Source organism: Phodopus roborovskii, unplaced genomic scaffold (assembly GCF_943737965.1).
Source record: "Phodopus roborovskii unplaced genomic scaffold, PHOROB, whole genome shotgun sequence".
In the NCBI taxonomy this organism is placed as follows: Eukaryota; Metazoa; Chordata; class Mammalia; order Rodentia; family Cricetidae; genus Phodopus; species Phodopus roborovskii.
The window spans coordinates 58,931,858-59,076,036 of NW_026126480.1; the positions used below are offsets into that span (position 1 = coordinate 58,931,858).

At 41.3% G+C, this 144,179-nt stretch overlaps 7 protein-coding genes across 14 annotated transcripts in view; 3 read left to right on the top strand and 4 right to left on the bottom strand.

Moving 5' to 3' along the window:
* LOC127227842 (oocyte-secreted protein 1) overlaps positions 1-1,319 on the bottom strand; it is a 5,891-nt gene extending 4,572 nt beyond the window's left edge. Inside the window, exon 1 of the mRNA XM_051192162.1 lies at positions 1,234-1,319. Coding sequence (XP_051048119.1) covers positions 1,234-1,309 — 76 coding nt within the window. The 5' untranslated portion in view covers positions 1,310-1,319. The remainder of the gene's footprint in view (positions 1-1,233) is intronic.
* Positions 1,320-6,684: 5,365 nt separating this feature from the next.
* LOC127227843 (oocyte-secreted protein 3) lies at positions 6,685-11,817 on the top strand. The gene is made up of 3 exons (XM_051192163.1): positions 6,685-6,760; positions 9,260-9,438; positions 11,686-11,817. Exons 1-3 carry the CDS (start codon positions 6,685-6,687, stop codon positions 11,815-11,817), a joined length of 387 nt encoding a protein of 128 aa, XP_051048120.1.
* Positions 11,818-34,041: 22,224 nt separating this feature from the next.
* Cblif (cobalamin binding intrinsic factor) lies at positions 34,042-47,675 on the top strand. Its single transcript, XM_051192101.1, has 9 exons — positions 34,042-34,212; positions 34,908-35,084; positions 36,163-36,276; positions 36,694-36,834; positions 38,566-38,747; positions 41,918-42,095; positions 43,138-43,339; positions 44,630-44,748; positions 47,394-47,675. Exons 1-9 carry the CDS (start codon positions 34,110-34,112, stop codon positions 47,453-47,455), a joined length of 1,278 nt encoding a protein of 425 aa, XP_051048058.1. The 5' UTR covers positions 34,042-34,109; the 3' UTR covers positions 47,456-47,675.
* Positions 47,676-52,476: 4,801 nt separating this feature from the next.
* Positions 52,477-56,569, top strand: Mrpl16 (mitochondrial ribosomal protein L16). The gene is made up of 4 exons (XM_051193987.1): positions 52,477-52,584; positions 52,822-52,887; positions 54,666-54,814; positions 55,915-56,569. Exons 1-4 carry the CDS (start codon positions 52,530-52,532, stop codon positions 56,398-56,400), a joined length of 756 nt encoding a protein of 251 aa, XP_051049944.1. The 5' UTR covers positions 52,477-52,529; the 3' UTR covers positions 56,401-56,569.
* A 1,877-nt stretch (positions 56,570-58,446) lies between these two features.
* Stx3 (syntaxin 3) lies at positions 58,447-100,290 on the bottom strand. Of its 8 annotated transcripts, none has more exons than XM_051193985.1 (11): positions 99,977-100,239; positions 82,588-82,671; positions 73,970-74,069; positions 71,996-72,070; positions 70,555-70,622; positions 68,379-68,487; positions 67,491-67,564; positions 67,204-67,338; positions 64,932-65,042; positions 59,104-59,186; positions 58,447-58,585 (listed from the first exon to the last, which is right to left on the bottom strand). In XM_051193985.1, the coding sequence occupies exons 1-10, from the start codon at positions 100,004-100,006 to the stop codon at positions 59,109-59,111; spliced, it is 864 nt and encodes a 287-aa protein (XP_051049942.1). In that variant the 5' UTR covers positions 100,007-100,239; the 3' UTR covers positions 58,447-58,585; positions 59,104-59,108. The 8 variants fall into 8 exon arrangements, with proteins under 8 accessions (XP_051049942.1, XP_051049941.1, XP_051049938.1 ...); XM_051193984.1 differs by lacking the exon at positions 58,447-58,585 and adding an exon at positions 72,522-72,567 and having other exon boundaries at positions 58,776-59,186; positions 99,977-100,241; XM_051193981.1 differs by lacking the exons at positions 58,447-58,585; positions 59,104-59,186; positions 64,932-65,042; positions 99,977-100,239 and adding exons at positions 59,537-61,231; positions 65,158-65,268; positions 72,522-72,567; positions 100,272-100,290.
* An 8,333-nt stretch (positions 100,291-108,623) lies between these two features.
* LOC127227759 (olfactory receptor 10V1) lies at positions 108,624-109,585 on the bottom strand. The gene has a single exon (XM_051192102.1). It carries the CDS (start codon positions 109,569-109,571, stop codon positions 108,624-108,626), a length of 948 nt encoding a protein of 315 aa, XP_051048059.1. The 5' UTR covers positions 109,572-109,585.
* A 22,408-nt stretch (positions 109,586-131,993) lies between these two features.
* On the bottom strand, positions 131,994-132,950 carry LOC127227760 (olfactory receptor 10V1). Its single transcript, XM_051192103.1, has one exon. The coding sequence runs from the start codon at positions 132,948-132,950 to the stop codon at positions 131,994-131,996; it is 957 nt and encodes a 318-aa protein (XP_051048060.1).
* Between the last annotated feature and the right edge of the window lie 11,229 nt (positions 132,951-144,179).

The window sequence follows — 144,179 nt, forward strand, 5'->3', positions numbered from 1 at the left end:
GTTTGGTGGATATTCCTGGGAGGTCAGCTCCTTATTTTCCAAAGGGAACCAGAGGAGAGAGTAAAGGTAAGAAGAGGGACTGAGCAGAGTGGAGGGAGGGGAAATATCTCTAATTAACATTGAGCAAAGTAAAGCTGTAGAATGAACTATAAATAAAACTTTAGATGCTTATAAATCATACCTCTGCTTCTGTGAAGCTAAAGTAAAATTACAAAATGTGCAGAGGAATAGATGGTTAGTAAGCTTCCATATGGATAGGCGTTGAGATCCCACAGGAATTCCCATTCTAACTGAAATTTCACTCTGATCCTAATTTAAGCAAGGGAAGGAAGTCAACGTGGATTTAATAAGTCTGCATTATGAGGTAGTGAATACTAACATGATTTCTTAGAGCTGTCTCCTTTAAATACCTCCTAATAAAAAGAAAATACATTAACCAACACACTAAGAGTCTTGCAGCTTCCCTAGCATCAACTGGGTTATCTTGTTGAAAGGAATTCGGTAAAAATACCTAACATTTTATTGCAATTCTAAACCTTCAAACTAAGAGTTTGCACTTATATTTAGGTGACCAACCATTCAAGTTTGCTTAAAGTAGGAGACTTGTTGGCACTCAAACTGAAGAAACTGGATCAGTTAGTCACATTAACACAAGGAGCTGGTCTTCCCTCTCAGATACTGTGGTTCTATAAAGGAAAAGGCTAATGAAGACTGAGCCCTTTCCTACATGCCACAGGGTATCCTGGGATCCTTTGTTTTATTTATTTATCTAACTATCTATCTATCTATCTATTTATTTATTTACTGGTTTTTGAGACAAGGTTTCTCTGTCTAGTATAGGTTTCTTTGTCTGGTCCTGGCTGTCCTGGAACTCAATTTGTATACCAAGCTGGCCTTGAACTCAGAAATAAAGGCATGCACCACCATGCCCAGAGAGTCCTAAGTTCTTAACAGTCCATGAACACTTCTGTGCTTTCCAGGCCACTCCACTTCCTTCATATCCAACTCACCTCAAGTATTGAACCCCCAAATTGATGTGATCTGGGAATGATCAAAAGAAAAGGGGAACTGCAGAAAGAACACAAGTTATGACAGTGTCTATTCTCAGTAGAATTGTGAGATTCTAAGATCATGCACCTGAAAGAGACAACTGTACGAAACCGTCTAAAGGACTCATCCCTCAGCACGTTAAGACATCCCAATTCTCCAATTCACCCAAGTCACGTGTGATACCTGACCAATCATCAGCACAAGTCCTCATAAAGAAAAGAAGCAGAAGGAGCCCCTGCAGGCCCAGGAGAGACTTCATTGCTCAGACTGGATATCAAACCCCACAAAGGAAAGGAAAAACAGGAAAAGTCAGAGGACTTCTTATATGCTGGCATAAACCCTCAGTTGGGAATAATTAACTAGCACCATTAACAGCACACATGTGACACTAATATACCATAAGTTCATTGTCTCATTGTCTCAAATGTAATGCTTTCTTTAGGTATTAGAGGACTAGAGTGAACATGATAGAAAACCTGTCACTAGAATGTTCCCATAGCACACTTGAAACTCCCACACAGTTCTCAGCCATGCCTGCTGAGACAGGAGCTCAGCAGGTGGCAGATACAGAAGGAATATAAAACTGATTCACATCACAATCTGTACCATCATGTATACAGTGACCTTATACACTAAGATATACTTTGTTAAAACTCCCTACCATCCCCAAACAGTAACTGTCTAATATACAATTGCCCTGAGTCACTCAAAATGCAGAAATCCAGCACCTTGAGACCTCACTCTGACTCGGGCAACTCTCAATCAGATTCACCTGCAGAGTATTCTTTTTAACACGTGAAGGCTGAATTACAGCCATCCTTCGTTTATGATTCAGCAAGACAAGAGTGGGACAGGGAATTCACATTTCTAAACTCCCAAGTGATCCTAATACTGATGCCCTCAGAATTGTTGGGGCACAAGGATTTGTCTTCATAGAGCATGCTGTCCTGATACTCATTGGAAAAGTTTGTTTGCAAACATGTATCACCTGAGTACCTTGTTACAAATTCTAACACAGAAGTGGGTGTCAGACACAGTGATGCTACAGCTTAATAAACTCCCAAGTGATACCAATGATTCTCTACAACTACATTTCAAGTAGCAAGGCCTGAAAGTAACGTATACCAAATTTAAATCCCTTTCTTTAAACAAAAAGTAACACTTCCTCAAAATGATAAGTTAGAAATCTCACTGTGAAAAACAGCTTACATGCATATTTGAGTGCTGGGAATGTAGCTTAATGGTGGGAAACTTACTTACCTTATGTGGGCCCAGAAGTTTCATTCCCAGCACCCCCAAAAACCCAGATTCAAGCTCACCCTACTTTTCTGTCTCTGGATCATCAATTATTTCAGTTCAGAACTATATCCCATGATGATATAGCATGAAAGACAGAGCTACTGAAAGTCGAATGCACCAGCTCATGACTGTATTACCTGAAATGTATTGTTGCACTAATAATCTGTCCTAATAGAGGACTAGGGTTGTAACTGAACTGGTAGACCAGTCGCCTAGCATACACAAATCTCTTAGTTTGAACCTCAGCAATTCATAATTTATGAGTGATTATGCAGGGGCTACATGAGATGCTGTCTCAATACAAAATATACACACCAAAATAAATAAATAACAGTTCTATAAGGTCACTCTACCATGAACTTCTTAGGCTATATAGTCCATGTGATTTTTTTTCATCTCCAGGACTTAGCAAATCTGTTGTAAAATAAGGGATAAAGAAGTAAGAGTAGAAAAAATGCAACACTTGTTTACCACATAACAATTCCCTTTTTATATAATTTAAATAATTTATATAATTTATATAATTTATTCTTTATTAATTTAGGTTTTTCCTTTATAAAAAAATGTGTCTTCAAATAGCCCTTATACTACACAAATAAGAACCTGAGGGAAAGTAATATTTTTAATTAATTAACTAATTAATTTTTCCCAGCCATTTTCTTAAGGTTGGGGTTAGCTCAGTGGTAGAATACTTGCCTAGAAATCTTAAGATCATGAGTTCAGTCCCCAGCACTGGAAAAAGAATTTCTCAACTATTTTCAACCCACCTATTTCAACTTGAAGAGCTTTTTATTATACTTATTGCCAAGTAAATAGACAAATCCTTCTCCTTCTGTAGTTACAGGGTGTGCACGCCCCCCACCCCCGTGTGTGTGTGTGTGTGTGTGTGTGTGTGTGTGTGTGTGTGTTGGCAATCATTCAGTATAGAATACAATGCTATCAACTGTAGTCTCTGTTATGTATATTACATCTCCAGATTTCATTATCTTAGAAAACTGGGGCCTTGCACCCTGGGAGCTACTTTTCTCCTTTTCTTATCATTGTTATTGTTTCTCTCTCTCTCTCTCTCTCTCTCTCTCTCTCTCTGTCTGTCTCACAAGATAGAGAGGGTTTCTAGGTGTAGCTTTGGAGGCTGTCCTGGAACTCAATCTGTAGGCAAGGCTGGCCTCACACTCACAAAGATCCACCCGCCTCTGCCTCCCAAGCGCTGGGATTAAAGGCATGCATCACCGCTGCCTGGCCATTATCATTTCTTAAAACTGTATAGATGTATTCAAGCAATCTCCAATTTTCCTTCCGCTTAAATTTGTATTACTTCTTAGTTTTTAAAAATCAGAGTATGAGGGACTAAAGAGGGGCTAGAGAGATGACTCGGTAGTTAAGAGTACTAGTTGCTCTTCCAGAGGACCTGGTTTGATTCCCAACTACATGGTGGCTCACAACCATACTCAACTCCAGGGAACCCAACACCCTCTTGTGACTTCCACAGACACCAGGCACAAACATAATACACAGACATACATGCACACACACACACACAAACACACACACACACTCACACACACCCATATAAAACATGCGTATATATGTGGATAAAATATATGTAGCTTTTGAAAAAGAGTATTTTTATTTTACTACATGAACACTGTCAAACTGCCAATAAATACTTATGTTTGTGCTCTCACATTTCATCAGAGAAGCTCTGTTTGCAGTGGGCAATGGGCAATGCAGAGACTCACAACTAGTCAACATGATGAGAACAAGTGACTATGGAGAGCTCAGACCTAAATGGGCATCTATATCACCTTCTTCAGGACTCAAGGATCTTCTCTGTAAAAATAACCCTACAAATATAGTCTTTCAGGGGTCATCACACACGAGGTCTAGAAAGAATGTAAGGGCTTGGGGGACAGAGAGGGGTGGTGTAAAATGTCCTCCAGATATGACATGGCTGTTGCACCATGAGCTCACAGTAGGAGTGCCTACCCTCAGGGGCCCTCCAACACACCATCATGGGTGAAAGAGAGGCTCATAAAGTGCCACCCCTCCCTGAGGAGCAATTAATGGTTGCTGGAGGAAGGGAAGTCATAATCTTCAGTGATGTTGCCAGTGGCACTCTACCCTCTCTCAAGTAAATAACCTGCAGGCCCATACTCTTCGGGCATCTCTAATGAAACGCAGTGGAACACACAGACATACAAATAATACAAAACTAACTAAATTAACCTGTGTCTACCATGTATTTCTGTGTGCACATGCACATATAGTACATATCCAGACAGTAAATATGTATCTATAATATACATGTACACTTCATACACACATACATACCTCCTGGAAAATTTTAGAAAGTATTACATTCCTATCACTAAGGAAGGTTTTAAATAGATCTTTAGATTTATGGTTGTTTGTTTTGTGGTTTTATGAGACAGGGTTTTTGTGTGTAACAGCCTTGGCTATCCTGGAACTGGCTTTGTACACCAAGTTGGCCTCCAACTCAGACATACCCCTACCTCTGCCTCCAGAGTGCTGGGATTAAAGGCATTCACCCACCATCACATCCAGCTTTTGTTTGTGTTTTTAACAAGTTTTGTACTTGCAATTTGTTTCATTTCATGGGTTTTGTTTTGTTTTGATTTGTTTGGGGTTGGGGGTTGAGACCCGGTCTCACTATGTAGTCCTAGCTGGGGTGGAACCTCCTTTCATAGATCAGGCTGGCCTGAAACCCAGAGTTTGATTCTGTTTCCTGAGTTCTGAGGCTCATAGGATTTCTTAAAATTACCTGGTTAACAGGACTCTGTCCCTTCTCTGTCTCAACATACTTAGCACTCAAGTGTTAGGTTTGTTATACCCAGTTTAACTTTTAAGTTATTGTGAAAACTTAATGACATTTTCAGATGTGATGCCTCTCAAACTATCTCTGAAGTAGAAAAGAACTGAATGCCATTGTTATAGGAGGTTTGAGAGGAGGAAGCTATAAGTTTGAATACAGTTTTATTCTAGGGGCATACAAAACCTCTTTTATACCACAGTATCCTTTTCATTTATATTAAATTGTTTGTCAGATAAGTCATCAAGCACTTTTCTTAATAGACTTCTCAGGATATTTTCCATGTGTGCTTTTTATTGTTGGTTATATCAAAAATATAACACTAGCATCCTGAGCTTGTACAATAAATAGTAGTGGGGTGGAGGAAGCAATGCTACTGGTGAAGTTAACAAACATCTTTATCGACACACCTGAAGAATACTTAAGTTTTTGTGATCTGGTGGTTTGAATGAGAATGGCCCCCATAGGTTCATATGTTTGAATACTTGGTCCCCAGTTGGTAGAACCGTTTGAGAAGAATTAAGAGGTTTGGCCTTGTTAGAGGAGGTGTGGTCACTAAAAGCAGGTTCTGATATTTCAAAAGACCATTCTGAGTGCTCTCTCTCTCTCTCTCTCTCTCTCTCTATCTCTCTCTCTCTCTCTTCATAGTTGGATCTCAAGACGTGAGCTCTAAGCTACTGCTCCAGCACCATATCTATCTGCCTGCTGCCAAGCTCCCTACTACCATGATGGTCATGTGCTCTTCCCCTGAAACCTTACTTGGGTAAGACCCAAATAAATGTTTTTTGTTGTTGTTTTATGAGTTTCTTTGGCCATGGTGTTTTATCACAGCAATGGGAAATTAAGACATGTGTTATTATAGGAAATTTTAAAGCCTTCATAGTAAACAGACTCTGCAGGAAGTACATACCACTCTCCCAGGATCCCATGGTGCCTGGAACATCAAAGTCTTTCGGGTCTTGAAAGGTTCAGTTACAAAAGAAGAAGAGATTAAAGGCTTAGATTTGTCACGCTAGCATGGACATTATGAAATCACTGCAGAGCACTGGGTTCTTTCAAGATTGGTTTAGGAATGGTCAAGATTGGGGTCTCTGTTGGCCTCTCCTTCCTGGTTGATAATGGTGAGTAATCTCTGCTAAGTCAGCTCCCAGTACCACCAAGGAATTAACTAATGAATTAACCAGTTAAACTAAAAGTGTATCAAAAACTTGGGGAAATGGCTTCAACCACAGATGACAATGTACATCATTGGTCAGAGTCAGTGGCATCCCTAAATCAATTCATAGAATACCAAAACCTAGCCAGCCCATATGATAAAGAAAGGCTCAGGAGTTTGAGTTGATAGCCTGTTAGAAGTTGTTTTTTTTTTTTTTTTTTTTCCTACTCTCTGAATTGGGTTCATTGAATCCATCTGAGTATGACCTCAGACATAAAAACACTTCAGGCTTCCCAGTTCCTCTCAACTACCTGTTGCCTGAGAAGGTCCCAGCTCAAGGACTGGCATAATGAAGGCTTTTGTTACATCAGGACTGCTGCTGCTGCTCATAGATGGGATGTGGAGGTGTTCTGGACAAGAGCCAGGTAACAGAGTAGACTGTTTCTGGTAATGTTTTCATGGGATAGTTCCTCAGTAACCATGAATAATGAGGCTTTTAGTTTCAGGGGCTTTATCGTCCCATCTGAAGTTAACAATTTAATAATTCCTAGCCCTATAGGTTATATCTACCTTGGTAACCAGACCATTATAGTCCGAGCTACAGGTTGTCTTCCTCATCCTCATGAGTCAAGATGTTCTGGACTCAAGTTGTTACTTTTGCTGAAGTCTCGAGGTTGTATTCCCCTCCTCTCTTCCTACTTCTTCCTACATAGGCACTCTTCAATTTCCTACCAGCTCATCCTTGAGCCATCTGTTCTGATTATTTCCCCTTCCTTTGCTCGTACCTTCTCTGTCTTTTTGTAGTTTCTTACCTGCATTATTCAACTACCCATTTTTTGTTTTGTTTTGTTTTGTTTGTTTTTGTTTTTGTTTGTTTTTCTAGACAGGGTTTCTTTGTGTACCTTTAGAGCCTGTCCTGGAACTAGCTCTTGTAAACCAGACTGCTCTCAAACTCACAGAGATCTGCCTGCCTCTGCCTTCCAAGTGCTGGGTCAACTGCCCATTCTTAACTAGATTCCCTCATGTAATCATCTCTCTTGTCCTCCCTTATTATTGTACAATTCTTTTTAATATATTTACAATACTCTGAAGAAAACTTTCTTAAACATTCCAGTGTTTCCCTACAGCTAACTCATGACACATAGACTAGCCTTCAAAGTCCCCTACAGACTGACCCCACACTGCTCTAAAACCCCAGGAGTTCTAACAGTTTCCCAAACTGAGGACCCTTGTTTCACCAGCATGATATCATGTTGCCTAAGACAAAGTGGGACAGAGCTCATTTTAAATACCCCCAAAGTCCTGCAGAACACCAGAGACTCAGCTCAAAGGAAGCAGAGGCTAACTTCAGAGTTTTTCGGATAAACTGTTCCATCTCAGAAGGAAAGTTGCTTATGAGTACAGTACTAAGCATAATGTGTGTAGTATTTGGAGGACAAAGGGTAATTCCTGGAGGCAGCATGGTTACCGGTGACTTTAGAAATAATATTGTTACTGCTTACAGGAAAGTGGGGTCTCAGAGAGCAGATAAAACAAAAGGAGAGTTGTGCAAAATACCTACTGCAAATGTGGCAATCCGAGCTGATGAACTATGACCTAGATAAATTAAAAATTTTTAATTGGAAAAAATATAACTTGAAAGTTAAAAGGTTAGACAGGAAAGTGGAGCTTTCTGAGACAGTGGGAAGGGGGTGTGTAAGCAAGAGGACCTTTCCAACAACACAGGGCAGCTGCAGCAAATGAAATAAATGAGGTTGTGGACAGTGAGCTCCTCCACAGGGCCATCGAGGTTGCCCAGGGAAGGGATAGTGATGGAACCCAGGGTACAGCCATGCAGGAGTAGATAGGAGATGAATTTTGAAAGCAAAAGTGAAAAGACTCAATGGAAGACTTTGGGGAGGAAGGGAAGTGGGACCTGGGCTTAGATCTAAGGTCTGTGGGCTTCAGTGGTGGATGAGTGAGGTGCTGATGACTGGGATGAGGAAACACAAACAGAAGTGAAGTCAATACTATGAGTTCCACACAGAACACGTGCATGCTGAGGGGGACTGCTTAAATACCCTCTGATAGCTATGGAGAGATCTGATCCTAAAACTTGGATGCAAGTCCAGCAGAGGCATGAACTGAACATTCTCATCTCCAGGGTAATGCAGTGTGTAGTGGGTCCAAAGAGCATAATGTTCAGTCCCAGCCCTTTATTAATTCTTGGACCTTAAAAGACTCACATCTTCTCTCCATAGGAACTATATGGCTGCTACTATTTGGCACGTAGCCATGGACTGAAAATGAAAACGTATGGGCCATGGAGATGGTTCAATGAGTAAAGTGTTTTCCATGGGAGTATGAAGGTCTGTGCTCAGATCTCCAGCACCCATGGAAAAAGCTGTGATCCCAGTGCTGCAGAGGAAGAGACAGACAGATCGCCAGGCTTGTTGGCTAGCTACTCTAGCAAAATTGGCAAAACTCTGGGTTGAGTGGGAAAACCTGCCTTAAAAAATAAGGTGGGAAGCAACTGAGAAAAAATACACAACATCTACCACTGGCCTCTGTGTGTGTGTGTGTGTGTGTGTGTGTGTGTGTGAGTGTACTTGCATGGACACACACACACACACACACACACACACACACAGCATAAGTTGCACAGAGACACCAAGATTTGGGAGCGTGGTACCCATTATAGCACCCTGATGTAAGTACATACCTCTTCTTCCTTTCCAAATAGCTGGCACAGTTAATTTCAGACAGAACTTCTGGGGCTTTGCAAGTTGATTCAATGGTGTCAATGGCAAGAAAGAGTAATGGAGTCACATTATGAAAGGAACCATTCTTGCTTACATCCCTAACCTCTTTTAGTTGAATCGGGTCTTCTTTCATGCCATGTACTGAGGTGGAGCAGCTGATTGACTTTTTTTCTCTTTCAACAGTATCAGTGGAATGCAGTTATCTTAATCTCCGTGTTAAAGCTAAAAGGGCACTGTTTTATCCAGATGAACGTGTAGGCCCTACTGAATTATTCCTAGGAACAGGCTGTGTGGTAACTCAGATCCGACCAGATGAACTTGAGTTTAATTATTCTGTCAGTTTGTGTGGGATTGTTACAGAGGTAAGAGAAGGAATCGTTTTACCTGGCACCACCTGTAAAGACTTTTCAAGTGTTGTTTCCTGTACTTGTTTCAATACATGTGTAACACTGGTATTGCCAACCTAGTGCCTTAGCCTAAGTCATTTCTACTCATTCACCAGACTCATTGCATATAGGATGCTTGGCATTAATAAGAAAATATAGATTTTACTTGATGGATTAATTGATTAATGTTCTATTAGCATGGCACACATATTAATTTCACATGCACATTTATACACCTAATCCTACAGGATCAATTATGCTTCTAATAAAGTGAGGAATTAAGGCATAAAAGCCAGTTATGTAATCAGACACATGAAGTTCGCATATAGCAAAGCAAGGGTCAGAGACAAGGCTTGCTGATGCCTAGTCTAAGCCTGATGCTTTAGTACTGTAATGACTCTGAAATGAACAGAATGAAATTAATAATAATGATGATAATAATAATAATAAACCCAAACAAGATATCCCTAGTGAAGTATTCTATTCTCTTTGACTTACAGATCTTTCTCCATCACTAAACTACAGTTTATTCCTGTAACCTGTGATCCTCCTCCTTAGTGTGATGCTCCGGGCTCATGCCTTAAAATAGTAGTGGCTCAGCATCCAAATGAGTAAACACAGAGGTGCAGTCTTTTGATTTAAAACTTTCCCAGGAAGTTAAGAAGCAAGAATGATCTGGAATGGTCATGAACTAGAAGTAGACTTAATTTGTTCATTTCTAATTAATATATATGTATGTGTTATGTATGTATGTAAAACTGAAAGCAATAGTACTTCAGCATCTATGAGGAAAACTGAAAGAGTTTGGTGTAGGAATTTTCAAGCACATCCAAGGTAAATACAAAACATTCCATTCATCTTGTCTTAACTTACATTGCTGTAGTCATTGAAATAAGTATGTTCTTCTAGGAACCTAAACTTCATGGCATGAACATGGAATAACTCAAACAGATTGACATGAAAATCCTTCAGTCTTCTCTGCCTCTCATAGTATCATGCAATGATACTCAAGCCTGTGCCTAACCACAGCAAAATGCCAGAAACTCAGATTTGTTCCCATGTACCCATCAAAAGAAATCCAAAGTCATTTTGAGGATTTGTTGCAGCTAGAAGCAAGTGTCAAATATAGAGCCCTTCACAGAAGTGTAAGCCCATAGTTATCAAGTGGGAATGATCCTCTCTATGGGGGGAACATTGGGCAATATGAGGAGACAATATTAATGACTCCCTCCAGAGAGAAGCGGCAACTACTAAGAGAAGGAGAGGAGCAGGTGTTAGTGACTGCAGGCACAGGCCCCTCCCCACATAACAGAGAACTACCTAATCTAAAGTCAAGTGTCATGGCTGAGAAACCCTAAATAAAATACCCACACTCATTTTCTCTCTTTCCTCCTTGCTTGTGGCAGACTTCCTCTAAAACTGATACAGCCTAAACTCTACCAATCATCATGAGGCCATTTCATAGTTTTAATAGTGTCTATGTCTGTCTGACCTCTGGATTTGAAAGATGGATAAAATAAATCTTTCAGAGCTTGGGAACCACATGGATCATCTATCCTAATATTTATTCAACAAGTTACTGACTCTGGAACCTCTCTAGTTACTGGAATATTGCATCATTTCTAATATGATCCCAAAAGCATAAATAATGGAGGATCAAATTGTTACAGAACTTGAAACCAGTTATGATAAAACTATAGAATTTGAAACTTAAGAAATGAATATGCATTTAATGTTCAGGAAATCCAATTTGTCAGTACAAATACATCATTTTTTAGCTAACACTCTTCCTTCTGATGTGCTTTCAGAAACCATAAATTCAAAGTAAAAGTCAAATACTGTGAATTTAGAAATATCAGGAAGAGTCTCTCAGACTCCTTCAAATAGTTTCTTCATCTTTTAAATCCTCATAGAGCAAGTTGCCATCTAAGTGAAAAAGAAATAGTTCCTAGAACTTTGACTTGAAAAAGCTAGTGGGAAAACTCCAGGAATAATGTACCTGCTTCTTGGCAATCTCATTCACAAATTGTATGTCAAGTATTGCTTTATTTTCTGAGCATTTGCATTGCAGACAGAACTTAAAGCACATTAACTCAGTGGCATATCTTTATTTCTTGGGGTGGTAGAGTGGCAAATTATTCATCTTTCAGTTTGTTATTTGAATATATTAAAATGTGTTGTGACAAACCGTGTGTATACTTAAAAGATCTCTTATCTCAACAGACAGCATATGATAGAACTGTCTTTTATACCTGGCTCACCTATAAACCCAGGCTTTTTCATATTTCTGCTGAACTTCCACTGCAATGTGTGGTTCCCAGGTCAGTACAAAACACACGTTCTCTCCTGGAGTAAATTCAACAGCTTTTGACTAAAATGTATCATTTCTTATCTACAAACCTTGAAATTCATGACTTCTTATTTAGCTATGTGTCTACTGCATATCAATCCATCTTAACCTCTATTGCAGGCCCTACCAGAGGCCAAAATTTAGGCCAAGAAAGTGACAAACGTTACAAAGCCATGAGTGGGTCTTGGCTGTTCATCCTTTCTACTTCCTAAGAGGAAGGACATGTTGCCAAAAAAAGCATCACACCAATACTGGCACACAATATCTATGGAAATTGCTTATGTACACAGATTGCCTTTGACCTTCTGAACAATCCTTTGACCTTCTGAACAATCCAAAAGACCCTAGCTGGGTCTTATGGTAGTCACATAAAACCAGCTACTCAGGAGAATAAGGAAGAGAAACTGTAAGTTCAAGGCTTGCCTAACACTACTCAGTGAGCTCAAGGCCAGCCATTAAAAACTAGGTGAGACCATCTCAATATAAAAGAGGGCCGCGGATAGAGCCCAGTGGTAAAGTACTTACCTAGCAATCACAAAGTCCTGAGATGAATCCCCAGTACTGCCAGACAGGGGTGGGGATGGGGATGGGGGAGGAAGAGAAAGAGAGAGAGAGGAGGCTGAAACTCTGGGTTATTAGAAGATTAGAGTTCAGAAAGTCAAATTAAAAAAAAATCTACTAAGTTTGAAAACAATTCAGTAATAAATGACATAGAAGGTAGAAGTTGAAGCTTTAAAAACAAAAACAGCCAACTGGTTTAAGCAGTAAGTTTATAACTCCAGAAGTAATTTGGAATTAAGACAAAAAGATTAGAAAATTTGCTGAACATAAATTGTGTATGGCCTCAGCATTTTGGTATGAATATGACCCCATCCTTGCTGATGACAATAACCACTGTGCCACTCACAGCATCTGAGAGCCCAGGGCACTTGAATCCTCATCATTGACTCTGTGCATGCAGCATGAACACCACATCAACTTAATAACAGAAACTTAGATACAAATATGTTAAATGATTTTCCAGATTCATATAGCCAGGAAGTTCCCAGATTAAAGTTTGACAAAATGACCTGAAAACACTGTTTTCTTAGTTATGCTTTAGTGCACTGTGCTAGTTAATGAGTTTGTGGAACTCCTGTTCCAAGGTGACTCGCTGACACTGTGAAATAATATCAGTCAGGAGAGGGAGGGATGGTTCAGTGGTTAAGGGCATTGACTGCTCTTCCAGAGGACCTGAGTTTGTTTCTTAGCTCCCACATCTATCATGTCACAAACAAACCCTTAGCACCAGCTCCAGGGTTATCTGTCACCTCTTCCAGAATCTGTGCACTGTACTTGTGTATACACACATACACACACACACACACACACACACACACACACACACACACACGCGTGTGTAATTTATAATCAAATAAAACCCTTAAATAAAAGTAATCAGATTTCATTAGCTCCTGGTAACCCGTTAATTCAATTTGGAGAGATTTTAAAAACATCTCTTCAGCAAATTACTCCAACACAATTTCTGGAAGAGATTTTTCTTAACTGAGAATAATTTTTGTATCCATGAACTTATTAACCCTCAATGGAGAATTTTGAGCAGGTCTGATGCTGTTGAACAACAATAATACAGCCATCTTAAAGCTATAAAAAGCTATAGTTTTGACGGCATATAAGTTAGTCATTATCAGGGAAGGGCATTTAAGGTAGCCTCTCCACTTTTGCTCAGATTGTTAGTTGGGTTCATCCTTGTAGATTTCTGAACATTTCTCTAGAGTGGGTTTTCTCTTCAAACCTATAATGGCTCCCTCTATTATGGTATCTCTTTTGTTGCTCTCATCTATTCATTCCCCGACTCAATCTTCCTGGTCTCACATGCTTTCCTCTCTTCCCCTTCTCTTTCTCCTAACTCCCTCCCCCCTTCTCCCACTCCCAATATGCTCAGGAGATCTTGTTCCTTTCCCCTTCTGTGACTAAAATCTATATATGAGTGAGTACATACAATGTTCCTCTTTTGTGACTGGGTTAGCTCATTCAAGATGATTTCTTCCAGTTTCATCCACTTGCCTAAGAATTTCAAGATTCCATTGTTTTATTTTTCTGCTGAGTAGTATTTCATTGTGTAAATGTGCCACATCTTCTTTGTCCATTCTTCAGTTGAGGAGCATATAGGTTACTTCCAGGTTCTTGCTATTGCAAATAATGCTGCAATGAACATAGTTGAATAGATGTCTTTATTGCATGGATGTGGATCATTTGGTATATGCCTAAGAGTGAAACTGTTGGGTCCTGTGGTAGATTAATTCCCATTTTCCTGAGGAACCACCATACTATTCTCCAAAATAGCTGTACAAGTTTGCATTCCCACCAGCAATGGAGGAGTGTTTCCCTTTCTTCACATCCTCTCCAGCATGAGTCGTCATTGATGTTTCTAATTTTTAGCTATTCTGGCAGGAGTAAGATGGTATCTCAGAGTTGTTTTGATTTGCATTTCCCTGATGGCTAAGGATGTTGAGTACTTTTTTAAGTATTCTTCAGACATTTTGGATTCCTCTATTGTGAATTCTCTATTCAGTTCTGCACCCCACTTTTTAATAGGGTTATTTGGTGTTTTGGTGACTAGCTTCTTCTGTTCTTTATATATTTTGGAGATCAGCCCTCTGTCAGATGTGGGGTTGGTGAAGATATTTTCCCAGTGTATGGGCTGCCGTTTGGTCTTCTCAACTGTGTTCTTTGCCTTACAGAAGCTTCGCAGTTTTAGGAGGTCCTATTTATTAATTGTCGATCTCAGTGTCTGTATTTCTGGTGTTAGGTTCAGGGAGCAGTCTCCTGTACCAATTCGTGCAAGGTTACCACCCACTTTCTCTTCTAAGAAGTACTGTGTGGCTGGATTTTGTTGAGATATTTGATCCATTTGGACTTAAGTTTTGTGCATGGCGATAGATATGGGTCTATCTTCAGTCTTCTACACACCATCATCAAGTTGTGCCAGCACCATTTGTTGAAGATGCTTTCCTCCTTCCATTGCATAATTTTAGCTGTTTTGTCAAAAAATCAGGTGTTTGTAGGTATGTGAGTTAATATCAGGATTTTTTTATTCAATTCCATTGGTCTACCTATTTTTGTGCCAATACCAAGCTGTTTTCAGGACTATAGCTCTATAGTAGAGTTTGAAGTCAGGGATGCCTCCAGAAGTTCCTTTATTGTGCATGGTTGTTTTGGTTATCCTGGGTCTTTTGTTTTATCAGTGAAGAACTGTGCTGGGATTTTGATGGGGATTGCATTGAATCTGTAGATTGCTTTGTAGTAACTGTTGGAAACAGAAGCCGACACTCACAGCTAAACTCTGAGCCAAACTCCTGAAATCCAATTGCAGAGAGGGAGAAGTTATAAGAAATGGGGTCAAGACCAGGCTACAGAAACCCACAAAGACAGCTGACCTGAACAAGGGGGAGCTCATGGACCCCCTGACTGATAGCTAGGAACCGACTAAGACCCTCTGAATGTAAAGTCTCAGTTAGAAAGCCTGGACAGACGAAGGACCTCTAACAGTGGAACCAGAATCTATCCCTGGTGCACGAAAGGACTTTGGGAGCACTTTCCCATGGAAGGATACTCCCTTAGCCTGGAGACAGGAGGGAAAGCCTAGACCTACTCCAAATGATAGATTTTGATGATCTCTCCTGGAAGGCCTCACCCTCCCTGTGGAGAGGGTGGGGAATGGGATGAGGGGGGATCGGAGGCATGGGAGGGAGGGAGAGGGAACTGGGATTGATGTGTAAGAATAGTAAAATATATTTAATTTTTAAAAAATGTTTAAAAACAAAGTTATAGCTTTTTAGTAGACTGTTAAATCTATTAGGTTTTTACACCAAGGCCATTAATTACTGAAATGTTGTGTTGAGGCTGGAATTAAAGCCCAGGGATAGTGACCTTTAGGCCTCTACACTGCTTTCTAACTCCTGTTTTCATTGTTTTGTTTTTCCTTTGGAAGCCCTTATGTCACGGATGACCTACAAATGCCCCTTCCTGCTCAATACTGGTTCCTGGTACAGCAGAGATTGTGCACTTTTTGTAACTATGCACACTTAAAAGATAACTGGGTAAGGACTCCTACAGTGGCCAATATTTAATATGCAAACATTCACAGTTTGTGACCAAAGCAGAAATTATCCATTACATTTTCTATTTGTTTGGGCAAGACCCTATACCTATCTCAACCATGTATTCAGTGGAAATGAGTCGTACATAGTCACTGTACAAGGCTACAATAAGGTCCCAGTCTTACCATCCTCTCTTCATTCCTGGGTGTCTTTCCTTGAGAGTAGTATCTTGCTTTACAATATTTGGAACTGAGAATTTGAATCCAAATCAAATGTCTGTAATGGGAGGAGGGATAGGAAAGTTCTGAACTTACCTATTTGGAACATTTTCTTCATGTCTTTTCCCAAAAAGACAAGATGTCTTAACCTGAAGGTGGATCTAAAAATAAATGAGCAATAAATAAATTCACCACTGGGTTGTTGTCAAATACACCCAAGACCCCTGTGAGTGCTATTTTCCTTCCTTCTTTTGTAAGTCTTTAGAAAATGATATCAGTGTGGCTCCCACTCATAACAGATGGATTTGTACCATACTGCTCCTATTTTACAGTCCTAAAGTTAGCTGGCTCCAGCTCAGAGAGTGCTCAATTTTCAGAAAATATTGAGCCACGGGGAAGGGAGAAGCTCAGGAAGGTCCACCCTTCCTAGAGGAACTACTTGAAGTTAATGGTGAATGACAGCCCTGTCATCCTCTGTGGTAAAATTAACTGGTGGGTTGCCCCATGCTTCGGTAAACATTCCTCACCTGTGTTCATACAAGCACCCTTAAGTAAGATTTCTCTCTGTGTGTCTCTCTCTTCCCTTCTCTCCCTCTCTCTCTCCCTGAAACACACAGAGAAAGAGAGAGAGAAAGAGAGAGAGAGAGAGAGAGAGAGAGAGAGAGAGAGAGACATACAACATCCAAACAAAACTTTTTAAAGACATATAAATAGCAGAAGGACTAGTAGTAAAGGGGGTGGGGGTGGTTCCATAGGACTGAAAAGGGATGAGAGAGATAAATGTGTAAAAAGAACCAAATACATTATGTAAATGTATGAACTTCTCAAGGAATAATATTTTTTCTTACATTGAAAGTAGACTTTTCATATAGTATATAATGATACGGTCTCTCTACGCTCTACTCCTTCAGCTCCTCCCCATCACTGTTTCTGTCTCCCATTAGAAACCAAAAAGGCTGATAAAGAACAATAAAAAGTAAAATAAAATAAAAACATCAGACTAGAACAAAATAAACAAAATGAAAAGCCCAATAAAAGGCACAAGAAAGATATAGAGGCTGACTAATTGGCATACTCAGGAATCCCATAAAGACATAAAACTGAAAGCCATAATATATATTCAAAAAACCTGTAGGCAAAGAGAGATGGGATAAAAATTTTAAAAAATGATAAAAATTTTTAAAAAAAGAGAGAGAGAAAACCCTGATACAACATTATATGTCAGGAACCTCCAAGGATGCAGTTGAATTCATTTTCTGTTCCCTATCTATTTCTGGGCATGCAGCCTACCCTTAAGAGTAATTTGTTTTCCCAGCGGGACTCCCTTGGAGAAAACTAAATTTCCATTTTCAAGAGGTTATTGGTTGGAGTTAGCTTCTGTGTTAAGGATAGGGGCATATGTCCACTTGTCTTTTCATATCTAGGACCTATCAAGTGCAGACTATGAGGACTCTGTGAATGCTGCTTCAGTCTCTATGATTCATATGTGCATCAATCTTGTTGTGTTTAGAGAGCTTTATTTCCTTGGTGTCCTTCATCCCCTCTTGTTCTTACACTCTGAGCCCTGAAGGAAAGGATTAACTGGAGACATTTCATTTAGTGTGGAGTTTCCCCTCTGCACACTGTCTGTGGGTCTCTGAATTTGTTCCCATCTGATGCAGGAGGAAGCATCTCTGATGATGGCAGAGCCAGGCACTGATCTATAGGTGTAACAGAATGTCACTAGGGGCCATTTTATTACTAGGTTCCTTTAGAACAGTAGTATTTGGCCTAACCCTAGGTCCCTTGGCTACCTAGTTTTTTGGTCACCAAAGCAGCAATGGGCAGGGGTTCCATCTCAAAAAGAGGGCTTTCGGTAAAATCAAATATTGATGGGTTACTCCCACAAGCTTTGTGCCAACATTACACTAGCATATCTTGCAAACAGGGTACATTAGCAGATGGGTTGATAGTTACATTTCTTCTTTGGTTGTGTGCAGAGTACCTTCCAGTACCAAGAACACTATCCCATAAGAGTGAAGGCTCTAGGTATGTGCCAGCTTCACTTCTCCGTGTTCACTGAGTTGTACAAGTATTTTCTTCAGCAATAGGATAGTGATATCAATGTGTGGAGAACAACCAAAAGCCTTGGCAACAACCTGGATTGTTGGGATTTTTTGTCCAACAACTCAATTAGATGTAACCCATTTCCAGTACTGGAAGCTTCATTTGGTGTAAGAGATACCCATTTAGGGCTCTGTTATTTGGTTTCATTTTGATCACCTTCATAGATGTACATATTTTAGGAAGCTTCTACTGTATTGAGTTTCCATATTACCCCTTAAATGGCCCTGTCTTAGGTGTCTCTTCCTGTATTCCTCCCTCATTCTGTTCCTCACTTGATCCTCCCATTCCAATTGCTCACCCTTGTCCATCCATATCTATTCTATTTGTCTTTCTTAAGAGATCTATTTTTTCCTCTAGACCCTTTCTCTATGCCTAAGCACTGTGAGTCTACAGATTGTAGTTTACCATTGAATTAACAGCTAGTATCCACATATAAGCAAATACATAATATTTGTTCTTCTGGACCTAGATTACCTCACTCAGGATGATAAGATATTTTCTTGTTCCATTTACCTGTGAATCTCATGATTTCATTTCTCAATAGCTGAGTAACATTCTATATTCATTCTTCTATTGAGGGACATCTAGGCTGTTTCCAATTCCTGGCTATTATAAATAGAGCAGCAATGAACATGGATGAACAAGTGTCTCTGTGGTAGGATGACACATCCTTTGATATAGCTGGATCCTGAGGAAGCACTACACTGATTTCCATAGTGGCCATATAAGTTTATACTCCCACCAGTAATAGATGAGTGCTACCCTTACTCCACATTCTCACTAGCATGAGCTGTCACTAGCATGAGCTGTCACTTGTTTTATTGATCTTAGCCATTATAACAAGTGTAAGATGGAATGTCAAAGTAGTTTATGCATTTCCCTGATGGTTAAGGATGTTGAACATTTCTTTTAAGAGTTTCTAAGCCATTTGAGTTTCCTCTATTGAGAATTCTCCGTTTAATCAGTACCCTATTTTTAATTGGATTTATTTGTTTTCTTGATATCTACTTTCTTGAGTTCTTTATATATTTTGGATATTAGTCCTTTTTCAGATGTGTAGTTTATATAAAGCTTTTTTTCCATTCTGTAGGCTGCCATTTTGCCAGAATGATGAGGTGTTTTGCCATGCATAAGTGTCTGTTTCATGAGGTCCCATTAATGAATTGTTGATATTAGTGCCTATGCTAATGGTGTCCTGTTCAGAAAGTCTTTTCCTGTGCCAATGAGTTCAAGGCTCTTGCCCACTTTCTCTTCTATCAGATTCCGTGTTTCTGGTTTTATGTTGAGGTCTTTGATAAATTTGGAGTTGAATTTTGTTCAGGGTGATAAGCATGAGTCTATTTGCATTCTTCTACATGAAGACATCCAGTTTGAATAGCACTATTTGTTTAACATGTATTTTTTTCCAGTGTGTATTCCTGGCTTCTTTACCAAAAATCAGGTGTCCATTTTATGACTTTGTGGACCCCATTCTCTATAGAGAGAGATCTTTCTCAGCCTAGCCATGGGGAGGGGGAGGGGAAGCTTGGTCCTGCCTCAACAAGATAATGAGACAGACTTTGTTGACATCTTAGGGGAGGCCTTGCCCTGCCTAAGGAGCAGATAGAAGATGGGATAGGGGTGGGGGAAGGAGGGAAGAGTGGGAGAAGAGGAGAGAGGGGGAACTGGGATTAGAACATAAAAGATAAATAAAAAAATCATATGTCCATAAATGTATGGACTTAGATCTGGGTCATCAATTTGATTCCATTGATTAACATGACTGTTTTTATGCCAATAGCACACTATTTTTATTACTATAGTACAACCTGAAGTAGGTTGTATTTTATTATCTTGTAGTTATCCTGAGTCTTTCTGTGTTTCCATAAGAAGTTGAAATTTTTCCTTTCAAGGTCTGGGAAGAATTGTGTTGGAATTTTGATTGGGATTGCATATTGCATTAGATCTATAGATTGCTTATGGTATGATGGCCATTTTTACCATTGAAAACTTCAACTCAAAGAGGTTAGACACACCTAAGAAACCACAAGGAATAAATAATCCCAAAGCAGAACAAAAAAAAAGCACAACAACAAAATAATAGGAATGAACAACAAACACTATTCATTGTTAACTCTGAACATCAATGGTCTCAATTCCCCATCTATGGTGGCTGTGTTTTGCTTGGTAGGGAGTTCTGGATCCTGCCGGGTATGGCCAATTGGTGTTCCAAGAAGAATGCATTTCTAGGTTGGGAGCTGACACTTAGAAGGGGAATGGGAAGAGGCACAGGGCTAAGGGTGTCCATAGGAGGAGTGAAAGTAAAATGTTCCCCTAGTATCTGCTTTAGTCACCCTTGAGATGGTGGTAGAGTGAGGAGAGGCCACAGCAGGGAGTCTGCTACCAAACTGAGGATGAGACTGGGGATTGGACTTGGAGGAAAGGAAAGTGAAGATCTGTTGTAGCCTACCTCCATTTTTTTTTTATTTTTATACATTTTGTTTTTTATTATTTTAAATGTAAATATATTTTGTTCTTTCCCTCCCTTGATCACAATCACCAGTATGTAAGTTTGTTGTGTAAAGAATCTTTAGAAAAGTCTTAAGATATATTGAGGAATCAATATTGCTATTATTGATACTCTACTAAAAAAATAAGGTAAAAATGACCCAATAATGAAAGAAAAGTATTCTTGAGCCTTGGTATCTCAAAATAATCAGTTGTTGAACTTCTTTTTCCCCACAGTCCACGCCTTTTTATGGGATAAGGAATAATTCAAGACATTTTCATAGAACAAGGAATCATCCCCTTCAAAGGCCTTTTCATCCATCCTTTCAACCTTGACTCACCATAGCAACATGAAGTTTAAGAATATGACATGACCTGCCTTTGATATTTATATACTTACATGTTTTAATTTTATTTTAATATGCTATAACCTTTTAGTGATACCTTTAAAAATCTATCAGTGTTTTTAAGCTTTACTGTAACCACAATCTATAAATAAAATTTTATTTTATTTATATTGTGCCTCTAAATCAAGCTGATTGAGTTTTTACATTTTCAGGAAAATGAGAGCTACCAGCCTTGTTTTTAATACTTGCCTATTGAAAACCAGTCCTTGTTGTATGCACTAATATGACCCATGAGCTTGCTTGGAAGAGAGTTGATGGAGACTGAAACCCACTAGAAGCAGAGGGAGCTCAGATGTGTGAACAGATGTGGTGAACAGACCACCAATTAAGATCCTCCCCCACAGCTACCCATTGGTGGTGCATACCTTTAAACCCAGCATTCAGGAAATAGAGGTAGGCAGATCTCTGAATTCAAGGCCAGTCTGGTAGTCTAAAGAGCAAATTCCAGAACAGCCAGAGCTACATAGAGAAACCTTATCTCAAAACAAAACAACAAAAATCCTCTCCTAGGGGCTGGGCAAAAGGATCAGTAGATAAGGAACTTGCAGAGGCAAACTGGAATTTGTCCCAAACATATTTCAATTAAGGGGGAGGAGGAATGATGGCCCTAATACAATCCCAGTGTTTGGAAGCACTGGGACAAATGATTCTCTGGACAAGGTAGCTAACTAGACTAGCCTGCATCCATAAATAATGTGGTAAACAATAAAGGAAGACACCTGACATCAATCTCTGGAGTCCAAAGCATGTGTACACAGAGGTGCATGAAAAAAAAAGTAGAAGAGGGGAGGGAGGGAGGGAGGAAGGGAGGGAGAGAGGGGGGGAGGACTACTTCCAGTATCTTCCAAGTACCTTTTATAGCATCACACAACTGGTTTACTAAGAAACTATATGGACACCTAGGATTCTAGTTCAGGGAAGGCTTGTCAATGCATTCTTTATATATTAGTCCCTATGAAAATCTTTGACATTACCTAGAAAAGAACCATAAGACTCATTTGTCCTTTTGAGAACTCTGAGAAGAGGCACTGAGCAAAATATTTTTCCAAAACTAATACCAGTGGAGTATCCAATAGGAATGTTTTTACTTTTTTGTTTTTGTTTTGTTGTTGCTTTTGAGACAGGGCCTCGGGTAGCCCAAGCTAAGCTTAAAACCACCATGGAACCAAAAATGGCCTTGAACTCTTAGTCCTCTTGCTACTACCTCTTGAGTGTTGGAATCAAACAAAAATAGATCCAGTAATGATTAACACCAAAAACACAATTTGCAGACTTTCATACAAGAATAGCCATTGAAAATGTGTGATCTGTTTTCTTAAACCTAGACCCTATCCCCAAAGGAATAGTGCCTTCCTGCCAGAGAACAACTTTGCTAAAGTGTATTGGAAACTACTACTTATACAGCTGTGAAGGAAAATTCAGAAATTTACAAAAACTGACATGTATTTCAAACTTTAAGTATGGCTGTTCCTAATAAGATGGCTCTATGTTGGGCTGTTCTACAATGTGTGAATATTTCAAAAGAACACATGGTACATGGTAGACAGGTAAAAACAATTGTCAATCAGAGTTAGTTTTAAAGTACAAAAAGGATGTTCCTTGAGGGGTTGCAATGTATATACACACATACATTGTATATCCCAGTTGAACACACACACACTCATGCACACACACTCATGCACACACACACACACACACACACACACACACACATATATATATATATATATACACGTAGACACGTACATACATACATATATAGATATCAACTGAACCTAGGCTCCCCACTGTCATTTATTCCCTGTATTTTCACTAGAAAAGTTTTTTTTATAGCCTACAGCTGCTGTAAAAAAGAGAAACTTTTTTAGTGACTGGTGGGAGTCACAGTTTCCTGTGGATATAAAGGTAAATATCTCACTGTATTATATACAGTGAGAAATTAGATTCTAGAAACTAGAAATAGAAGGTTCTGCTCTGGGTTCTCCAACCTCTCCAACCACATGAACTTGACTAGTTTTATAACATTAGGCACAAATCCCCACCTATTAAGGCGGAAGCTCACAGAATTGACCTCATTCCATTTTAACTTAGGGTCAGAGAGTTATTACCTGCCCTTGTCTTGCAAAGTGAAACGACAAGAGTGTCTGACCAAAGATATAAATGCAACAGGATACCTGGCCTAAGGTGTGGTCGCTGCAGCATGTCCTGCCTAAACAACAGATTACTTAACTCACTTTGTTCCCTGTATCATTGGAACATTGCCTTCTCCCCCTCTTTTAATGGAGGGTATTTTAAAAATAAAAAAAAATAAAAAAAAAAAACCTTTGAACATTAAAGTTGGGACGATTCAGTATTCACTGAATGCCCTCCCGACTCTAGACTCTATCTCCTTGTTTCTTGTCTGTTTCAGTTCACAGTCCCCTTCTCAGATATGAACTTGGATTAGCTGGTGGGCCCAGACAATTAATTGGGTCTTAAATTCAATTAGACAGCTGTTGGTTATCTTCATTGTCACTGTTGTGGTTCACAGGCCAAGACTAGATGGAAAAATTGTTAAGATCCAGAGGACGAGGATTCCAGCTCCAAGATGGTGTCTTTCTAAATATAAGAACGATGCTACACCCATGCCTACAATCTACACCTCCAGAGAAGCTATGAAACCAGGAGGACACAAAGAGACACATACATGGGCACCCAGAGAAGGAGAAAGGGACAAGACCTCCTGAGCAAATTGGGAACACGGGGCGAGGGGGAGGAGAAAAAGAAGGGGAGAAGGGGGGTTTTACTCAGAGGAAGAATAGAGGAGAGCAAGAAAAGAGATACCTGAATAGAGGGAGCGCCATTATAGGTTTAAAGAGAAATCTGGCACTAGGGAAATGCCCAGGGATCCACAAGAATGACCCCAACTAAGAATCTAAGCAATAGAGAGTAGTAGTACCTTAAGTGTCCTTCCTCTATAATGAGATTGATGACTATCTTAAGTGTCATCCTAGAGCCTTCATCCAGTACCTGATGGAAGCAAAGACAGACACCCACAGCTAAGCACTGAGCTGAACTCCTGGAATCCAGTTATACAGAGAGAAGAGTGATGAGCAAAGAGGTCAAGACCATGCTGGGGAGACCCACAGAAACAGCTGACATGAGCAAATGGGAGCTCATGGACCCCAGTCTGATGGCTAGGGAACCAGCACAGGACCAAACCAGGCCCCCTGAATGTGGGTATCAGTTAGGAGGACTGGACAGTCTATGGGGCCTCTGGCAGTGGAACCAGTATTAATCCCTAGTGTATGAATGGACTTAAGTCCATTTAGCCCATTTCCCATAGAGGGATACTCTCACAGGCCTAGACCCTGCCCCAAATGATGTGACAGACTTTGATGATTCCTCCATGGAAAGCCTCACCCTCCCTGGGAAGTGGATGGGGGTGGGATGGGGAAATCAGTGGGAGACATGGGAGGGAGGGGGGAGGGAACTGAGATTGATTATGTAAAATAAGATTGTTTATAATTTAAATAAAAATTTATATATAAAAAGCCAAATAACAAAAACTGTAGTGGTGTGAATAAAATCTGCATAATGATAACACCACATGCCAACATAGGTGGGCTAAATCTCACAAGGCTCCACCCCCAGATTAAGGGCTACAAATAATCAGTTTACTACAAGGACAAGACCCTGATTGGTTGTCCAACCCCAAGTGGTCATCCCTAAACACACACACACACACATACACACACACACATACATTATATGTGCAGCACTAAATGGAACCAGTAGTGCATGTGTATTGAATATACACATGTATAAAATATAAAGAAGAGATCATGAATTTGAGAGGAAGTGGAGAGAGATGGGCAGAGTCTTTCCACTTGGAAGGGAAAAGGGGATTTAGAAATGATACAGTACTCATCTATGAAATTCTCAAAATATAAAACGTTTTAATTAAAAGTTTTTCAAAATAAAGCCAGGCAATGGTGGTGCATTCCTTTAATCCCAGCACTCGGGAGGCAGAGAGAGGCAGGGGGATCTCTGTTAATTCTAGGCTAGCCTGGTCTCCAGAGCAAGTTCCAGGACAACCAAGGCTACACTAAGAAACCCTGTCTTGAAAACCCAAAAAAAATTCCAAATGAGCTATGCAGATGTTGTCCATGGCAATGGGAACCCCACTGTCAATGTGCGGAGAACAACCCTCTATCAGCCCAAGTTGTTTGGGGAATCTCATGGGACCACCTCAGCCAAAACCTCAGCTGAATTCAACATATCCCACCATTGGAAGCCTTGTACAACTACAAGAGGTGGCCAGTTGAGACTCTGTTCCCCATTACTAGGGTCCTCACTAGGATCACCCTCATAGATTACAAGTAGTTTCCAGTGTACTACGTTTCCATACCCCCACAGATGGCCCCCAATTCCAGCCCATCTCCCCCCTACACCTGCTCTCATCTCCACCCTCTTCCAGTGTACCCACAAGATCCAGTCTATTTCTGTTTCCCAGGGAGGTCCATGAGTCTCCCTAGAAGCCTCCTCTAGAAACTTACCAAACTAACCTTTCTGAATCTGCAGGTTGTACCTTGGTTATCGGTTACTTAATATAAGGATTTAGCCATTATGCTGGCCTTCCCCTGTCACCTGGCAGCATGCACTCGGGCAGTACCTTTGCTAGCCTAGGGTTCTATGGTTGCTATGTCACTAAGTAGTCTGCACACAGGTGCAAAGGGCCCTTCAAGAGAAAACTCCACCCATTTCCACTCTCTTTCCCTCTGCTCCTCTGAAGGGACAGACAGGACATTTCCTGTCTCTCTTCTTTCTTTCTTTCCCTCTCTTCCCCCTCTTTCTCTTCTCCCCAACTTCCCTTTCTAATAAAACTTCTCAATTAAGTTCTGTTTGCCTGACGTGTTTGCCCCCCGCCACCACTACATTCACCCTTGAGAAATAATATAATACTTAATAGCTAATATCCACTTATAAGTGAATACATACCATGTTCCTTTCTGGGTCTGAGTTACCTCACTCAGGATGGTTTTTCTAGTTCCATCCATTTGCCTTCAAATTTCAAAATGTCATTTTTTTTTAAAGAGCTGATTAATACTCCGCTGTATAGACCTAATCACATTTTCTTTATACACTTTTCAGTTGAGGGACATCTAGTTTGTTTCTAGGTTCTGGCTATTATGAATAAGACCAGAATGAACATAGTTGACCAAGATTCCTTTGGTAGGAAGAGAGTATTTTGGGTATATGCCCAAGAGTGGTATTGCTGGATCTTGAGATAAACTGAGTTCAAATTTCCGGAGGAACCTCCATATTGATTTCCATAGTGGCTGTTTGCACTCCCACTGGCCGTGGAGGAGTGTTCCCCTTGCTGCACATCATCATCAGAATGACCTCTCACTTGTGTTTTTGATCTCAGCCAATCCAACAGGTATTAGATAAAAATCTCAAAGTAGTTTTTATTTGTATTTCCCTTGTAACCACAAGGATGTTGAACACTTCTTTAAGTGTTTCTCTGCCATTTGAGTTTCCTCTATTGAGAATTCTTTTTAAATATGTACATTTTAATTGTATTATTTGGATTTTTGTTATCTAGTTTCTTAAATTCTTTATAGATTTTTGGATATTAGTCCTCTATCAGATGTGGAGTTGGTAAAAAAATCTTTTTGCAGCTGGTTGGTGGTGGTATATGCCTTTAATTCCAGCACTCAGGAAGCAGAGGCAGGCAGATCTCTGTGAGTTCGAGGCCAGCCTGGTCTACAGAGCTAGTTCAAGGACAACCAGAGTTGTTACACAGAGAAATCCTGTATCAAAAAACAAAATAAAAAAAAACTTTTCCCATTCTGTAGGCTGCCTGTTTGTCTAACTGACAATGTCATTTGCATTACAGTAGTTTTTCAGTTTTATTATGTCCTGCTTATTAATTGCTGATCTTACTGCCTGCTCTATGAGTGTTCTGTTCAGAAAGTGGTCTCCTGTGCAAGTGTGTTCAAGGCTATTCCCCACTTTCCCTCCTATCAGGTTCAGTGTGGATCTGGTTTTATGTTGAACTCTTTAATCCATCTGGATTTGAGTTTTGTGAAAGGGGCTAAATATAGATAATTTTCTCTTCTTTGAAAGTCTGGTAGAATTCTTTGATAGAATCATCTGGCCCTGGGCTTTTTGTTGTTGTTGTTGTTAAGGAAACTTTTAGTTTCTGCTTGTATTTTACTAGAGATTATAGATTTATTTAAATTTTTTATCTTTATCTTAACTTTGCTAACTGGTATCTATCAAGAAAATTATCCATTTCTTTTAGATTTTCCAATTAACCCAGCAAGATGACTCCTCTTCTCCTCTTTGTGAGGTCTTCACTTTTTTTTTTTTTTTTTTTTTTGTCTACATGTTGAATCTCCTCCTACCTCTTTTGGAATTTTCCTTGTCTCCTAGTCCCACCTATCTAGCTTTTCTATTGGTCAACATGGCTTTACTCGTTAACCAATATAAGAATCATAATTCTAGAATGACATCTCCCATTATTTCCTCTTTTTGTCTAAAATAAAAAGAAGGTTTTAACCTTAACATAGCAAAATATATAACAAAACAGTTATCACATAAGAACCATAGTTAACAATGTTTAGTCTATTAACATTTAGCAAGATTTAAAGAAAATATTTTATCATCTATCTTTGTGAGTCTAAAGTCCTATATGTAACTTATCTTTAATCCTAATTAAGGAAAACTAGAACCATAACTGTCTTTAACTCTATCAAAGATCATAGAATGATAATATATAAACTTTAGAAATGACAGAGACACCTTGCTACTTGATTAGTCATCTGAAGTTCTTTTGTAATGTTTTATCTTTAACCTATAGGACATAGTGTTTCTGACAGATTCCTCAGTAAAGCAAGAAACTTTAAACTGTCTACCTGTATTGGTAGTTTGTTAGTCATTTGTGTGTGTGTGTGTGTGTGTGTGTGTGTGTGTGTTTGTGTGTGTGTGTGTGTTCCATAGACTGTCTGGCAAACACTTTCATGAAGCAGGAACCTTGTAGCAATGTCTGTCTTGTATTAGCAGTTATTTTCTTGTGGGTCCTGTATGTCTAGTTTATACAGCATAAAGTCAAACAGTCCAGTCAAGAGCAGTATTTTGTTCAAATGGCTAGTTTTGTCATACTAGAAGTAAACTCCATAATGAGTTTCTTTGATGCAGGTGGTGTAATCAGGAGCAGTTATGTCTCATTGTCAAGAAAAACCCTAAACCATTTTAAATGTCATATTCTGTAGGTCTTCGAAAGGTTTGAAGAATGTCTATCCATCTCAAATACATCTTGAAAACCTAACTAAAGTTTTGATTATTATAGGTAACTATCTATAATCTTTATTAAATTATATATTATATTTTAAATGAGTTTTATAAACATATTACCTAAACAAGAGGAGAAATACATATGTTATAAAATGACTTTAAATTTGTATCAATAAATGAAAATCTATTTTAAAACAAAGTATTATTTTTATACCATAATCCCCTTTTTACCTTTAAAGAGATTGGTTATGGTTATTAACCATTTATAACCAACCCCATTTAAATGAAAATAAACATTTATAAACAATATTTGGGAATTTGGGCGTCATTCTTTTTAAACTGATTCCTGCTGATAGGGGGTGCTGTCATGGCGATCCTAAGGCACACAGAAATCTTGGCTATAGTCTGCAAGGCTGCCTTGTCCCAACTGTTTTGAATGTTGGATCACCTGGGATGCTGTTTTAGGGGGTCTTGTTTGATCAAACCATTTTAGTCTGGAAGAAATCCATAGCTTTTTATTTCCTATGGAAACAAAACTAGAAATTCTTTTCCCCAGTAACCTGTCCTTGGATTTAAATTTTGAAGATAAATCATTTTTAAAATATATAAATTAATTTAGCAGCATTTATTTTTAACAGTTGTTATTTTCTTAGCACTTAAACAATATAAAGACAACACAACACCATATAGTATCTAGAATCTTCTTGTGTCTTTTTTATTTTTATGTGGCTTTTTTATTATTTTATTTATTTTATTTTTTTATTTTTTGAGACAGGGTTTCTCTTTGTAATTTTGGCTGTCCTGCAATTCACTCTGTATACCAGATTTATTTTGAAATCACAGAGATCCGCTTGTCTCTGCCTCCCAAGTGTTGGAATTAAAGACATGTGTCACCAATGACCCAGCTACTGTCTTTTTATTCATTTTTTTAAACCAGCTGCTCATACACACCATTGAATTGTTAGCAGTGTTTCTTAAAAGCTGTGCGGTTTTTGCGGCTACGTTGAGTCAGGAAACTCCCTTAAAGGAGCTGCGCAACTCTTTGCTTAGTCTGGATTCCTTCCAGACTAATGTGGTTTGATCACGCTAGACCGCCTGAAACAGAGTACAAGCTGATCCTACATTCAAAACAGCTGGACAAAGCAGCCTTACAGACTACAGCTAGGATATCTGAATCTTCTTCGAATCCCCCAAGACAGCGCCCCTTACCAGCAGGAAGTAGTTTGGAAAGAACGACGCCCAAATTCCCAAATATTGTGAATAAATGTTTGTTTTCATTTAATTGGACTGTTATATAAAATAAATAAAATTTAAAAAAAAGAAATAGCACATCAAAAAAAAAAAAAAGCTGTGTGGTTTTTGCAGCTATGTTGAGTCAGGAAACTCCCTTAAAGGAGCTGCACAACTCTCTGCTTGTCTCTAGCAAACCAGAGTCTAACCAAGAAAAAAATGTTGTTACTAAGGAGCCTTGCTTGTCTGTGTGTGTGGTTTTTTGTTGTTGTTGTTGTGTTGTTTTGTTTTTTGTCTGTAAAACCCTTTTTTAAGCTTTTGTTAAGTTTTAAGTGGAAGGTCTCAGCCCCACGTTGGGCACCATTTTGCTATGAGTAGTTTTACCGCCAGCCTGGTGCCACACCCTGCCAGCCCCAAATAACATACAGAGACACTGTTTAGATATAATGTTGTTGGCCTTTTACTAGTGTTTCTTATTGGCTAGCTGTGTCTTAAATATTGACCCATTTTTATTAATCTAAGTATTTTTATGTGGTCTTATCTTACTGGAGAGAGGATCCAGGCCTCTATTTTCTTGGTCCTACATTTGAATCTCCTCCTACCTCCTCCAGAATTCTCCTTGTCTCCTAGTCCCACCTATCTTGCTTTCCTATTGGCCATCATGTCTTTATTCATTACCCAATACAAGAAACATATTTACAGAATGACATCTTCCATCAGCAGTGTCTTCATTTGGGTTTTAGAATTCTCTATTCAAATGGCACTGGACCCAAATCCAAGACTTATATGACCATACCCACTGGCAGTTACTATGTGTGTGGGGCCCTAGTCTGTCTCAGTGACATCCAATGCTGCTTGGATGTGTCACCTCAAGTGTCCAATATTTGCACAGGAAGCCCCTTGAAATGCAACTCAAAAATGGGGGGAGGCCAGAGAGGCACAATGTGTCTATTGAACATGAGCAGGAAAGGGAAGGGATGAGCTCTCACCATTACTGCCCTGCACTGTCCTGGTATGGAGCTCAAATTCTAAGCTAAAGTCTACCTTTCAACTCATCACCAAAGCTATTTTGTCAAAATAGGAGAGTGGAATATGCCTTGTTCAACACCTTCTCCGGTTACTTTATAACTTCTATGTAGAGAAGTCCTATAAATGCCTCCGCTGTACCTTTGCTCCAGGGTCCAAGCCTTTAGGGAAATGGGTGTTACCGGATATCTTCATGCTTATACTCACCTTCAGCTAGTCAAGAAAATAACCAGAAGTCCATGCACTTACTTAGAAGCATGAAGAGAGATGAGATAAAAGAGTGTGGATTGTCTTGATTGAAGGAAATTCTGGGTGGATGACTACACTATACTTAATGCTTGGGCCACTTGAACTAAGCTCTATGCTTAAGTCAACTTTCCCCTAGGCCAAATCACTTCAACTATTTATTTTTCCCATCTTATTATTGTAAAACTTTTAACATTTCTCCAATGAGATTATCTATCAGTTTTTCTTACTTATTGTCAATTAGCTTAATGGTCTGGGATTTCTTTCATCAAATATTTGGCAAACTTTTAGATCACAGACTTTTTGCATTGTGTGATAGGAATACAATAGTGAATATGAAAGACATAGCTGCCTTGAGTCTGGCAGGGAGACAAATGTTAAACACGGTTAAGAAACAATTCTGAAATATTTCACTGCAGTTCCTGCAAGTGCTGTGAGAGAAAGAACTGAGTGTCAACAGAGTGGTCAAAAACCAGGTGTTAGACTTCAGAGAGGGTGGCCCTGAAGAAGCCATGTTTGCACAGCTGGCCATTGACAAAGCAGAAAGCAATACCAGCTAAGAGAAAGAGCTCAAGAGCAGAAAACACATGTGCAAAAGCCCTATGGGAAGGCACTTGGAACCAGGGAGGGCTCAGAAAACTATGGTTTTAACACAATGTACAAGCCAGTGAAATAACAGTTGAGAGTATGGATGGTAAATACATTTAGACTAGAGATCATATTTAAAGTCTTGACCCTAATCCAAAGTGAATTGAGCAGGAATGGGAATAGTGAAATTTTCTTAAGCAGTGCAGTTGAACAAAAAATTCAAAATTTATGTTTTCATAGATTACAAGTTAAAAGATGGAGTTGCAAATTGAATTCCTTGGAAATGTATTTTCTTTCACTATGGTCCTGTGTTTCTGTAGAGCCAGGGTAAAGAATGACTCAGGGAGGGACAAAGGTAAGTGCTCAGAAACAGATTTCAAAGTAGTCAGTATTGAAGGACATTGCAGTGACGCAAACTTGAGAAGGACTAGTAAGGGCAGAAAGCAAGAGACTGTTGCAGAGGAATACCCTGGTGACTATTAGCTTTCTAAGGGAGGAAAACACAGTGTTCAACAACATAATCACTGGACTCCAGGCAGCCCTCAGTATGATAAAAAATGGCTGTTAATTTCTTACTATATACCAGGTACTGCTCTGAGAATCCTCTGCATAGGAACACATTCAATCTTCATAAAACCCCAAGAGTTAAGGACTGTTAACTTTTACATTTTACTGATAAGATGACTAAGACTCAAAGAAGTTAAAGGACTTATCTATGGACACATAAATATTAAATTGGCAAAGATGGAAGCATGGATTTAGAAGTCTAGTTTTCAATAAAGTCAATGAATTTAATATGGAAGCTAAGAAATACCAAGATAAGATAAATACAGACTCTACGCTTCTTAAAAATGACACTTTCTCAATAAGTCCTCAGTTAGGTTTGAGGCTTTATGAGCTTGTCTCTTATCCATGCTGGAATTTGCAATGGCTTGGTCTTGTGCATGCAGTCATGACTGCTATGAGTTCATTCAGGCAATGGCCTCATCATTTAAACCAACACTGTTCGATGCTAGATATCCACTACCTCTAGTTCTTATCTATCCACCCATTTTCCATATTTATCCCTGATTTTGGGGAATGGAGTGGGATATAGATGTCCCATTCAGAACTGATGTGTTCTTGGATTCAAATTTGCCAGTATTTTATTGAGTATTTTTGCATCAATGTTCATCAGGGATATTGGTCTGTAGTTCTTTTTCTTAGTTTGTCTTTGTGTGGCTTGGGTACCAAGGTAATTGTAGCCTCATAAAAAGAGTTTGGTAATGAACCTTCTGCTTCTATTGTATGGCACAATTAGAGGAGTGTTGGTATTAGCTCTTCTTTGAATTTTTGGTAGAATTCTGCACTGAAGTCATCTGGCCCTGGGCTTTTTTGGTTGGGAGGCTTTTGATGACTGCTTCTATTTCATTAGGTCTATTTAAATTGCCTATCTGTTCTCGATTTAATTTTGGTAAGTGACAGCTATCCAGAAATGTGTTCATTTCCTTAACTGAACACGCCATAGTCTCTTCTCTGCACATTGTCATTTCCCAGCCCACCTGCTTACTTCTGGGCTGGCGTGGCAGTGGGTCCAGGCTGGCAGGGAAAACCTACTCCTTACAGTGCTGGATTTGCAGAGATGGCATGGAACTCAGTACCAGAAATCAGATCTTAGCATGCACATAACCTCACAAATGCCCAAAGGGAAGAGAGAAGGAAGAATCACTGGGATTGGCTGGCTTCCAGCCTAGCAGAGAAAACTCAAACCCAAAGTTCAGGAAAACACACCTGTCACAAAGAACAAAAAAAGGAAAGTAATGGAGAATGACACATGATACCCTCCCCTGTCCTCTGTACACACACACACACACACACACACACACACACACACACACACACACACATAAAACATATGCATGTATATGCATGCATATATACATACCGACACATGCATAATAGTCACACATATATACATAAGTTAATTAAATATTTTAAAAATAAAAGGTGTTCTATGTGAAAGCTACAGCTAGCAGAGCCTGCTTTTATCCCTGGGTGGAGAAACAAAATTAATCAAAACAATTTCCATGAAATTGAAGTCCACTCCTTATCTAAAAATCAAACATTATCAAGGAATCTTAACTGAAACTCAGGTCCAGATTGACTCAATTATGTGTAGTCAGCATATCTACCTGAAGGTAGATCTCCACTAAACAGCCTAAAAAGGGTGCCCTACATAATGAAATGAGCTAGTGCCTACCAAACACCTAAATCTTAATAAAATCATTGCAGATAAGCATCAGGAGGCTACTGGCCTAAGAGAAATATTGTCTATATTCACATATTAGTCAAATTTCCTACTTGTAATTACTCTGGAATTTGTTAAGTGATACTCCTTGTCTCTTGGGTTCTAATATCATTCTGCTGCTTAGAAGTCACCTTTACACACCATGAAGGGCCTATAAGTAAATTCAGATAGGCAAATGGGAATGAGTTATATCAAGGTAGGAGGGGTCAGCATAGGTATTTAAGAGTGGCTAGGTCTGGAGCGACTGTTTTACAAAAATAAGAGAAGGCAGAAGGCACGCCTCATTAGCAAACACTAGGTGTTAGTGTAAAGAGAGACATGGACACCACAAGAAAGCGTGGCATGGCTTGGCTTACCCTCTACCTTCTATATGTTTTCTGGGCTGTGGCAGGAACCAGCGCCCGAGCAGAAAGCTCTTGCTGTGAGTATGGTTGTGGTGGCAAAGAAGCAGTCTCCCTCCAGAGAGGCAAAAATCTCAGGCACAGTTCTACTGATGAGGAAGAGGTAGAACAACAATCACTTATAGGAGCTCTGAAGAGGTGGGCATACGTCGGGGATGGAGACATACTCATCTCTCATGACTTCATAGAATAATCCTTTGAGAGTCAAATCAATGCCCCTTTTATGGAGACAGAGTGAGTTATGATTGCAGGAATGTTGGTTGCTGTAACAAGATAGATACTTAGTGGTAACTGAGACTGCATGGGGGGTTAAAATATTTGCTGAGCAGATTATGCCTCAAATCATCAATATTCTTCATGGAAGAGTAGAAGGAAATGGATGCACAAAAAAAAAATCAGTGACTTCTAGAAAATGATTAGAAATCATGTTAAATACTTCTGAGCTGTGCTGCGTAAAGTTCGCACATTAAAAAAAAAAATCACTTTAAAGACAGAGATTGTTGGGGAAGATGGAAGGACTGATGACCTTTGAAGAAACAGGCTGGTATTTTCTGTATTTCTCTTCCATCCCTTGATCCTCAAACCTCCCAAGGCTTCTGCTAAAAGGCCTAAAAGACACCGGAACTGTACTTCTGGGGAAGAGAATGAGGGCTGAGGGTGGGGAGGAATGAGGGATGGGTGGTGGGGTTATGGTGAGTGGCTTTCCTTTTCTCAGCTGTACCCCCAGAACAGCAGCCCTGGATCAATCGTCTACAAGTGCTCATGGAGACCTCAGTGACCGACTCAGACTTCGTAAACCCCAGCATCCTGATTGCCATGAACCTGGCTGGCACCTACAATCTGGAGGTTCAGAAGCTGCTGACTAACAGGCTCATGGCCAGTGACAGTGCAGGTTAGGCACTGGCACCCTCCCCAAGCCTGGATCTTCCACATTCAGGCTACCCTGGACCCCAGGTCCATGTCATCACCCACCCCAATTCATTCATCTTCCCCTACACAGCAGCAAAACAGTTGTAACTAAACATATGTGGCATCAAAATAGTTAGGGAAGAGGACAGGGAGGCACAGGAAGCTCCAGACTCAGTGCAGAAAGCAAGGGCTTATGGTTCCGGATCTGCTGCTTTTTAACAAATCACTAGATGCCACTTACTCACCTTGCCTCTAAGGACAAAAACAGTGACAATAGTGACAGTTACAACAAAGCCTATGATCTATTTACTTCACTTGAATTGCCTTGAGGCTCTAGATGTATAACCAAGTTTACTTTCTGCCAGTAAGTTTTCATAGATGTTCATGGGTTTTCTTGTTTCTTTTTTACACAGACAGCAGGGATTCCTTTCTAAGCCCATATTAATTATATGAAATAATTAATTTCATTATACAGTCATTGAGTCATATAGACCACACTAAATTTAATGTTTCCTCAGATTTATTTCCATATTTCTTTCTTTGGGAAAAACAAAAGGAGACTTTTAATGATGTGAGTACACTACTGAGAAATCTAAATCCTGGATTTGGGGCTCTAGACATGAGGCTTGGAGATGCTGTGTGTGTGTTGACATACACCTGGAAGCCCAGCACTCAGCAAGAGCATCTCTGTGATTTCGAGCCAGCCAGAGAGACAGCACATCACAAAAACTGAAAGGGGAAGGTGATGAGCAGCAGCTGAGAGATGGGCTCATCGGGTGGCTTTTTGGGTAAAGGTGCTTGTTACAAAGGCTTCACGATCTGAGCTTGAGCCCCAGAATCCACATAACATTAGGAGAAATAACTGACTCCACAGAGATGCCTTCTGACCTCCACATGTGTGTTGTGGCTTAGAGGGGGGGAACACAGTAATAATAACAACAACAATAATAAATACATAGCTTAAGTTTAAGTTTAAAAATCCAGTCCAACCCTGAGTCTAGCCCTTCGTGGCACTGTGCTTGCGAATGCCTGCCCTCATTGTTCTGTGCTCTTCCCCATAGACCTGACAACTGGGCAGCTCGCCCTCACCATTATGGCTCTCACCTCCTCCTGCCGAGACCCTGGAAGGAAAGTATCCATTCTGCAAAAGGAAATGGAGAACTGGGCGCCTTCAAGTAAGACTTCATGGGGATGGAGGAAAGAGTGGGATGCAGGATTCTTCCTGAGAATTTTTAGCCCAGAAGGGAAAATTATGGAAATTTGAAGAGCGGAAAGTCAGGGAAGAGACATAAGGCTGCCTCAGCTCTGCCAGTCCCACCAGTGAGACACTCACTTCTGAGCCAAAATGAACTAGAGAAGCCAACTCCCCAGGCATGGACAGGGCAGCCACCACCCTCCCAGAGTCATCTCTGTCCCTCTTCTCTTCAGATGCCACATGACAGTCTTACTCTGGGAAACACTGGTGTTATCCTTTGCCAATAGTGTGTCTTTTATGGTGATGGGTTTTCTAGTGGTTTCTACTCAAAAGCTACTCAAAACATCTCCAATATGGTAAGTGTTAATCTAATAATGGTTCTTCATTGTCTTCTGAGGCACAGATACTGATGCCTCGGCCTTTTATGGGCCCAGTGTGGCCATCCTTGCACTGTGCCAGAAGAACTCAGAGGCAACATTGCCCATCGCAGTGCGCTTTGCTAAGACCCTGATGAGGGATTCTTCTCCCTTCAATGTGGGTAAGTTGATTCCATCAGACACTGACCAAGGTGAGAGTATCAGAGTCACAGTAGATAAGAGATAGTGATGGAAGAAATTTAAGGGAGAGGAACCTTCCATGGAGATGGAGCTGAGAGCCATGGAGTAGGTGGATGAAAAACATTGAACAAATCTTTGTTAGACATATGAGTTAAGGGCAGACCTCCACTGGGACAATAAACATGTCATGAGTCACATGTTATTTTTAAATAAAATGGAGATATGTCTTGCCTCATCCCTACTCTGCACTCCTTAATTTGTACTAATTCCCCCATACTCTGTATTTCAAGATGTTTCTCCTTTTTCCATCCAAATGCTCCAAACAGCTATTTTCTGAAACCAGCACTGGCACCTTCTTATTCCTTTGTTTTACCCATATTGAGCTGCTTATGAATGGATACTTTTCCTCTGTGGTTCTGTTTCCTTCCTTCAACCTTTCTGTGTGTAATGATCTTTCCTCTGCTGGGGCTCCTGGCATGGACTCACTGTCATGGCCCTCTGCCACTCTCTAAGCAATATCATCTCAGAGTTTCACTCACTTCCATGAACCTCAACTGCAAGCTTTTTCTTTTTACTATCAGACAAGCAGGTGGATACAGATCTTCCTGGGGATCAAGAACAGGTTGGTATCCCTCTCTATCTGGAACATCACACATAGCTGGGGCATCACTGTCAGTTCAGTAAATGAGGTAGACTTCTTTATCTTTAGGTGTCAATAATACTGTCACTCTTAATGGGGCTATGAGATTTTCAAATGTGGTGGGAAGGATAGTGAGATAAAAGTTGCCATCTTGATAGCATTTTACTTATTCTAATCTTGTCAGAACTTGCTCTTTTGGCCCACACATGTTTATCACATGCAAATAATGAAAAGTCTCTGTGCTGGGTGCTATGGTGGATGTAAAGCTCCCACTGCCCAAACATGCATAGAGCCCAGGGACCACATGACACAGAATGCTGACAGAGTAAAACAGGCAAAAACCCCAAATGCTAAAGAGATTCAGGCTTCTATGCTGGGAAGACCAAGATGCCTTCACTGGGGTGTAATGGCTAGGCCTTCCAGAACTGATGACATCTCAAAAATGAATATTGAGATAAGGGAGGTGGAATTGAACACTGTCATTTACACAATTTAAAGTTTTAAAGTCTGGAGCTGATCAGTTGTATACATTTATTTTAAAATTTGGCCCTGCTGCTTGCTGGCTGTCTGGCCTTAGGCAGGTACTTTACTGCTCTGAGCTCCCATTTCCTCATCTCTTAAATGAAAATACTTACAAGTCCTGTTCCACAGGTGATCCCTGTTAGGAGTAAGTTTTCCGCCAGCCTGGTCACACTGCCATGCCAGCCCCAAATAACACACAGTGACATTGTATTAGATATAATTCTGTTGGCCTGTTACTAGTTTCTTATCAGCTAGCTGTCTTAATTATTAACCCATTTCTATTAATCTAAGTATTTCCACGTGGTCTCATCTTACCATCTCCATGCTGACTCCTCCCTACTCCTCCTCGAATCCTCCTTGTCTCCTAGTCCCGCCTATCTTGCTTTCCTACTGGCCAACAGTGTTTTATGAGAAACATATTTACAGAATGACATCTCCCATCAGATCCCAAGAACTAGAGGAGGTCCTATAACCAGATCACAATAAGCAGCTGATGAACATTGGCTGTGGTGGTGATTGTGGTGGGGTCTGTCTATCCTCTGCCTTCCAGATACAGGAGCAGTAGCAACCTTGGCCCTGACCTGCATGTACAACAGGATTCCTGTAGGTTCTGATGAAAATTATAGGAACCTGTTTGGTGAAGCACTGAAGGTTCTAGTGGATAATATCAGCTCAAGGATCAAACCTGATGGCATCATCGGAGACATCTACAGCACTGGCCTTGCCATGCAGGTAAATGCATAGTATATGCTCCTAAGTTAGGCCAAAATAATACCCCTGAACTATGGGACCAAGGGACTTTGTGTCTACTAACATGCCTGGGAAAGTTCAACTAATGTGATTTGGGGTCTCCACTAGCAAAATACAGTTATATGCTACCTCATAGATAAATTGTGAATACAAACATAAAAGAATTCATTCTCCTGAAAAATTCATTCTCTTGGAAAAATGAAACAAATAAATCAAGAATTTTGAGGGTTTATTGCCAGTAATAGTAACAGTCAAACACTATTGAAAGTTTGGTACATACATAGTGATGTCTTCCAAAAATATTGATGGAATTTTCTGCTTCAAACTTACCAGGAAAGTGTTCTTTTTTTCACAGTTATCTTTACTCACACACACACACACACACATACATACACACACACACACACACACACACACACACACACAAATGGTTTGTATCTAAAATGATTAATGTAAGTAATCTAAAGATTACTTAAACACACACACACACACAAATAAATAATAAAAAATAACCCAGTAGGGAACTAATGGACCCCCAAACTGATAGCTGGGAAACCAGCATTGGACTGACTCAGACTCAGTTAGAAGGCCTGGGCAGTCTAAGGGACCTCTGACAGTGGAACCAGGATGTATCCCTGGTGCACAAAAGGACTTTGGGAGCACATTCCCCATGAAGGGATACTCCCTTAACCTAGAGGCAGAAGGGAGGGCCTAGTCCCTACTCCAAATGACTTGACAGATTTTGATGATCCCTCCTGGAAGGCATCACCCTCCCTGTTGAGTGGAGGGGGAATGAGAGAGGAGGGGGGTCAGGGGACATGAGAGGGAGGGAGAGGAAACTGGGATCAATATGTAAAATAAGAAAAATTTTATATATATATAATTTGCTATTTACTGAGAAGCTGGACAGTCCATTCTATGCCTTCCTTACATATCTCTCACATAACAACTAGAATCAGAAATTATAGAGTCACAAGTGTTCAAATCCTCTAGCCCATACTGAGATATTAATGGTCTAAATATCTTAGGAAATGAAGAGAAAAACTGCACCATGAACTACTAACCTCAGAAACCCCAGGAAAGGCAGAGAGCTGGAGTTACAATGTCAGCCTTAAGCTTTGTGTAGCTCTTGGTTACTAATAGAAGGAAATCATTTCCAGGGGTGGGGAGAAAGACTGGTGGTGGTTCCCTCTACATACTAAAAATTTAGGTAAGAGTCCAAACAGCATATGTAATAGTCAATGTCAAGTGTAAGAGTGAAGACAAATCACCAATCCAAAATACCATACATGGAAGTGACTTAGAGCAAAGCCAGCTTCTTTGTCATGGTCACTGGAATTTTGTTATGAAATTAAACCATTTTCCATGACTGAACCATACAAAATCATTCCCAGAACTCATGTCTAGAAATTCCTGGGGAAAGTAGGCAGCCTGAAGGAATGAGTTTAAGACTGGGTTTGGCAGTGTGGGGTCATGTGCTTAACCTTGTCTAAGGAGTTTGATTGCATTAGTAACAGATGCAGAACTGTTTACTTTGGTTTTGCATTACTTGGTGTTGCATTACTTTCTAGGTACACTCAGAGTAAAAGCTTTTCCTATCAAGGTCAAGACCTCACCCATATCCAGCTGACAGTCACCATGTAGATTTATTGTCACTTAAGACACATGACTTCTCCCTACCTGCCTGCTGAGGAGTATCTACTTGGTGCCTTAGTTAAACTGCATTGCAAAGTCGCCTTGATGGAGAGTTATGGTCACATTTGCTAAAGTTATCAGGTTGACCATCCCTGTCACAAATGTCCAAGGACCCACATTGCTTTTCCTCGCTGGAACAACCATCTCTGACTCACCTCTACCTTCTCCCATTTTCTCTTTTCAGCTTCATGCAAATTTGTCATAGCCAACTCAGCTCACTACTGTACTTGGTGCCATAACTTTAAGGGAAGGGAGGATGCAATGGTAGTTTCAACATCATGCCTTGCAAAATGCTTTTCCACACTTGCTCACTGAACCCTCAAATGATACCCTCTCCAAAGACAAGCAGGATTTACTCTTTCTAATTTACCCCAAAGATAGAAATCTAGGCAAGAATAAGTAAATTGCTTGGTATAGTAATCCAGACTCATTTTACAAGTACCAGAAGCCCAATTTTAAGATGGCAATTTAATATTTCACATACCTGAGTGTTTCCAAGGCTAGATGAAGTAGTTTCAAAAATAACTGGAATGAAAGGACCAAATGATGACATCAGGGACCATTATTAGTTGTCTCTCATTCCTGGTCTCAGTCATTCTATCCTGCTGTGCGGAACTTAAGATGGTCAGTGACAGCTTGGTGTTTACTCATATAGTCCACCCGAAATACACAAGCAAGAGAAATGTTTTTCCCCTTCAGTATTGGTGTATCAGGGAAGGACTGACTGGTGTGTGCATCCACCAGTCACTATTCCCAAAAAGTCCAGTGAAACCCAGATCATGGGTCTATCCCAAGGCCAGGGCTGTAGAGACTATGACAGACAGTCCTGACATAGACAGAGGCTTTGGGAAAAGTCCATGAAAAGGTGTGCACGAAAATACAAATCAAAAACAGTCTAGTGCATGTGCCAGTCCAAATACAGCAGTCTTAACAGTATTTCCTGATTCTAGTCATTGACCATATTTTTTAAAAGAATTTTTCAGTGTTTACTTCTTTACTTGTTTTATTTTATATTATGTGTATAGGATTTCTGCCTACCTGTATGTCAGTACCCCTGGAACTGGAGTTACAGATGGTTGTGAGCTGCTGTGTGGGTTCTGGGAGTCAATTTTAGGCCCTCTTGGAGAACTCTTCACCAGAGTCATCTCTCCGGCCCCTATATTATTTATTTCTTTAAATAACATTTTGTTTGTTATTGATAGAAGATTGTACCCATACCTCAGGCATGCTAGGCAAATGCCTTGCCACCATGCTACACCTTTAGTCCTTTGATGACTATCGTGGGACAGACACTGAAAGACAAACACAATTCCAAATCTTGTGCTACTTCAGATTGGACTCTAGAAGATCACAATGATTAGCAATAAAGTTCATCCCTCATAAGTGTCAACTCCCTGCCATACCTAATCTTTCCTCTCTTTCTTTCTCCTTGCCCATGCCTGACCCCTCTGTCCTAGGCTCTCTCTGTGACACCTAAGCAACCTATCAAGAAATGGGACTGTGAGAAGACTATGGATACAATACTCAATGAGATTAAGCAGGGGAAATTCCAAAACCCCATGTCCATTGCTCAAATTCTCCCCACTTTGAAAGGCAAGACTTATCTAGATGTGCCCCAAATAACGTGTGGTCCTGGTAAGAACTTTTCAATGAACTCCCCTTCTTGTGTCTTAAAGTTGCTACTTACAGTATAATAGCATATAGCTTGATATTGAATGGCATGTAAAATTGATTTGTCAATTCATCCCAGATAGGAAGAGCTACAACTGATCTCCAATCTCCAAGCATGTGTACTAGCACACACACACACAGCCAAAGTTCCTAGCCTTCAGAATTCAGCTCCTTATATTTAGCACCTCTTTTAAGGAGGTAGATGGCCCATGGTCACTACAGGAAGTTTCATTCATTTGACAAATGTCACACATGTCTTATCTGCTCTTTACAAAGACAGAAGACAGACATATAGACAAAACTACAATCTTTACACTAATAAAATAAGTATTAAATAAAAACTCAGCACCATTTACAAGGCAAAAGTAAAAGGAGGAGGATAAAGAAGGAGAGGAGGAGACTAATAATCAATTGTTGATTCTATCTGGAAGGCTTAAAAGACAGAGATGAAATTCTCCCAAGCCTTAAGGGTCTAATACTGACCACCTGAAACTCACAGAACACCAACAGGATCAGGCAGAAACCTTACATGTTACTTTATAGCGGTTTTGTACTCAATCAAATGCAATTCTGAAGTATTTAAAATTCAGATTGCCTAGACAGAGCCTTCCTAAAACTTTTGTCACTCCAGAAAAAGTCTCTGAAGTCAACTCCTTCGATTCTTTTTTTCTTATCAAATACTTTCTCTTGCATTCACTAGTTTCACATGGCAGGAATTATAAGCCCCTCACAGACTTCAGTGCCAAATCTACAGGAGCCGAACTCAAGCAAACCCACTGCCTTCATATGAAACCTGGCCACCTTAGCCTCACTTCTGTGCTGCTTCCCAGTGACATCACAAGTTTAACATGGGGTCCTTGCCAAGATTCTATTTTGTTAAATAAACTAAAGGTTACTATTTTCTTGAAATCTTTTCTGGGATAAATTCACAATAACAATGACTTTTGCATTGTTTGGTGAAAACATCAAAAATCTTTAATAAACTTTGCCGTTTTGCTTCTCACAGACCATGAAGGGCCACCAACTGTAACTGACTATCCTACCCCCGTCCCCACCTCAGTATCTAATATTACTGTTATATACACCATAAACAACCAGCTGAAGGGGGTTGATCTGCTCTTCAATTGGACCATCGAGGTTAGTGTGAAAAGTGGATCTGTGCTACTTGTTGTCCTAGAAGAAGCGCAGCGCAAAAACTCCAAGTTCAAGTGAGTGGTGCAGATGATGTTGCCACCCTGCAAGCCTGACTCAAATTCCCATATGTTCTCTCTTTCTCTCTCTCTCTCTCTCTCTCTCTCTCTCTCTCTCTCTCTCTCTCTCTCTCTCTTCTCTCTCCTTCCTCACTCCATCTCTCCCTCCTTAAGACCACATAACATGTAACTAACAGGGTTAAGAGCTAAACATGGATTTGACTGTCTTTGAAATTCATGTTCTACCCACTATCCTATTAGGAAAGAGTAGAATATGGAAATGGATCAGAGGGGAGAATTAAATGTTAGGAAATGTCAACTGCTTGCAAAAAGAGGAAGCAACAGAAGAAGATAGAGAGATCACAGTTTAGGAGTCAAGGGACCATGCCAATGCATAGGAAAGAGGACACTTGACACCCAAACCCTCTAGATATACTTTACAAGTTTAGCATTTAATATTGCCTTGTTTTTCTTCTGTCTATAAATATAAAAATGACACACGATACATAATAGAAACTTGCAGAAAAAAAAAACACAAAAAACAAACTGCCTCCATAACCACAATATAATCAGGCATTTAATAATCTGGTGGATTTTTTTCTATGCACCGTTCAAACAGTTATGATTCCGCATTTTCATGAACTGGCATAGGTTTCTCTAAAATTTGAGTCCTTTATTTTTTTTAATTTATTTTATTTTTAATTATCTGAGGAACATGTATGTGCATGTGAGTACAGGTACTAATGGAGGCCAAGACACCAGATCCCATGGTTCTTTGTATACGGCCCTCTGAGAATTTGGACATCACTAAAGTTGATCAATGATAGAATACATCCCCAAACAATCCTCATGCACACTGACCTTTGTGATGGCTATGCCTTTTATTGCCATGCAATATTCTGTAAGGTAAAACCTTGGGCTCTAACTGAGTCATGGAGATGTATGTGATATAAACAATACAAATGTTTTATTGTACATACATGAAGGTACTCATTAGTCTAGAGTTATCACTATACCAAACAGAAATAAAACTATGGAATCTGGCAAACACGTACTGTGCAAACTAAATTGTTTGTTGTTCTAAACAACATCCATAAAATATAAGTATCTAAATATGGAAGTACCTATCAACCTACTCAAGAAAAAATATAAGGGAAATCCCTTTTATCTATTAATTGAAATTCCATTTTAAGTGGCATGATTCTATCCTCAGTCGTTTCCATTTTCTCTTATGAACATCTGTCCCTCCATCTTGCTCCTGTTGCCTGACTTCAACTGAGGTGCTAGCTATTTACATTTTATTCTTAGATTTGAAACCAAAATGACATCTTGGGGCCTTATGGTTTCTTCTATCAACAATATTGCTGAAAATGCTAACCAAAAGACATACTGGATGTTCCTTCGTGGCAAAACACCTTTGGATGAAGGTAAGGAAAGCAAAGGAATGTGTTTTTCTTCCAGTTTGTAGACCATATGTTATTAATTTTTTAATTAATGTACTTGTTGAATGTGATATCAAGCATGCTTATAAGCATCATGTATAGTCATTTACTTAAATACTCTGCAATTATTAGTGACTCTTTACAGGAATATAGCTAAATCCAAGAGATATGATGTAAATTATGTATATTGATGAGTAACTCCAAGTAACCAATAAAATGCACCAGTATAGCATTAAGGAAAGATATAAAAGCCATTTCACCAAGAGTAAGCCTGGATTTGAATTCTCTACTTCATCAAACCTGTGTCTTCCACCCTTTGTCTTTCTATTGCATGAATCTGAATTTGTGCCTGACTGAAGAAAGCTATCAATCTGTCCATCTGTCTGGCCTGGGTGTGCTGTGTGTTTCTGTCATGTGTCTGTGTGTGTGTGTTATATGACTGTGTGTTTTTCCTTCACAAAGGGCTTCACTGTCTTTATTGAACAGCACAGAGAGCATCACATGGGGAAGGAATGGGATACTTTACTGAAAGTTTTAACAATACTACAAACATCAGTGTTTATAAAGCAATTTCCATACATCGATGCTTTCAAACTTAATGGTAGTCACTTTCAACTTCTGTATTTGCTGCTTTCAGCAAATGATATGCTTGCATTGTTCTGGATTGGGGACATGGAAGAGTACATAACCTAAAAACTTAATATCACAGCTATGCATTATCTTAGGTGGTAAAAATTACATGGGAAATTCAAGGCAAGTATGTTGATTGTTACACTGTTCTCAGAAAGGGACGTAAAGCAAACAGGCTGAGTACTCAGTAAGATAAGGTCTGAAGTGACCTCAAGTTGTATTATTAACCCTAGCAGTGAGGTCCGGCGAAAATTCCAATCTCTTAGAATGCAAAAGATATTTCAGAATATTGCATCGCCATGAGATGCAATGAAACATAAGCCTAAAATTCAACAGAAAAGGCAACCATGTCCAGGTTTCCAAACTCTAGGACAAGTGAGCTTTCTAACATAGCTTTGTCAAAACTGCAGCCCTCACCATGTTTAGTCTCTCACAAAAAGGAATGTTTGTAACTGCATTCATGTGGTAAACATGGCAAGAATGAAACTCAGACTCCAGCAAAACCTTAATATTTGCATAAATGCTGAAACATCTTCCCACCTAAGGACCACTGACGTATGGTTTTGTCTAAGGATCACATTGACCTGACACTGATTGTTACCGTGAAGAGGACTGTAAATCCAAACAGAGTCACAAAAGGCTAGTGTTGTACCTTGAAGGCTCCATTCTCCAGTTTTATCATGGGAGAGATGTTTTGCTTGCATCTACCATATAGTTAGGAAAAAAATGGCCAGTCATAATTCATGAGCTGCAGCAACAGGCTTTATAGAAAGCTCCTTTTGTAGTCACAATCTACATTACACAAATAAGGAGTCCGTCTCTACAGCTATAAAATGGAAATACCATTCCATGGGTTGTTACAAGAATTGGAAAAAATGCTTTAAATTATTAACTACAATATCTTTTGCAGATTATGTGTTCAAATGCTGTTGTTATTGTCATTTCTCCCACCACCTTGATCTCAAGAAATCATTCTGAAATTTTAAAAGGTCTTATTCCTCTGCCAATTACTTCCCTTCTTTGGGAGCAAGGACAGTAAAAGTAAAGATATCAAATTCAAAAACGTTTGGACATGAAATTGTCATACTTCCCTTGCCTGAATACTTAAGAGATTTAAAAAAAAAAAATCAACATCATCCATCCTTCTCATTCTGAAAGATACTCAGCTCTCAGCCTACCACCCTTCCTATTTCTTACAAAATCTTCCAAAAATAAGTGAGATTCTCCCTTAAATACTTTAATTTGAGCCATTTTATTACATGGTTCCTATGTGCCAGATAAGGCTTCTAATACAAAAGATACCATTTCAAAGAAAGTTTGACTCAGTGTTTAGGTATGGGTGTTTGCTTCTGTTTCCAACAGGCATTAGTTGAGGGCTCCATGGATAAGTTAGTTTTTGATCTCACTATCCAGGAAGGGCATTTATGGTAGCCTTTCCATGGTATTTAACAAAATTCTCTACATGAGAGAAAAGAGAATGGCACATCTTGAGGGGTTACCCCAAAAGACATGCTCCATGAAATTGTAACCTAAAGGCCAAAAAAGAAAAATCCATAGATATTTGTAAAGTACAATTAAAAGCAAATAAAAAAGAACACTAAAGTATCTACCAAAAAGAAGAAGAGAAGGAAGAGGGAGGGAGGGAAAGAGGGAGGAAAGGAGAGAGGAAAACTTAAACGGGGCTAGCAAGAGCTGGTAAAGACATCTGGAACCGGGCTTGGTGACCTGAGTTTGATTCCTAGGACCCACATGACAGAAAGAGAGAATCAACTCTCACAGGTTGCCCTCTGCCCTTCACATGCATGCACCTACACACATGCACATGAATAAGAAGAATAATAAAAGTATTTGAAAAGAAATCCTTAAACATCCCAAACTCATATTTCTGCCCACTTATCCCCATGGTGATCTTACCCCTCTATCAAGTTTAATGTGCTGATGTCTTGGCATGGGAAGTTTGCATACACCATGGACATTTGTTATCCTCTGCCTCTTTCCAGGGGTTGCTTACTATATTCCCTCCAACTATGACCACATCACGGCCAACTTCACCCAGTACTGAGAAGGAGTATACTCTGCTGAATGTGACCAAAGGATGAGGTGTTTTGTTTTGTTTTGTTTTGTTTTGTTTCAAATCCATTCCAAGAAAAGTGGATGTTAACAATGCTACTATATCCCTGATTTAAAAGACAAACAAACAAACTCACAGAGCCACTGTGAGGAATAAACTGTGCGCAATGCAAAGTCCCCAGGGTACTCACCACTGTGACTTATGAAATAAAATTTCTGGTTTCTCAAGACTGTCAGTCATCATTTATGCCTCTGGCAAGAGAGAAGGAAAGCCCTGGTGATTTAGGGAAATCAGTGCAATCTTCTGGGCTAAACAACACACTCACTACTTCTATAGATGAGCTATTGAAACTCCTACTTGTGTTTCTTATACTGAGTGCACTTTTACAATTTATCTATTACAAACATACATACAAACACATTTGTATGAAATGAACAAAATTATGCCATATGTAATTCCAGAATGGACTGTACCTCAGTAAATGATGTCATAACTTCTATTTCTAATTTTTTAGGTAAATTCATGTTTTAAACTGTTCATGGTTTGGGGAGGGGGCTGGAGAAGTGGCTTGGTGGTTAACTTTTGGCTGCTCTTCAATTCGCAGCACCCACATGACTGCTCACAACTCTCTGTAACTCTAGTTCCAAGAAATCCAACACCCTCTTCTGGCCTCCATCAACACTGCATGCACACGGTGCACAGATATACATGCGCATACAGACAGACACACAAAACACATATAAGATTTTAAAACTAACAATGTTCCTGGGGATTGAGAGGTGAATTAGTGAGTAAAGTGTGTGCTGTATAACCATGAAGAATTGAGTCTGGATCCCCAACACCCACCTAAAACAGTCAGGCATGGAATCACGTGAACATCCATAACCCCAGCAATTGGGAGGCAGACATACGCAAGTGCCCAGAGCATGCCTACCAGTCAGTCTAACCAAAACAACAGGATCCAATTTCAGTTAGAGACCCTGTCTCAAAGATTAAAATGGACCAGGGTACTCTCTAGGAAACACCTGATGTTGGTCTCTGGCCTCTATGTGTGCACACATGAACAGGCACATCCACACGTGTGCACACCCACACATGCATACTCACACATGTGTGCACACCAACATATACCATACATACACAAAAATAAAATAATAGTCTAAAAGTACTGTGTGAAAAGAAATCTGGATAGAGAAGCAAAAGGCTCTGAGCTACCGTTCTGTGCATGCCTGTAATAAGAACACTGACCACCCTGGGCAAGCATCCAACCAACTAAAAACACCAGTTTCCTCACTGGTGAAATGAGGAACCTGGCCTATCCTTAGTTTAGAAAAATGTTAAAGAACTATCATTCTAGAAGTCATGGTGGTACTGGCATGCAATCCCAGAACATAGGAGGGTTCACAGAATCTAGAGTTTGAGCCAGACTGGGATCTATACAGAGAAAGAAAAGGAAGGGAAAGACAGAGAACCCTTTAAGATATGTACATTATTTATAATAAGATACCTACACAACCTAGAATAAAACACAGAGAGGAGGGGGGATGACATCAAATATAACTGTCACAGCAGATCACAAACTCTTGCACATGCTCAGGGTTATGTAACTCAGAGCTCAAGAATGCACTTGGCTTGGGTGTGTGACTACAAAAAGCCTATTGGTGCCTTCTAATGGCCACAAATGGTAAAGCCTAAACTTTGGAGGAACAGTCAGTTAACATATATTTTTGTAATGCTGCCAAGAAGACAGAAAGATGTTTTCCCCAAGTAAGAAGCGTACTCAGTTGTAGTTGTATGTGCCTTTGATTATATGTGTAAGTAACCTATGTAAAGTACAAGCACATGGCCAAGTACACCACCCTCTTAAGAATGATGACTAGATAGGTAGATCCGAAAGTCTGAAGAATGAAAAACACAACTGCAATCTATACAAGCACACAGTAGTTAGGAAACCCAATACATAACGAAAAGTTTTAAAGTAACCATATTCTTTTAAAATTGGTATACATAAAAATGGGTTTCATTATAGGGTTTCATACTTCACTTTTGTTGATCCTCTCCTCTGCCTCATGCCTAGCCCCCTACCCCATCACCTGCTGGTAAACATCCTTGTCCCTCTTGTCCTCCTTCTGTTTTCATGCCATGTGTATCTGTCACCTCTTTTCCCCCCTTCTCTTTTCCCCTCCCCAATACTTAAGACTTGCCCCCCATTGATTCCCTTTTAGTTTAAACACACATGCACGCTCTTGTGCTCGCTCACAAACACACATATTAAAATCAAGGATCTGCCTATGAGACTGAACAAGCAGTTTTGAATTGATAAAGATAAAGTGAAAACATCCGTATAAAAAACAAACTAGTACACATCCAAGCAAATTAAAAAATTTGAAATCAAAAGCGAGGAAAAGCTTGATATCACTCGTCGGTGAAAAAAAATGAGAACTAGCCTATCACTACTATGTACTTGTAATTCATTTAACTGGGGGTTGCAATCAGAATCAACTTTAGTCTACTACTTTGCCCAGCTTTTGTTCACTGCTTTTATCCATACAGTGTGGGGCTGATATTTCGTTGTTTGTTGCTGCTGTTGCATTTCCTCATTACTCTCACACTTTAAAATGGCAACTGCTAGTGGCTAAAGAGATGGCTCAACACTTAAAAGCAATGCTGCTCTTTAGGCAGACCTTAGTTATGTTGCCACACCTATGGCAGTTTACAAGCCCCTGGAACTACGGCTCCCTCTTCTGGCCTATGTGGGCACCTGCACATGTATGCAAAAATCCTGGTAAAATTGTCCCTCCTAGTTACTGGAGAACATAATTTCAAAACCTAAATGCTCAATACTACATAATACACCACTGGATTAAATTGGGGGGGGGGCTGCCCCTGAGCTCAGTACTGTTTTAAGTAGAGAGATTGCAGAGGAAATCGACAGGAAGAAGGGAGTCTCTATTTCCTTGTTTTAGATTCTTCCCAATCAAGTAAGATTTTGGTTTCCTTCACATAAGGCACCTTACTTACCCTCCTGGGATAGGTGGCACCTGTTGTGGGATGAATTACATCTCTCTCTCTCTCTTTTTTTTTTAATGTTGGAATCCTGGCTCCTCCCTGATCCTTCAAAATGTGGTCTTTTGCAGAGCAGTAGGGGAGATATGGTCTTTGAAAAGTGAACAAGTTAAAATTATGTCCTTAGGGTTGCTTTGTAAAGTCCATTAACACTTTGGAAACAGATGCATTTTATGGGTGTGTAAATTTGTAAGCAATTTCCCCAGCATATCTAAAAAGCATTATAAACTGTAATTACTGTTTGTGAAATTAATTCTTAAGGCACAAAGATTTAACATGACTTAAGCATAACAGACATGTCTCATATGCTAATATCATTTGTCTCCTAAAAGCTTGGATACAAAGCCTCTTGTTCTGATGATTACAAAGTTCCAGCCTCAAAATAAAATAAAATAAAATAAAAAATAATGTGCCCAACATTTCCAAAAATGATAATTATGTATTATTTCTTTTACCTTTGTTAATAATTTATGGTATGGTCCATTCACTGAGTTCTCTGAAGTCACAGAGACCGTGCTCAAAATTTCCCTTGTAATGCTTAGAAAAATCCTTTGCAAAATAATTACAATGACTTTGAAACAAACATTAGTAAAAGACATCAGCTCATCACTAGGGCTCACAAGTCAATAAAAGCAGGAAGAAATACTGAAATCTCTACCTTCACTTTGTGTCTTTATTCTGGCTGAAGACCCAAAGATAAGTCACTATCTTTAACTTTCCCTCTTGGGTTCCCTTCTTTTTATTATTTGAATTGCAGTGTGTGTGTGTGTGTGTGTGTGTGTGTGTGTGTGTGTGTGTGTGTGTGTGTGCGCGCACCACATGCATGCCTGATTCATCCAAGGAGGGCAGAAGAAGAGCCCTTGGAAATAGTGTTATAGACTATTATGAGTCACAGTGTGGCTGCTGGGAATTGAACCCAGGTCCTACAGAACAGCAGCCAGTGCTCTTATCTACCCAGCCACCCCTCCAACTTCTTCTCTTGAACTTCTTGAAGGGAAAAACTTGAAGACAAACTGCTGCCCCTCTTCTGAGAAGACAAAGGCTGCATCTTGAAACAGAATTGATCTCTTATAGAAACAAGTTGATTCTGTTAAAACTACACCACCTTGAGATGATTACCATGCCAAACCAGAACTGAGGCAATGATCAACCAGACACCTTGACCAAGACTGCTTAATTATGTATACTCTTTAGCCTAATCCCTACCCTGAGCCTCAGTCCGTCCTCTATTTAAATTTAAAACTGAAGGCACAGTAGAGCATGTCTTTAATCCCATCACTGGGAAGGCTGAATCAGGTGGATCTCTATGAGTCTGAGGTCAGTGTAGTCTATATAGTGTGAGATCTAGGACACCCAGGACTACATGGACAGATTGTCTCAAAAAATGAAAGAAAACAATAAATAAAGCTCATGTCATGGCCATGAAGACGGTCTTGGATGGTCACTGGACCCCTTCATCTGTTGTTTCAAATGAAGCCACTTTAAACGAATAGTAGGTTCTCACCATTACTTTCTCTGTCCAAGCCTGGGCTTTTACCTTGAAAACTCCCGTTACAGCTCTTCTCATGGACTTATCAGGACAAAACTCCGAAAGTGCCCAGTAAATAAGCCAATGACAAATAATGGCATCTTTCTAGCGTCCTCTAGAGAAGGGACATAATGCAGTGGAAGTAAAGGAACAACTTTCCTATCAAATCTCAGGCTTTCACCGCTTTCTACACCAAGGAGAAAATCCTGGGCGGTCACCATGCTGAAAAAACTGGAGACCCTCACAGAAACGCGGGACGCCGGGCGTGGCTTGGCGCGCCACCTTTAACCCGCAGACACCTGCTCCAGAACCAAGAGTTGAGCTCAAGTTTCCTCCGGGACTCTAAAGAATGGAGCTGAGCAACGTCACTTCCTGTCCCGGGTGGCTTCCGGCTGACTGAATTCGGGACTTCACAGAAGGAAGCTTCTGTTGTCACTGAGAGAATCCTGACCCGGCCGCTCGCGCGTGGCCATGTGGAAGCTGCTGGCGCGCACCCCCGCGCAGCTCCTGCGGGTGCACTTTTCAGGTCAGAAGACCTGTTTGGTCTTTTAAAAAGACATTCCGCTGTTCGTCCTCTCCACACTCCCAAGTATACGCTTTCCTGCAGCGGATCCCTAGGTCCCAATCACGCGCGCGAGTCGGTGCTTCGAGAGCCTGCTATCTCCCTTTGGGCCCATTTAGTGGAACCTGCGCCCCACACCTTCAGGCACCTCTGTCAGGAATGATCCAGAGTGTAACAATAGTGATTGGTTTGTCTTTTTAGATTCTTGGGCAGCCCTTCCCACCAGTGCTGGTCTGAAGACACTCCTCCCTGTGCCAAATTTTGAAGGTGAGCCTCTGTCATTTCCTACTTTTTTATCTGATGAACCCCAGCGGATGGTAAAAAATAACATCATAGGTGCCCTTGGTGCTTCTTCATTGAGTGATTCAACGAATACAGGTAATGAGGGCATGCTGAGCTGACAAGCTGTGTTCTAAGAACTAGAGGCCAAGAACGTTAAATTTCCTCACCTATGTGGAACAAGTACCTATTGGGTTAGTTCCCTGGCATCCCACACTGTTTTGTGGCCCCCGTGATCTACTAAGTCAGAGCGAACAAGTCATTAATTAGACTTGATCTTCTCTCTAAAGAGAAGACACATACATGCAGACACTTAGCAATAGTAACCAAGTCAGCTGCAACCCTGTAAATCTAACTTTAATATACTGAGATCTCCAAAACTGCAAACAGCCCGGACATCTGGGGGTCTTCTCCACATAACTGTTAAAGTACTGTGAGGACTGGAACAGTGGTGCAGCAGTTAGTACCACTTGTTGCTCTTGCGGAGGATCTGGGTTCAATTCTCAGAACCCACATGATGGTTCACAGCTATTTATAATTCCAGCTCCAGGGGATCCAACACCCTCTGCTGCACATCAGTACATGCAGGCAAAACACTCCTAAACATTTTCAGAAACAAAGGATTGTGTGCTCTTGGAAGTGCATACCAACTTAGGTGAAAGAAAGCAATACCATGTTTCTCAGTCATTGCCCATAGAAGGTAATGGGGCAAGGGTGTTTTTTATAACTTGGGCTATCAGTTTTATAATTCCACTGACAGTGTGATGAATCTTTGAGGTTTCTTGGTTTATTTCTATCATGGAGCCATACTTTTTTCATATTTAATTTTTTTATTAATCACAATTGTTTTTCTGAAGTTGCCAAATAAAGGGGTTTAAGGTGTTAAAATACTTAAGAGTTCTTAGGTTGTTTCTCAAGAAAAATACAGCACAGTTGAGGAGCTTAATATTCTTTATACAGTACAGTATTTTGTACCTGTTAACATTCCAAGGGGCAGTGACTTTTTTTTTTAATGAACATGCTTCTGCTTCGATGTTTTAACTGAATTAATTGTAAAATGTCTTTATGCCCTAAGTTCCTCCTTAAAATGAAGGTTAGAATACCACCTGCCCAATCATCTGTTTCTTGATGTAAGTGAAAATTATGTAGGGGTCAATATCTAAGAGTCAGTTCTCTCCTTCCATGTGGGCCGTAAAGATGCAAAACTCAGGTGGGCAGGCTTGCGAGCAAGTGCTTTCTACCAGTTGAAACGTCATAGGCCCCTTGTTTTCATCTAATTCTCCACTTTGTAATATCCCTCTCCCTTGTCTGTTTAGTGTATGTAGTTTTCAAAAATCCACATTTAAAAATAAAGAAGCCCTAAATAGTGTACAGGTAGCGAGATGTGGTGATGCACACACTCAATCCAGCACTTTTTACAGGATTGAGGTTACACAGTGATCACCACGTGATAGCCATGAAGACAGACAAAGCAGCTTTAAAGGTGGTATGAAACAGTAATTTAGAACAGTCCCCATTACAGGTGCTGAACATAGAGCAAAGGGGTTAGCAAGTGAATTTGGTTTAGAAACATCTGAAGAAAGCACTGTTACAGCTGAAAGACTCCAGTGTCACTGGAAACATCCACAGGAAAATAATAACCTTTGGAATTAATATTATTCAATGACCTAAGACTTTCACTTGATTGGTGTGTATCTTCATAGGGAGAATGTAGATCCTCTGAGAAGCATAGCTTTGCTTATTCCTGGTTGTTTTTGTCCTGCTAGATGTCTCCATCCCTGAAAGGTCCAAGCTGAAATTTGTTGAAAGGGTCCCACTTGTGCCAAAAGTAAGAAGAGAACCTAAAAATTTGAAGGACATACGAGGACCTTCAGCTGAAGCCACTGAATTCACAGAAGGCAATTTTGCAATTTTGGTGAGTAGTAAATGAAATCAACAAAGTTTTCTGCTCATTGAGTTGTAGTCTCTTCCTCCACATTAGAACTGCCACACCTAGATGCTACTACAGTCCAGTTACTCTTAAATAGATGTAGGTTGAGGCTCCTAGGTACCCAAGTAAACATGAGTAATGTGTCTTTCTTCAGTGTAGGATTGAAAACAGTAGTTCAGTACTGGATGCTTAAGAGTGTGGGTAGCACAGAATTCTGTATAGAAGTCCTGTGATACTGTCACAGTGGATCTGATAACCTAGTGGCTACTAAGAACCCCACAGACAGGTAACCTATACAACAAGTATACACTGAACAGATAGGGGATTCATATCTGGGTGAAACTGTATAGAACAAGATATTAGTTTTTATTTTGCTATTCCAAAAGTGTTTAGTTTAAGATTATAAACGTTTATGCCAAGATCTCCACTTATTATTCCAGATGGTTTGAAACTGTTGAGGAGTGAGGAAGGCTACTGCGAAAGCAGGGAATAAAAGTGCTGCCTCATTTGCCCAGTTAAAACGCAATCTTTAAGCTTTTAGTAAAAGTGAAATATTCCTGGTTGAGGGTTAGAACGGCTGCTTCACTACTTGTTGAGTGGTTTCCGTAAAAAGTAATGCCAGTAGCCACACAAGTGGATATGAGGCAGCCATAGTGGTAGCTGTAAAGTCCTCTGGCCTGCATGAGCGTTGCTGCTGACCTCTCGGAACCTGTGTCCACTCTGCATTCCTCCTGCACCCCTCAAACACTGGCTTCTGCTCAACCTCACCAAGCCCTTTGTCAGGGCACTAACATCAGTGTTTCTCTGTCTGGGACTCTCTTCTCTTGACTAGTTCATAGAATTCTATCCTCAGCTTTAAGTGTCATATCTGCAAAAGGGCTTCCCTGAACTCTCCCTGGGAGTGACTCTGCCCTTGCTGTCCTTTATTACTGTACCCAAGGTGTTTCCTCCATATTACTAGTTAGAACTTAACGTTTATTTTCATGTGTAACATTAAAGCCAGTTACTGTAAAAGAGCAGGCATAATAGACTCCATAAAAGATTTCTAAATCCCCTTGTATTCTAATTTTCCTATTTATTTTTAGGCACTAGGAGGTGGTTACCTCCACTGGGGCCATTTTGAAATGATGCGCCTGACAATCAACCGCTCTATGGATCCAAAGAACATGTTTGCCAAATGGCGAGTACCAGCTCCTTTCAAACCCATCACTCGAAAAGGTGTCGGGCAACGTATGGGGGGTGGTAAAGGTGCCATTGATCACTACGTGACACCTGTGAAGACTGGCACTCTCATAGTGGAGTTAGGTGGACGCTGTGAATTTAAAGAGGTACAGGGTTTCCTGAACATAGCTGCCCACAAGCTGCCGTTTCCAGCAAAGGCTGTGAGCCGTGAGACTCTAGAAAAGATGCGCCAAAATCAAAAAGAAAGAGAAAATAACAACCAAAACCCCTGGACCTTTGAGCGCATAGCCACTGCCAACATGCTTGGCATACGGAAATTCCTGAGCCCGTATGACTTGACGCAGAAAGGGCGGTATTGGGGAAAATTCTACCTGCCTAAGCGTGTATAGCGAAAGCACAGGAACCCATATGCACATAGACTCTTGAGACTGAATCTGCATCTTCATTGTCTTTAGCATCTTTGGTAGTTCCTCAACCATGGCTAAGCACATGAGTAAATGACTTCTGAAAAGTTGTGTCATCTGATTGTTCCTAATTAAAGTCTGAGTGTAGCCTCAAGGTACAACTTCTCATTGGTCAGTTTCAGTTGCTTAAAAGATTTAAGAATAATTTGGCACAGCCAGCTGTGGTGGAGGAATGTCATTAATCCCAGCACTCAGGAAGCGAAGGCAGGCAGATCTTGATTGAGTTCAAGGCCAGCCATGGCTACCTATAAGCAAGATTGTATCTCAAAAAAAAAAAAAAAAAAAAAAAAAAAAAAAAAAAAAACAGGCTGGTCTTAGCTCCTGCCTTGTACCACACATATCTCCAGGACTGAAACTTGCTTTTGCATTTCACAGCTGAAAACGTAAATGTGCATACTGCCTAGTTTATAACATTTTGCTCAATACAAATGTATTTTTTTTTTTGAATAATAGGGATAAAAAAATGACAGTACCTAGATCAGTAGGTTCAACAGATATTTATTAATGCCCAGCCACCCATCTTCTGTCAGCTCAGAAGGGGAAACATTAGAAGTGACAAGGAATGTACCATTTAGCAAAAGAAAAGTTGAACCCTTTGGTGCTTCTTAGGTCTGACACTATGGAAGGAAGGGCATTTTGGCATCTAAGGTATGTGGAGCACACAAGTTACTGCTGGATAAATGAGGGTCCCGTGTGATCCAAACCTCATGCTTCCAGCTCCATTAGTCCGTAACATGGTTAATCTGTTTTTCTGAACTAGCCAGTATCCCCTATTCAAACTAAAGGAAACACAAGCTGATAGAAGTACTAAACTGCTTCTTTTGAAGGTGGATAGAAAAGATCACACTGATAAAACATTGGTTTTTTTTTCATCCAGTTTCTTAAAAAGTAAGAACTCCAACAAAGAACAGAACTATTTCACTTAACTTTCAAAAGGATATTTTTAGTTCCAGATTTTTAATTTATCTTAGTGAGTGTCTTCAATGTAATAATCTCTAAATAAATTATTTTGTTTTGTTTTTCCTGGATTGGGGATGTGACTGAACCAGTTTTTTGTACCTGTCACTGACCAGCAGTTTCTGCTAACACAGATTTGGTGTAATCTAAAGTAATAGCCTGGTCACTTTTTCCCCTTACTCCTCCCCTTGTTCCAGATCACAAACTGTGCTGTTTTGGTTGATTACTGGGAGCTGAACCATAGTATAAATTTCTTCATTTTGTTGGAGGAATGAGTTTAGTTAATAGTTAATGAGCCTTCACCCTAAAACCAACCACTGTCTCTGCCTCACAAATTAGAGTCTATGGATAGAAATCTATACCACCAACAGAAACCCAACTTCTACTCACCAACCCCCTACCAAAAAAAAAAAAAATCACTTTAAAGTGTATAATATAGTAATGGGGGTTGTGGTATTTTTGCATAAGCCTCTGAGAGTAATAAACCATGTTCTCAATGATATCTTAAAGAGTTTAAAAACCCAGCCTAAGGACTCATCCGTGAATGAAATCAAAGCTTGACTACAAGTAAGCAAATATGGAAGGTGGCAAGCACTATGCTAAGCAGTAGGGACATGGAAGTGTTTTAAGATAGGCATAGTGCCGATCCTTAAACAATCTATACTTTGAAATATTCTTGGACCCTCAAGAAGGAAGCAGACATCTGGTTGGTTAAGATTGAGGCCTAGAAGAGCGTTAAGAGTAGAAGTTGAGTACCATGACCTAAGAGACAGACTCACAGAGTTCAATTAAGACCCCGTGAGTTGGGCACTGTATACTACCCGCCTCTTCACCACTGTCCGGCATTCGGGCTCCCTGTGTTGTACCCTAACAGGAACCCATTATGCTTGTCTACCATGCAGGCCTGCCCTGTAAGAACCATCTAAACCAGCTACATTGCTGTGCTTCCTGTTCCCTCATCCGTGCCCCCTGCACTTGTGCATTTTCATTTGTTTGTTCCCTCTTTGTGTAACATTTAATAAGCAGTTGAGTTGATTGGTACTCTGTGTTGTAAGTTTCCTAATGAAAAGAGGCATAGCTGTTGAGGACTCTGAAGGGGAGAAGTGATGGCACCAGAGAGGTGGAAGACTGGAGATGCCTGTTGAGACTCCATCTGTGAGGGCAGAAGGAAGTAACAGAAAACGGAAAGAAAAACCATATATTACACAACTTGGTATTCATGGCCAGGATACCACCTCTCCTTTGCAAGGATGAGAAGCTATTCTCAAAACTGTACTGGCTTGTCCTAACCCTGGAAGTGGGGGATTTTAAAGTAAGTCAATGAAAAACTTAATTCTTACTCCTTTTGCCATTTCCAGATTATCAGGGCTCAGGTTTTACAAGAGGAATGAATATCCCTTGCTGTTCAGAAGCACTATATGACCAGACTCAATCATGGGACAGACTTCTACCTTGTCTCCCCATCTCCCTCACTGACTACATACTCCCAATTTTTCTTCACCTACTTCTCTCCAAAACATCCCTTTCCTTTGTTTTCTCTAACATTCACCTATTCCTGTTTCTAACTTCCACCCCTTATTAAGCAGTCTGGTGACATACAATGAAAGCAAGCAGAATACAAGTAGTCAAGTAAGTGACAGCAGGTCTGACCCTCCTCCCCAGACAGCTCACCTTTTTCAGGCAAATATGCCCCCAATGGTAGAGGCCAAGATGATAGCAAGGATAACACAGCAGATCATGATCATGATCTTCTTCTGCTCATTGTAAGGAGAGAGAGTTACATGAGAAATGGCATCATCGTGCAAATACACATTCTGACAAAAAGGAGGCAGCTACAGCTACACATGGAAGAGGGAAGGAAGGGACAGGAAATGCCAGAAGGAAAATGAATGGATCTGGCTTGTTCACAGAAATGAGTCCAGGTTAGACTTAAAATCATATCCATGGGGATCTGTATTGCCCTGTGTTCTGGATATATTCCCAACAGATCACCTACTGCCTACTAAAGCCAAGTTGAGTGACAGTTTCTTCTGGGGCACCAAAAGTCACCACATGGTGGCACCATATCATCAAAGTGTTCTGCAAGGAGATGAACCCAGACCCATTTTGCAATCAATATAAACTCATTTATTTTTAAATTAGCAATAAAATAATCAAGTTTACATTAAAAAAATATGAACAACAATGGCCCTTCACATGTGGCATTCATTTCAAACTTTCATCCCCTGGACTCACTGTCAGAGGAAAAAGAAGGCCTGCGCTGAGGGTTGTGTCCCCTCCTAACTGGAGCTATGTCTTGTCAGACATCACAGCCATAGGGAGGAGGGCATCCCTGCGGCTCTGTCTTGAGTGCTAGGTGACTGAAGAAAGAGCCTTTACAATGGAAACTCTTGGGCAGTCCCTAGATTGGAGTGTTCACCCTACCCCACAAAAACATTAAAGTTAGGGCTTAAGTACCCAAAATCAGGGGTACTGGCAGGGACCACCAAAGGTCTAAGGCTTACTACTAGGTAGCAGTCACTAAAGATTTCCAGGCTGTTGCCTCCATGGTAAGAATTATGGAAGATGAGCACAGGAAGAGCTGCTCTATAGCTTCTCAAGTCTCCCACCAGCGCAGGTAACATCAGATAGCTGTGGGATGTTCTCTGGACCACCCTCTTGTAGACAGCAGATGGGGATCAATAAATATTACACTACCTGCTATGCAGAAAAATTCAATGGAAATCAACTTAGTCCTTACTCCAAAGGTCTCATCTGATTCTGATTCCCATCTCAACAGCCATCCATTAAACAAGCTTCGTGATGGCAAGAGGAAAATCACATTTCTATGATTCACTTGAGGTAAACATATCCCTTACCTGATTTTAGCCAAGCTCTGTTGTTTACCTTGTCACTTTTTTTTTCTTTTGAGTTGGAGTATCTTCTAGTTTTCCTACTTCTTGAGAGGCAGACAATTATGTACATATCTCTCACATATAGTTATAAAAGTACACCTGGAACACACAAATGACTGACACTTCCAGAGTCTGAGACTGTAGCACCTTGTCCCTAGCCCTGTTATAAATCCCTGGTTCTGCTTGGCCTCAAGAGTAATAGCTTCACAAAGCAGTTCTCTAAAAGTGACTACCCAGTTTCCAAGACTCAGACATGGAAGCATATTCCATACCCTCAGTCTTTATCACCCTGATCCCTCTGAGTAAACAAGAGTGAATACAGAGTAAAATCTGAGTGTCCCACAAGCTGAACTTAGAGCCTAATTAAAGATGTATTTCAAATAAATCAACTTATAAGGCCAAAATGGTATCTGTTAATCTCTTGTGTTTTCAGGACATAGGACAACAAACTAAGGACTGGCATCCTGCCAGCAAGGGGGCTCTGATCCAAGCCAAACTACTGACAAACTTAAAAGAACCCCTCTATTTTGTGAGTTACTTCCCTACAAAGCATATTCCAGGAGGATATTCCATGAGGTAGAAATACAGTGCCTCAGGCTGTTCTCACAGGGACTTTCCAAGGCACAAGTCATAATTGACACACTAGAAGGAAGGAAAAGCTGGGTTGCTTCACACAGTCCAGGAGGGAAGGTACTTCAGCTGCTAGGATGGGAGGTGATTTTGAAGAGAACTCAGGGCTGCATCAGGTAGGTTACATTCCTCCAGGGGTAGATTGCTGAGCCAGGTCCAAGGATGGTTACAAGGAAATAAAGGAACAGGTGCCCCTTGTTCTCAGGAAGGCCATTAGAACTCCATTCCCATCTGGAGACAAGAGTGGTCAGGCCAAGCTGGAGTGAAATCAGGTTCTAAGAGAGGCAGGGAGAGGGGCTGATCAGTATACAGGACAATGCTAAGGAACGAGGAATTAGCCACAAACCCCCATGTGGAGATCAAAGATCAGAAATGCCTACAAAAAAGAGGATGCAGAAGTCAGCACTGAAGTGAAATCGCCCAGAAACAAACCCAAGGCTGGACATGTGAAATAAAAGATCTGCATTGTGAAAGAATAAAACCTCTACATCAGTGTTTCTCAACCTTCCTGGTACTGCAACCCTTTAAAATACAGTTCCTCATGTTGTGCTGACCCCAAACCACAAAATTATTTTCATTGCTACTTCATAACTAATTTTGCTACTGTAATGAATGATAATGTAAATATCTGTGTTTTCTGATGGTCTTTTGGGGGTCACAACCTATGGGTTGAGAACAGCTGCTCTCAGTAAAGGGGTCTATGGTGGTGGTAGTGGAAAAGGGAGAATGATGATAAAAATACGTGTGACATGAAAGGTGAACAGAGAGCTTCTGGGGTTTGGGGATCCAGCAGGAGGCAGGTAGGATCAACAAAAAATACAGACATAACGTAATGAACCCCATTACTGTGTCTATTAACAGTAGGACCAAAAAACACCTAGGCCACTTAATAAGCCTTTATACCACAATCACCTGTGGAAAGACATAAAGATGCACAATCACTAGTTGAAAACACCTGTTCCCTGCCTGGCACATGGCTGCTCTCCTCTTGAATTCAAGCTTCAGAAGCATCCATCATACATCCAAATCCTCTCTAGGAGCCCTCCCTTCACAGGAAGCAGACAGGCACAATCAAAACACTACAGAAAATCTCAGATGTTATACTATGGCTGCTTCATCTTAGAAGTGATGTAAGAGTTTTTCCAGTGGCTTTCTGTAAGTTAGGGGCACTGATGGCATCTCAGCACTGTAGCTGCAACTGCAAAATGTAAACACAGATTGCCCTTGGTCATGGGTTGGCATGGAAGACTGTTAAGCCTCCACCTAGGTGCCAATAAACCTTGCCTTTAATAGAGAATACTGACAACATGCAGTAAAGCATGTAACTTCAGAGCAACTCAATGCTGTGCAGTCTGGTTAGTCAACTAAAAGTGATGGTGTAAACCTCAAAAATGAGTCTTCTACATTCTGAATTCTTGGGATTAGGAATAAGGGTTAAAAGGCATCATGAATTTGTAAGGCATCTTTCATCTGAGGATATGGAAAGATAACAATTATTACATCTTTTTGTTTTACCATATTCTGTATTGAGATAGTCAAGCCTGAGAACAACACTAAACTTTATAAACAGAAGTCATCAGGGACTAGAATGATGCCAGGAAAAAGAGATGGGATCAAAAGAACCTATGAGGCCTGATTGCCTCATCACTGTTAACTCTCAATGTAAAGTTGAGTACTTAAGATTTAATAATATGACCTTCAGACCCCCCCAGTCACATGGAAAGGGGAGAAATGCAGTGATACACTGGAGTGAGACACAAGTAAAATGAAGGATCAGCCTGGTGTCAACATCTAAGTCTATAACAGCTCTCAAGGAGGTTCATGCCTATTACCTCAGTAATCTAATTTCTGAATTTGTAGTAAAAAGAAAAGAAAAATACAAAGTTCATCACATTTAATGATAGCAAAATAATATAAACTCCAGCACTGAAGAAATACTAAAGTTCTTAAGTCCCAAGAACTAATAGGTCATCTATCATGTTCATCGATGTCAAGCCTAATTTACTAACTAGCTATATCTTATAAATTTCAGTTGCTAGCCTAGAGTTCTCTGGCCTTTATAGACAATGACAAACACTACCTTATTTTATACAGGAAAACTACGATGTAGAAAAGCACTCTTCTAGGCAGACTGTTAGTTGTGTGAGTTTGACCCTTCTCTAATACTTGAGTGTTTCTACTTCTAAAATATTAGCTGCCTCATAAGAATGTTGTGAAGATTCAGTTACATGCACAAGGTGTTCAGCAGATTCTGCCATGAGTCAACACTTTAAAATTAGTATAAGTACCTCATTCAAGAGCTAACTATTCAGCCACAGCATAAAGCCTTAGTTATGTTGTTAATGGACAAGGAAGGCTAAGCCCAATGTCCATGAAAGTGACTAAGAATTTAGATGACAACTCCCAAATTATACCCAACATCCACCCATGCTTCCTGGGCACAGTCAAAATGAGGTGTCAAGTGTGTTAAGCAACAAGACAAAGTAGGATCAGAATCTTCAGGCCACAAACAAAGACATGACTGATATTCTACAGCCAGAACCCAAGAATGGAATTTTAAGGAAATGAAAAAAAATCAAGGCTACCAAGAGTTTTAAAGCTCATTGTGACAGTCATTGGAAAAGAGTAGAATTCTGAAGTCCCAGACTCATTCCTTGGGAAGAATCAATCCAGAGTCCCCCAAAACCATTTATCTACTTACATTTCAGTGCAGCAGCCCCTTAGGCCACTCTTACTTCAGCCCAACGGACAGTCCAATAATCAACGCTAAAATGCCCAGCAACACAACTACTACCACAATGATAATTATCAATTTCTGGAGAAAGGAATAGGAAAAAAAGTAAAATCATTATTAAAAAGTTAATAAAATATCAACTCATTCGAAATTCAGCCCTTCTCATCTCTTTTACCAAGAAAAAAAAATCTTTTCAATCCCAATTAAAACTACATACCTATCTATAAAAATGTTCTCATGTATAGTTTACATTTCTTGCATTCCTTTTTGCCTAGCCAGCAAAAATGTGGAGTGCCTACAGCTCTCATTTCATAGGCTTGTATATGTGCACTCATAGCAGTCAGTATCATGAGGTCTCCAAGCAGCACTTGACAAATCCATAAAACATATAAGTTGGCCTTTTCAACAGGAAGCATAAAGTTATCTGACATAATCCTAATTACCAACTTGTATGCATCTGTCCTCTTAAAGGCCTGTATATACCTCAGACCACATATACTAAATAAATTCAAATGAAAAATAACTTGCTGGCTCCCTCAATAGTTGCACAAGCAGTAAGAGCAGTTGGAAAAGAAAGAACTAAAGAATAAAAATATCAATGCCCAAGAGAAACAAAGAAGAGTATAGGGCAGAAGTTGCCATAGTTAGATGTCCATAGTCAATGAGGACAGAAGCCTCAATATTCTTGAGCATAGCACCAGGAGAGCAGGTAGATAGATAAGGTGGAAACAGATGACTAGGCTGTGAATGCCAGATCCCGCTCTTATGCTGCTGAGTGGCCCAAAGCCAGCTACATATCCTCTGACCCTCAATTGCTTCATCTAGTAGTAGAGAAAGGAGGCACTTCATGAATGAGTGGTAACCTTCACATAACAATTAGCATCTGTGCTAGGCTCAAGTTATAGAAAAAGAATGGAGGACCGGATGGAAGACATTACCAAAGATCCAAGGAGCTGAGTAATGTGTTAAAGGGTCATAGGCTACATTCAGATTAATGACAAGATTTCAGCCATGCCTCCAGCCTACAGGGGTGCTCAAGTGTTGGTTCATGGGCCAAAAGCATGTGAGAGCCAGATCCATGCAAGGTAACCTGGGAAGGAAGAATGTCTATAGGAAAGACTAAGGTAAGGGGTTTGGAAGAAGCTAGGACAGAGAGGAAGGACATGGGCTCAAGGACAGAGGCATAAAGATGACAAAAGACATTAAGAGAAGGTGCAACAAGCAGAGACTGAGGTGCTCACCCTCCGGGCTTCACTCTGATACTTGACAGCCTTTTTGGTATCTGCCACAGCCCGTTCCACAAAGCCCACCGACTGGTCCATGTTGTTCTCAATACGGTCAATCATGGCTCCCTTTCCCCAGATGCAAGACGTGGTGGCAACAGAAACAGACAGAAGGAGGGGAGAGAGAAAGCGCAGTAGCAAACAAAATGGACTCTCTCATCCCAAGACAAAATGAAAACCTCACCTTCCGAGCCTGACCCTGATACTTCATGGCTTTTTTAGTTTCATCCCGTGCCTTCTCCACATGGTCCACCGTGTGCATGACATTCAACTCTATGTTATCTAACATCTCACCCTGGAAAGGAAACACAAGTCACATCTGTTAACCCATGCACAACAGCCCCAGCTAATGTGGTGAAGGAACTCATTCCAAGACACACGGAAACCTTAAGCACAGCCTTCGATTGAGCAAATGTTCCCATTTTCCAAGTGATGAGCTATAACTGCCCAACTTTAACAGTGGTTACCCATTCTATAAATCCTGCATTATTTCCTTGAGATCAGTACTATGCTGAAGATCTGAAGTAGTTTTTCTAGATGCATAGTAACTGTAAATACAGACAGAGAGAGAATCCCTCTCTCACATTTTTCTTTAAGTTTCTTATCATTTAAGCATATAGGGATGGACTAAAATAAGAAAAGCTCCTATTTTTATAATAATAAAATAAGAGGAGGCTGCTGCCCCCCTCTTGGCCATTCAGATCCAAACCAGGTTCATTCAGCCTAAAATGAGTTCACCCACTACTGTAAGATAGCACCTGGCACATAAAAGGTATTCAGTAAGTATCGGGTTAGCATAAGTAGAAAATACTTATGTTCTTCAAGGGAAATCCCTACGCTCCTTAAGTAGTAGGTGTTGGGTTTACCCATGCTCCTCTTCCCCTCCAGATACTAGTCTTTCAATGAGATTCCCAATTACTTCCCAGCTTTTACTTCCCATCAAGAAGTTTGAAGTTTGGTCACTCCATTTTCGTCCTGAGACTCTGAAGTAGAACACTCTCCTCACCCATCCAGACCTTTTTTCAACCCCATCCTATCATCATAGAGTTCTCAATATAGCAAGGCACTTACCATCACTTGAAACTCAAACCAGATCCTCAGCAAGGCAATATGGTGGGGGAAAAAGAAAAGTGGAAATGGAGGGATTGAGAAAAGGTCTCCAAGGCCAGAAAAAGGAATGAGAGAAAAGCACCAAACCAAGGGTCAGAAAACTAATGTTTAAAAACAAAACAAAAAACTAGTCAATCAGTGCTTAGGCTTCAACTAGGTTCAGTTGTCTACCTAGTAAGCAAGAGTTTACATTTCTGTCCAGATGGCTGAACAGCTGGAAGTTCTGGTAAAAGCTGCACAGCACTGTGACCCTGCATGATATCTAACTCTATCCCAAGAACCAGGGACAAACCACCTATCAGAAATGCAAGCGCTATTGAATTCCACCCCTGAGCAGGCATGCCTTGGGATGAACTGTCAAGTACCATAAGTTTTTCTATAAATATTCTCTTACTGATTCTTCATTCATGCCTACTGTGGATTCTTAGCAAAAAAAAATGCCAAAATGCTCAGAAAAAGAAACAGAAATATAAAAACAAAACTGGAAAACTTAACTTGCTTTGGAGTTCTATGTTAAAATGGAGGGAAATTTTTTTCAATAAAATAATTCACATCAGTTAGGCTAATTGTCAAGGCTTTGTCAGCAACACTTACAGACACCCCCCTTTTTTTCAGGAAGGGTGAGTCTCATGTAGCCCAGGCTGCCCCTCAGACTTGCTCTGTATTAGAAGATAACCTTAACTCCTGATCCTCCTGCTTACATCTCCCAAGTGATGAGATTATAGGTATATGCCTGGTTTATGCAGATCTGGAGCAGAAGACAGTTTGGACCTAAGACCTCATGAATTCTAGGCAGGCAGGCTACACATTCCCCAGCCGAAGAACCCAAGTCTTTACCTTTTTTTTGGGGGGGGGGGGGTATACAAAACTGGTGAGTGAACTAGGCTCTTGTCATAACACAGTAAACTTCATTACTAACTAGAATTACTGTGAAACCAAAGTAACAGGTAGAAATAACAAGACTGAACTGGCTCAAATGCCAACACTTGGTAAGAATGCACACCTCTGCTTCAGATACTAGAATTTTGTTGTTCCATGGTGAAAATTCCCTATTCCCTGCCCCACCAGACCTCCATTTATGGTTTTCAAGGACATGTGTGCTTTTCCCCCAGCCAGCTACCTGATTCTCCACCAGCATGGCAATGTCCATAAACATGTCATGGAGCTCCTTGATGCTGCTCTCCAGCCTCACGATATCCTTGTGCCGACCCTCAATCTCACTGAGGGCTTGCTTGGAGATCTGTGAGTCGATGATCTACAATAGGCCCCATACAGACAAGCTATCAGCCATCTTGTAACAGACTCTCCCTGCAGAGCCCTCACACGTGAGCTCCCTCCACTACACAGATGCAACTGCAATGAAGCTCCCCCATGATCCTCCCTGTCCATGGTGCCTCAGTCACTCACTCCAGAAGTGAAGATGGTAGGGTTACCACTCTCCAACATCTCTTCCAGCTCCTCATCCGTTGTCTTCTTGCCAGCTTTGTAACAAAAGAAATACAACATAAAATATAAGATCAAAACACAACTCCATTTAAAATTTCCTCCCAAACAAACTGACTCCAACAACCCTCTGACTCATCTCTCTCCCAATTCAATCCATCTTTAACATTATCAGCAGTCAATCCCCACCCTAAGCACAGACTCTATTACTTCTCAGCTGAAACTGCTTATTAGCCCCAACCACCATACCACAGACCCCAAGACCCTTATGACAGTGCACAATTTGTGGGCTGCCTCACTCAACTTTACAGTGCATCTTCAAACACACCCTCCTTCCAACCTTGAGCAACTTGCTACTCCTAACCAAACACATCTGCCTTTTCTTGATAACATCTTTGTTCACACACCTTCTACTTGAATCCATTTTCCTTTGTAAAGCCTACCCTTCCATATCACTAAATTCCTAAACAATGTAATTTTGTTAATTTTTTTTTTAATTCTTCACAGCAACTAGCACTACACTTTGTTTCATAAAGGTACTTTTCCATTTAACAGCAAAACAATGCAAAGTGTTCTAAGGAGAGCGACTATTTAGTCAGTGACCCCTGCAGGTATGATGTGTTGGATCCCATAAGAATAATTTCCTTGGCTCAACAAATATAACACTTTCCAACCTAGAATATCATATTACAGATATATCAATCCCATAGCATCTGTCCTATGTTTGAGAACCAAACAGAATGCAGAAGACGCAAGCAGCAGGGTCACTGTTGCTTCTCCCAGGACTTGGGATGGACAACCACAAAGCAGGAAAAGGTAGAGAATGAAATTGGCCCAACTTCAAACACATACTAATTTCCAGCTGCCGTTGGATACGCCCTTTGCTGCGCTCACGGAAGTCCACCTGAGCCTCGTTGTACCTTGTCATCACTTCCACAAACTTCCGGGAGAGGACTGAATGCTACAGAAACAATGTTAAATGAGCAGACCCAGGAGACGGCGTACGACTCTATCCCTCCCCAACACAGTACAGCAGCCTGGGCTTGAAACCAAAACACAAAATACAAACCCCACATTTGCTTTCCTTGTTTGGTGCTATGGGAAGAGTCCACTGCCACTTTCAGTGTGCAATCTCCACTACCCATTTCCTCCTTTACTGAACTTACAACATGGTTTTTAGTCAAAGGGAGAAAATCACTGAGAAGTTAGGAGCCCAGTAGCAATTTCCCACCATAGCCTTGGCTAAAGTCGTCAGGCACCCTTCCCACAAGCAATTCTTAGCCCAACTGACGACCTCAACTTTCCTTGCTTACAAATAGACATTTGCTCTCAACAGAGCTTCATAATAATTTCAATCCCTTGCCCACCTCACAGCATCAAACCCTACTGATATCTTTTCTTTTTAACAAATGCACTGCTTCCATGTAAATTCAGACTAAATCACCGCAAAAGCCTCTTGTCTCTTCCCCACTCACACCCAAAAGACTATCATATCCCCCTAGCACGCTGTGTAACCTGAAGAAAAAAAAAAAAAAAAAAAAAGACTCTCAACTACTGAATCTGATCCAAATTCCCTCAACTAATACTTAAAGACCTTTGGGCTGGGAGTCAGTGGCACTTGCCTTTAAATCCCATCACTCGAGAGGCAGAGGCAGGAGGATCTCTGTGAGTCTGAAGCCAGCCTGGTCTACAGAACAAGTGCCAGGACAGGCTCCAAAGCAATACAGAGAAACCCAGTCCTGAAAAACCAGAGAGAGAGAGAGAGAGAGAGAGAGAGAGAGGGAGGGAGGGAGGGAGGGAGGGAGGGAGGGAGGGAGGGAGGGAGTGTAACACTATATTATCTGCTGGAAAGTCACATCTGCTAACCAGCAACAAACTCTCTTGTCAAGATAAGCTACCCCATTATATCTGTCCTACACTCATACCCTGCCACTGCCACCAACAGGCACATACATAGCCATACTCATCCCTGACCCTACTTCTTATTTCCTCTCGAAAAAGGGAAGCTCTGCCTCCTGAGCCACTGGCATTGCTGCTTACCCAAGGCCCAGCTTCTCTAGTACCCCCAGTTCTCCATGAAATCGTTCAGTGATGAGATCACTATATAGTCAATTGTCTTCTTACACTGTTCTCCTGCTATTTAGTGTTTATTTTCTATACCACTTAAACATTGCATCAGGTTCCTCCTTCCTTTTTCTCCTGTGTGTGTGTGTGTGTGTGTGTGTGTGTGTGTGTGTGTGTGTGTGTGTTTAATGTTCTCATGCTATAGCTCAGGCATGATAGCCTTGAAGTCTTGGCAGTCCTCTTGCCTCTACTGTGGGAAACCAGCAGTCTGTTGACCCTGACCCCTGACGATGGGCAGGACATGCATGGCCATGTCATCGCTATATCACTCATTACGGGGCTGCGTAGGGGACTCAGTTTCCCTTTTAAAGCAAGCACACCCCCCTCTTTCTCTTCCTCTATTTTGCTTGCTTTCTTCCTCTCTCTTTCTCCCTCTCTCTCTTTTGCTTTCTCTTCCCCTCTCTCTCCTGCTTTCAGTTGGCCACCAGCTACCCTTCCCCCTTTCTCTCCACCAATAAACTCCACATGGACGCTGAGTCTTGTTTTTGTGTTTCATAGGCGGTAGCTGCAGCAAAAGAACAACATCTACCTCCCAAATGTTGGGGTTACGCTTTGTGTTGGTTCCCATTGAACACAGGTCATGTTTTTGATGACTCCAAAATGTTTGACTCCAAACTGGAAAACTGCTAACTAACAATCTTTTGAAGAAAGACATCAGTTACTTTGCCTATAAAACAAGGGGTGCTGAAGCTGAGTTCTGAAGAATCTAGGGAAGTATTATAGGTGCCTCCGTTTGCATGTGAGAGAAACCCAAAAGGGAACAATGGGCCCTGACCACTGCTTCAACTGAGAGGGCTCCCTTTTCCCAGTTCCTCAAACTGAGTTCCATATTCTTTTAATGCACAACAGTGAAAAAATAATTTAAAAATGGTAAAAATGATTACTAAACCAGAAACAAAGTTACCTGGGACTTTCGGATCCGAAGGTCTGCTGATGACCGGACCTCATCTTCTTCAATATGTTTCTCCATGCCTGGAGTGAGAGGGTTATTCTAGCAACACATCTTCCTTCCTTCCTTCCTTCCTTCCTTCCTTCCTTCCTTCCTTCCACAAAATGTCCTATCCACACAGATTCCTTACCCATCCTCACACACAGAGGTGTGAACAACCAGAAGGTATAATTGCAAAAAGTTAATGTCCACTCTCATGAGCTGCACACTTGCTCTCAGCAACACAACAATTCAGTTCAGGTCATCAAGGGACTGAGACTCAAATCCTTACCCTGCCATGGACTAGCAATATAACATGGAGAAAATCATGTAACCTCTTTCAACCATCTGCCTTCTTCTTTACAAGATGGGAAAGATGGCAATACAAGCTGAGCACCCTTTATGTGAAATGCTTAAGTCTTTCATATACCTTAGAGTTTGAAGATAATTTATTTATACTATATTATTTCTAGTACACTTGTGAGGTTAGGTGTGAAATTTTTTACTTACAGTGTCATGAATACTCAAAAATTTCAGGTTTTGGAGTACTCTGAATTTGGAAAGTTTGGATTAAGGATGCTCAACCTGAACCTCCTTAAAATACCATGTAAAAATCAAATAAACTGCTAGTCACAGGGCAATCACGTTATCATTATCTTTAGATGCTGTCTTTATCTCCACACTGATTAAAATAACTGTTGTAATTTATTGGAGAGGGAAGAAGTAATACTGATTTCTTCGCTTACCAATAACACATACTCTACAAGCACTTTAAATGGAAACTGTGTCTGTGATAGTGGCTTTACTGAGCTGTGCTCCAAAACCGGGGAAGAAGGGAGGAATGAGAAGACACACACAGTAAGGGATGTCTGCTGGCTAAATGACAAACCCTGTACTTATGCCTCTGCAGGTACCACTCAAATGTACACAGGTGCTGGGGAATCAGTGATCGGAAGGACTAAGCTAAAATAATCACAACAGAAGTAGAAAGCAGTTTTCTGGGTTTGTTTTGGCTGGGTTGGTTTGTTTGCTTTTCAAGACAGGGTTTCTGTGTGTGGCCCTGGCTGTCCTGGAACTAGCTCTATAGACCAGGCTGACCTCAAACTCACAGAGATCTGTGTGCCTCTGCCTCCCGAGTACTGGGGAAAAGGGCACAGGCACCCTGCACCTTGGAAAGCACATTTTAACTCCCACTTCCTAACTTCAGTTCTGGCTGTTTTCAATTGCAGTGAGAATTCAAGTGCCAATGAATGTCTAAGGATACAATAAGTCATTCCAGGGACAGTGCCCCAGCCTCCAGTAAAAATGGGACATGTGATATCACCCCCATTGAGGTGACTGGCAGTTGATGAGTGAGCCCTGAGAAGCTGCATCTGGTTGTGGTAGAAACTGGCTTATTCCTGTGTTCCCTTCTTACTCTTCAGCTTGTTCCGGACATTGTTGGCCCTTTTCTTGATCTCAGTTGTGAGCTGTTCAAGGTCGTCTTTGGTTTCTGGGTAAACATAAGAGGTAGGTTCAGTTAGAAAAGAGAATACTCTGCTCTGTGAGTTACAACAGATGAGGCAGAAGCTGTCTCAGACCCCCACTGCCACCACAGTGCTCATCCCAGTCGCTATCCAGAATCTACCACTGTGGATGTGACTGTCACAGAGAAATGATGTTTTTTGTTTGTTTGTTTGTTTGTTTGTTTGTTTGTTTGTTTTAAAGCATGTCAGGCTGAGGGAATGGCACAGTGGTAAATCACATGCTTAGCATGCACCAAGCCCTGGGCTCAATCCCTCACATCCAAAATAAATTATTACTTAACTAAATAAAAGGCATTTTCCAGACACCCCACCCCAGACCTAAAGAACCAAATACCCCAGGATCACAGCCTAGGATGTGCTTTATTTAACAAGCCTCCCCAATCCCAGTCATGCTTTTAGAGGAATTAACTTGTTTACCATGTGCGCTCAATCTCGGGGCATAGGAGAGGAGTCTATGGACGCTCTGGGGAAAAGAAATTTCAACCAAAGCCCATTAACTTAAATGAGGCAAGTATTTGTGATGTACTTACTACATGCCTAGAACTGTCCCAGCTGATGCATGGAGCACCGTACTCATGGTGGGTTTATGAAACAAAATTAACAGGAGCTAGGACCTTTCATTCCAGACCCATCACTCAGTTCCACTCACACTTGTAACTGAGTGAGAAACTAAGGGATCAGATATAGATTCAGTCTTCAAGGGGCTGAGCCTGGCAGGAGATGAATAGGGAGTACATATGAAGCACAAGGTATGGTTTAAGTTCTGAGCAAGGTATGCATGGGATGGTTAAGGAGAACCCCGAGCACAGCTTCAAGGGATCTGGAAGAGCACATAAAGGCAGAGGTAATAGACCTGAGGGTCATAAAAAAAACTACAGGGTAGCAAAAAGTAAAAGAATTGGTTGGTTGGTTGGTTAGTTAGTTAGTCAGTAGGCTGGTTAGTTTAACAGAAAGACTATAGGTTAGCTAGGTAGCCAAGGGGTGGGTGGGTTGGTTGGTTGGTTGGTTGGTTAGTTAGTTAATTAGTCAGTCAGTGAGTCAGTAGATGGGCTAGTTAGTTTAAAAGAAAGACTACTATAGGTTAGCTAGGTAGCCAAGGAGATTAAGAGCAGGAATCCCAAGGAGAAAGAATGATTTATAAAGAACATGAGGGGACAAGGAATGTGCAACACCCAGAGGTTAGCATAAGGCAAGAATCAGCAGGATGGGGCAGGAGTGGCAAGAGAAAGGGTGGAGAGGGAATGGGAACATGAGAAGACAATGCCCATATGCTCAAGAACTGGAGAGTCACTGAGCAAGGTAAAAGAGGAACAGGAGCAGACTGTTCACTTTTCTTAGGAACATAAAATACAGTGCTGAACTGTATTCTCCTAATAGAAAACACTTAGCAGAACAAAAGTTTGTCTTGGCAGCAGTAACAAATGCAAGTAAGAGATGGAAGGGACTTCACAGGCTTGAACCATTCCAGAACACCTCATAAGGAAAAGAACAAATAAAAATGAACGTGATCAGTAGAGTTCTGAAAGGAAGCTAGAAAACCCAGTCAGAGAAAGACTGCAAACCAAGGCACAAAGCTGGATGGAGCTTAGATTATGTGAGGAGCAGTAAAAGGCATTGCTAGTCATGAGAATTATGAGCTAGAATGTAGAGGAGTTTGAATGGTTCTAGTGGAACTATGAAGAGAAGAGCTGGTGGAGGCTGGGAGTGAGAGCTCAGAGAGAAGAGAGGTGATATGTGATATGGTATGTTCATTAGCACAAGGGAATGTATATGCTACCCTATGTTCCCAGAATGGAGGAAAACAAGCCTGTCTCCACCCAATCTGAAGGGACAGTACAGAGTGACTCAACTCAGTCAACACTCACTTGGCTCTGGAATCGGTGCAGAGAGAATGATACTGTAGAGTTTCTTAGCTTCCTCCACACTCTCTGAGATCTTGTCAATGTTGAGCCGAGTTTCCTCAATCTATAGTCAGAGAAAAAAAGGGGGGGGGAACAGTCCACACCTGGAAGGAATGCTTAGCAGAGCTTCCTGCTGCAAGCTGTCCACCTTGTTTGTAGAAGAGCATGAAAAAATCTTCAGGGGCCCAGGGAGTGCCATCTCCACTGTCAAGGAAATTAGTCTATAAAGAACTGTCATTACAACCCACACTTCTCCTCCCTGAGAGGGAAGTAATCACTCACCTTGAATAGTACGGTTCAGATCTAAGTCAAGAAGATCAGGGAACCAGTGGAAAACAGCCCTCTAGCTCCCAAAGTGAGAATAGAAGAGAATAAGCATGGGGTGGGGAGAAAGGAATATAGTCAAAGAAAACAAGCAAATGTAAAAGATAAAGGACAGGGGTTAAAAGAGAGAAACTCAGCAAGGCCATCTCAGAAGACAGCATATTCTGGGCATATTCTGGTGAACTGGCTATTGCAGGCTAACCCCGGCAGCTGCTCAGGACCCAGAAGTTAGAGCCTTGGACCATTTCTGCACATTTTAAGGTTCCTGACTGCATGAGTGGGCAGTCCAATAGCATTTTGTTTTGTGATTGAACACCATCAACAACAGTTCACCTCAGCTTCATCCACAGGCACCAGCTGTCTGGGCACCATGGCCCCTGAAGCAGATGTACAGTGGGAGTAGCAGATACAGAAGAAACCTCAGCATCCACTGTGCCTATCTACCTCATCCCACTGGCACAATTAACCAACAGGAACCTTGTCATTGACATTAATTCATCTTACCCATCATACAGAATCTTAACATCTGGAATGCAGATTCAATGCATAGATTGCTTCAAATCCAGTGCTCCCTTTCTCCAATGGACTTTTAAAAAACCTAATTATAGTGCTCCAGAAAATAGCAAAGATCAAGCTTGAGTTTTCTATCCCTCACATCAGCACTTTTGTCACCCAAGGGATTTTTTTCCTCTATAAATATGTTGGCTTATATGTACCATGGTTTGACAGAATCACTGCTTAAAAATATAACATAAAATATTAATGTAATCAGATCATATTATAAATTAACATATGCATAACTACTCAAATATTTACTTAGCATTTTAATAGTTGGCAAAATAACATTTAAGAGTAGATTAGTATTATTCAGATTAGAAAACTAAAATTTAATAAGTCATATTCTACCAGGTGTGGTCACACATTATTGCCTGTGAACACTAGTAGTGTCTAGACCACCCATTTCTGCCCTTCCCTTTTCTCTCTACCCTATACTGGCTCCTGTGGCTAGTCTGAAGAATGAGGAGAATCCTGGTCCAAACTTTGGTCAATGGTAGACAATAGGAGTATGGGAAGTTCCTAAGTCTACAGTTCCCCAAGTTCAGAGTCACTACAGGCATATGGAGACTGAGAGTTAGGACCAGGTCATCCCACCTTCTGCTTGTGTTCTAAATGTTCAAGTTCTGGAGCAAACACCACCCCTACTCTACAACTACAACTGCTTTCTTCCCTCTGTCCTATCAACCTCACCATCTGGGGGTATTTCAGGGATCTAGTTAAACAGCACTTTAATCAGTTCACCAAACAATCAAAACCCCTTTAGGTACTTCAGGGTGAGCAACTTGTCAACCACAAGAGCTTTCTCCTTGAGTTTGTGTGAGTTTTTTCTTGGAAGTGTTATCTTCCTGAGCGATGAATTTCTGAGTATTTCTTGGTGACAGACAGCTACATGTGATTTCTTTTTGCGAATTCACAGCTCATCAGACAAATCACTTGGTAGGAAGAAGCCATGTAGGAACCGACAAGTACTTAATCTTAAAAGCTTAAGGAACTCTCTGTCCTGTGCTTGACATTACCTCACATCATCACATATTTAGACAATGCTGGGTCCTCTGCAGTACTCTTGTGAGATCACCATCACTATCTCCTTGCATACAAAAGTACTGTGGTTCAGAGTCAGAGGCTCCAAACCAACTTTCAAACAGGAAGAAACTAAAGTTGAACACAGGCATCTTTTAGGCACCAGACTATTGCCTAAACCAGGTAAAGACCATAGTGGAAGGCTCCTTCTCTGTTAAGCATTCACCCTACATCAGGTTAATGGACATCCAACTCATATTCTGCAAGGCTGGCTCTGCAAAGTTGCCCATGCCTGTAGACCCAGTATCGACAGTCAAAGATAGATGGCTCCTCTAAGCACTGGCCAGCCAGGCAAGGCAAAATAGTAAGCCTCTAGTTCTGTGAGAGACCCTGTCTCTAGACAGCAAGCAGAGAGGGACAGAGGATGACACTCACATCATGCTCTGAATTATACATACATGCTCATGGGTACATGTATCTGTACACTCATGCATATACACCACACACACAAGAGAGAGGGAGGGAGGGAGGAAGAAAAGGGAAAAGGAGAGGAGAGGAGAGGGGAGGGGAGGAGATGAGAGCAGAGCAGAGGAGAGGAGAGGAGAGGAGAGGAGAGGAGAGGAGAGGGAGAGGAGAGGAGAGAGGGCAGAGGAGAGGAGAGGAGAGGAGAGGAGAGGAGAGGAGAGGAGAGACAGAAGAGAAATACAGATTGGTTTCAGATGCATTTCGCAGAGATCATGTTGTGCCTTACTTCTCTGTCTGACCACAATGCCCTATAGGGAACTTTTTATAAAGTAAATAGAAGCACTGCTGATGGATTAAGCCAACCCAAAAAGAGGTTTTTCAAATCACCACTAAATTTAAGGCTAATGCATCCCCAGTATCTTTTATTATCTATTGATTTTCAGACTATTTACAAACAATCTGTAATCAATATGAGACTCTAGATAATACAATTTTCAAAAAAATAGTATCAAACAGAACAAGTTCAGGGTTCAGCTCCACCTCTTAGCACCTTTATGACCTTGAACAAGCTTACACCACATTAAGTACAAAATGAATGTTAGATGATAACAATGACTACAAACAGTAAAAACAATGGCTTGTTTATTATATGCCAGGCACTATGCTGCCCCTTTAAAAGTATGTCTTATTTAATCCTACAGCAATCCTAATGTCCTCAGTAATCACTCACAAAAATCTAAGTACTTGATGGTAAGTACTGCCAATTAGAATGACCACATAATGTTAACCATGATCACTTCACTGAAAGGATGAAGTAAGTTATTTTTGTCTTTTTCCATTTCCATGCACATATGTGTGTATTATGAGTGCATGTGTTTGCAAGTGTATTAACACATATGGATACAAATGCACACATGTGAACATGTGTTGAGGCCTGAGGTCTCTGTTGGGAACCCTCTTCAATCCCTATTCCACCTTACTCATCAAGGCAGGTCACTCAATCAAACCCAGAATTCCTGGACATAGCTGCTAACTCCAGGGATCCCCTATCTCTGCCTTCTGAGGCTGGAATTACAGGTGGGTATCATGCCAACGTGGCATTTACATGGGTCCTGGAGATCTGAGCTGTGGTCCCCACATTGCATGGCAAGCACTTTAACCACCGAGCCAGGTGGTAGTTCTTTTGAAGACATCAATGGCCTCTTTCTCCAGTGGATTCTAATGAGACAACAGAAAAACAGAGTTCTGGCAGACTGTGGCTGGGTGAGTTGAAGGTTTTACCATGACTTGGTTTTTCAGCTTCTCTTTATGAATGAAAAGTATGACCTCAGAGTTGGACTGACCAATAAAAACAAGTTTTCTAAGACAATATTCTCAAATCAACTAAGTTGAAACACTAACTTTCCCTAATCAGAATGTCAATCATAAAAATAACGAACATGGTGGATAAAGGAAACAGACAATGGGTGGAGTGTAAATTAGTACAGCCACTATGGAAATCAGTATGGCGGCCTCTCAAAAAGCAAAAAAGGACTTGTATATGATCCTGCTGCAACCCTCCTACAAATACACTTGAAGGACATGATGTCAGCATGCAGTAGAAATACCTCACACCCATGTTTACTGTGGCAATACTCACAGTTACCAAGGCAGAGAATCAGCCTAAACTGCCAACTGATGAATGAAGTTTTTAAATGTGTGCACCTCAGAATATTACTGAGCTATAAAGAACTGCTATTTTTAGGAAAATTGACTGAATTAGAGGTTATCATATTAAGTAAAAAAAAAATCAAGTTAAAGTAGTCTCAGAGAGTCAACTAGGTATGTTTTCACTCAGAAAGAATTTATATATACACTACACACACACAGAGACAGACATGAAAGTAGGTGAGCCATTACTAGGAACTAGTAGGGACCAAGATAGAAAGTAAGGACATAGTAGGACAGGTGGCTTTGAACAGAGCACAGTGTATACATATATGTCACACCAATCTACTACTCTGTATAATATAGTTTAATGTATTTCCCAACAAAATGCAGGAAAGGAAATGGGAGAAAGGTTAAAAGCAAATTACCAAATGACCAGCCAAGGCTTCTTGCCTCACTTTTGGAAGAGCCTAGAAATCAGAATCTACCAGCTTGCCTACTTCCCTCTCATACAAATACCCTACCGAAAGAGTTAACAAGTTCCTAATGCTTAGATTTCCAAATTATAATCACTTTGAAAGGTCCTAAGTTCTAACAAAACTCAAGCCCAAACACAAACCCCTGTGCTTCAAGATTAGTCCCTCTGTATCTCTTACTGCTCCATCCCAACCCATCCTTCCCTAACCACACACCCCCCCCCCCCAGACAGGCTCTGAAGAACTTGGCCTATTTTATAAGTATGATCTGGATGCTTCAAATACCAGGGCTGTGTTTCTCATCTCAGACTACTTGAAAGACCCCATGATGCCAAACGCACAGTCACTCTGTAAATAGCTGTTTAATGAATGTAACTTAAATAAATAAGCAGGCTTGAGGCTGTGGGGAATGGTTCAGTTGGTAAAATGTTTTGAGGTGATATATTATTTATGATTTGTTAAAACTTGCCTGAGGATTTAGAAAACAAAGTCAGTCACAAGCCATAGAAGCCAGGCCCCTTTAATCCCAGCAGCCAGAAGCTAGGAAGTAGTGGTGCCCACCTTTAATCCTAGGATTCCGGATTAAGAGGTAGACAGGTCTCTGTGTGTCCAAGGCCACCCAGATCAATACAAGATTGATCCAGTCCTAAAGAGAAACAGCTCACACGAAGATGATCTCAGCACCTGGGATCACATACCTTAATCCAAGCATTAGGGAGGTATATAAGACAGGAGCAAGGTCTCAGTACCAGGCATTCATTTTCCAGCCATGAGGCAAGGTTATAGTCTCAGACTTGGTGAGAGCTCATGGAGACAGGATCAGCCCATTCAGCCTGAGGCAGAGTAAGAGCTAGTGGACAGCTGCTTTGCTTTTCTGATCTTCATCTTGAAGTTTGAACCACAATATCAGTCTCTGGGTCATTTATTTATTGTGTTACTATGTTTGTCTTGTAAACTAAGGAAGCTGAGTTCAATTCCCCACAACTCAGATAAAAAGCCTAGGTATATAGGCATGTCTGTGATCCTAGCACTGGCAAGGCAGAGACGGGCAGATATCTGGCCAGCCCAGCTGGTGAGTCTGTGCCAATGAAAGACAATTTCTAAAAAGAGGTTGATATGCTGAGGTAGACCCCTGAGGTTTCTCTCCAGTTTTCCACACACACATATTCATAAATGTGCATATAAACATACCTGAGAGAGAAAGAAATATGCTTCATACCCCCCAGCAAAATAGTCTCATTTTTTTAAGTACACTGAATGTTGAGCCTCCACAAATTCACACTGTGCCCCCCCCCATTGATTCTTAATGTAAAGGTATTTAAATGCAGAGCTTTTGTGGGTTACTAGGTCGTGAAGTGGATCCCTCGCGAACAGGATTAGCTGCCTTTGCTCTCTTTCCACTTTGTGAGGCCACAGCAAGCTGAAGTACTCTGAAGTCTAGGAGGGCCCCAACACAATCCAATAATGCTGGTACCCTGAAAGCAAACTTTTAGGCTCAAGAACCACAGCAAGTAAGTCTCTATTACCTACAGGCTATCCAAACTATGTACAGTATGACAGCAGCCCAAACTAAGGTAGACTCCCCCAAAAGAAGTGGTACAGTTTCCAAAGAATAGTCACTCAACCTTGTTAATAAAAGTTCCATGTCAGATCTGTGATGTGCTAAACACTGAAGAGCCTAGCAAAGCAAGTGCCTTCACTACGGAATTTCTTGGAGCCCTTGGGAAGACCATGTACATTCTCAATGTCTGAGAGAGAGCCAGCATGAATGCTCAGAGAGTAAGGACACTTTCCATCACCCAAGTTAGACCCCTCAGACACACATGGCCAGAGAGCCAACTTTCTCAAGTTAAGTCATCCTCTGACCTACACAAGTGCCAAGGCGCACATACACTAAATAAATGTGATTAAATAAATAAATAAAGACAGTAATATCTTTAAACAAATACATTTCTAACAGGAAAAAAATGGAAATTTCTCAAACACTTGATCATAGAGGATTATGGCATCTCACACTGCCATTCAGAATGAACATTCTTATTGCCCAAACAGCCATGCCCAACCCCTGCCCTGTTGTTTAGTAACAGTCCCTGGCCATGTTTAGGCAGCATGTGGTCATCTCTAGAGGATGTATCATGCTAGGCTCTGTGGCAATCCTGGTGATCTTAATCTCTCTGCAAAGTATTCACTCTCTTTGTGTCCCTTCCAACAAAAGTTGATCATGACTATGTACCAGTACTAACTAGGAAAGCAGACTCTAGTCTTTACTCACAGACTAAATCCCACCATCCTCCTACCTTGCAAGGAATACTGCCTCCAGGGACTCTCCCGTGGTTCAGAAGAGGGAAAACACAGCTACTAGAAAAGATTCCTCATCATAGAGAAGATATTCTTTAACACGTGAGGCTCCAGGACAAGCTGGCATGACAAGAGACCATGTCTTCTGACATCAACTCAAGTCCACCTCCACCACTGAACAAGAGCATTGTCTTCTACTGTCCACAAGCAGAACAACACAAGTGTTGTTAGACCTCAACCACCCACAAGCAGGGTGTGGAGGCTTATAGCTGACTTTCCAGTCAGGTCAACACACACTCAAGTCAGCTCTTCAGCCTAGTTCTAAATCTAGCAGGTGAGCAGGCATGAATGGTCAAGCTCCACTCCACTCCGTCCAGGGGAACTCTGGAACACCGCTTCTCCACACACAATCCAGATAGTGGGATGCCCCTGAATTGCTACTCAGAAAGAAAATGAAGCCTCTTATTTCTTTCCAGGAGAATGAAAAGATAAATACAGAAAATGGTAGACATGGACACACAGGGACAGTAAGACTGGGAAGGAGAGGGTGTTAAGTACTAGTCACTGTGTGCATATGTGCCTGGAAATACCCTGGACAGTTTATGAACATAATTGGACCCAATCAATATAGCCCTATGGGAAATCATTATATAACTGATTCCAATTTCACATAGGGAAAACAAGGCTCAGCGGAGTTTAGGAACAGTCGCAGAATCAATCTGGTCAGAAGCAGGCTGAGAGCTGAACTTGAGTATACTCAGCTCCAAAGCCAGAGTCTGTGTCCCTGACATGGTCCTTTCCCCATTCCCCATGCCTCTTCCACTCCATATTACTGCCCAAAGTACACATGAATCTGTAGGTGCATGTGACTTTACAAACACATGTCAATAGCATCTCATTCTCTCTGCCACCACTGGAATTAAGACAATTAGGAAAATTATAAGAAACAACAAATTTGGTCAATATGAACCAAAGGCTAAAGAAGCAAAAATTTTGTTTTTATTCCTAGCTGTGACCCCAAGGTTGACAATATATTTAAATTATATAATTTTAATTAAGAAAAGACATCATTAAAATGTTACCATGTACTTACAAGTCTATCTTCAATTACATATAACTTACCCTCTGCTGACCTTTTAAAAATCTTTATTTATTTATTTATTATTATTTTATGTGTATGGGCATTTTGTCTGCATGTATATATGTACAATATACCCACAGGGTTAAAAGAGAGGAATCAGATCCCTGGCACTGGAATTACAGATAGTGTGAGTCACCGTGTGGGTGCTGGGAATCAACCTGGTTCCTCTAGAACAGTGGTTCTCAATCTTCCCAATACTGTGACATTTTTTAATACAGTTCCTCATATATTCGGAAGATTGAGAACCACAAAATTATTTTCCTTGCTACTTTATAACTGTAATCTTGCTATTGTTATAAATCATAATGTAAATACCTGTGTTTTCCACTGGCCTTAGGTGACCCCTGTGAAAAGGTCATTCAGCCTGGGGTCATGACCCACACATTGAGAACCACTGCCCTAGAAGCACAGCAAGTGCTCTTAACCACTGAGCCATCTCTCCAGTCTCTTTCTGCTGACTTCCTTAATAAGATGGAAAGTCTAGATACTCCCAAGAACTCAAAACAGAATCTCTCTGGAACAATGATGCCTGACCATCTGTTCCTTTGCCAGCATTGAAAGATCAGAGGTTTCTTTATTCTTACTGAGGAAACTGTGTTTCCTCAAGTACATTCAGGAAAAAAAAAAAAAAAAACCACAGGAAGGCTGCCCACCTCAGAGAAGAACTCATCCATGAAGGCTGTATTGTCGATGGCAATCTCAACCTCGTCAGTGTCATCATCCTGTGTCAGCTGCTTCTGCAAGAGACCAGAACAGGCCAGAGTGAGAGTGACAATACAATGAACAGCCACTGTTATGACTGTATTTAAGAATGCATAGATAGATAGGTGCCTATATGTCTATATTTATATAATTACATATAATTTTATTTAAAATGAACAAAATGTTATAATACTCTGGAGTTGTCTATGATTAAATACAAGCTCTACCATCCCCTGACTTTGTGCAAGGGAGAAGAAGGGACAAGCAAGTTACTACTCAGCTTGTGTGGCCTGGGGTTCCTTAATTGTCCAAAGCTAATAGCACTATTTTATAGAGTTAGTTAAGAAATAAATGGTATTATTTGGGGAGTAGTGCCTTTAAATCCAGTCCTTGGGAGACAGAGGCAAATGGATCTCTGAGTTTGAGGCTAGCCTGGTCTACAGAGTGAGTTCCAAGACAGTCAGGGATACAAAAAGAAACCTGCCTCAAAAAACTAAAAAGAAAGAAAGATAAGTAAATGAGATAATAATGTGTACTATGGGCGGAAAAAAACATACTCCTTACAGTGTTCAGGATCTAGTATACTGTATACTCAAGATTAGGGTCTTGGTTGTTGCTCATCTGTCTTGTTTTGCTTTGTTTTATACTGGTGGTCAAAACCTAGGCCTCACAAGCATTAGGAAAGTGCTCTGTCACTGGATTCCACACCCAGTCCAATCTGGTTGCTACTGGTGGTGGCATTTCTGTAACTCACTCCAGCTGAAGAACCTAAAACTAAGAAAGGTTTAGTAACTGGCAGACTGTAACCTACCCATGTGGGTTAAACAAGTTATAAGCATTCAGCAAAGCATGATAGCTGAAGTAAAAACTTTACTGTATTTAGAAACTACTATTGCAAAGAAAATCGTGTTGTTCCCTATCCAAGAGTGCATGTTTACAAGAAAAAGGAAGTTCTCCCCCTGACCCCTCCCCACCAGGACCTCAGATAATGCAAACCTTCTCAACGTCATGTACCTTCCTCCACAGAATTACAAAATGGCTATCCAGAGGAAGTGACTCCATTCCCAACCAGCAACAAAAGCCTGAACTGTTTCCACATTCTTCCTGATTGTTCTCTCCCAGACAAGTGCTACACAGGGGACACTGCTGATTGGTGAACACACAGAACCCTGGCTGTTGAGAGTGGAGGTGAGGCAGAGGAACCCTACCCTTGCTTCATCACACCTTTCAATGGCCTATAGCCTTCTATATCCAGCTACATCACCCTCAACGGCTCAAAAGTCCACAAGCAATGAAAATGGCCAGGCCCCACATCATCCATTACCACGTGTACAAATCCAAAAAACTAATAGAAGACAGGAAAGAGAGAGAGAGAGAGAGAGAGAGAGAGAGAGAGAGAGAGAGAGAGAGAGAGAACATAAAAGAGGGAGCCAATATTGGTTTGAAGATAAAATTGAACACAAAGAAAGGTCTAGAGAACTACAAGACTGCTGCCAACTAATAATTTGAGCTTCCGTGGAAAGGCTACAATAAATGCCCTTCCCGGAGAGTGAGATCAACAACTAACTTATCCATGGAGCCCTCAACTAATGCCTGTTGGAAACAGGAGCAAACACCCATACCTAAACACTGAGTCAAACTAGAACCCAGATGAAGACAGAGAGGACAAGACCAGATTACAGAAACACATAGAGACAGCTGACCTGAACAAGGAGGCGCTAATGGGCCCCCAGACTGATAGCTGGGAAGCCAGCATGGGATTGACTCAGGACCCCCTGAATATGGGTCTCAGCCAGAAGGACTGAGCAGTCTAAGGGACCTCAGACAGTGGAGCCAGGATGTATCCCTGGTGCACAAAAGGACTTTGCGAACACATCCCCTATGGAGGGTTAACTGCCTTAATCTAGAGACAGGAGAGAAGCCCTAGTCCCAACTTCACATGACCTGTCAGATCTACATGACCCCAACTGGATGGCATTCCCCTACATGTGGAATTGGGGTGGGGGGATGGGAGGGGAGGGTGTTTAGAGTGCATGTGAGAGGGCAGAGAGGGTAAAAGGGAGAGAAGGAGGGAGGGAGAGAGGGAGGGAGGGGGAACTGGGATCGACATGTAAAATAATAAATTAAATTTAAAAAAAAAAAATGCTTTGACTCCAAAATTTAAGTTGAAGGACAAGTTACTGGGGAAAAGTATTTCTATTTTTGTTTCCACAGAAAATGAAAAGATGTGGATTCCTCCCAGATTAATGTGGTTTGATCAAGCCAGACCACCTGAAACAGAGTACCAGGGGATCCTACATTCAGAACAGCTGGACCAAGCAGCCTTACAGACTACAGCCAGGATTTCTGAATCTTCTTCGAATCCCCCATGACAGTGCCCCTTACCAGCAGGAAGTAGTTTGGAAAGAACAACGCCCAAATTCCCAAATATTGTCTATAAATGTTTGTTTTCATTTAAATGGACTTGGTTATATAAAATAAATAAAAAAAGAAAACAGAAAAGAAAAGAAAAAAAGCAAATCCAAAAAACTTCCCATAGAAAATTTTGACTACCTGGAAAATCTCTTTAAGGGTTCTCCCAGCATCTCATCTTTTGTCTGGTCTGGGAGAGTCAGCATCCCACACTTAATGGTTACATTCACATGGGGAGCTGAATCCGAGGGTACTCTTACTCATTCCACACTATCTCCAAAAAACTCAAACTTCCTGACCCAAGGTCATATAATGACAGCTCATCTCCTTGGACTAAAATCCCTCTGCCCAGTAGAACATACAGGGCCTTTAAAATCCAGCCACACCTACACTTCTCCCTCAATGCATTCTTGCATTGCACCTGAGATTCCTTTCATTTCCTAGACACATCATTCCTTTATATGCAATGTTTTCCTTTCCATGCTGCCACACAAGGATTCTAATCAAAAACACCATCTATCCAACTACCAAAATCATATTCATCTTTAGAATTCACTTACAGACAGCCTGAATCCTGTGTTTCCCATGCAAAATTCAAAACCTCTCTTAAGCTCCCGCTGCTTGGTAAAGACCTTCTATAGCAACCACCATGGCCTACTGTCATCAGTCTGTACTCTGTAATTATAAAATACCAGAGATCAGGGTTACCATGTGTTCTCTGGTGACTCTGCCTGCCAGCCCAGGGTACCTTCCATGGAATGCTCTTTCACCCTTCTTATGTGATTTTGGGAAGGCCATGGGATCACTGAAGATCCCTAAGGAATCTGATCTGTAAGAAGAGCCTGAAGGGAATGGAGCCTAGCGAAACAATGGCAGCACCCTCCTCTCCTGAGCTTACTTCCCTTGGCTGCAGGCAGATTCTGCAGATCTCCCCTTGTATTCTTTCAGTTAGCTCAACAGTTCTTTTGCTCATTTAGCCAAAGTCAGTCTTCTCACCTGCAATTAAATTGCAATACTATAATTATTGTAGTTAGTTCAATAAGACTGGCCCCCACAGGCTCATATATTTGAATGCTTAGACACTAGGGCTATTTGAAAGGATTAGAAGGATTGGGTGTGACTGTTAGAAGCAGTGTGTCACTGGAAGTAGGTTTTGAGATTTCAAAAGCCTGTGCCAGGCCCAGTCACTCTTTCTGTCTCGCCTCTCTGTCTGTCTATCTTAGTGTCTGCCTGTCTCTCTACATCTGTCTGTTATCCCCCCCCCACACCTACTAATCAGCATGTAGAACTCTCAGTTACTTCTCCAGCACCATGTCTGCGTGAGTGCTGCCACACTACCTGCCATGATGATGATGGACTAAATCTCTGAAACTGTAAGCAAGGCCACAATTAAATTCTTTCTTTTGTAAGAGGTGCCTTGGTCATGATGTCTCTTCACAGTAATGGAATAGTTACTAAGACACTTGTCAATTATTTATTTCATGCTTCCTAAGTATTTAACAGAAATTGAATCACTTCTAGCTGAATACATTACATTAGCCTGAAGCCTCAACTCACACATCAGTATTCAAAGTTGGAGACAAAATGTTCCACTACTCAAGCACCCTCAAGAGCCAAGTCTCTCAGAGGCCTCCACAGGATCTTCTCTACAGGGAAGACACCTGCACTATTTCCTAGAAAACAAAGCCACTCTTTCTCTAGGAAGTTGGTTAGTAAGCTTTGTCAAGAACATCTTTTTCTAAGGGTTTATTTATTTATTTATCTATAACACTTACATATAGTGACCATGAACAACAGTAAAGGGTGTTGTAGCTACTGGTATTGGAGTCAGAGACAGTTGTGAGCCACCATGAGGGTGTTTAGAATGGATCCTGTAAGAACAGTACATGATCATAACTACTGAGCCATCTCTCAGCCTCAAGAATGTTCTTTCCCAAGGCATGGCCTAGCAGCTCCACTGAGGGAAGAGACCTCAAGTATGTATCTTAATACACACACAGACACAGAAACAGACATGGACACATGAAGCCCATTCAGTGTCCAAACTAGCACATATGTTAAGGCCATAAAAGAAGCTACTTCATAAATGGATCAAGGGAAGTTTCCAGAAGCTGGGAACAACTGTGGACTAGAATATGAGAAGTGGACAATCAGTGGTTATCACAACACAAGCTTCTAAGATTAGACAGTGTACAAGGGCTACCCACGCATGAATGGCTCTTGGCTTTGAGCAGGCTTGAGACAAGTGGCCTGATCCACCTTTAGTGAGAGAATGAACCAGGAAGAGAAAAGAATAGTCCTTGGTAACCTACCAACTGAGTCTAACACCTGTTGCCATTCTAGCTGTGAGACCTCCCTCAAGCACCACACCTGTCTAATTTTTTTAAACCATTATTGGCACTGACACCACACACTTTCTTATTTGTATGAGCACTGAAGAAGTCATATGTAGAAATCTTTTAGCACAATACTGAGCTCCCCATCACAGTCAATGCCAGGTGTCAATTTCCCTATCATCTGGCATTAGAGATGTAGGCATAGAAAAACAATCCCTGTGAGCAGGAGTCCATCCCCTTCCTCTTTCTAAAGGCTGCATCTGTATGAAAGATCTGCTGGGGCAACACATACCAGGGTTATACTGTGGCCCTATCAAGGATAGTCACTGAACCCCAAATACATGGTTTAACATCTCCGAGCCTCCATTTCTTCATCTATAAAGGAGAAAAGATATTATGTCATAGGACTTTGTTTGAGTATCAGGCTCTGTACCATTGCAACAGCATCCCCAACCACTTGGTCTCTTTTGCAATCCAATTACCTCCCCAACTCCCAATATATGATGTATCAACTACTGACAAAGTCAAAGGTCTGCTCTTTAAAACACTTTAGAAGATGACTATGTCTTTCTTAGAGTCACAGTCTCCAATAAATATGGGCCCCATAGACTAGTGTTTGAATGCTTGGCTTATAGGGAGTGGCACTGTAAAGAGGTGTGGCCTTGTTGGAGTAGGTGTGTCTTGTTGGAGGAAGTATGTCACTGTGGAGGCACACTTTGAGATATGCTGAATCCATGCCCAGTGTGGCAGGTTTTCCTTCTGCTGCCTGCAGATCAAGATGTAGGACTCTCAGTACCATGTCTGCCTGCATGCTGCCACATCCTGCCATGATGAAAATAGACTAAATCTCTGAAACTGTAAGCCAGTCCCAATTAAACATTTTCCTTTATAAGAGTTGCTGTGATCTTGGTGTCTCTTCATAGCAACAGGAACCCTAACTAAGAGTGTGTGTGTGTACATGTATGTTCTGTGCATGTGTGTATTTGTGTGTGTATACATATATACATATGTGTGTATATATATGTATATATGTATACATATATGTGAGCTCATATATATACATATACATATATGCTCAATAAAGCATATATATGAGCACTACTTATTGTGAGTCTAAGGGTCTTTGAAGTAAAACAGGACTTTAGAGCTAAATGAAACCTTAAGGCTGCCTGACACTAATGGGATCGCTCTGGATTCTGGATGCCCACCTTCTCGAGCAGAGTTCTTCCCATGTATAGCCTCTAACTACATAAAGTAACAACAACATTTAACCCATATCAGAAAATGCAAGGAAGAGGCCATGGTCACATGTTACCTGACATCACTGGACCCAGAACCATCCTCTGACTTCTCTACAAAGTATCCCAGGAAGAGGATTGGGCTCCTTTACTTCTGATACAGGTGGCTGTGGTAAATACAGGTTTCTCAGAGTCCCCCTCCCCAGAGTGGGGGGAGCAAGAAAAGCACACACTGCCCTTTATCCTCAGCTCACATGACTGAGCTTAACCAAGAGAACATCAACATCAGTATCAAAGAATCAAGGCATGTGGTAATGAGGACGTTACAATAGCTGAAAGTTCAGCCACAGGGGGAAAAATGTGCTGGAGAACCACAAGGCCAGCCACCCACTTCCTCCTGGTGCAGATAAACGATACCACCAACGACTCAAGCAACAGCAAGCTACACAAGGACTTGTACCCCCTTCTCAAGCCTTAAATGTACTCCAAAAATGTCAAAGACAACAGCAAAGGCTGACTTCTTCTGCACACAGTAGCAAGTGTTGAGGAGCCCAGAATGCAACCTCTAATAACTTAACCTAAATTTCTGTGGACTGCCTTTTTCTCAGAGGCTTTCTCTAGCATCTTCTGTCTGACCACAGGTGGCTCTTCAAAGGCTCATATAATAAAATGAATTTCATCCTATAGCCACTACTAGGTTCTTGGTGGCCATAACACCCTACTAACTTTTGCACACCATGTCAACAAATTCCATCTACATGTTGCAGCTAAGAAACTGGAGGTCTGGAGTCAAGTTAGGCACGGTCTTACACCTGATGGTTACAGAACCCACAGCTTAGGCATCGGGTCTCTGTCCTAAGCCCTTTTACTGCAGGGTTCCCTGCTCAAAGTCTACCAGCAGCAGCAGCAGCAGCAGCAGCAGCAGGGAACACAAAATTGGCAGCCCAGGCATCAGAAAGCACCCTGTGCTGGGAGACTGGAGCTACAGGCCTTGGCCATAATACCTACCTTGTTAAACATTGGTTTTTCTCACCAAGTAAGGAGCTGGTCTCCTCACTTCAGTCTGGAGAAAACCTCAGTATACCTGTGCCCCAGAAACCAGCCAGCACAGTCAAGGAAGGGGAACCCAGCAGGTGGGCTCCGGGGCCCACCTCCCTCTTCTGTGTGCAGGAGCTTCTCCTTCACTGGGACTTTAGGAGAGAGGAAGACAGGGAAGGAGGTAGAAAAGCACTAAAGTAAATGCAGCTAAGATGGGAGGAAGAGAGATGAAGTCAGTAGAGGAGAGGAGACATCTGGTCACCATACCCCCTTAGAGGGCTAGTAAAGGGCTGCAGCTTGTGAGAAAGAGCCTCCTGGCAAGCACAGAAGAACATAGATTGTTCTATCTTCACCCCTGGTTGAAACTCCTTCACTCCAGACACAGACTCTTCTGTATAAACAGGGTTTTCTTCTGACCCATGTGATTCAGAGAGACAATTGCATCCCCTTTTTCTTATCCCTTCTGCCCACTCCTCTAAGACTGCCTCCTTTAGGACCAGGGTCTTTGGACTCCCAAAGACAGACACCACTCATACAAAGACACACACATGCATACAGTGGCCCAATCCTGGTACCCTGCCCTTCTTCTTTGATTTAAATATTGAGCCAGAAATTCTAAGTGAGTATGTGGGCTCTCAATGGGTACCCAGTGCTCTCTGTTCCCTCACTGAAGAGTCAGATGACACTTTCCCAATGCCCAGTTTTCACAAGGACAATTTTCTTCACTAGCAAAACCGTCCTTGAGAGAACACTTCCTCTTTTCACTGAATTTCATCTTCTGCAATACTGGTGTCATATGAATAAAGAGGAAATTGGAAGATAATGATACCCTCATGCTTTTCCTTTCAACATCTTGTTCTAGCTAAGCAAGTATAGGAAAAATATTGGCCCTACCTGAAAGGAGGAGATATTGAGGAATAAAGTCATTATCAGATTAGTTCTAGACCAGCAAACCAGATGTCAAGAGCCAAAGTCCCTGACGACTCACTCCATGTACTTTGTCACAACAATGACAGTAGATAATATGTATGTATATTTGTCACAGGCACTTCTATGTGTTATTTAAGTCACATATCAGCCCTCCAAGGGATTAATGTTACTTTCCTCACTTACAGATAGGGTAACTGCTTATTATGTTAATTAATTCATCCAAAGCAATTTAGCCATTAAATGGTTTCATTAGGACTCTAGCAGAGCCATGAAGCCTCTGCCTGTAACTACTGTAGTGCCTGTAAGTGCCTCTCCACAGTCTCAATGACAAATCTTCACCTATTTTAGAGGATGCTACAACATTCACAAATCCAAGCAAGATGAGCCATATGCTCAATGAAAGAGATACTATGTGTCTATTGCTACCTCTGTTTATGAGTATGTTGACACTGGAGTACATCTGACTTCTGTGGTGAAAGACACAGCATGGCACTTCACAGCTATGAGTTACCAACTTTTTGTTTGTTTGGTTTTTGGGGGTTGTTTGTTTGTTTGTTTGTTTGAGACAAGGTTTCTCTGTAGCTTTGGAGGCTGTCCTGTAGACCAGGCTGTGAGCTACCATCTTGAACAGGTTGCTTCTCTCTGCCTCAATTTCCTTAGTTGTAACATGACCAGAATACTCTGCTCACAAAATTCTTGTGATGATCAAATCAGCTACTACATACAAAACATTTAGAGCAACATGGGGCACACATTATATGAGACTCTAATGCTAGAAGGGGAGGGAAATTTATACAATCAGAATTTATTTCACTATTTTAAGCCTTTCATTTTTCTGCTATATGATTTTAAAAACAACAACTCTAATTGGTGCTCCAGCTACAGTCTCACAAATTTACTACTCATTTCCTACTACTGGGAGACTACTACTGTATTGTTGTTTTAAGACTGTCACAGACTCATATATTGTGGAATTAAATGTTTTCTTGTATCTTAGTATAGGGTCAATATTTCTTAATCTATGTTTCAAACTAGCTTCCATGCTGCTTGTTAAGACAAATCCTGAAATCTCATCCCCACATGCAGTTACTGCCTACCTGGTTTTGATTTTCAAGACCTAAGCTAGATCCAGAATCCTAACAGCAAACATTCTTATGAGAGTAAAGGGGTGAAGTGAAGCCTTGTAGGTAGATGCTATAGCTATAAATAGTTAGGAAGGTTAATGCCTTCAGTCACCCAGGAACAAAGGTCATTCTGGACTTCTCTTTTATATGATCTATGCTTCATCATTACATTAACTTGGAGAAGGGTCTCAAGGTTTCATAACCAACCACCACACCCAAAATACTTTCCTTCTCCCCTATAAGCTTCAGTCATCCCAGTGGAACCAGGATATATCCCTGCTGCATGAAAGGACTTTGGGAGCACATTCCCCATGGCGGGGGGGGGGGGAGGAGATACTCCCTTAGCCTAAAGGCAGGAGGGAGGGCCTAGCCCCTACTCCAAATGACTTAACAGATTTTGTTGACACCTCCTGGAAGGTATCACCCTCCCTGTGGAGTGGGGATGATGGGATGGGAGGGGGATGGGGGCAATGGGAGGGAGGGAGAGAGAACTGGGATCAATATGTAAAGTAAAAAAATATAATAATAATTTTTAAAAAAAGCCTCAGTCATCCAACAGGGAGAACATCTAGCATTTGCCAAGTAATGGACTTGGCAAACACCACATGAGGAGGGGAATAGCAATTAATTATAATGAGAAATTATACACAGAAGACAGGGTGCCCAATCTTGCCCGAATATAGAAGGCCTTTCAGAGGCAGAGTGTGTTCAGGGCAACATTTGAGAAAACTGAGTGGATTTACCCAGAGGAAATTTCCAGCAAGACCAGTCTGAGTGAGAACACCACACCCTGCATCTGCTCTCATCCTTGAAGCCAGGAGAGAAAACCCACAAAGCATCTTCTTCTTCCTCCTTCTGAGCTCAGCTTCCTGACTCAGCCTCCTATCCCTGACTGTCTCTTCTTCCTCTCCCTCCAGTCCTGGCCCCTGAATATCTCTCAAGGATACAGGAGGAACTGACAATGTCTTGTCCCCTCTCTGATAAATCCTTCCTTTCAGCCTGTCCCCTAACCTCTTTCCCAGGTTCTTCTATAATCCTTCTACAATACTCAAATCACAGCTGCAGCAGGTAGCATTGACTGAACACTCACACTCAAGAGGAAGGCTCTTCTAAGGCATGCACTTTATATTCACCACGGCATTTAATCCCTGCACTGATATTCCAGGAACCAGTGCTGAAAGATGTCAGCTACCTACTCTGCCAATAGTGTGTGCCCCAGCCAGAGGAGCCTATTCTCAACCAACGTGAAGAGATTTCCTACCCTCACCACCACTCCAACTGTAGCATGTAGCCCTGGCCCAGGGACATGCACTTCCAAAGCACTATAAGGGGGTTGCCATGCCAACAAAGTCATGAAAAACCAGGAAGGACCAAGAAACTATGTCAGGACAGAGGAAGCTACGGAAACATGAGAAGTGGATGCAATGCAGTCTCCTGGCTTAAGTCCCAGAACAGAAAAAGGGATTTTAGTGAAATGACAAAAACATCCAGATAAAGCCTGGTTTTTAGTGAGGAATCTTGTGCCAGCATCACTTTCTTTGTTTGATGAATGTACACTGAAAAGTGAGACGTTAACAGGGGTGAAACTGGATGAATAGAAAAGATCTCTCTGTGGTATCATTGATAAAGCTGAAAGTATTTTTAAAAAAAAAAAAAGAAAAAAATTTTTAGAGAACTAAACAAACCTCATGACATACCAAGCTGCCCTAACCCAGACAGATGGCATACCAAGACAGTACACGCTCTACTAATCTCTTCAGGTGGGAGCTGTACTTCACTCTGTCTCCACACACACTGGGAAATGTTGCCATAAAAATAGCCAAAGGCCACAAAGCAGGGTAACCTAACAGGAAAGGCAGTGGTGGGAGAAAGCTGGAGTGAGGCCATACATAAAGGAAGCTAAAGACAAGGTTCATCTAGGACTACAAAATCTATGTGTAGCAAATCCATCAACAGCGTAATTCTGTTCACTTACCGAATGGCTTAATAGTCAGCTTTTTACGCTTCAACTGGGAAAGAAATAAATGATGAATGTGTGGTCTGCTTTCTTGCAAACCTAACAGAACTGGATGCGTCTGAAACTGCAATACTAACACCATATGGCTATGTTTGTATCAACAAAATAAAGAACCTGTGAGTGCCAGGAAATGCGTGGTTATATACTTTAACCTGGGAAGCTTTCCAACGGTGAGGACACAGGAGCCTAGCCTCAGAGGAAGAGGAGGATTTTACCAAGGGAAAAATTAGGTAGCTAGGTTTTCACTTAGGTATCCACATGTCCATCATTGTCTTTCTAATCAGAGACAGCCTCCACAACATCCTGAACTGGAGTTTTGACAAATGGAAGAGCCTTGGAATTCATCTACCTTGGGGATGAAACAGTGACTTTTGGCTTCATTAGCAAAGTTACAGATTCCTTGAGTAAATGTTCTACTCCAATCAGGTAATGTTTCACCCACCACAGGAAGTAAAGCAAGAAATGCCAATCATAATAATGAATGATGCAGGCCAATAGGCAGAAGAGGTATAACATGCGACTACCGTGCAGAATGCTGGGTACTGGGGCCCCAGAGGCCTTTCACTCTCTCTGATTGCTTTTCGGGAGAGGGGGAACACAGCACAGTGGGAGGTGGTATGACAGTGTAGGAAGATAATTTCAAGAGGCAAAGCATTCTTGATCCTACCATTTCCCAGCTGAGGATGGATCTCAATCAAATCCAAGCCTCACTTCCCTCACCTGTAAAGGTGAGATGACATACATCACTGCCTCCACTTGTAGAAGTGAGAGGACTGGAGAGAAGGTGTGTCTTGCATCAAACCAAAATCCTGCCCAATAATAATCTGCTCAATAATAAGTGATACTTGCTGTAGTTCACATGACAAGTCGAGTCACCAGTCTTAAACAGAAGATATACAATACAAAGGTAATTCATTAAGGAGCTAGTGAAGCTGGTGCATCGACTCACAACTTTAATCCTAGCAGTTAGAAGGCAAAGGCAAGCAGATCTGAGTTCGAGGCCAGCCTGATCTACACAGTGAGTTCCAGGACTAAAAAAAGGTAATGAAGTTAGTGGACAGTGGTTTCAAACCTACTCGATGGTAATAAATTTTTTTAAAAGCACTAACTTACTTAGTTGCAAAACAACACAGAGCTAATGCAAGTGGCTGGACTGGACAGAGAGTATTCTAGGCTACAGTTAGGGAATAATTCACTGCCTGTAAATAATGAATCTGGGGAGGAGGACGAGAATAACAGTGGTAGGAAGCAAGAACTGGGAGGGAGAGAGGACAGTATGGACAAGCCTGCCAGTCCCCTAACCTCCCCCAAGCTCACAGGAATAAAAATAAAATTAATCCCCTTCTCTCATCCAAGCATTTTCTCTCTGGCCTCCAGCTGATGGGTCTCTAATCCCTACACAATCCCTATCACTCTCATGTCTGCTCCTGTCCACTGGCAGCAAAACAGCTCTCCCTGGAAATGAATCCTCACTTGTACAGGGAGGAGATGAGGGAATTTAGACTGGTGAGGAATCCCATTACTAAAGAAAGACAGGATCTCAACGAAGGACAAGTTGGTCCGGTAAGATTTATTATGATCCAAGGCACATGGACAGCCCCTTACTTCTGACAGGATTACAGCACATTACCCTAAGGACCTCTGCTCACACAGAGAGCTGGAACTTCTGGTGGAGACAGACATGGCAGGCCTCTAGATAGCAGCCAGACCAGGACAGGCAGATGAAAGGTTAAGTCTAGGCTGCAGAGCGGCTGATTCATTACTGTTCCCTAATGGTCCTGGTCTTAGAAGGTTCAATACATCCAAATCATCTTAGTTTTGTTTGTAGGTGTCTAGGAGGGGCCCAAATCTTGAGCTTGATTGTATATATCATTGGCTACTCAGTTTTCTTTATGAGGTTTTACTTTGTTTCTCTCTCCATGAAATACATTTGTTTTCCCTACTTGATCAATTACCCTTTAAGGTAAAGACTTTGTACAATAATTCTGCCAAACCTCTTATGCAGCAGGATACAAGCTAAATACAGTGCTAAAAGTTCTGCTTATGCTGGACAGGATGAACTGTAAAAACACACACAAACCATACACACCACACCCCTCTTTTGATGTAAGCATGCATGTTTTTATTCTTGGTGTGTTATATATGAAGCACTCACCAAAGGGAGAGAAAATCTAGGACCCACATTTTCTTCCAAATAAATTCTATTTGCATCTGAAGAGACTATATTAGATTTGAAGAGGGACCTCCATTGAAAAACTACTGCTGGCAATAGGAGACTCACCTATCTCCCAGAGGCCAGCCAACAGGGTCTTCCTGTAGCTAGCCCTCTGTCCTTTCTACCCAACTGTGAACTTCCTAAGTGCCTGAAACAAACATTGCTGGATACTACACCCCAGCATCTACTGTGGGGCCTGGCACACAATAGGCACTTAGTAAATGTTTACTGAATATAAACAGGAGCACACAAAAGGTTTCTGGGCCAGGAATTGTCCAGCAGATTCAAAGTTCAGCCAGTAGAAAATGGGTGAGAAAAAGCAGAAGGGATGGGTGTAGTCACTGCACATTCTCAGCAAACTTCTAGATCAACATGAAAACGCTGATGGGAGCCCCTGAGGATCAGCAGCTAGGCGATAAGGTAAGCCTGGTCCTGTGACTACAGCCTTAGACCCTGTGGTTTAGGGAGGACATTGCTCCCAGGGAGCTAAGAATGGACAGCTCACATGTACTGTAGTAGATAACCATCACAGATTGTCACAGATTATCTCTTTTTACCTGCACAGTGACCCTGGGGGAAAGACTGAGATCACCTCGGCAGGTGTGACTCTAGTACCTTGTGGACTCCAGAGCAGTTAAGACAATAAAAAGCATCTCACAGAACCATACACTCCCAAGGTTCATGGAAATCTTCAATCTCACCCTTCTTCCCTCCTTCAAGAAATGTTCAAATTCCTATAGCACTCAACACCTCAACCATCTTCCTTCTTGCCTCTCACACTGGAGGATTCCATACCTGTTCAATTGCCCTGCCCAATCCTTGAACTAATTACATTTTTTTCACCTGAGTCACGACTTCTCTGTGTAACAGGCCTGGCTGTCCTGGCACAGGATTTGTAGATCAGGCTGGCATTGAACTCACAGAGGTCCTCCTGCCTCTGCCTCCCTAATGTTGGAATTAAAAAACGTGCACCACACCTGGATGCTAACTGCTTTCTTAAAGCTTTCTGATTTCTAACCATCAACCCCACATCTTCCCCTCCTATTTACTCAGAGCTAAACGAGTCTCAAGCACATGGGGCAGGCCCAGCTATCTGAAGCAGCCATCACCCTCTCCCCCTGGGGTTTAGAAAGACATTGCACAGGCTGCTCAATGGGAAATGTTTTGCATGCAGGTTATCAAATGGTTTTTTGTTGTTGTTGGTTTGTTTGTTTTTTGTAGGTAATAGGAATCAGAGAGAGACCATGCCCTATCATGTTGCAAAAAAAAAAAAAAAAAAAGTTGGTTCCTGGGATAAGGGACAGGGGTAGAAGAACCACAAAATAGTTGATAATGCATAGAAACCTTAACATCCTTCACAGAAACCATTAATAAGGGCAGAAGCATCTTCTGAGACCAACTGATTTTTGCTCCACAAGGGAAGCATCAAGAAGCTTGGAGGTGAGGGTAGGTTTCCTAAATTGTCATGCTATCAAAGTACCTTCTACATGTTTGTGTTGATACTCACAGATCAGTGCTGATCTCAACCTTCATCAGGGAAGCTTCTTGGAGCAACCGGCAGCAGTCAATGCAGAGACTCCTAACTGGTCAGTGCTGGAAGTGAGGGGCACCTGGTGCTCAGCCCTAGCAGGGACAGTCGTGCCACCAGCATCCAGACTCAGGGGATGCAGTGGAAGAGGAGGCAGAGAGTTTCAGAGCCAGGATGGGGAGAAGTGCTATGAAATGCTATCTTCTGGACATGACATAACTGTAGCAACTCATGAACCCACAGACATAAAATCTAGTCAGTCAGCATTCCATCACAGATGGGGGAGGGTTCATGAGGCCCCAGCCCTGAGCTATTGGCAGCTGATGGCTTCTAGGAAAGGGTAACCTTTCTTTTCTTCCTTCTGGACCTGGTCCATGCTGTAGTAGATGGCCCATACTCATTTGCATGCAGGCAGCCCTTACTAGACTCAATGGTTATATAAAATTTATAAAAGAGGAAAATAAAAGAAAAAAAGAAGGCATGAAGTTGCAAAGGGGGTTGTGTGAGGTTATCTGAGGATAGTGGAGGGAGGATTTGGGTCAAATAGGATCAAGATATGTTGCATACATGTATGAAACTGTCAATGAATAAACAGAAATAAACAAGAAGCAGAATCAGTGGCAGCAACACACAGGTGAAGTTGCAAAAGGATCCCAGCTGTTAAGCGTCAAGGCCTCAATTAGAGAAGTCTTTGAACCTCAACCCAGTCTTCTTTGCATTGCAGGGCTCCAAACAGAAGAGCAGCCTCCCTATGGTTTGAGAACACTGCCATAATAACAGCACCATCCAGCAGCTCACTTCCACTACATGTCAGGTTAGCCCTGTTTTACAGAGGTTAACCTCCAAAAGGACTGAGAGGCACAGGAATTTGCTCCAGTTCCCTGGAAAATGCCTTCTTCTTGGAACTCAATGCTCACTTAAGTTGACAACCAGCTACTGAAAAGAGCCAGGGAGTACCTCAGTCCAGAAATAGATTTCCTAACTAAAGGAAGGGAGCTGCCTCTGACTGCTAGTCAGCTTTGAACTCTTGGACAGGGGGCATCACCCCACATGCCCCATTCTGCAACCCCAACCATCACCAGAGTGAACTCCAGTTTCCCACCTATAAAACAGAGACAAGTAAATTTTGCACTTTAGTTAACCAGGATGCCCTGAGGCTCAAGCGTCAAAGAGCAAATTGGGGCAGAGACTCACTCCCACTAAATAAGCAATTGCCCATTCCTTCCTTCTCTCACTTCTAAGACTACACTGCAGTCCAATATAGCAACAGAAAGACCTCACTGTAGCAAGGGAGGAGAAAGCAACCCATTGGTCACCAACATTTCTATTTAAAAAAAATAAGTTACTAGCATAACACTTACTATTTATTAAGTTCTGTGTCATACAAAGGACTCCCCTGCAGGCTTGCTTGCATTTAGCTTACACAATTACTCATTTTACTTAAGCTTGGAGTTTAAAAGGTAACCAGTAAGCAGCAGGGCCAGGCAGGACAAAGCCCCAGTGCTAATGCAGACTAATACTTCCCAACTCTAAGGAGCTCGTTAATCACCTGCTTAGATTCAGTGAGACCTTCACCAGGTCCTGACAGGAGCCTAAATTGATGCACTTTTAGGCCAGCATGTAGACAGGACTCGGCTGCGAGTATCCAGGGCTGGGCTTTCTATTCCATTAAGGGACATCCTGTATCACTGGATGGGTCCCGAAAGTTTCACACTAGCCCTGTCCCGTAGAATGTACTCGGTGACTTATAATTGAATCTATATCTCAAAAATTCATACTTCAGCACTTCCCTATATCAAGTCCCATTGTGTCATTCAGTCTTCCTAACAGACCTGTAAGAGGGTGATTCTCACTTGACAGACAAGGAAACAGGCTGAAAAGATTAAGTGACCTAAGCTTTTCAGCTTTTGTGCACCAGTGAGGCATCTCAGGGGATGCAAGGAAAAATAATTAAAGACCACCTAATAGCAGGAGAGGAATCCACCCCAGCACCTGACAAGCTCATAGCTCCAGAGGTCACCCGGAACTCTCAGCTACTCAGGGGATGAGGTAGCCCTGCCCGGTGCTCCAGGAGGAAAATAAGGAAGAGGAGAGGAGGCCGATTTGGGGCACAGTGCCAGGAGGCAGAAGGCAGCTGGTGAGGTTGAGTCCCCAGACTTCACCACAACATAAGCCCCACTGATTTCAATTACCGGGGTGGGCCCAGCTCTGGAGGAACCCTGTCCAGCTTGGGGGAGAGGGGAGCAGGGATGAGAGGGTTACCAGCGTACAGGGAAATCGCTGCTAGGTGATGAATCACCGAGCACATGACCCTGCAGGGGAGGGGAGGGTACCGAGCTCCGCGGGATGAGGCGGGGGCTTAAGGAACGAGGCCTAGCTCGCAGAGCACCCCTGCGGCCTGATGAGGGGGAGCAAAAGGAAGCCCCTCTCCCACGCCAGTCCTCGTGGCGGCGGATCCCCACAGCCCCCGGCCCTCCAGATCCCCAGGCGCCGCAAACTCACGGCCTTCAGCTGCTCCAGCCGGTCCTTCATCCTGGCCCAAGTGCGAGCGGCGGGCACCGCGTCCCAGGTGAGCGCGTTCCAGGTGAGTGACCTGGAGCGGCCACGGGTGCCGGCCGGGGCGAGGGAGCAGCTAGCGCAGGCGGAGGCGGGCGGCGGCCGCTCACGAGGAGGAGCGTCCGAGGCCACCGAGGTCCGCCGCGCCGCCCCCTCCGGCCCCCGCCGGCGCCGCGCTCCAAATCCGGCTCCCAGACCGGCGGCGGCTCAGCGCCCGCCCGCCCCTAGACCCGCCCCGTACCTGGGCCGCGCCCCGAGCTCCTGCTTAAAGGGCCCGCGCGCGCTCCAACATCACCCAGTATGTCATAGCATCCCAAGACGCAGAAGCATTAAGGGTTCCCAGCTCCGCCGGGCAGAGAAAAGAAGAAGAAAACTGTCCGGCTTCGATCCCATATTTTCCGTACTGTCCATATTGTCCAACCCTCCGCGGACTCGTCCGGTTAAAGACAAGCTGGTTCCTGCTCCCTTTGATGGGGGAAAATGTTCCGATGATGCGCAAGAGATACTCAGCCTCAAAGAAGGGAGCTGCGAGGTACAGAACTGCAAAGTCCGGGCTCAGAGACCTGGAGATGAGAGGCAGTGGGTTGGGCTGCGGCGAGGAATTTGGGGGTTATGTTGCTGGTGGCCATAGGGCCTCTTGGAGACGTGTGGGCGGTTCGGTCACCTTTTACTAACAATTTGAATAACTGTTAGGGAAATCCTGTTCCTCTAGAGGATTCCGTTCCCATAGCCATAAATAGGAAACCTCTTAGCAACTGACTACGAAGCCTGTGAGAGAAAGAAGCTACTGACTGTTGTCAGGGTTGTAGGATAAAGACGTTTGATTTGGAAGACTTGAACCCCACCCATCCCCTTGCTGTAAAGAGCCTCGGGATTTGAAGAATTTTTGGAGAAGTGTGGTTCCTCTCACTGTCCTTCCCTCTTTAACCGTGCCTCTACCCCCATCTCCTCCCTGCCTGATTTTGGGTAACAAACGGTACATCAAGCGGTGTGGTGGTCAACAGCGAAGACATAGGTCTCAAGTTCCGGAAGGATCTTGCGCTTTGCATTCGGTTTTAAAGGTCATAGATACTTTAATTCTAACTGGACTTTGCCCTCTGCGATGTGCACTCTCCTACTGACTTCCTCCACTGCCATAAAGACAGTAAAGTAAGGCAGGGCTTGGGCTGTACCAGGCCTGCGGGTCTCAATTCTAATCCCTTTTCTCGCGTCCACCGGCCGCTGTGCCCCTTGCGGACTGCGAAGGCTTCCACGCCCTCTAGTGGTCATAAACCCTAAGGCTGGAGTTGGAAAACATTCTACCACTGGGCTCGCTCTGTAGCACCAGTTCTTTTATTTTCTTCTTACTTTCAGACAAGGTCTCCCTAAATTTCCCAGGCAAACTTTGAATTTGCCATTCTCCTGTTTTAACCTCTCCAGTAAGAGGGGTTACACTCTTAAAGTGTAGACATCTGAAGTCTGACAGAAGTGTAGCAGTGAGGAAGGAGGAAGGATTCATTTTGAAGCAAGAACCAAGGAGTCCTATAAAGATATAATTGCTTTTGGGCAGAGAAGGCTCAGCGGTTAAGATAACTGACTGAAGGACCTACATTCAGTTCCCAGCATCCACATGACCCTCAACCTTCTGTAACTCCAGTAACAGGGGATCCATCCACATCTTCTGGCCTCTACAGGCACTGCACATATGTGGTAGTACAGATATAGGCAGGCAAAAACACTCATACAAATAATATTTTTAAGGTCTCAAAAACTTATTTTTAAAGACCTAGTTGATTTTTAACAGGGTAAAATTGTGGCTCTTATGCAAATATGAAATGAATATATTTTAAGTTTTTAGCTTATTAATGAAGCAATCAATATGGAGTTAAACTCATTCAGATCCACTGACAAACAGCAGGAATGCTGATGTGAATAGGTTATTCAGTGCGAAACTGGATTGGCATGAGGATAGGAGGGCCTTGCAAAACTGACATTGGGGAGGTGGGAGAGCCTGTGCTTCTCCTGCACACAAAGACCTTCATCTCCATGGATAGAGGCACTTTTATTGCTACCAATTGTCTCTAAGTTACACAGTTGGTCAATAACTGTAAGACAATGAAAGCCACGGACCATTATATAATCAGAAAATGCATTAGATGAGGCCACCATAGGATACACAGCATGGAACAGCTTTTTGTTGGTGGTGATGGTCATTGGTCATTTTAATTTGTTCAGTTTTTCTGTATACTACTGAGGTAGCATCTTCAATGACTGAATGGTACCAACTCTGTTAAAAAGTTATTATTCAGAACAAAAGCTTTCTTCCCTATATTGTCCACCATTACTCTCGCCTTTAACCAGACACTTAAAAAAAAATAAATCTTAGCTTTTGAGATATCTCAGTCAGTTAAAAAGAAAAAAGAAAGAAAAAGAAAAGTGCTTGCTACACAAATATGAGGACATGAGTTCAATCCCTTGAACCACTTTTTAAAAAAAAAAAAAAAAAAGTCAAGTGCAATGACAAATACCTGTTACTGCATAGTAGAGACAGGCAGACCCTGAGGTCCACTGGTCAGCCAGACTTACCTACTGGGTGAGCTCCAGGTCAGCGAAAGAGCCCATCTCAAAAAACAACATGGACAGCTCCTGCGGAATGACAATCAAGCTGGTCTTCTGACCTACATACACTTTTACACTCACACACAAATTTATCACTGCTGCCTTTATTTATTGAGCACAATTTCCAGTGCCAATGTGTTCCTTTATACATTAGTCTTTCTCTCCCCCACCCCTTTATTTAATAGCTTCTGGTGTACCTCAAAATGATCTCAAACATTCTGTGTGATCAAACATGACCTTGACTTCCTGATCCTTCTGCACCCAACTCCCCAGTGCTAAGTTTACAGACACATCCTACCAATCCATGTTTATCCCAAGTTGGGAATCAAACCCAGGACCTTCTGCATACTAGGCAAGCATTCTATCAATTGAGCTACATCCCCAGAACAAGAAAGTCAATCTTTCCTTCACATAATAGTTTTCATTGGTGAGGCCATTCCTATAAGCTAACAGAATAATTGTTGGACATACAGCTAAGAAACATGAATGAAAAATGTGATTCTATTCACTGCATGTAATAACTACACTTAAGATAGACACCTAGTAGTAGACAGCGAACACAAAACACACTCAGTGGTATTTTTGTGAACTTTGTGTCTCATATTGCTTTTGTATTTTTGGACATTTTGGTCTTATTGGTCTTTTGCTTGTATATTATATTACAGTTTCTGATTTTTGTGTTTTTATGGTGTGTGTGTGTGTGTGTGTGTGTGTGTTTCATGTTTTTTTTTTCTTTTTTCCTTTTTTTAAAATTTTGGTTGTTACTATCATAGAGCCTTCATCTAGTAATTGATGGAAACAGAAGCAGACACCCACAACTAAATGCTGAGCTGAACTGGAATCCAGATGCAGAGAGGGAGAACAAGACCAGGCTACAGAAACACACAGAGACAGCTGACCTGAATAAGGAGGAGATAATGGGTCCCCAGACTGATAGCTAAGAATCCAGCATTGTACCAACTCAGACCCCCTGAACATGGGTCTCAGAAGACCTAGGCAGTCTAAGGAACCTCTGATGGAACCAGGATGTATCCCTGGTGCACAAAATTACTTTGGGGACATATTCCCCATGGAGGGATAATCCCTTAACCTAGAGGCAGGAGGGAGGGCCTAGACCCTACCCCAAATGACTTGACAGATTTAGATGACCAGGAAGGCATCACCCTACATATGGAGTGGGGGAGAGGAATGGGATGAGAGGGTGGTCAGGGGGGCATGGGAGGGTGGGAGAAAGGGAGGGAGAGGGAACTAGGATCGATATGTAAAATAAGAAAAATAAATATTCTGGTTGTTTTCTAAAAAGAGAAAGAAAGATATAGCATGGAGTAGGATAGGTGGGGAGGCAGGAAGGATGGGGAGGAGTTTGGGGATGGAAAATCGTGATCAAAATATGTTGTATGAAAAACATTTTCAATTTAAAAAATGTGACTCTGTCTCACCACCTAGCAGGCAGGAAAGCTGGCCCTGGGGTCAGGAGAGTGGGGAGAGCTGAGCCTGCCCCTCAGTGGCTGCAGCACTCAGGACAGTGCTTGCACCTCACCTGGCTAGCATGATAGAGCTGACCCTTCAGGGTTTGGGGGACACAGGTGATCTGGCCCCATGAACATGTGTGAGAGATTGGGTCCCACCCCTCATCTGGGTGGGCAAGGGAGAGATGCACTCCAGCATCCCCAGCCCCTCATTGCCTGTGCAGGTGGAGAGAGCTGGCCCTGAGGTCATGAGAGTGGGAGAACTGGTCCTGCCCCTCACCAGCTTCAGCACTTGGGAGAGCAGGCCCTGCACCTTGCCTGGGCAGCACAGTAGAGCTGACCCTGTCGGCAGGGGCACAGGTGAGCCTGCCCTGAGGGTGTGAGGGCAGGAGAGCTGACTCAACACACCACCACTGCCATGTGGTGGCATAAGTGAGAGAAAGATGCTCTCCCACCCACCCACTCCAACCCACTCAATTTGCGCCTTGCCTTCTGCAGTAGGCAGGAGAGCTGGCCTCAGGAATACAAGAGTGACTCTGCACCTCACCAACTGCAGCACTCAGAAAAACAGGTCCTGTACCTCACCTGGGAAAAACAAAATAGAGCTGAGCCTGGTGATATAGGTGCAGGTGAGCTGGCCTGAGGGCATGACGGCAGAATTGGCCACACTCCTTGCTGCTTGCTGAAGTGGGTGAGCTAACCAGAGCAGTGTTGCAGAGCTCACCCTGGTGGTGACTATGAGGAAAAGCTGGCCGCTGACCAGCCCATCTAATACCCAGGCCCAAAATCAGGGCTATGTGTTGGCCCACCCCAATATTTGCCTCATGTTTGAACTACTGGGACATGTGAAGGGGCCAGACCTGCACACCCAAAGCTGCAAGATCTCCAAAACACAACGCAACAACAGGATATCCAAGAGGAGTCCCAATGATGGCCCAGTATCAAGGGTAGTTGAAGCCATGTAGCATGAATTATTTTTGGTGTTAATAAAAACTTGGAGTCAGATATTGGTGGGGGGAGGAGGGAATCTGAAAGATAAAAGAAGCAAAACAGCCAGCCACTAGCTCTTACCTCTACCTCAGTCTGAAAGGGCAATGCTGTCTCCACTAATGCCTAGACTGCCTGCCTCAGACTGACTACCTAGATGGCCTACAGCTCCTCTGGCCTTATATTTCTCTCTCTGCTCAGCCATATGCTTTCCTGTCTCCACCTCCTTAGTGCTGGGATCAAAGGCATGTCACACCAAGTGCTGGGATCTTTGTGTGAGCTCTGTTTCTCTTTTAGACTAGATCAATCTCATGTAGCCCTGGGTGGCCTTGAACTAACAGAGATCTGTCTGCCTCCGTCTCCTGCATGCTGGGATTAAAGATGTGTGTCACCATAGACTGGCCTCTATGGCTAATTAATGTGGCTAGCTTTGCACTCTGATCTTCAGGCAAGCTTTATTTTTTTTTAGATCATAAACAAAATATCACCACAGATGGCCACAGAAAATAAACTCAATAGCATCTTTGGAAGTTCCTTGTCTTACAATACCATGTCAAGGTATTTTTATTTTATTTTATATATATATATATATATATATATATATATATATATATATATATATTTTACCCTACAGGCCCTTTGAATATATATATTATAGCTTCCAGTTTAGTGTATTTGTGGGATTCCTAAATGGGCAAATAAGGTTTTGAGGTTTCAAAAGCCCAGAGCTAGGTCCAGTGTCTGTCTCTCTGCCTGTGACCTACAGATCAAAATGTAAAGCTCTCAGCTACTGCACTAGTGCCATGCCCATCTGCTTCCTACCATGATGATGGACTAGCCCACTGGAACTGTAAGAAAGTCCTCAATTAAATGCTTTCTTTTATAGGAGTTACCTTGGCCATTGTGTCTCTTCACAGTAATAGAATCATAAATAAAGCACCTACCCATAGCTGGGTGGTGGTGGCAGCACACACCTTTAATCCCAGCACTTGGGAGGCAGAGGCAGGCGTATCTCTGTGAGTTCGAGACCAGCCTGGTCTACAAGAGCTAGTTCCAGGACAGCCTGCAAAACCACAGAGAAACCCTATCTTGAAAAAACAAACAAACAAAACAAAAAAAAAGCACCTATCCGTGTGCTCCTGTACATGAAAATACCCATTTATACACACACATGCACATGTGTGTGATGGTGAGAGATGTCATTCTGTAAATATGTTTCTCGTATTGGTTAATGAATAAAGCACTGTTGGCCAATAGGAAAGCAAGATAGGTGGGACTAGGAGACAAGGAGGAGAGAGGAAGTAGTAGGGAAGAGTCAACATGTAGAGACTTGAGAGAACAGAGGTCCAGGGCCTCTCTCCACTAAGATAAGACCACGTGGAAAAACTTAGATTAATAGAAATGGGTTAATATTTAAGACAGAGCTAGCCAATAAGAAACATTAGAAACAGGCCAACAGCATTATATCTAATACAGCATCTCTGTGTGTTATTCGGGTGCAGCATAGCTGTGGGACCAGACTGGCAGGGAAAACCCGCTCATAACAGTGTACACGCTGATATACACACATGCATCTATGCAAAAAAAGGATATTGCATCCTTCTTCTGTATTGTAACTACACATTGGAATTTGCAGGCTATGAGCAACCCTGTGGTAAGCATGTTTGACTTTAATCAATATGGTACTATTTGCAACTGCCGGATCATACAATATTTATTCCACCTAAAGAACCTGATGTCTGGAAGCCTAATGTCCTACAGACAACATGTACCTAGTAGCATATTGCAGTAGGATACGGAGCCAAAAGTGGCAGTGACTGTACCAAGGATGCTTTTTTTTTTTCTCCTTTTTTCTTGAAATAGGGTCTCATGTAGTCCAGACCAAACTTGAGCCTGCTTGTGTGGTTAAGGATGACTCTTGTTTCTGTTGCCTCTACCTCCCTAATGCTGGAATTAAAGGTATATACCACCATGAACTGATGGGAGATGTCATTCTGTAAATGTTTCTCATGCTGGTTAATGAATAAAGCACTGTTGGCCAATAGGAAAGGAAGATAGGAGGGACTAGGAGACAAGGAGGAATAGGAAGGAGGAAGGAGGAGTCAAGATGGAGAGACTGGGGAGACAAGACGCTGGCCCCTTTCCCCGGTAAGAAGACCACGTGGAAATATTAGATTAACAGAAATTGGTTAATACTTAAGACAGAGCTAGTGGATAAGAAACAAGTAACCGGGCCAACAGCATTGTATCAAATACAGAGTTTCTGTGTGTTATTTGGGGCTGGCACAGCGGCAGGACAAGACCGACAGTGGGAGGAAAAACCAAACTCCTTACAATGAACAGCTTCTTTTTTTTCTCTAATCTTTCAAATAAAAAATACAAATTTTCAGCTCTATAAGATGTTCTATAAGATCTTAGTCATTATTTACTTTTCTGCTCTTTGGAACTCTTTAAAAGAACTTGAGTTTTGCACCACATGTGTGTTGTACTTTTCTAGATCAGAAAGCAAATGTCTGAGAAGATTTCCAACTCTTGTCTCATTCCAGTTCTCCACTGAAGAAATGTGCTGCCTACTCAAACACCAACTCCACACCAAACCCATCATTACACACCCTCATTTACTCTAGGGCTGAATAATAAAGCATATGAACAACATTAAGTGAACTCATTGGGCATTATTTGTATATATCTATGTCAGTGGTTCTCAACTTACCTAATTCTGTGACCCTTTAATACAGTTCCTCATGTTGTGCTGACCCCCAACCATAAAATCATTTTTGTTGCTACTTCACAACTACTTTTGCTACTATTATGAACCATAATATAAATCTGTGTTTTCCAATGGTCTTAGACAAGCACTGTGAAAGGGTTGTTCAACTCCCAAAGGGTCACAACCCACAGGTTGATAACTACTTACCTATGTGTATATATGTAACAGTATTTAAAGAATAGTTCATTAATTTGAGAGGGCAAGATAGGGGAGGAGTTGGAATGGACAGAGGGCCATATAGAAATGATACACAGTACTCATGTATGAAACACTCAAAAAAAAAACAAACAAACAAAGGAACTCAGTATTTATGCAATGGTAATGAGATAGGTCAGAGCAGAATGTTCCAGGCCTGATGCTTGACTTGCTGCTAGTTTTCACCTTTCCCATGTTCAGTGTTCAAGATTGCCATCAACCTAAGACCTGTATCTGGAGAAAAGTCCAAGGCGAGACAGATGTTACATATGATGACTAAGAAAAGACAACTATAGTCACTGCTAGGTTTTCATTTTGAAAGTGACATGATCTTTTCACTCATATCTGCTGATGTTCATAGCCATCAACATTTAGATTTTACCAGTATTCTTCATTCCTGTGTTTGAGAATGACTAACCTGAAGCTGAGAAAAGAAACATGACTGTCAACTAGTAATGTGACTGGGAAAAGCTAACCATCAACCCTATACCCTACAAACCCCACCTCCCCATCTCATCAACAGTCAACTCAGCAACTCTACTCCCCAGGGTCAGAAAGGATCAGGGTCAGATGCTCATTGTTTTTCAAGCAGGAGGAACCTCATGACTGCCTTCCTCAAAGCATCCTTGAGTTCTTTGTTCCTCATGCTATAGATCAAGGGGTTCAACATAGGAGTGATGAATGTGTAAACCACAGAAAATACCTGGCCCCGCTCAGGAGAGTAACTGGAGCTGGGACACAAGTAGATGAGACTTGTGCATCCATACTGCAGGAGAACCACAGTCAGGTGGGAGGAACAGGTAGAGAAGGCTTTGTGCCTCCCCTCAGCTGAACGGATCTTCAGGATAGCATCCACAATGAAGACATAGGACAGAGTGATGAGGAGGAAAGGGATGGTGAGGACGATGACACTGACCACAAACAGAGTGGCCTCGTGGACACGGGTGTCTGCACAGGCCAGCCTCATGACAGGGAGGACATCACAGTAGAACAGGCTGATTTCCTTACTGCTACAGAAAGGCAGACGGAAGATGAGCACAGTCAACTGCAGGGCCAAGATGAAACCCAGCAACAGTGACCCTAGGGCCAGCTGGACACACAAATGCCAGCTCATGATGAGGCTGTAGCGCAGAGGGTGACAGATGGCCACAAACCGGTCATAGGCCATGACCGCCAGCAGAATACAGTCAGCACTGCCCAGGAAGATGAAGAAGAACATCTGGGCACCACAGCCTGCCAGAGAGACCACAGTTCTCTCTGTGGACAGGACGCTGGCCAGAGTCAGGGGAGCTATGGTAGAGGAATAGAAAATCTCCAGGCTAGCCAGATTCGCCAGGAAGAAGTACATAGGGGTGTGGAGACACCGATTGATCCAGATGGTGAGGACGATGGACATGTTTCCTCCGATGCTGACCAGGTACATCATGAGAAAGACCACAAAGATCAGCGTCTGCACCTCGGGTAGTTTGGAGAAGGGACGGAAGTGGAAGAGGACCATCCCAGTCTGATTTCCTTCTTCCATGTACTTAGTGCATTGGGTCTGCTACTGGCACAGATGATGCACCTGAGGATAGACAGATGCTAGGACCTGATGTTCCTGCTGGGTGATATGTTATACTCCCACCCTCACCCACCCTTGTCACTTCAAATACAACTGGTTTTGTTGTTATTTGTTTGTTTGTTTTTGTTTTTACACTGAGCCTACAATTCAGCAGCTCACTTCCATGACTGTTCTAAACAAAGAGTAACAGTTGACCACTGAAAGCTTTTGTTGGAATAGAGCATTAACTATGTTCTCACTTTATAACTGTACCTCTATCTACCCTGTCCTTCTCCCAAAAATCTAAGCTGACTATACAGTAACCCTCCACTGTCCTCTACAGTCCTAGTGACCTCTGCTTTTCATTCTGTTTCTGTGAATTTGCCTATTCTAGGTACCTCAATACACATGAAATTATTCAATTTATTAAATATAATCTTTCAAGGGCTATCAAAATTCATTTTTTAAAATTTTAACTGAAGTGTCTTTTATGGCCAATTAACACTGCTTGCAGAAGCTGTAGACATTGAAATGACAATCACAGCACCAGAAGAAGGATCCCTCCCTATGAAGTGTTGGTTAGAAAGACTTCAGAGGCTCTCAAAACAATACAGGTCTTGGCTGCCTACCAGAAAGAGATAGAGGTAAGACCCTATGACTGAAGATACAGCACATACTTTGGTTGTAAGAAACAGACAAATCAAGCGTGAACTTCACAGGAATCTTCATCACTACTAACTAGAGTTTATAGTTCAGAAAGTCAAAAACGTGTAGTTGGGACTCTTTAGGTGTGTGTGGTGGGGGTATAATTTACTACTGATGTTTCTCTAAATGGGAATATAGAAAGTTATATTGTTAAAAAATGTATACTTCTATTTATAGAAATTGTCAGCCTTGCTCAAAAAAAATTTCCTTTGCAGAGGGCAACAGCTAATACAGAGACTCATAACTAGTCTCAGTGCTGATAACAGATGACTGTGGAGTGCTTATGCCTAAATAAAACATCTCTGTGACTTTAAAGATCCAAGGAACACTGAAGAAAAGATTTTAAGAGCCAAGAGATAGGGAGGTGAGCTATGAAATGATGTCTTCTGAATGTAACATATCTGTTGCACCACAAACTTACAGCAGCTATGGCTACCTACACAAGATAAAGCCATTTAACATCCCATCAGAAATGGGAAGGAGATTGTGGGGTGCTTTCCTCCAGTAAGAGCTATAGGCAGGTTGCCAGAGGAGCTGGAGTCATTTTTATCCAGTGGTATAGCCACCAGAAATTTGCCTACACTCCAGTAAATAGTCACTACCCATATTCATAAAAGAAACTCTAATTAAACTCATTGCACACAGGGAGAGACAGAGAGAAGTTAGAAAGGAGACCACCATAAGTGAAAGAGACATAAGAGATATAATAGGAATGAATGTGATCATAACACATTGTATATGCATGAACTTGTCCCACATTTTTAAATACATTACTTTCATAACATTCTATTGTATGTACATATTACATGATTATTTTTATCCTCATCAATTCATCAACAATGCACAATTTCTCCCGTTTTTGGAAATTGAGAATAGTGTTGGAATATTCAGCATACCAAGAACTTTTCAAGTCAAGTCAGCACAGTAATCTTAAACGCGAGCATACCAAATCACAAACCCTTCCACTTTTGTGATCCTTTTCATAGTAGCCAAGAGTGTCTCCAGAGTTAAATTGCATAGGTGATAGTGTTAGAATGCACTAACCAACAATGGGACCTTAAGCAATCTATGGAAGCTTTCTGCTTTAATTTCTTCATCTATGAAAAGAACAGTGAGACTCTATACTTAGAAACATTAGGAGGATTAATCTGCCCAGGCCCTAGGAAGCTATCTATGAACATTAGCAATAATCATTGAAACTGTTGTTCTTCTGGAGGCTGGAGAAATGGTTAAGTTGTCAAGAGCACTGACTGTTCTTCCAGAAAACCTGGATTCAAAACCACATTTGGTGGGCAGTAACATGGTAGCTAATAACTGTTTGTCCCAGGGGCTCCAACACCCACTTCTGGCTCTGTGGGCACTGTACAAATGTGGTACACAGACATACATTCATAGGAAACATATACATAAAAACAAAAATAAATAAAACCTAAAAACAAAATGTTTTCTTCTGTCTCTGGTTTTCTTGTCTCTTCAAGACCTCCTTGATGCCTCCAGCTTCCCACAAAAGTCTCCTTTGAGTTCCTCCTGGTCCCATCCAATCAAGATGTCAAGCATAGCTCTTCTTTGTCTTCTGCCAATACACAAGCTAATACAATACCTAAGTTCCTTGACTTTCTCTAATCTTGTTACCTTCTGTGACATCCAACAACATCCCCAATACAGATTAGACATGACAAGATCACAGCATCCTATGGCTGGGGACACCAGAGACTGAGTGGTATTATCAACTCCAACAATACCATCTTCTGGGTCAACTCCTGTTTTGTTCCTCTCCAAGACTAATTCAGAATTCCATGGTGTCTTTAAATGTTCCATTCCACTTCCTTCACTAATATCTTGGTTTCTTTTTTATTGCTGTGATAACACACCATGACCAAGGAAATGTATAGAAAAAAATTTTTATTGGGGACTAGCTTACACTTTCAAAGTGTGAATCCACAATCATCATAAAAGGGAGCATGGCAGCAGCCAGGCAGGCATGGTGCTGGAACAGTAGGTGAGAGCTTCCATGAAACAGAGAGAGTGGAGAGGAGAGAGGGAGAGGTGGAGGAGTGGGGAGAGAGAGTTAATTGGAAATGGTATGGGTTTTTGAAACCTCAAGCACACCCCCCAGTGATACACCTCCTTCAACAAAGCCACACCTCCTAATTCTTCCCAAACAGATCAACCAACTGAAGTATTCGAACATATGAGCCTATGGGGGCTATTCTCATTCAAGCCACCGTAACTGATGATCCAGTCTCCAATGTCCTAAAAAGCTACCAGCAGGACACTTAATATCATTCTCCACAGATTTAGACATAGCATTCTCTGCTGACCTTGAGGACATCACACATTATCATATTACTTGGTACATGGACTCTTTATCTACTGACAGACTAATTTTTCAGACCTTCCTGTTTCCTCTGGAAATTTCCTATCCCAAAGTTTTTATCAATCTAATATCTACACCACTGTTTCCCATTATACAGCAAGTTTATCTCCCATGGAATAAAGCAGTCACAGCAGTGTTACCCTTCAAGATGTCATGCTGGGTTTGCAATCCCACTGCTTAGGAGGTGAAGGTGAGAGAAAGAGGAGTTAAAGGTCATTCTTAGCCACATAGTATGGTCTGAGGACAGCCTGGGATATATCAAATTATGAAAGAAAAAGAAGGGAAGAAGGAGGAGAAAAGGAGGTGTAGTGAACAAAACTCTCTGTCTCTTTCCCACAATAGCCATTATCTGTTCTTTATTACAAGCAGGCAAGCAACCTGGTTATATTTAATCCTTCTACTGCTTGAGACCATCTTAATGAAGGTTGTCAAGGACCTTCCAATTCCTAAATCGAACAGATAGCTTTGTGTCTGTCTATGTTGCAATCAAACCCATCCCTTTCCTAGAAATTCCTGGCCTCTGGTCTCAGTGGTACCATTGTATCCTCCCATGTCTCCAGACACTCCATTTTCAATACTTGGAAAGCCTATTCAGAATCCTGCTCAAGACTCACTCAGGCAAAGTTTTACTGACTTTTCAACTAATTACTCCCTGATGGGAGATGTCATTGTGTATATGTTTATCATACTGGTTAATGAATAAAGCACTGTTGGCCAATAGGAAAGGAAGATAGGAGGGACTAGGAGACAAGGCGGAAAGAGGAAGGAGTAAGGAGGAGTCAAGATGGAGAGTCTGGAGAGAAGTGAACCGCCATTCCTCCGCTCTCGGTAAGACCACGTGGAAATACATAGAAATGAGTTAATAATTAAGACAGAGCTAGCCGATAAGAAACAAGTAACTGGCCAACAGCATAATATCAAATACAGAGTCTCTGTGCGTTATTTGGAACAAGACCGACGGCTGGAGGAAAAACCTTACTCCTTACAGCTCCCCAGATCTACCTTCCATCCTCCCATGTCCTGTGGAAGGCTAGTCTCTAATGACTACATCAGATGGATCCATCACCCTCTGGCTTCTAGTTGGGTTTGACCAAAGATAGGTGCTAACTGGAGAATAAAGAACTATGTAATAAAAGGCAGAGTGTTAATCTCCCACAGACTATCATCTCTCCCTAATCCTGTGGTTCAGTGGCCACAACTCTGAGTGAGTGTCATATCCTCCATAGTACATGGTGTGGCTGAGCTCCAATGGTTCTGTTCCCTTACCTTATTACTTCTTCCCCAAGGATAGAGACAGCTTCCCATAATGTTGGCCCTCAGTGTTCCACCATCCCTTATGGGTTCCTTGAATTCTGTTCTTGCATTTGTAAATAATCCCAATACTAGACACTTGTCCATAGTATACTATATAAGGCAGGTCATAATAAATAATAAATTGATGCTTAAAAAGACATCTATTGTTTTAATTTATCTTAAAGTTTCAATATTGAATATGCATTCCTTGTTCAGCTTACGATTAATAGAAACAAACTTCACTGAAAATTTCCATGGTGTCTACAATAACAAATTAGACCAATACAAATACACACAAATATAAACACATGCAAGCAAGAGATGGAAGAGAGAATCTCAGGCATTGAAGATACCATAGAGGAAATAGATTCCTTGACCAAAGAAAATGTTAAATCCAAAAAATATCTAACACAAAATATCCATAAAATCTGGGAGACCATGGAAAGACCAAACCTAAGAAGAATAGGGATAAGAGGAGAATAATCCCAGCCCAAAGGCACAGAGAATGTATTCAACAAAATCGTAAAAGAAAACTTTCCCAACCTATAGGAAGACATCCTTATAAAGGCACATGAAACTTACAGAACACCAAATAGGCTGGACCAAAAAAAAAAAAGAAAAAAGTCCCCTTACCACATAATAATCCAAATGTTAACTTACAAATAAAGAATTTTAAGAGCTGCAAAGGAAAAAAGTCAAGTAACATATAAAGGCAGACCTATTAAAATTATACCCAACTTCTCCATGGAAACTCTTAAAGCCAGAAGATCATAGACAGATGTTTTATAGACACTAAGGGACAATGAATGCCAGCCTTCTACTATAGCCAGAAAAAAAAAATTCAATCAAAATCAACTGAGAAAGCAAGATATTTCTTGACAAAACCAGATTTAAACATAAATCTATCCATAAATACAGCATTACAGAAAGTACTAGAAGGAAAACTGAAACCCAAGAAATTCAGTTACATACATGAAAGCACAAGCAAAAGATAATCTCATACCAGAAAAACTCAAAGAAGAAAAACACACACACTATCATCATCACCACCAAAACCAAAAAATAAAAGGAATTAACAATCACGAGTCAATAACATCTCTTAATATCAATAGACTCGATTCATCAATAAAAAGAGACTGGCTAACAATAGATACAAAAACAGGATTCATCCTTCTGCTGCATACAAAAAACACACCTCAACCTCAAAAACAGACATTTCCCTGGAGTAAAGGGTTGGGAACAGATTTTTCCAATCAAATGGTCCTTAGAAGCAAGGTGGTGTAGCATAACAATCCTAATATCTAACAAAATAGACTTCAAACTAAAATTAATCAAAAGAGATGGAGAAGGAAATTTCATATTCACCACAGCGACGATCCATTAAGATGAAATATCAATTCTGAACATCTATACCCCAAATACAAGGGCACCAAATTTGTAAAAGAAACATTACTAAAGCTTAAATCACACATTAATAGTGGGAGACTTCAACACCCCACACTCACCAATGGACAGGTCTACCCCAGCAGAAACTTGACCGAGAAACAAGGGAACTAACAGATGTTATGGCTCAAATGGACTTCACACAAACACAAAGGAATATATCTTCTCCTCAGCACCTCATGGAACCTTCTCTTAAACTGACCACATATTCAGTCATTATGCAAATCTCAACAGATAAAAAAATAATTGGAATAACTCCGTGTATCTTATCAGACCACCATGGGCAAAAGTAAAAGTTCAACAACTACATAAACTACGGAAATCCTACAAACTCATGCAAACTGAACAACTCGCAAATGAACCACCTCTGGGTCAAGGAAAATAAAGAAATTAAGGACTTCTTAGAATTTAATGAAAATTAATCCACAACATACCCAAAAATATAGGACACAATGAAAACAATGCTAAGAAGAAAGTTCATAGCACTAAGCATTGATGACTTTGCTTGACACTCAGTGATTCTTAGAGCATAAACCAGTGCCTGGCACTCTAAAGTCATGGGATGACCATTACATAAAAGATTTACTAAGAGAGATTTGTAGGGTGGGTCTGGGAAGATGGCTCAATGCATAAAGGGGCTTGCTTTGCAAGCTTGAGAGCTTGTTGGCAAGACAGTCTACCCAAAACAGCAAGCTTTCAGTTAGGTGAGAGATCCTATCTAGAGGCAATAAACCAGGCAGTAATTGAGGAAAATTCACAATGTGCTGCTCTGGCCTCAGGACTCCCTTTCTGCCTCAGAAAGTCAGCAGTTCCACAGTACAGTTTTACAGTTCTATGTGCACTGAATCAACACTCCACACTAAAGAAGGCAGGACTGGTGAGGTGACTATGTAGCCACCAGGAATGGAACCTAGATTTGGTAGGAGACAACTGGAACCCCCAAGTTATCCTCTTTCTCCACATCTCCATACTCATGACACAGCACACACACGTGCGCACGCACACACACACACACACACACACACACACACACACACACACACACACACCAGTGTAATAAAAACAACTAACCCAGAACTTACCAGGAGTGCTGAGAAATGTGAACTTCAGGACATTGATGGCTTCTGAACTCACCGCCGCTGTGTGTGTGGCTACACAGAGCAGCTATGGCTACCTACACAAGATCAGTCCAACCAAGATTCTAGCACATATCTGGAAGGTCAACCTCTCTCTCTCTCTCTCTCTCTCTCTCTCTCTCTCTCTCTCTCTCTCTCTGTGTGTGTGTGTGTGTGTGTGTGTGTGTGTGTGTGTGTGTGTGTGTGTGTGTTTCAAGACAGGGTTTCTCTATGTGGCCCTGCCTGTCCTGGAATTAACTGTAGGCCAGGCTGGCCTCGAACTCACAGAGGTCCTCCTGCCTCTGCCTCCTGAGTACTGGAATTAAAGGTGTGCACCCCCGTCACCACCCAGCCACAACCTATCTCTTACTGAAAAAGTACTGACAATTGATAGCTTTCTGGATGAGTTCTGTGTTTTTATTTGTTTTTGTATTATTTCTCATGCTATGGTGGATATCCCAACACCCATGCATGTATGAGCTGCACTAAATGGATTCACTGGATTACATTTTAAAAGAAAACATGAAGTTTAGGGGGTCCACGTCAAACACAACTTGGTGGGTAGCCATGGCCATATTATATTGTGTTCATGTCTGAAATTCTCAAAAATAAAGAAAAACTAATATTTAAAAGGACCCCATGAAGTTTAACTCACCATTCCAGACTTTTGAAATCCTGGGAAAACTTCCAATTTCTGACTCAATATACAGCCAAGTTCTCCCCACTGGCATCTGCAACTGCAAGGAACTTGTGGCCCCAAAGCTAAGTCTGTTCACTGAATCGCAGCTCCAGGAAGCTGCATCCCTCACTCAGGCTCCTCTGTTCAACATGTCTCAAGTAATTTCGAAAATCAGAAGAGCAAAGAAGAAAAGGATCAAGTGCAGACTAAGACCAGGATTCAAACCCTCGGTGAGTTTCTTGTCTGTAAATAAACACCATTTACTAAGAGCATGAGTACCAGGGTTCCCATTAACACACCACACACCCTTTTGTTCCTTTTCCTTTCTCATATTTTTTGTTCTTAGCTATTTTTTGCTTTGTATTGTGTTTAAATTTTTTGTTTGTTTGCTTGGGGGGTATTTTGTTTTAGCTTTTGGTTTTTTTGAGTCAGGGTCTTATTGGGTAATAAGCCCTGGCTGGCTGAAATTGCATATGTAGGCCATGCTGGCCTCAACCTCATGGAGGACTTATTTGCCTTAGGCCCCAAGTGGTGGTATTACAAACATGAGCCATCACATACTGGTTTGTTTTGAGACATGTATTGACTACATAGCCAATGGTGGTCTTGAACCCATAATTCTCACACCTTGCCTCTCAAGTGCTGGTATTTCAGGTATGCACCACACTCCTGGAGTTGCACACACATTTCTTTGAGTGGATGCATATGTCATCTAACTTGACCATGAATGCCATGTTTTCCTTTTTTGTGGTAGCTACTAGGAAACCCAAACTAAGCTTGATACTCAATTATTGAACAGTCTTGGCTCCAAATTAAAATTAAATTGATATTTCTATTTCCATTTTTACTTTTATCCTATGCATTTTATTTTGAGTTTGAGGTCTGATTGTGAGTTATTTTATTTTTAAGAGCATCCAAAATATAATAAACATAGAAACAGAAACTTACTCTTGCCTGTTGTGGCTTTATCCAAGGTATTGATGAATAACTGAGGAAGCTCTCCACTCTCCACTCTTTCTTTCATTCCTCTTCTGATAACTTTGCCAAACAATGAAAGTGAAATACTGTGAGCTTCTGCTATAGGTAATGGCACTCTCCATCTGAGTTCCCAGCTACCTTTGTGACTGCAAAATTCTCTACCACATGAAGGCCGGGTTGATAGGGTCTGGGTGTCTTCTCACATCACTTTAGAGATGTATCAGCCTCTAATGTGTCACTTTACAGTACCAGTGCAGCCTCCAAAAGCCACCACCCAAAAGTCTCTCCTTTCCCAGAAATTCAACTTTGACTACATAATGTAGACGCTGTGTGGATTGCAGTATACTTTCTGGTTGTGCAACAAAGCATTCATTACTTAAGGGAGGGTATATTTCTGACTACCACCAGGCATCCTTCAGAACTGATCACATTTCTAGGGAAATGGATCTCTCCTCTGGTCCTGTGCAGGGGGATGTTTGCTGTAAAGACTGGCTTGTGGTGGCCATTATTTATACCAAAAAAAGAAAAAAAAAAAAGGTGACTCCTCATTAGCTATAAGAGGTTAAACTACACTTCAACTTATCTGTGATTTAACACTAGAAAACCCCTCTCAGGAGATTCCAAGGTCAGGAACATTCATTGGCCCAGCCTCAGAGTCTAGAATACACAGCATCTTACACTGGTATCCTCTGCCTCCTTCCTTTCTTCTTCCTGGAGGACCTGGTACCACATCCTCAACCCAAGGCTGACTGAAAACCAAGCTGTGGTCTTCCTAATGGCTTGGCAACCACAGAGCTGAACCTCTGAGACTTCCCCCTTCCTCTGAGGACATCACACATTTCCATATGCCAGCTCTTCCCCGATGTCCCTTCACCAGGGAAGGACACAGGACTTGGGGATTTGTGGAGTTGGAACTCTGGGTTGTTTCTCTGTTCTCACTCTTCATCTCATGTCTGGAGAATTCCCTGCCCACTTTGACTCTACCAAGCCCCAGGAGGCTGACTTGGCTTTCCACTGGACCAGCCCCAGTAGGTCTTTGAGCACAAATAGGAATTGTTTGGGGATATGATCTTGTAAACTGGTTTAATTGCTACTAGATTTTGGCTATGTTTTAATCATTAGCTCAATAACAGAAACAGAAGGCATAATTTAGTGGTACCTCACCAATTGCAGCCATACAATATACAGATATATTTCAACCCTTCTCTTCTATTTTTAGGTTTCCCCATTTTTCTTCTCTTAATGTTTCTCTGTGTGTGTGTTGTGTGTGTGTGTGTTGTTGTTCTATATGTGTGTCCTAATCCATTTTTTCCTATTCCATTATCATTTTACAAATTCTCTATTTAATATGCCTTTGATCATATAGACGCCAAGAATAGAGCCATCTTTTTTATAGTCTCAGAATGAAAGAGCTAATCAATCCTTGGAGTGAGCACTATCTTATAGGGAAATACTTTTTATTACAGGACTTTTTAGAGAGGGAGCTTGGTCTCAGGCAATATCTACAAGCCAAGATCAATACACCAATGGAAGGGGTAAACAATAGTGAAAAGCATAGAAGAAATTCATCTTGTGTGGCCCCACTGAGGAGTACTTGCTGATATTAAGTTTACATTTGGATTGGGCAAAAGCTGGGACAGGAAAACTGTGTTCAGAAGCAGTCTTTTCAAGGTATGGTCTAGTTGATCATTGTCTCTTTCTGGGTCTACAAGATATTTGGCTCTAAAAATTCCTTGTCACTTTTAAGCTTGAGACCAATTTAGTTTTTAACTATGTAAAGGTGTGTTACATTTGTTTATGCCACAGAATATTACTTTAAGTGTGTAAAGGAGTGTTACTTTTATTTATGCTGCATTTAATTATGTAAAGGTGTTGCATCTGTTTCACCTTGCCTGCCTAAGGTACCTGATTAGTCTAATAAAGAGCTGAATGACCAATAGCTAAGCAGAGAAAGGGTAGGTAGGGATGGAGGGCAGAAAGAACAAGTGGGAGGAGAAATCGAGTCTCAATGAGAAAGGAGAAGAGAGCAAGGAGAAAAAGAGGGACACACCCAGGGCCAGAAACCAGACAGCCACCAGACAGACAGATATAGAGATGGCAGAAAAGTAAGACATACAAAAAGAAAGTAAAAAAAGGTAAAAAGCACTGAGGCAAAAGGTAAAGAGAAACAGGTTAGTTTAAAGGGGCTATCCAGAAACCAGCCCAAGCTAGGCCAAGCATTCATAACTAAAAGTAAGTGTCATGTCATGATTTGGGAGCTGAATGGTGGCCCAAAAGAAAGCCTGCCACACACACACACACACACACACACACACACACACACACACACACACATACACACACCACACTTGGAGACCTTGATCAAAGCACATATTTCATCTAAGCTTTGATGTTCCAGTCACTACTCTGTGTTCTACTCCAAAGATCAGTTTCCTTTTTAAGAGCAAAGACCAAGACCAAAAGCACTGGGTTTCATTGGTTTCAAAGGATAAAACTGGTCTCAGTGGTAGAACAATTAAGTAGCATTCCCTTACCATAAAAGATAGGAGATGCCAGTTGTGATGATGCATGCCTTTCATCCCAGACTAGGAGGCAGAGGCCAGCCTGGTCTACAAAGTGAGTTCCAAGCATAGAGGAGTACACATTGAAACCCTGTCTCAAAAAACCCAAAAAAGAAAAAGAAAGGAGAAACCATAGCTCTCATACAATGAACACCAGTCACAAGTTGTATTTAACTCTTTAACTAACGAAGAAATAAATAAAAAATTAAATTTGTCCAGAAGGTATTCCAAGTGGCCAGTACATACATGAGCACCATGCTGGCATGAATAGGTTACCTAGTACAAAACTAGGGAGATGGCAAGTGAGATGTATTTCCTGCAGGCAGGGTGGGATAACCAGAAAGGTGCATTCAATAAGACTACATGATATGTGCCACAGAATACTCAATAATCTTGCTTTGTGGAGCAGTTTGTCGTTATTCCTGGTTTGTGGTTTTGGCCATTTTCTTAGCTTTTCATTTTTCCAGACACTTCTAACCACCTTTCATATTTAAACACTAACAACCGTATTAAAATTTTCCTTAATATAAGGGGGTGGCCCCAGTGGCCTGGACTGAACAGCTCAACCACCACCCAGGTCCACAGCCAAGCCTGGGGTTGGACCACCCCAGGATTCCCTCCCCGGGACCTGACAATAACATGGAGGAGCTCCATGACTCAGAGCTGCTACAGGATATAAGAGAGGAGTTTCAGTACAGACCCAGTGATGATGGAGTGCCAGAAACCAGAGGCCTCAAACCAGCCCAGTGAGCGACTCATTGCAGTGAAATCTGCAAGTAAAGGTGACAGACAACAGGGTATACTTACTGTATGACACACCGCGGTGCCCAGTGCCACCAGGGTGAATGAAGAGCAAGGCGGGGGGGGTTGTTGTTGTTTTGTTTTTGTTTTTGTTTGCTTGCTTGCTTGTTTCGATTTTTAAATTTTTGTTTGGGGAGGCTCTTAGGAGAAGGAGAAGGGAAAGACTGGTAGGTGAGCTGAATTGGAGTGCATGATATGAAATCCCCAAAGATTCAATAAAGAAATAATGTTAAATATAACAAAAGTCCTAGAGAAAGTAGGACTAGATGGAACATGCCTCAACATAATAAAAACTATACATGAGGGGGAAGAAAGTTTCTTAATATAGAACAAAAATTATCCTGCTTCTCACGTCCATCATTATTTCTTGTTCTTTGCCATAATCTAAAATGTTAATAGACTTGATATTTCCCTCACAGGATTTTTTTTCCATGGAGGACATGTTACTACTATCAGGCAATAGGACAGTGGTTGGACATGTAACTAGAAGTCCTGAATACAGACTTTATCACCAAGTCTTGTCATCTAATGTGGTGATTTCTTTTTCTGAAAATATCTTTTGTCTTCAAAGAGACTGAACTTTTGCCAGACCTTGCAACCAAGTTAATAACATGCCCTGGGGCCATTTAAAAACTATGTACTTAAATTGTTATCCTACTGTGTATTCAGTCTATTTATGTTTTAAAACCTGTCTTTAAAAAAAAATTCACCATGCTGGGCGATGGTGACACATGCCTTTAATCCAAGCACTTGGGAGGCAGAGGCAGGAGCATCTCTGTGAATTCGAAGCCAACCTAGTCTACAAAGTGACAGGAAAGCCAGAATTGTTACACAGAGAAACTCTGTCTCTACCTGAACTGGCCTTCCCCTGTAATCAGATTGATGAATACTATAATTGTTAACATAGAATCTTCATCCAGTAACTGATGGAAGCAGATGCAGAGATCCACAGCTAAGCACTGGGCTGAGCTCCCAGAATCCAGATGATGAGAGGAAGGAGCAATAATATGAGTAAAGGGGTCAAGACTATGAGGGGAAACCCAGGCTTGGGAAGTTTGTGGGGCCACTGGCAGTGGGACCAGGATCTGTCCCTAGTGTATGAACTGGCTTTATAGAGCCTATTCCCTATGGAGGGAGAGATACCTTGCTCAGAGATACCTAGACACAGGGGAGGGCTTTTGTCATGCTCAATGTGGTGAGGGGACAGACTTCATTGACTCCCCATGGGAGGCCTTACCCTCTCTGATAAGCAGATGGGGTGAGGGGAAGAAGGGGGAACTGGGATTAGTATATACAAAATAGATAATGAAAAAAGGAAAGTAAAAGAGAAACCTGGTCACTCAGGGCAAAGAAACCTTTCTTCTTCTTTTCTTCTTTTCCTCCCTTCTCCACCTCCTTCTCCTCTTCATCTCTTTCCCATACCATGCTTTTGATGCTGCTCAATAAACACAGAACAAAGCCCTTTGTCACAGACAGGCATCTAGTACAGACACACAACAGAGAGGCCACAAAGCGCAAACCACAGAAAGAGACATGGAGAACTCTAATTTGGGTTGTTCTTGATCTAAACTACTCCAACAGGAAGTCTCTTTCTTCATTCTTCGATGTAACACGGGACACAATCTGACATCACATACTTTTCTTTTTCTCCTATCAGATAAGAAGACTGATAACAACTAATAATTCTCAAACTTACCAAAGTCAAGGATATCACATATGGGGCCTGGGAAATGGCTCAGTAGTTAAGAACAGCCCTGCTTTGCAGAGGACCCCAGTCTGGTTCCTGGAGGCCACAGATGATATATGATAAAGACATGACTTTAATCCCAGCACTTGGGAGGCAGAGGCAGGTAGATCTCTGTGAGTTCAAGACCAGCCTGCTCTACAAAGCAAATCCCAGGACAGCCAGAGCTGTTACACAGAGAAACCCAACCTCAGGAGAAAAATAAGTCAAAGGCAATTAAGGAATGCCTGGAACCCCATTAAGTTTCTTTAGCCATCACAGGTGAATTATGTGTGAATTATTACACAGGTCTGAGACTGGGGGACGTCTCTAATGACTGGGATAGAGCAGTTTATTTCTGGCCTCAAGTTAGGGCTTGCTATCACATATCCCACATTTTTCATTGTTTTTTATCATGTGTCTCTTATAGCAAATCCTATAAAATATTTCCTAGATAGTAAATTTGATTGCCTACAACAAGATGCTTTCTTTTTTCTTTTGAGTAACAATCTGCCTCCACCTCCTGAGTGCTGGAATTAAAGGTGTGTACCACCAACCTGGTTTAACAAGATGTTTTAATATAGAAAACAAAATTATCTTTGGATAATATGTGGATATAATAGTAATAACAGTATGATCTGCCTTAACAGTTTTTCCTCTTGTTTTCTTTTTGTATAATATATCATTTTCCCCTTACCTTTAATCTCTCCAAAGTCTTTCGTTCCTCCAAGTCCTGCCATATTCTCTTCCTTGTTATTTCAAATTCATGGTATTTGTTCTTCCAGGACAGGCAGAAATTATAATTTTATCTGCTAGTCATGTACACAAAGCTGAAAAAATACAAATGACTACAGGGCAAAGGATCTGGGATGGAGCATCCTTGGCACAAGAGGAGGACTGACCAGAGACCAGTGGATCTTCTTGGCTTTTGATGTGTTGCTACTTTTATGCCCCCTCAAAGGTACTTCCCTCTCCCCATACTAAGTCTATATGCAACTGGTTCCCCAGGGAGCAAGGGCAGGATTAACTCAAGTGTTTGTGTCTCAGTTATTTATAAACTTGCAATTTTCATTTCACCTTTACAAGCAAACCAAGACAGAGTCCTGTGATGTGAGGGGTCTCCTCTCTCCTCCCTCTGTGCCTGCTTATGTCCTACTAGAAAGAAGGGCAGACTCTAACCTCATATTGATGGCCAGGACCTGGACTGGGACAGCTTGAGTCAGTGTCTAAAGGGTGTGGTGTGGAGTAGAAACAAATAAAGCAAGCCACACACTTGAAGAGGAAGAGCTTTTACATTCTCACCCCAGCCCAGGCCTACACACCTCAGGTAAACAGAGAGAGAGAGAGAGAGAGAGAGAGAGAGAGAGAGAGAGAGAGAGAGAGAGAGAGATTGAAGCACAAGCATGTATTATGTGGTGGGAGGTGTATGTAGCTTAATTGCTTGCCCCAACCTCAAGGTATGCTATAAGATTACAATCATGGTACCGGCAGAGGCCTGAGACTGGGATCCCACCTCAAACCTCAGTGAGGAAGGATCTGCTTCCAAGGTCACACATGGCTGTTGTCAAGTTTAGTTTCTCTGGTACTATTGAGGTAAAGATGAAGGTTTCTTACTGATCACAGCTGGAGATATCCCTGTTAGGATTCGTCATTATGCTGGCCTGCTCCCTGTCACCTGACAGAATGCACTCAGGCCAGCCCAGAGTCCTATGGCTGCTATGTTACTATCTGCACACAGGTGCAAAGGTCACTTTAAGAGAAAGACTCCCACAAAAAAAGAGGAACATGGTATATACTCACGCATATATAGATTTTATATAGAGAGCAAAGGATCACCAGCTATAATTCACACTGCCAGAAAAACTAGGATACAAGGAACCTAAGAGATTCATACACGGTCCCTCCCAGAAGGGGAAAGGAACAAGATCTCCTGAGCATACTTGTTGGGGTGGGGGGAAGCAGTGAGTGGAGAGGAAGTTAGGAGAAAAAGAAGGGGAGGAAAGGAGAACATGTGGGACCAGGAAGATTGAGTCGGGGGAAGAATAGACAAGAGCACGAGGAAAAAAAGATACCATAATAGAGGAAGCCATTATAGGTTTGAAGAGAAAAACTGACTCTAGAGAAATGTTCAGAGACCTACAAGGATGACCCCAACTAACAATCTGAGTAACAGTGGAAAAGCTACCTAATATGACCTTCTGTGATAATGAGATTGATAACTAACTTATATGCCATCATAGAGCCCTCATCTAGTAGCTGATAGAAACAGAAGCAGACACCAACAGCTAAACACTGAGCTGAACTGGAAACCAATTGCAGAGAGGGAGGGGTGATAAGAAAAGGGATCAAGACCAGGCTACAGGGACAGCTGACCTGAGCAGGGGGGAGCTTGTGGACCCCCAGACTGATAGCTGGGAAACCAGCATTATATGGACTCAGACCCCCTTAATGTGGGTCTCAGTTAGAAGGCCTGGGCAGTCTAAAGGACCTCTGACAGTGGAACCTGGATGTATCCCTGGTGCACAAAAGGACTTTGGGAGCACATTCCCCATGGAGGGATACTCCCTTAGCCTAGAGGCAGAAGGGAAGGCCTAGTCCCTACTCCAAATAATTTGACAGATTTTGATCCCTCCTGGAAGGCATCACTCTCCCTGTGGAGTGGGGGGGATGGGTTAGATGGGATGGGAGGGGGTCAGGAGGGAGAAAGGGAAGGAGGGAGGGAGGGAAGAAGGGAGGGTGAGGGAACTGGGATCAATATGTAAAACAAGAAAAAATTATATTTATATATATATATATATATATATATATGTAGAGAGAGAAAGAGAGAGAGAGAGAAAGAGAGGAAGACTCCACTCATCTTCCCCCTTCCTCTGAAGGGGCAGACAGGACTTTTCCTATCTCCTTCTCCTCCTTCTCCTCCTCCTCCTGCTTCTTCTTATTCTTAGTCTCTCTCTCTCTCTCTCTCTCTCTCTCTCTCTCTCTCTCTCTCTCTCTCTCCTCTCTTCTCCTCTCCCCCAACTCCTTTCCCTTCCCTTTCCCCAGTAAAACTTCTCACTTAAGCTCTGTCTGCCTGGCATGCTTGTCCCATGGAATCCACCAAGGTCCCCTTTGTGCCCTATTATAACTGTCCCTCTGTTCCTTGCCATGCTGCCCTCTCCATAAGAAAGCTTTCAACATAGCAGCTGACTTATAGAACAACAAGATGGGGACAGGGATGGAAAGAGAAATAATGAGAAAGAAGAAAGGAGAGAGAAAGAGAGAGGGGGGAGAGCACTCAAAGGAAGAAAAACATGCAGCAAGGACAATGTGGTTTGTTTGGTTTTTTTTTTTTTTTAACAATCTCGGATGTGACAGTTGGTCATGTTTGCTGTGTTCTATTTTTAGAACTGAATAATAGGTCTTGACACACACTCAAGGCAAGGGAACTGTACATGGGCATAAAGACCAGAACCAACTCAGTGGCTACAAAGCACATAACTCAAAACTCAAATTAATGAAGGGTTTGCAAATTCACCTTCTTACAGCTCTCCTCTCCTCCATATGCAACATAGACAGCAACCCTTCTTGGTTTAAGAGGAGCTATTTTAAGGAAAATTATTTTGTCTTCCAAGATTGCTGTATGTTCTAATGTGGTTGATACCCTATATATCCCCATTCCAGTTATATAATTACCTAGTCATTGTCTGCCTCCAACAGCTTCAGTAGACCCTGTGAAGGCATCAGCCTTATCTCATGATCCCAGACCTGAACCAAACATGAAAAATACAAAGTACAAAAACACAAAGAAAATGTTCACACAATTTATTAAATGTGTCTTCTCAAAATATGGTAATTATGTCTTTCTTCTTATTAAAACTCAATGACTCTTGTTACAAAGAAGACAGTGTCCACACTCTTAGAAAGGCAGTTAAGGTCCTGCCTAGCTGGACCTACCCAGCCTTGTACTCTATCATCCCAATGTATACAGCTCCACCATCAACAAAACAATTATATCATCTCTGAACCTAACTCATCCATTTATGTCTTTAGTCCACTGCCTCATATGTCCCTCTCTGTGTCGTGTCTGTCAATTCCTGCTTGTCCTTCAGCAGGGATGTTTTCTGTAGTACATCCCAGTGTTTTCCTTCCTGGTCCACCAACTTCTTTGGGTCACTTACTCTGTTAATCTTACACCCAACTGCATACATATCTGTCTCCCTGACAAGATCATGAATTGCTTCAGATTATCAACTGGGTGTTGTTCATCCTCCATGCCTATTATAAAGTAGCTCTGTCTTACTAAAGTATGAAGACAATCCCTCCTAGATCCATGCTGTTAAATTAAATGCAATTACAAGTCCGTCTGTCTTCAGTGGTTAACTTTATATAACTGTACTATGTACTATATTTAAAAGAGTGTGTTTTCTTACAAAGTTATTATGTTGTTAAGGGTTTTCTTTCCTTATCCAGTATTTATATAATGTGACTTTTGCCTATAACTTTTAGGGTAAATTCTTTATATCACAGTGTGTTTGGAATTTTCATGCAAATATTCAATCCTTGTATTGTAAAACATAAAGGGCCTGGTAAAGAAAAAAACAACACAAAGGAACTCTCTTACCAAGAAGCCAGCTATCATTTCAGACCTGTAGAAAACAAGGCTATTTCTTGAAATATATTTGAATACATTCTGAGGAGAAGCACGGTGAGACTCCTTGGACTTGCAGTTGCTTGGATCACTTAGTAATTAATAAAGCAAGCTGTGATGTGTGGCTATTTCCCCAGTTGGGTGTTTGAATACCAATGTTCAACCTTTATTTTGTTTCAATAATTTTGCACTTGATATCTCTCAATACAACAGATAGGGAAATCTCAATAAATATTACCCCAAATTTTATTATCTATTAAATCAAACACAGAGAATTAAGGTTCTCTTTTCAAGTTAATGAGAGTTCATGTTTGGATACCCTACTGAGGAACCAAACTAATCTCATCTCTAGTATTAGCTGTTTTATGATCTTGGCTTAATTTAATCACTGGATGCATCCATCTCCTTATCTTTCCACAGAAGTGAAAACACATCTCTCATGGGTTTTGTTGAAGATAAGTGAGTTGTAACTAAATGAGTTATATGGAAATTACCAATCCCTTTACACAAGCCCTTGAGAAGCTAACTATTAACCCAAGATAACTGCACTGCTTTCTAAGGAACATCTGGAATTGAGAAATGGCTGAACATTGCAATCTCCTATGAAAGAATAGCATCCAATGTCAATATCAACTATTGATGCATTTTTCAGAGGAAATTCAATAGGACTAAACGCATCCAACATGACTCAAAGGGCAAAAAATGTTGGAAAGGATGATGAGATGTATCTTTCACACATCGCCATCACTGCATCTTTGTCTGCCTAAGTTCTGGTGCCCTTGCAGTCACAAGCTGGCAGGACTTTGAGCACCATACCCTTGACAATGGATGGAGCATGCAGTAGTTATTCCACCTAATCACACAATATCCAACTAACGTCTCACAGACAGCACAAAACGCATTCTAGCAAGTGTCTCTGAGGGACCCAAAAATCCCTTTTGGATTATTATCTTTTCAAAATTGAAGATAAATCTTCAGTTTAACACAAGATGAATTTTAATGTAACTCTTTAAAACAATACAATAAGAAATTTAGTGGGGAGGATTTCTGTGCCTTTACAATTCTGTAGGTTGTTGTTGTTTGTTTCTTTACTCTTGGGGGACCACCATCCAGCTCGCAAATAAATACACAGAGACTTATTCTTACTTATTCTTACTTAGTTTCTAGCCAGCTCTTCTAACTTAAATTATTCTGTTTATCTTTAACTACACATGCCTCTGGGCTTTTTCCTTTCTTTATTCTATACATTTTTCTTTCCTTCTCACTTCATGGCTGGCTATGTGGCTGGGTAGCTGGGCACTAGCATCCTTCTCTCCTCCTTCTTTTGACCTCCCTCTTCTCCTTATATTTATTCCCTCCACATACTAGTCCTGCCTCTTTCTCTCTCCTGCCTAGATACTGGCCATTTATCTCTTTATTAGACCAAGCAGGTATTTTAGGCAAAGTAACACAGCTTTATAGAGTTAAAAAATGCAACATAAAAGAATGCAACTCTTTGCATCATTAAACAAAATATTCCACAGCGTAAACGAATGTAATACATCCTACACTAATGTTCCACAACACAGTTCCCTCCTTCAGAAATAACCTTCCTGTTCAAACACCAAATCTCCACCCACCCTATTCATTTTTACTCACCATGGTCATTGCCTCATAAAACTGTAATGTGTCAGCCTTTGGTATAATTACTGTTTGAGTTGTCAGATCTCATTGGACTTTTCCTCAAGGAATAAACTATTTCCCACTGGCTCTTTTCTGCTTCCTTTCTACTTAAAACAAATGGATACATAGTGGTTATGAGCACAATAAGTAGTTGCTTACTGCTGGGGTTTTTATACATAGTAAGTCTATCACTAAATAACTAGAGAATAGAGAAACTAATGTGTACCCCATCCCTTATAAAAATGGTAAGCCATCTATGGTGATAGCATTACCTTGACAGAAATGATCATCAGGAAAATGGTTATCATCCCACTGTTGTGTAAGAGTCACATCCCATCCCATCCCCTCCCTGTCCACTCCTCCTCTGTTCCAGGTTTGAAACATTCCATCTTACAGGGATATCCTTAAGCAGAAAGGTAAACAACTAAAAATGACTTCAGGAAGTCCCTGAAATTGACCAGATTCACTAGGCCCTTCCTGAGTAAGTAATAAAACTACAGAGAGTCACTCTCAAACAAGTTAAGCTACAAAGAAGACTCATTTCTGCTCCTATAATTAACCTTTCACTCATATTCCTGTAAGTAACCTCAATTAAACTCATTGGTTCATCCAGATGGACTTTGGTGGTATCCATATTTCCATCTGTTATGGGTTCCATATCTGGGGTGAATAGATGTGTGTGTTGTGTCTCCTTGGGTAAAATTTTTGTCACACAACACCTAAGATAATAATGATCCCTTTACCTCAAAGTGTCTATTTTGTGTCTATCTTTATGGATTAGATTTGAATCAGCATTTCCTCTCTCCAACTCTAGTGAAGCTCAAGTGACCAAAAAGGTTTTCCATGTTGTGTAGATATAGCTAGCGATAAACAGGGGAGGAGGAAGAAAAAGAGGAGGAGACAGGGTTTGGAAGGAGAGATAGGGAAAGAAAGAGAGGGGGAAGCTAACTTAAAAAACAGAATTCCCAATATTAGATACAATTTGAGATGAATATACATATGTATTCTCCAAATGACTTAAAAAGTGAATACAGTAGAAATGTAATCCCATGGCTTCCTGCAGAATCTTTCCCATGAAAAGAAATTAGGGAGAAATATTAATAACTCTTAAAATTCAAATTTTACACAGTAGGAATCATTACAGAGACTGGAATGTTCTCAGTTTGGGTCTTGTCTTGCTGTGGCTTCAACCCTTTCCAGAAATACAATGTTTGAAATTGCTGACCATCTGAGAACTGTACCTAGAGAAAAATCCAGAGTAAGACACAAACATAACATGGGGTGCCTGGGAAAGTAATAATAACACTGCCATATCTCTATTTCCAAGGCTCGGGGAACACCCTAGAATAAGGGGCAGAAAGATCATAAAAATGACAGGATGGGGAGGAGTGCTGTGAAACACTTGTTTACTGGATATGACATGACTATTGCTCTCATAAACTCAAAAGGCTGTGGTTATCTGCACAAGAGCAAACCTGCCAAGTGTCCAGCAGGTACAGGGAGGTCTCAGGAGGCCCCAAGCCTCCAATCCTACCTAAGAAGTTATTGTCAGCTCTTGGCTGCTAGGACAGGTGTTTTTCTTAGGTGGTGTAGCCCCTGGTAAGTTTCCCATGCTTCAGTAAATAACTGCAGACAACATAAAGTAAAATTGATAGTGTATGCATGGATTTATACACACACACACACACACACACACACACACACACACATGCACGAACACACAGTGAAAGTAGGACAGGAATTTATTGGAGAAAACGGGTTCAGGGACGGTGTAGGAATAAAAGAGAGTAATGTGAGTGAATATGATCAAAATAGACACTATAGGCATTCATAAAATTATTAAAGAATAAATTATTTTTAAATACGTTTAGAGTCTGGAAAGGATGGCTTAGTGGTTAAGAGCATTAGCTGCTCTTCCAGAAGATCAAAATTCAACTCTCAGCACCTACATGGTGGCTCACGACTGTCTATAACACCAGTTCTAGGGCCTCCAGGCCACCAAGCACACAAGTTGTACACATATTGTTATGCAAACAGAACACCCATACACATTAAGTAAATAAATACTTAAAATGGTAAGTAGCACATTGGCAAGTCTCTTTAGAAAGGCCCACATCTCTCTTTCAGGTGTGCCTTTATCTTTCCCTGATTGCCCTTCTTTCTATATTTAATAAATTCCAAAGCTACTTCAAAAAGAGAGAGAAAGAGACCAACTGTTTTCTCTTAATGTATTTCTTAATTCTCATGACTAATTCAGAATTTAAATACTGTAAATATTTCCTTCTCGTTTTCCAAAATGGCTAACCAGAGGCTGAGGAAAGAAAACTAGCCTTTAAAACAAAACTAACAGTATAAAACATGAAATTAACAGCAGCAAACGAACAACATATCAGCCCCATTTCCTCATACTGCGTATGTTCAACTCGGGATTTGTAAACATTTAGAATGTTTCTTGTGTTTGAACCAAAAGCAATTTCATTATCACTCTCTTCAAAGCATCCTTGAGTTCTCTGTTCCTCATGCTATAGATCAAGGGGTTCAACACAGGGGTGATGAATGTGTAAACCACAGAAACTACCTGGCCCCGCTCAGGAGAGTAACTGGAGCTGGGACACAAGTAGATGAGGCTTCCACACCCATACTGCAGGAGAACCACAGTCAGGTGGGAGGAACAGGTAGAGAAGGCTTTGTGCCTCCCCTCAGCTGAACGGATCTTCAGGATAGCATCCACAATGAAGACATAGGACAGAGTGATGAGGAGGAAAGGGATGGTGAGGACGATGACACTGACCACAAACAGAGTGGCCTCGTGGACACGGGTGTCTGCACAGGCCAGCCTCATGACAGGGAGGACATCACAGTAGAACAGGCTGATTTCCTTACTGCTACAGAAAGGCAGACGGAAGATGAGCACAGTCAACTGCAGGGCCAAGATGAAACCCAGCAACAGTGACCCTAGGGCCAGCTGGACACACAAGTGCCAGCTCATGATGAGGCTGTAGCGCAGAGGGTGACAGATGGCCACAAACCGGTCATAGGCCATGACCGCCAGCAGAATACAGTCAGCACTGCCCAGGAAGATGAAGAAGAACATCTGGGCACCACAGCCTGCCAGAGAGACCACAGTTCTCTCTGTGGACAGGACGCTGGCCAGAGTCAGGGGAGCTATGGTAGAGGAATAGAAAATCTCCAGGCTAGCCAGATTCGCCAGGAAGAAGTACATAGGGGTGTGGAGACACCGATTGATCCAGATGGTGAGGACGATGGACATGTTTCCTCCGATGCTGACCAGGTACATCATGAGAAAGACCACAAAGATCAGCGTCTGCACCTCGGGTAGTTTGGAGAAGGGACGGAAGTGGAAGAGGACCATCCCAGTCTGATTTCCTTCTTCCATGTACTTAGTACATGCAGTACTTAGTACTGGCACAGGTGACGCACCTGAGGAAACACAGAATGTACCTGGAGGATACTTGTCGTTATTCCCATAGGCTCTGAACATAGCTTTTTCTGCTGACCCTTAAGGCCATCACATTTTCTCATATGCCTAGGTTTTACTCGCTCTTTCCTTCTGCACAGATAATGCCCTCAGTCCCCCTAGCTTTGTCTGGGATCCTGTTTCATAAGGTATTTGCTCAGCCTCCAATATCTAGAGCTGTTTTCCATTCTAGAGAAACCTTACTTTCTGTAATATAAACCAATTGTATCAATGTTACGTCATCTTTCAAAGCCTCTTGCTATACATGGAGGTCTATGCCTGTTATCCCAGCATTTAGGAAGCAGATCGGGAATTTAAGCTCATCTTCAGCTGAAGAGTGAGCTTAAGGCCAGCCTGAGCTAAATGCAACTCTGTTTCAAAACAATGAACAACAAAATCTCCCTGTCCTCTTTCCATAGCAACTTTTTTTTTTTTTTTTTTTTTTTGGTTTGGTTTGGTTTGTTTTTTTTTTTTTTTTTTTTTTTTCAGTTTTTGGAGATACGGTTTCTCTGTGAGATCACAACTGACATGGAACTCACTCTGTGGACCAGGTTAGCTTCAAACTCACAGAGATCCTCCTGCCTCTGCCTCGAAAGTTCTGGGATTAAATGCCTGCATCACCACCACCCAGGCCATTTCCTATTATTTATCTCAAGTAGTCTATTGTATTGAATGTCACTGTTCCTTGAAACCATCTTGCTGGAGGTCACAGGGACCTCCCAATTCCTAACCCAAACAGATAATTTTGACATCTATGTGCATCCAAGCCTGCTGCAAATTCCTCTCTTCGGGGTGCAGCGACCCTGGCCCATCCTCCCCCGCCTCTGACATGGCTAGGCTTTTTTGGCTACTCACCAGCTGGCCTCAGAGTCATGCTCTACCTTCCCATAGCCTGTTGAAGTCTCTAAGTATGGGTCTCTCACACTCTGGCTTCTTGTTGTATTAAATTAAAGAGAGGGATAAGCTGAAGAATGAAGAAGCTCACAAAGAGAGACAGAACATCCACCCCTCACACAGGATGCCACATTCTCCTCTGGGCTGGTGCTTCATAATACAAGAGTCTAACTTAAGAATCACCTAAATTAAGAGTGAGCCTGACCAGTCCTGGAGTTCTGGTCTCTGAACAACTGCTCTCCTCTTTTTTATTTATTGAACAGCATAGCAAACAGAAAAGAGATGAGAAACTTTTGTCTTAATCCTTTAAAGGAGTCTCAAGAGGGAAAAAATTGAGAGATTTTTGATTTTTTTTTTGTTGTTGTTGTTTTGTTTTTATTCTACTGACACAGATTAGCACACAAAACCACAAACAGATGTTATCAGCCTTGTTGTTTTCAACATTTTTGCAATAGGCTGTGTTTTCTATGGTAAGTGGACTTAAGTCAAATTACCACATCTTACACATACATTGTTCTGAGATAGGGGCATGAATGAGTCACAAAGAAGAAATGGGGAACGCCATACAGAACACAGAACAAGTTTAAAGCTATATATTCATCTTAGCTTGTAAAAGCTAATTACCCTGGGAGCCCAAAGCATCATTAAGATTGGCAACATTGCCCCACCACCACCACCGGGTCAGTTCATTCTAAACAAGGTTGAGTACATAATATGTAAGGAGAATAAGTACATGGTTATAAATGATCTCAAAGCATATTGTTAACTTAGTTCCAGTTTTGGTGATATCAGATTTGTAGAAGTAAGCTGATGACAGAGGCATTCCTCAGTAAAGTCACTCTCACATTTCTCCCTCTTTCCCTTGGTTCTGTGACCACAGCTCTGGGTGACTGGGCTATCTGCCATAGCTGCATATGCCCAGGTTTCAATGACATGTTTCTCTTCCCTGTGAGCTGAGGCTCAAGGGGAAAAGACGCTTTCCATAATCATGGGCCCTCTGTACCTCGTCATCCCTCATGGGTTCCTTGAATTCTGCCCTTGCATCTGTAAATGAACCCAACACTAAATCTTTATTTTTTAAGAATGTCTATTTTATTAGTTTTCAAAATTAAATTATTTCCCTATATCCCCACTAAACTAGTAGAAAGGTGAAGTCATAGTAGAACAGAAAAGTTTGTGACACCAAGATGAAATATTAATAATAAATGTTAATTTAGTAAATGAAAATGTTCATAAAGCTGATTCAAAAAAAAGCATCAACAAAACCCAGAAATAAATAGGGTCAGGATTCCATTAAAAAATGGGAGAATTCTTGCCAGCTCTTCTGGGATCTTTCTACCATCTGTGACCAGGATGTAGGGGTATCCAAAAGGTTTACAGTGGTTAGAGGTGTCTGTAACAAAAATTGTTGACTCTCTAGAACAATTCTTTTGTGTGCATTTATTTCTAAACTATGGAGTGATGATTCCAGTATTAAAGTGAAAACTATGTTAAGCACAAATCACTTATTTTTGTGTTTAAGGAAAAGTGAGTCATTAGTAGCTTGCATGGTTTTGTTTGGTTGCTTGTTTTCCTTTGAGGCAGTCTAACCATGTAGTCTTGTCTGACCTGGAAAATGGAACTTCTGTGTAGCCCAGGGGAGCTTTGAATGTACCATAATCTTCCTGCCTCAGCCTGCCAAGTGCTAGGATTATCGAGGAAGCTTGTAGTATGCAGTATTTAAAAACTGGCATATGTTTAGGGAATAGGATATACTACAGTAAGTATTGAGGGAAAGTGCCAACACTAAATCTTGTCCTTGATGAATTACAGCAGATTGTGATGCACAACTAAAGAATTTTTAAAGGGGAAAAGGTCCAGTATTTAAAGTTTTTTTTAGCTTTCTTATTTATTGTATTTTTTCCCATTAACTTTAACTGTAGAAATGATTTTCACTGCAAGTTTACATAGTTAATAAGTTAGACATACAGAAATACACATAAATATAAACAAGTAAGTATGCACATATACACAACATTACTATCCTATTTCCTGTGGAAGTGAGGTCAACCCTTGTCTTAGTTTAGGATATTTTTTTTAAATTATTGACAGAATGGATTAGACCACAGATTTCTAATGCTCACAATCCTCAAGGCCAGGAATCCCAAGTTTAAGGTAGTCATAGGTTGGGTCACAGTGAGGGCCCTTGTTCTGGATGGCATATTGCTGCCTCCTTCTTCTGTATCTTCACATGGCAGAGAGAAAACTGTACCCACTTCCTCCTCTAGAGGAGCACTAATCCCTTTACAAGGCTTTCATGACATGTCCTCCTCAGGCCACACTAACTGATAGCATCACATTGCAGAGTTTAACACTGGCATTTGGACAGGGCTGAATGCAGATACTAAGCATTTAACCTGCCATGGCAGACAGAAAAATACAATGAAGCCACACAAGGTGTCAAAAGCATCTCCAGAGGAATGTATCTTTGCCTATATTTGCTGTGCTCCTGCCTGAAGACATGCCGTGACCTTTGCCCATGTGACCATAATGGAAGGCCACTGTTTCCATAATGGGGAATTCCTACCTATTGTAGCCTGTCCTTTAAGTATTTACTGTGTTTCAGTGTTCAACAAGCCAGTCCTCTTATAATATGACTCCATGTCCACATTTCAAGTAATGTTGTTCCCCTTTTCTAAAGGCTTTCACCTCTGTGCTGTCATCTGATGATACCTTGCCTCTGGACAGGGTTAGAATATGACAGGGCTCAGCCACATTAGCAGGTCAGCAGAAAAATCTCCTGCAGGCAGGCTACACCAACATCCCCCCACCCACTCCACCCCCAAACCCACCCATCCCCCACGACCTCAGCAGCTCCCTAGGACACAGACATCTACTGCACAGAGAGGACTGAAAGAGAGGACAAAGAGGATGGGATTAAGAGGCAAAGACAGTGCCTGCACAATTGGTGAAAAGAAATGGGTAGACTTCAAAGCAAGAATACATTCAATAATCTAAAGAGCAATATGGCAACACCAGAACCTAGTGCTACTACATCAGGAAGACCTGAACATCCATCCCAACGCATAAGAAAATGACCTTAAAAATAACTTTATGAAAATTATAGAAGCCCTTAAAGATGAAATGAAGAATTCCCTAAAAGAAATGGGGGAAAAGACAATCGAAAAATTGGAAGAACTCAATAAATCCCTTAAGGAAACCCAATAAAAAAAATCAAACAAGTCCAAGACTTGAAAGTTGAAGTGGAGGCAATAAAGAAAACACAAACTGAGAGAATTCTAGAAATGAAAAATCTGGGTAAATGAACAGGAACTATAGATGGAAGAGATGGAAGAGAGACTCTAAGGCACTGAAGAGAAGATAGAGGAAATAGATTCATAGGTCAAAGAAAACATTAAAGCCAACAAAGTTATAACACAAAATGTCCAGGAAATCTGGGACACCATAAAAAGATCAAACCAAAGAATACTAGGGATGGAAGAAGAAGTCCAGCTCAAAGGTGCAGAAAATATATTCAACCAAATCATAGAAGAAAACTTTGCCAAGAAAAAAATGCCTGTGAAGATACAAGAAGCTTACAGAACACTAAATAGACTGTACCAAAAAAAAAAAAAGAACCAGTTCTCTCACTACATAGTATCAAAACACAAAATCTGCAGAATAAAGAAAGAATATTAAGATCTACAAAGGAAAAAAGGTCAAGTAACCTATAAAGGCAGACCCATCAGAATAACACTTGACTTCTCAATGGAGATTCTCAAAGCCAGAAGGTTCTGGATTATGCAGACTTTAAGAGACGTGGATGCCAACCCAGACTACTACACCCAGCAAAACTTTCAATTACCATAGATGTAGAAAACAAGCTATTCCATGACAAAACCAGATTTAAACAAGACCTATCCACAAATCCAGCTCTACAGAAAGCACTAGAAAAAAACTCCAACCCAAGGAGGTTAGAGGTACCCAGGAAAGCACAGAAAATAGATAACCCCACACCGACAAATCCTAAAAAAAGGAAGCACACATACACACACCACCAATAAAAAAATAACTGCTCACTGATAGCCCTTAATATTAGTGGATTCAACTCACCAATAAAATGATACAGGGTAACAGAATGGATGCAAAAATAGGATCCCTATTTTTCTGCTGCATACAAGAAACTGACCTCAACTTCAAAGACAGACATTTCCTCCGAGTAAAGGGTTGTGAAAAGGCTTTCCAAACAAATGGACCTAAGAAGAAAGCTTGTGTAGCTATTCTAATATCTAAAAAATAGACTTCAAACTAAAGGTAATCAAAAGAGATGATGAAGGACATTTCATATTCATCACAGGAAAAAAAAATCAATCAAGAAGTCTCAATCCTGAACATCTATGCCCCAAATACAAGGGCACCCACATTTGTAAAAGAGACATTACTAAAGCTTAAATTGCATGCCATATGCCACACACTAATAGTGGGAGATTTCAACACCCCACTCTCACCAGTAGACAGGTCTGCCAAAAAGAAAATTAACAGAGAAATAAGGGATCAAACTTAACATCTATAGAACATTCCACCCTAACATAAAAGAATATACCTTCTTCTCAGTCAAAGAGAAGGTAGAGGCAATATAAGAGCAAGGGAAGTCAAGATCATGATGGAGAAATCTACAGACACAGCTCAACCAATTTGTAGAAACTCATGAACTCTAGTCCCCTGTGGAGACTCCAGGGGACCAAACTAGGTCCACTGCATGTGGAAGACAGTTGTGAAGCCTGAACTAGCTGAGGAACCCCAGCAATAGGATCATAATATAATCCCAGTACATGAGCTAGCTTGTTGGAGCCCATTTCCTATGGTGGGACACAATGCTCAGTCTTAAAACATGGGAAAGGGCCCTGCCCCAACCTATTGTGTGACTCCTCATGCAAGCCCTTACCCACAAGGAGGTGTGAACTGGGGGGTGGGCTATGGAGGAAGCAAGGAGGAAGACTGTGGTTGGAATGTAAAGTGAAATTAAAAATAAAAATAGTAAAAATAAAAAGAATATGACAGGCATAGTGGCAGACCAGTCTTTCTCTGCACTTTTCCAAGAGCATGCTATTTTGTGAGTGCTGAAATGTCCTTTCTGTGAGAAGCAGTGGGAACACACACACTCCCCACTATATGTATAATATATTATATACACACATTATATATCTATGCAAGATATATAATGATAACTAGCACACTGTATGCATCAGGCATTGGCCTTTGTGGTTAAACACAAAGGGGACAGTCAGTGACCAAAAAAAGAGAATTATTGTACCTAACAAGAGTCTCTCCTTTCCTTTGGTGCTGTATTCACATCTGTGTTCATTTGTAGTCATTTCTCCATGGCTCTAAGATCCCTACGGGAAGCAATTGACTTTGAGTTGTACTTGTGTTCACAACTTAAACCAGTGTCTGGTAGTCTATAAGCATGTACACATTCATACATTGGAGACTTATTGAGTGACAGCTAGTAAGAGGACTGTAAAGGTACTCATGATCTGAGTTTAATCCCCATGTCCCACATGGTGGAAGGAGAAAACCATCTCCCACATGCACACATTCCCATGTGCACACATACACAATAAGCAAGTAAATGTAAATAAAATATTTATTGAGTGAGATTTATGGGGGGCAGTGATGTCCAATGTCTATGAAAAGTATCACCTTTATTTCAGTACCTAGATTCTATTGGGATACTCCTTTTGTGGGGATAAAAATAAAAATCTGTTATCCACAACCTTTTAAAATGTTGAATACATAGAATTAAAACTCTGTACCAAAGAAGATATCCTGTACCAATGAAGTAATCTAAACATGAAGCCAAGTATATACATATGCAGTGTTGTTTCTTTTTTGTAATATTTGTTGTGTGTGTGTGTGTGTGTGTGTGTGTGTGTGTGTGTTATGAGTGTGCCTGAGTATATGTATATGCACCCATGTGAAAACAAGGGCCTATACAGGTTAGAAGAGAGCATCAGATCCTTTGGAACTCAAATTGTGGCCAGTTGTATTGTCTGTGAACCAAACCTGGATCTTCTGCAAAAATAGTAACCACCCTTGATTGCTGAGGTAAGAGACCCAGTGGCTTCTTTCTTAAAATTGAAACAGAACAAATACTAACACAAGATGACGCCACAGGCATTTTGTTGGGCATGGGTGTTACCACTCATTATAACACTATGACAATCTTCATGCTTCAGAAACAGAAGGGGTCCATGTTATATAATGCCAGCTGAGAAAAGAGTTGCACAAGTTACATACCTAGCCTGCATCACTCATATCACCACTCTGAAAGGAAATTACAAACTCTTAATGGTATTTTTGAGAGAATTGGGACATTGATATTTTAACCTGCTTTTCTTTATTTGTATTCTAATCACTGTACACATGTCTCTATCAGCACATGCATCTCATTCTTTTATATTAGAGTGGTTTGCTTTGATTTTGTTATAGTTTTCTTGTTGAGGTTTTTGTTTGTTTGTTTGTTTGCTTGCTTGCTTGCTTGAATTGTTATTGTTTTATTTTGTTTTAGACAGGTAATAAAGCACAAGCTAACCAGTAACTCAATTTGTAGCCCAGGATTACTCCAATTTTGTGGAGATCCTCAGCCTCCCAAGTGTGGGTATTATAGGGACAAAATACTACACCCACCTTATTTTGTTTTAAGACATGTACTAGCTCCAGAGTGTGGTGGTGGGTATCTTTAATCATGGCACTTGGAAGGCAGAGGTAGGAGGATATCTGTGAGTTCTAAGGCCAACCTAATCTACATAGCAAGTTCCAGAACAGACAAGTTATATAGAAATACTGTCACCAAAAAGAAAGGAAGAGAATGAAGAAGTGGGGAAATAAGGGGAGGAAGGACAAGAACAACAAGGATGAGGAAGACATATACTAGCCTTGTAGCTGAGACTGCTCTTGAATTCAAGATTCTTAATTGTTTAGTGGTTGCTGAGGTTACGTGTGTGTACCACACTCCTGGAATTGCAGCATATTACTATGAGTGGATATAATATGGCATCATACTTAACCATGATTACTATATAATTTGTCTCTTTCCATTTGAGGGTTAGTTGCTAAGACACTCAAAATAAGCTTTGTATTCAATTATTGAACATTCCTTAGCCCAGTAATTCTCAACCTGTGGTCACAACCTCTTGGGGATCGAATGACCAACTTTCACAGGAGTCACCTAAGACCATCAGAAAACACAGATATCTACATTATGATTCATAATAGTAGCAAAATTATTGTTATCAAGTAATAGTGAGAATAACTTTATGGTTGAGGTCACCACAGCATGAGGAACTATATGAGTTGCAGCATTAGGAAGGTTGAGACTCACTGTCTTAGCCCAAAATTATCACTAAGTAGATATTTTATTCACTTTATTTTATCATATACAGTTCATTTTGGTTTTGAGGTTTTATTTCAAATATTCTAGTTTTAAAACATTTGACTTACAATAATTTAACAAATAAATCTTAATATTTCTAGCTTCAGGCATCTGAAAATGCTATTTCTCTTTAATACTCCATGCTTGCTCCTATAATGGTTGCTATCCAACAAAGCCCAAAAACATAGCTGATCATTATTATTCCTGTCTGTATTCTACAGATACAAAGAAATAAATGAAAATTTAAAAAAAACTTACTCTTGTGGGTTTTGTCTTCATCTAAGGCATTGATCGGTGAAAAAAATCTCCCCACATTCAAAGGGACAAAATTGGAAACTCCTCATTAACTACAGGATGTTAAACTACACTCCAACTTATCAGTGATTCAACACTAGAAAAATCCTCTCAGGAGATGCCAAGATTCATGAGCATTCATTGGTCCAGCCCCAGGGACTAGAACACACAGCATCTCACACTGGTGTCCTCTGCCTCCTTCCTTTCTTCTTCCTGGAGATCTGGCACCACATCTTAAACCCAAGGCTGACTGAAAACCAAGCTGTGGTCTTCCTAATGATTTGGCAACCACAGAGCTGAACCTCTGAGACTTCCCCCTTCCTCTGAGGACATCACACATTTCCATATGCCAGCTCTTCCCCGCTGTCCCTTCACCAGGGAAGGACACAGGACTTGGGGATTTGTGGAGTTGGAACTCTGGGTTGTTTCTTTGTTCTCACTCTTCATCTCATGTCTGGAGAATTCCCTGCCCACTTTGACTCTACCAAGCCCCAGGAGGCTGACTTGGCTTTCCACTGGACCAGCCCCAGTAGGTCTTTGAGCACAAATAGGAATTGTTTGGGGATATGATCTTGTAAACTGGTTTAATCGCTACTAGATTTGGCTATATCTTAGTCGTGGACTTATTTTTACTCTCCCTGTGTAACAGAAATAGGCAAGATGGTCATCTCTGAATTACACAGAACGCAGGATTTGGAACTCCTCCACCTACTCCCTCTGGTTCTCTATTATTTTTCTTATACCCCTCATTTTATGTTTGCTGAATTTAATATGTTTTAGGTTGTGTATACTAAGAAAATGCCCATTTTTGAAAACTTTGTGTAGAAAAATCCAGTCATTCCTTGACAGGTAATACCTCCCTTCAGTCATCTTCTGGCCTATCTTCAAAAGTCAGACTCCAAGAAATTCAGAAGTGACAGTGACCAATGCATTACTTTCACAAGGGTACTCTCTTCAAATTCTCCACTGGTTCACTGTGTGGTTCTGGATCACCCCACCATTGCAACCCTCTTTTCCCAAAACAAATGTCGAACCACAGTGAACATGGTATATAAGAAGCTGCTATGTCTCTATAATATGATAGAGACAAGCCTGTATCCTTGTCAGTTCTTAATAACTTTATCAAAACCCACATCTCACATCTTTAGGAAGAATAAGTCAAAATGCTCCAGTACCTGCTGTGTGGTTCAAAAAATCAGTTTCCTTGCTAATAACAGAGACAGAGACTAGTGAGTACTGAAAGCCCATGGGATGGATCAGTGGGTAAAAGCCAATGGCCTGACTTTGGTGCTTGAAATATACAAAAATGTAAATACAGTAGCTTGCATCCATAGTCACAACAATCCTACACGGAGATGTGGGGCAGAGGCAGGAAAATCACCCAGAAGCATCTTGGAGTGTGCAGAGCAATAGAAGCAAAAGATACCTCTGTCTTGACAAGGTGCAAAAAGAAGTGGACTCCCAAAAGCTGTCCTCTGACTTCCACATACACATCGTGGCATGACTGCCTACCTGCTCCTGTGCACAAAGCTCTCTCTCTCTCTCTCTCTCTCTCTCTCTCTCTCTCTCTCTCTCTCTCTCTCTCTCTCTCTCTCTCTCCCTCTCTCCCTCTCTCTCATACACACACACTGATGATAATAATAATTGAGTGTGTGTGTGTGTGTGTGTGTGTGTGTGCAAATTCAAATGCCATGGGGCATATGTGAACATCAGAAGACAATTTTTGGGAGGAATTTCCCTCCTCTACTGTGGGTTTCAGGGATCTACCTAAGGTCATCAGGCTGGCTCAGCAACCACTCTACTGTTTCAGCTGTCTTATTGGTACATGTTGCTCCTTTGAAACTTTTTAGTTCCAGAGAAAACTTAGGAACCAATCAAACCAAGTATCTATTGTTACTTTTCAAGTATTATTTATTTATTATCATATAACCTTTTCTCTGAGTATCTGAGAAAAACATTTTATGTTCAAATAACACATGGTAAAGAAAGAAAATTTTCCTATAACAAAATATTGTAAGAAATTCTGGAACTTCTAAAGTATATGTTGTAAGTCTTTAAATGGAAAGTGAATTAGTCATTTTTCCATCTTGGCCATGGAATTAATTTTTCTATGTCATATAAGGGGAAATTACCTTGTCTAGGATTTTTAGGAATGCTAATTTTTACTGAAATAGGAGTACATACAATGCAATTCTTCATGGTATCTCAGCAACATTTGAGAATTCTGAAATCTTAGTGCCACTGGAACTTGGCAGTATTGATGGATTTTTCTGTCCTGCCCGGACCTGCAGCCATTTACATAAATAAACACACAGAGGCTTATATTAATTATGAACTGTTTGACTGATGGCTCAGGCTTCTTATTGCCTAGCTGTCTCTTAATTATTAACCCATTTCTATTAGTCTGTTTATCTCCACATGGTCTTGGCTTACTGGTGATGCCCAGGTTTCTACTTCATAGGCAGCTACATGGCATCTACCTGACTATGCCTTCTACCTTTCTCTATCCCTGTTTGGATTTCCTACCTGGCTAAATCCTGCCTGTC

Excerpts from the sequence above, each read along its gene's own strand:
- Stx3 (XM_051193981.1), bottom strand. The coding sequence starts at position 82,655 with ATGATGACACTGACGAGGTTGAGATTGCCATCGACAATACAGCCTTCA. Across the intron at positions 72,568-73,969 it reads TGCACCGATTCCAGAGCCAA|AGCGTCCATAGACTCCTCTC; the intron begins GTGAGTGTTGAC and ends TCTTTTCCCCAG. Across the intron at positions 72,071-72,521 it reads CCCGAGATTGAGCGCACATG|AAACCAAAGACGACCTTGAA; the intron begins GTAAACAAGTTA and ends ATGTTTACCCAG.
- LOC127227843 (XM_051192163.1), top strand. The coding sequence starts at position 6,685 with ATGAAGGCTTTTGTTACATCAGGACTGCTGCTGCTGCTCATAGATGGG. Across the intron at positions 6,761-9,259 it reads GTGTTCTGGACAAGAGCCAG|TATCAGTGGAATGCAGTTAT; the intron begins GTAACAGAGTAG and ends CTCTTTCAACAG. Across the intron at positions 9,439-11,685 it reads TGTGTGGGATTGTTACAGAG|ACAGCATATGATAGAACTGT; the intron begins GTAAGAGAAGGA and ends TTATCTCAACAG.
- LOC127227760 (XM_051192103.1), bottom strand. The coding sequence starts at position 132,950 with ATGGAAGAAGGAAATCAGACTGGGATGGTCCTCTTCCACTTCCGTCCC.
- Mrpl16 (XM_051193987.1), top strand. The coding sequence starts at position 52,530 with ATGTGGAAGCTGCTGGCGCGCACCCCCGCGCAGCTCCTGCGGGTGCAC. Across the intron at positions 52,888-54,665 it reads CCCTGTGCCAAATTTTGAAG|ATGTCTCCATCCCTGAAAGG; the intron begins GTGAGCCTCTGT and ends TTGTCCTGCTAG. Across the intron at positions 54,815-55,914 it reads AAGGCAATTTTGCAATTTTG|GCACTAGGAGGTGGTTACCT; the intron begins GTGAGTAGTAAA and ends ATTTATTTTTAG.
- LOC127227759 (XM_051192102.1), bottom strand. The coding sequence starts at position 109,571 with ATGGAAGAAGGAAATCAGACTGGGATGGTCCTCTTCCACTTCCGTCCC.
- Cblif (XM_051192101.1), top strand. The coding sequence starts at position 34,110 with ATGGACACCACAAGAAAGCGTGGCATGGCTTGGCTTACCCTCTACCTT. Across the intron at positions 34,213-34,907 it reads CCGAGCAGAAAGCTCTTGCT|CTGTACCCCCAGAACAGCAG; the intron begins GTGAGTATGGTT and ends TCCTTTTCTCAG. Across the intron at positions 36,277-36,693 it reads GGAGAACTGGGCGCCTTCAA|GCACAGATACTGATGCCTCG; the intron begins GTAAGACTTCAT and ends TTGTCTTCTGAG.